The 128,730-nt window shown below is 44.5% G+C and overlaps 2 protein-coding genes and 1 long non-coding RNA gene across 10 annotated transcripts; 2 read left to right on the top strand and 1 right to left on the bottom strand.

The window, feature by feature from the left end:
* The first annotated feature begins 25,393 nt into the window (after positions 1–25,393).
* On the top strand, positions 25,394–119,906 carry TARBP1 (TAR (HIV-1) RNA binding protein 1). 7 transcript variants are annotated; one of them, XM_053207767.1, is made up of 31 exons: positions 25,398–26,391; positions 31,761–31,858; positions 33,381–33,450; positions 35,658–35,806; positions 36,703–36,755; positions 38,279–38,376; positions 41,518–41,653; positions 42,266–42,362; positions 43,516–43,605; positions 49,273–49,414; positions 54,727–54,823; positions 55,798–55,970; positions 61,720–61,817; positions 62,569–62,625; positions 65,406–65,567; positions 71,645–71,832; positions 72,264–72,525; positions 72,645–72,833; positions 74,140–74,330; positions 74,757–74,828; positions 76,502–76,622; positions 83,514–83,624; positions 87,247–87,396; positions 94,920–95,006; positions 103,156–103,352; positions 107,585–107,666; positions 109,539–109,710; positions 112,611–112,802; positions 112,981–113,105; positions 113,537–113,673; positions 113,985–119,905. In XM_053207767.1, the coding sequence occupies exons 1-31, from the start codon at positions 25,455–25,457 to the stop codon at positions 114,151–114,153; spliced, it is 4,902 nt and encodes a 1,633-aa protein (XP_053063742.1). In that variant the 5' UTR covers positions 25,398–25,454; the 3' UTR covers positions 114,154–119,905. The 7 variants fall into 7 exon arrangements, 6 of the variants coding, with proteins under 6 accessions (XP_053063742.1, XP_053063746.1, XP_053063741.1 ...); XM_053207766.1 differs by having other exon boundaries at positions 25,399–26,391; positions 54,724–54,823; XM_053207772.1 differs by lacking the exon at positions 25,398–26,391 and adding an exon at positions 26,491–26,698 and having other exon boundaries at positions 54,724–54,823; positions 113,985–119,904.
* A 1,375-nt stretch (positions 119,907–121,281) lies between these two features.
* On the bottom strand, positions 121,282–128,316 carry LOC106981651 (cytochrome c oxidase assembly factor 6 homolog). Of its 2 annotated transcripts, none has more exons than XM_015079782.3 (3): positions 128,165–128,316; positions 127,329–127,488; positions 121,282–121,613 (listed from the first exon to the last, which is right to left on the bottom strand). In XM_015079782.3, the coding sequence occupies exons 2-3, from the start codon at positions 127,470–127,472 to the stop codon at positions 121,518–121,520; spliced, it is 240 nt and encodes a 79-aa protein (XP_014935268.3). In that variant the 5' UTR covers positions 127,473–127,488; positions 128,165–128,316; the 3' UTR covers positions 121,282–121,517. The 2 variants fall into 2 exon arrangements, with proteins under 2 accessions (XP_014935268.3, XP_014935267.3); XM_015079781.3 differs by lacking the exon at positions 128,165–128,316 and adding an exon at positions 127,990–128,156.
* On the top strand, positions 125,614–127,319 carry LOC113595843 (uncharacterized). The gene is made up of 3 exons (XR_003416461.2): positions 125,614–126,434; positions 126,532–126,674; positions 127,120–127,319. It is a non-coding gene; the product is annotated as an uncharacterized LOC113595843 (long non-coding RNA).
* Positions 128,317–128,730: the final 414 nt, after the last annotated feature.

Genomic DNA, 128,730 nt, shown 5'->3' with positions numbered 1-128,730 from the left:
CACATCCTTTTCTATGTGTTCATTTAATCAACCACTATCGGCAGAGTGTCTGGATTTGATGCTGGCAGGGGGTTGAGGGGCCCCGCAGCACAGCCAGCCTCCAGGAAGGGAGGGACGATCCTGAGTGGGGTGGGGGGGGGGGGTGATTCCAGAGCTGATGGAAAGCGGCAGGATCCTGGGGCAGATGGACAAGTGCTGGGGCTCCGGGGGCCCCAGCACAGGGCCTGGCACCCTGCAGACCGCCCCCCCCAAACTGTTCGTGGAGTGAGTGAAATAAGCAAATAAAAAGGAACAACGGTCAGAAAGTCCAGGTGGGGGGGGAGGTATTCGGGCAAGTTCGAGGCAGCAAAGCCCAGGACAAACCATTGAGTGACAGGGTGTGCTCGACCTCAGAGGGATGGCACAATGGTGGCAGAGGTCCCAGGTACGGACCTGGGTTGTTCACAAGAAGCCACGGGCACAAAAGGACAGAGAGAACAGGAGCAGGGCCGGGCCCTGGGAAATGAGCTGAGCTGACAGCTGAATCCCCCAGACACCAGAGAAGGGGACTTGAGGCTTCATCTCTGAGTCCCAGCACACCACACCCCATGCCCCGTCGTCTCTGTTCAGGTGGGCCTCCTCCCAGGTTCCCCGGCAGGAGATTTTTGACCCATTCTTCCATTGCCATCTTGCCGGGTGCTTTATAAATATTTTTTTCAGTTTATCCTCACAGCAGTGAATTGGTGGTCAGCGTTGGCCCAGGTTTTCCAGTGACGAACCTTGGCTCAGAGAGGTTAAGCAGCTTGCCCGAAGTCACACAGCAAGTAAACACGAGAGCTCGGGGTTGGCACCAGGAACGTCTGACTGCAAAGCCCAGATTTGTTCTCTATCAAGTCCTTTCATAGACTCACGGAGCCTCCAAGCTGGGAGCGGTCCGGAAGGTCATTTCGATGAGCCCTCTCAGTAATGCAGCAATATTTCCCCCCCATTCTCCATAAATTGCTTATGCTCTTGCTCAGAGAAGTGGCAAACAAGGACAAAAAGAAAGAGGAAGCAGGTGAAGGGGGAAGAAGGAAGAAAGGGAGGGAGAAAACAAAAGTCTGGCTTCAATGAGCATATTTAGGATTTCATTGACAAAAAACAACCTAGCAAGAAGCCACTTTACTTTCGGCATACCTGAACAGTTTGGATTTCGTGTTTAGTGTTGTCTTATATCAAGTTACATTTGGAGATGGGCCCTGTCACCTTCTGGGGCTCAAAAGTCCCAAAAGGGCCCGATCTGCTCAGCTCAGTCCTGGCCTCTGAGAAGGGCCCTCTCCCTCCAGGCAAGGCTTTGTCTCCTCTTGACAAACGTCCTAATTCGCTGCCCTCATAATGGAGCTTTTCTATCACATCTCCCAGTTTGACCCCGTGTCTGTAGCAGCCCAGAGGGCCCCCATCCCACCTGCCCCGGCTTCCAGAGTGAGACAAACCCAGGGTGAAGGTAGGAGACAGGCCAGAGATGCTCCCCCAGCCGGTGGAGATAAGAGAGAGTAGCTTTCCTGGATCTGGGACCTCGGGGAGACAAACTCTGAGAGCCTAGAGTTGAAGTGGGGTGCAGAAAGGCGAATCGGTCAAGGCACAAGGGCTTTAGTTCTGTCTAGCATGGAGCTTCTAGAGTTCCAGGTGAAGAGCAGACAAGGCTGTGACCCGGCCAGGGTGGCTGCCACGACCTCCTGTTGCCCGAAAATGTGCCAAAGGGCACCGGGATCCTGAGAGCGCAATAAGGCAGGCTTCCTGCCCTCAGGTTGCCTAGAATCTAGGCCAGGAACCAACTAGAAGCGACATGAAAATAACCATAAGGGCAAGAGGGATTTAAAAAGGAAGGGACATGGGTGGATGCGGGTAGCTGGAGGACCTTCTGGCGGGGGGAGAGTCTCAAGTGAGGACATGAGGCCTGGGATGGTCTGGGCAGAGGGTGGGAAGATAGGAAGAAAGACATGGGGAGGGCTAGAGGGGAGTTGAGGGTGTAAGAGCCAGAAGGACGGACAGAAAGTCCTCGCCAGGATGTGACAGATTCAGACAAAAACACAGCGCTACCTTACGTTTATCACGGATCTCAGAGTAATTCTATGTATTGTGTCCTGTGACTTCATCTCGGCCTGTCAACCTTTCTTGACGAGTTTAGGAAGATATGACCCCGATCTCTGAGCACAGCCCATTGGGGTGAGGGTTGGGGGCCGAAGTTGGACTTTTGGATTCGGAAACCCAGCGTGGTTCACAGGTATTTCTCTCTGGTGGCTGAAGCCGTAAGAAGCCACATGTGGAAGACTGGAAAAGTAGAGGCAGGGGGGCTGAAGGGAGGGAGAGAGACAGAGAGAGGGAAGGGGGAAGAAGCAGGTGTGCATACATCCAGGGGAAGCAGTCCTATGGTTCCCTTGCATAAGCCACTTAGGTCTACAGAAAGAACGAGGCTCGGTGAGAAATTTGCCCCAAACCATCAGCGAGGAGGTAATTCAACCTGGATCTCCAATTCAGATCGGATCTCAAAGCGTCTTCAAACGCTCCCCGCCACAGCGCTCTGTGTTAGGTGGCCAGGGTTGCTGTGACAAAGGGCCACAAACTCGGTGGCTTTGGCAATCGAGCTCATGGCCTTGTGATTCTGGAAGCCAGAAGTCTGAAATCAGGATGTCACCGGGCCTTGCTCTCTCCGCAGCCTGTAGAGAATTCTTCCTGGCCTCGTCTGGCTTCCAGACTGGGCGTCTGGCTTCCTGGGACTGACCCAGGGCTGCCCAGCCCATCCAGCGGGAGCTGCTGCTCTGAGCTCTCTCTCACCTCTTTCCTGTTGCAGGTGGACAGGTAAAGCGATCTTGTAGGCACAGGGGAAAAGGCACAGAAAAGAATGGAAATTTGGGAGGCGTGAGCAAAACGCAGACATTTAAATCTTTGATGATGAAGTGAAAAGGTCAGCGGGGGCCAGGGGTAAGGGAAAAAGGGGAGCCAACAATGAAATCACAGCAAATCCGTCTGGCTGGCTGTTCACTTATTCTGTATGAAGAGCCTCACGAGTGCACGGTGCTCGAGGACACGTCTGCCACGCAGCAAGCTTTCAGTGGGTGGCTTGTGCATTTGTGCCTTTGTGCATTCAGATGCCCGCTTCACAGCTTTCCCTCCTATTCTCTGTTACGTGCCTTTGGGTAATTCTGAAAGACGACTGTGCTTTACAGTCGTGTGAGAACCAAGATGTTGGCCTTCTCCTTAGGTTTTGGAGATGGGTGGTGAATTTTTAAAACTAACATCTTTTGGGAAGAACCCGAATTAGCCAAGTGAGAGAAGAAAAAGGTAATGAATTATACTAAATATGACAATTCAGTTCATCCCTGGAAACCCTAGCCAGCGGCCATCTCAAAATATTCTTCATATACTACTCTGCACTAATAAAGATCTTGCTACTATATATATATATATATATATATATATAATGTAATACCATAGGCCTTAAGGATATGTGTATGGGTATATGTGTGTATGTGTGCTCACACACACACATAGGCCCTAAGTATATATATATTTATGTGTGTATATATATATGACATGTGCACATATATGTGTGTGTCTATGTGTATACATGTGTGTGTATATATGTATAAGCCCTAAGTGTATATATATATATATAAAAGTGTGTGTATTTATGTGTATATATATGGTATGTGTGTGTGTAATATATATGTGTATATATATATATGCCCTAAGTATATATATGTATTTATGTGTATATATATATGGCATGTGCATGTACATATGTATATATGTGTGTGTGCATGTATGTATATATGTATGTGTACATATATATGTATAGGCCTTAAATATGTATATATTTACTTGCATCTATATATGTATATATGTATATATTTATGTGTGTCTATATATGTATACATGTGTGTCTATATATGTATATATGTGTATATATTTATGTGTCTATATTTATGTGGGTCTATATATGTCTATATATGTCTATATGTGTCTATATGTGTGTTTATATGTATATATTTATGTGTGTCTATATATGTGTATATATGTGTCTATATTTATGCGTGTCTATATATGTATATACATGTGTCTACATATGTATATATGTGTATATATTTATGTGTCTATATGTGTCTATATTTATGTGGGTCTGTATATGTCTATATATGTCTACATGTGTCTATATGTGTATTTATATGTATATATTTATGTGTGTCTATATATGTGTATATATGTGTATATATTTATGTGTCTATATGTGTCTATATTTATGTGGGTCTGTATATGTCTATATATGTCTACATGTGTCTATATGTGTATTTATATGTATATATTTATGTGTGTCTATATATGTATATATATGTGTCTACATATGTATATGTGTGTATATATTTATGTGCCTATATGTGTCTATGTTTATGTGTGTCTATATATGTCTATATGTGTCTATATGTGTATTTATATGTATATATTTATGTGTGTCTATATATGTGTATATATGTGTCTATGTTTATGTGTGTCTATATATGTATATGTGTCTACATATGTATATGTGTGTATATATTTATGTGTATATATGTGTCTATATGTGTCTATATATGTCTATATGTGTCTATATGTGTATTTATATGTATATATTTATGCGTGTCTACACATATGCTGCATCACTAGCATGTCACACTTTTAGCCATTTGATTAACCATTTAATAATTTAGCTTATTTTCTTTCCATACTCTGAGGACAATGAAGTATCCTCTCGAGTAAATGAGCACGTTCGGACTCCCCTCCTTAGCATTCGTGCCTCTCATTTGCCCTTCCCAGCGACCTCTCAGGATTGACAGGGCATCAGCAGGCCCAGCAGCGCTTTGATTCCTGGATCTCCCCTTTCTTCTCTCTCCTGTGACCTTAGTCGTAGGATCGCTTCAGGACCCAGCAAGCCCACCTCCTCTTGTCTTTGAACTTCCCTCATCTTGCCACAGCATCCAAAAGAGGCCCCCTCTGAACTCCTGATGGTGCCTCTTGTTTGGCACTTTCTTCTCTTCCGACCAGATAGATTCCGAGCGAGCGTCTGATACGGACCACCGCCGAGCTTTTGTGCCTCGCCGAATCCCCTACCACGAGGTTTATTCATAGATGTTGGCGGTAGATTCCAGTCCCAAAGACGCAAAGGGAGCAGTCAGCGCTTACCTTCTTTCACTGAACCAAGGTGCGCCATAATTTTGAAAACCCGTCTCTCCGCTCACAGACATACGAACCCTCGAGCCCTCTCTCACATAACCGAAAGAATTGAAAGAGTATTCTAAAAACCCTGAACGGGGACAAACATGAAAAGAAGCTGAGCTTTTCAGCACTTCCCATTAAGCGAGCTGCACCTTGGATGCACGAACCAGTAAATTATCGCACAAAGTGTTTTTCTACTCGCTTAGTCCTAGGACTGAATATTTACTTAGACTTCCACCATTAAAGGAAAGGAGAAACTAAGAAAACCACAGCCCCATTACTTTCTAAGGGATGTACCTCATTACAGCACACCTATGTAGTTGGGTGTCTTTCTGTCTTTTGAAATATGAAACAATGTATGTGGAGAGGAGGCAGCTATTAATTAATCAAGGACTGATTAGCCAGTCTGGGTTTGACCCAGAGGCTTGTTTTTCTCCTTTATTCCTTTCTCCCGCCCTCGTGGATATTCCAGCCCCCCACGGACAGCCTGCATGGGAAGGGAGGCCATCACTTGTTTGCGTACCAATTTGGACTTGAATTCTTGCAAGATCTTTGCATGGAATTTGGACCTGGTTTCTTCATGATTTCCTTGGTCTCCTTAATTAAACTGGGTCATTTCAGGCTGGTTCTTTAAAGGATCTTGAGGACTTATTTATTTTTAAGTTATTTATTTACTTTGAGAGAAAGAGAGCATGCGAGCAGGTGGGGACAGAGAGAGAGAATCCCAAGCAGCTCTGCACTGTCAGCACAGAGCCTGATGTGGGGCTTGAACCCGTGAGCCGCAAGATCATGACCTGAGCCGAAATCAAGAGTCGGACGCCTGACCAACTGAGCCACTCAGGCACCCCGGGCCCGAGGATCTTGAGGATTTATTTTATTTATTTATTTATTTTTTAATTTTTTTAAACATTTTATTTATTTTTGAGACAAGGAGAGACAGAGCATGAACAGGGGAGGGTCAGAGAGAGGGAGACACAGAATCTCAAACAGGCTCCAGGCTCTGAGCTGGCAGCACAGAGCCCAACACAGGGCTCGAACCCATGGACCGTGAGATCATGACCTGAGCCGAAGTCGGCCGCTTAACCGACTGAGCCACCCAGGCGCCCCTGAGGATTTAAAAGAAAACAAAACAAAACATTCTCCACTTGGCCATGCCCTTTGAAGGGCGCCTTCTTGTCCTTCCTCTGCTACTCTGGGACGGGAGTCGGGGAGATGGGATCCATGCCGTGCAGAGACGAACAACCTCTGGGGGATGCGCGAAGGGACTAGCCCAGTGGCCTGCCTTACAAGGGTGCTTCCAGGAGCTACTAGTTGGTGAGTATAAAGTACCGTAGAAACCGAAATTGTTTCTGAAAATGCCCAACAAGAAGACATTTCTCAAACCGGGACTCAGATATTTTACAGGAAATCCAACTCAAGCGGAGCCTCACACAGCCATTATCACTTAATTACCAACATAAATCTCACTAGCAACTTCCATAACTTCATTTGCAAATGAATATGCACACCTCCTAAATCACTCCCTCCTTTTCCCCTCTCTCCCTGAAAGCCATTCCCCTGGAGCTCCCAGAAAAGTCTGCCGGGGGCCGTGATTTGCAGAGGCTCCCGGGGTGCCCCGCGTCAGGCCAGGCCTGCGTGCGCCTGGACCGGCCATGCGGGCCCCGGGGGGCCCCGCTTCCCGCTCACCCCCATAAATCCCTGCGGGCACCGGTGGGTGCAGACACGTGGCAGAAGCCTGGCTCCACGTGCCCAAAAGGTTCACAGACCACAGTGAACTTTTTAGTGATCTGAGGCCAAGTTTCCGCTGTGTAATGAAAACCAAAACCTGGTTTTGGGTTTCCTCACCAAATTCACGCAGACCGAGTCATGGCAAGAGACGTGCGAGGCAGGACGAGCCCCACTGAGGCACGAGCGAGACACACAGCGTGAAGTTCTATTTCTGGCCGTTCTGCCAACTTGTGTGGCCTGAAACCGCCCGTCCACTCTCACTCCACTTGGCCAACTCGCCCTCGTATGGAGACGACGGTTTTGACCACGACTTACCTTCCTGGGAGGTGTGGGGGGGGGGGGGGCAGGTACGGGGCAGAGTACTTTGAGCATTCCTCTGAGTCCTATAACACAGTACACACAACTTCAGGATACTACGGCCATCCCGCCCCAACCCACATTTGCATGTTGCCCTCTGTCTGCATTCTGAAGCGTTGCTCCGATTTCTTCTAGGCTTCGCCAGGCACATTTATGACTTCTTTGCCTTTCAACTCCTGGAGAGCACCAGAAGAATGCCTCCATTATTTCGAGGGTTCACCTAAACGGTCTCCCAGCTCATTCCCGACTTGGAGGTCCTGCGAGCCCAGGAAGTGCCGTGGCGAAAGAGAAGGAACCCAGGCTTTGAAGTCAGGCATACCCGGTTGCGAGTGCTGGCTCTCGAATCTACTAAGCAGTGTGACTTTGGGCAAACTGTTGAACCTCTCCGAGCTTCATAGCCTCATCTGAAAAACTGGTCCGATGCCAACTATCAAATTGTTGCCGTAAAGGTCAAGAAAGTACTCACGGGACGTGGGAGAGAGTGCCTAGCTTAGTGTAGATGCCGATGTCAGCATCAGATTCTGCTTTTCGTTATTCACGTGAGGCTCCGATGGGTCAAAAACAGAGGCCGTCGTACATTTGAATATTGCTTCTTTCTTCTCATCCAGGGCCCCCCCCTTCAGAAAGAGAAAAAAAAAAAAAAAAGGAAATAAGCAGTAACCCTCAGAGGCCCTTCTGAAAGCATCACCCATCCATTGAAATGTACTTTCCATTCAGAAACGAGGTTATTAATTATTCATTCCTACTGGAACTGAAAATAAGAACAGAGCTCACTGCTGACGACCCAGAGCTTGACGAGAACAGTGTTCCAACTGCTTGATGTCAGTCATTTCCTGTGATCTACGTAATAGATCCCAAATCCGAGATTTGTAGTGTTGAGCATCAACCAAACTTGAGACTGAATGACTGTCAATAATATTTAGTAAATGCCCTGGAATGACTGTTCCCTTCACTTTCATTTCCACTCCAAGCAGTGCATTTCTCGGGGATTATTTCACTGCATGGGTGGCCCAAGTCCCTTGGCTTTCAGCCTTATGGCTCATTCCACCGCTCTGGGCAAGCAATAACCACCCAAAAATGCAAGCTTTCCTTTCATGCCCTGGTGGCATGAGTAACATCATTAACTCTTCCAGGCTGAGGTTTGGGATTACGTAAAAACCTTACACCCCACTGTGTTAACAGAATACCAGAGTAACAAAGCGTTTGCAGTCTGTTTTCACACCAGGAATGCGGTTGCCCTAATAAACAATCCCTGAGATATTTTTCCCCCCAGCAATTACATTTCATCAGGATTGCGGATTTCAAAATGGAAGCTAAGTATTCCCCACTTCTTGTTCCGGGGAGAACATGCATGAGGACCCTGGGCTCTGAGACTCTTCAGACAAGGGGAAATACTGCTGGCCTGTCCCCAGGAGCAAAAGGAGAGGAAAAGCACAGCTGCGCAGCATGGTGTTTCACATGTTTCTCTGCAGATGAGCTTTGGAAAGAGTGAAAACCTTGCAGGACGCTGGGCAAGAGGAGACATAGTAACACATTTCCTACGGGCCCTGGGCCAGCGCTGGGACAAACCAGAAGACGGGGCACGTGCACCGTGGGTTCCGCGCGCCATCTGGTGGCCTGAGGCTGACATTGTGTGCACCGCTGTCACCCCACTGATGCGAGATGCACACCGAGGAGTGAATAGAGGGCTCTGAAGTTCTACTGGGAGGTGATCGCCAGGGCCCCAAAGGAAAACGCCGGGGGCCAGGTGTTCCGAACCCCATTCCTTATTCTGCAACAGGATACTGAGACCTCGGGTTCTCCATGAAAACAGATAACGATCCTTCCCTGAGGACCAGCCTTCCTCGGACACATAACGATGAGCGATTATCGCTGAGCAGTCTGGCCCCTCATGTTCTCCTGTCTACCTCGCTGGCCCAGGTCTGGGCACAGGAGTCCCCCTCTTGCCCCTGCCTGGAACACACTCATGTTCTCGACTCCAGCCTTCTGAATCCTGCCCTCCCCAAGGCTCGGCCTGCAGGCATCTCTACATTCTCAGAATACCTGTCTCATTCTTTGCTCACCCTAGTGTTTCCAAAGCACGTTCCAAGAATACTGGGTTTGTTATTTAAGAATTGTAACTTTGGGGCACCAAACTTCTTGGGGTAGTGAGTTCGAGCCCCCCGTTGGATGTAGAGATTACTAAGAATAAATAACTAAACTTAAACAAGAAAGAATTGTACCTTAAAAAAAAAAAACAACAAGCATTCCAATTTGGGAAGCTCTAGGCTATCCCAAGCTAAAACAGGTGTCATGGTGGGACATCTCAAAAGCTTTGACACTCTGAGGTCATGGCAGATTTTTAAGAAGGAACTACGGTTTGCTATCGTTGCTAAACTGATTTGGCATCACAACCCTTTCCCCACCTCCGCCTCTGCAGCGTTTCTTGACATACTGCGTTTGACAAAATAACTTTAGGGAGAAGTTGGCCTAACCTACTCACTTGAGTAGATAACCATCTTTTCCCAAGTGAAAGACATCTGTCAGTCTGCTCCGGCTGCTATAACAAAAGTACCACCTGCTGGGGCGGCTTACACAGCAGAAATTGATGTTCTCACAGTTCTGGAGGCTGGAGGTCTGAGATCAAGGTGTGGGCAGAGTTGGCTTCTCCTGAGGCCTCTCTCCTTAGCGTGTAGATGGCCGTCTTCTCTGTGTGTCTTGACATGGCCTTCCTTCTGTGTCCTAATCTCCTATTCTTATAGGGACACCAGTCCTATTGAGAGAGGGTCTACCTTCGTAAGCTCATTTTAACCTAATTACTTTCTTTAAAGATCCTATCTCCAAATGCAGTCACATTCGGAGGTATTGGGGTTAGGTCTCCAACATATGAATTTTGAGGGGGGGACACAATTCAACTCAGGATAGCCTCTTATTATTTTTTTTTAAGTGTTGGAGAAAATGTGTGCATCAGTGCAGAATTATTCATTCTTTAGAGCAGGGCCAGAAAAGTATTGCTAGGGGGCCAGATAGGGACTGCCCCGTGTGTCTGTACATAAAGTTTGATCGGCAGGAAGCTATGCTCATTCCTTCAGGGATGTCTATGGTTACTTTCACGTTCGAATACTGTGTGGCTTGCAAAAACCTAAAATATTTATTATCTGGCCCTTTATAGAAAACACTTGCCAAATTCCTGGTCTAGAGCACACCCCTCAAGGTTATCTAATTCTGATTCCAGAGGGGCTCTGCCGCTTTCAGTGCCTTTGAGCTATTTTACAACTCAGCAAGTTATAGATAATAGATAGCCCGGCAAAATAATCCTTGCTCATGGACACAGACAAGCTAGTTCTGCCTCCGTGTGTTCATTCCTTTCAACATTCCTCACCTCTACATGTGATGGCTCTTTGGATCCTCTTTTGAACTGATGGTGACGTCTTCCAGGGCCCCCATTAACCAGGAGTTAAATAAAAATCTTTAACACGTGGTCATTTTATATATGGACAAGAGTCAAAATTTTACCTTTCTGAAAATTTCCCTTTGACATGTCGATGCTGTTATTCTTGGGTGTGATAATAGTGCTGGGATTATGAAGGCAGATATTTTTGTTCTTAGAGGATGTGTGTTGAAACAGCTAAGGAGGAGCGTCATGATGTCTACAATTTCCTTTCAAACGGTTTAGCATATGTGTATATACACGTGTGTGTGTGTGTGTGTGTGTGTGTGCACTTACGCGTACATCATGTGTATATAGGGGAATAGAGAGAGAAAGAGGAAGCATAGATGATAAACCATTAACAACAAGTACATCTGGATGAAAGCCACGCGATGAATCTGAATGGTACTTACTACCCATTCCACTTTTCCACAGATTTGACAATTTGCAAACTAAAAAATTGGAGGCATAAGGTTATGTCATATTCCAAGCTCAGCATGTAGCCAGCTCCGTGTCCTATATCTGTGGGTGTTTCTGCGATACTTCTGAGAGCAGCCAATTACAGACATTTGTTAGCTTTCTGAGTCTTCGCAGCTGGGGCCACAAAGAAGAATAAGTAAATGAAACACTGGTGTCTCTCTTGTCATGTGGCTCTATTTCTTTAGAGTCCTTAATGGTACTAAGTGACCGAGATGTTAAGGTAAAATGTTTCGTTAACCAGATTTCTCATCTTCCCGAAGAATTTATATTTTCAGGGGCGCCAGGCAGGGGCTCAGTCAGTTGAGCGTCCGACTTTGGCTCAGATCATGATCTCTCGGTTCGTGAGTTCGAGCCCCGCGTTGGGCTCTGTGCTGACAGCTCAGAGCCTGGAGCCTGCTTCGGATTCTGTGTCTCCCTCTCTCTCTGCCCTTCCCCTGCTGGTGCTCTGTCTCTCTCTCTCTCTCTCTCTCTCTCTCTCTCTCTCAAAAATAAATAAATATTTAATAAAAATTAAAATAAATAAATATTTTCAAATGAGCCCAGGATCTGAGAACCCACTTGGAGGATTTGATGTTCAAGCTTAGGGTACTACTTTTGGGGGTGGGCGTTGAGGTTTGTATCTCTCAATTATGTACAGATACTGTATTAACCAGCTCCCCACCCCCACCCCAGAATGATATCACAATCTTGACACAGTTAGGGACCTCATTAATTGTCATTTGTCTGCTGCTTGAGTTGGGACTAGAAAACTCGGGGCGTTCAGCATCCGTAGAGGTATGAATGGCAAGGTAACAATGAGGGAAGAAAGTCAGCTAAATTCTCAAACATCGTGTCACTTAGCGTGAAGGTTTGGGATTGAAATTTTCTGCCTGAGGGAAGCAGAAAAAATGAGTTTTTACAGAATGCTGCCTGTTTCTAAATCTAAAAGGCAAACTAAAAATAGCTAACGGGACTGAGCTGCCCAGAGGCTCCTTGAGTTGCCCAGTGGGAGTTCCTGCTCGGGGAATCTGTCCTTCAAAGCTGCTGCTCCAAAGAGCTCCCAGTCGGTGTGAGCTGTGGGGGTTTTCCTGGGCTGTCTTTCATCCGGTCACAGGGAAGCAGGGGTTGGGGTGGGCAGAGATGCTCCTTAATTGAAGGAGGCCCTGGAGGAGGAGACAGAGGCTGATGGTCCTGAGGGGAGAGGCACAATGTGGGCTCAGACACTGACCATCCTGAAATCAACCAAGAGCAAATGGCCTTTGGCCATGACTTACACTAACTCAAGAAAACTGCTTTTCTCTCCATCCCCATTGATGTCACGATATATATATATATATATATATATATATATATATATATATTTTTTTTTTTTTAATGTTCATTTATTTTTGAAAGAGAGAGAGAGAGCATGAGCGGGGAAGGGGCAGAGATCAAGGGAGACACAGAATCTGAAGCAGGCTCCAGGCTCTGAGCTGTCAGCACAGAGCCTGAAGTGGGGCTCAAACTCAAGAACCGTGAGATCGTGACCTGAGCTGAAGTCGGACACTTAATCGACTGAGCCACCCAGGCGCCCCGATGTCACGATATTTAAGATGCTGATTTTTCTTCTTCTGGGTTGTCACCGTAGCCTCTCATCTGGGTTCCTGTTTCCAGTGGTGCCCACTGTGGTGCACCTTCCTTATGGACTCCCAAATCGTTTATCAGTAGCCCAGTTCAGTGAAGATTGCTCTGTTTTTAAAGTTTCCTGTCTCCATTGGGATGGCAGAGACTGGGCGATACTCATTTGTCTAAACCTCCCTAGAGTTCGGTGTAGTGTCATTCCTAGAAAGGAAGTCCAAGAAATAGACTTTGAGGGTATATACTCAAAAGAATATTTGAGGGTATATAATCCCTCAAAAGCAGGGACTTAAAGAGATATTTGCATTTTTGTGTTCATGGCATCATTATTCACAATAACCAAGGGGTGGAAGCAATCTAAGTGTCCATTGACAGATGAGGGGATACATAAATGGTCTATCCACACAGTGGAATATTATTCAGCCTTAAAAAGGAAGAAAAAATTTTTTTAAGTTTATTTATTCTGTGACAGAGAGAGAGAGAATCCTAAGCAGGGTCTGCACTGTCAGCACAGAGCCGGATAAGGGGTTCAAACTCATGAACCATGAGATCACAACCTGAACCAAAACCTAGAGTCGCATGCTTAACTGACTGAGCCACCCAGGCGCCCCATAAAAGGAAATTCTGGCACAGGCTACCACCTGGATAAACCTTGAGGATCTTATACTGAGAGAAATAAGCCAGTCACAGAGGGACAAATACTGTATGATTTCAGTGACGTGAGGTTCCGCGAGGAGTCAAATTCATAGAGACAGAAAGGAAAATGGTGGCTGCCAGGGGCTGGGGAGGGGACGGGGAGTTATTGCTTCATGGGTACAGAGTTTCCGTTTTGCAAGATGGAAAGAGTTCTGGCAGTAATTGTTGGATAACAACAGAATATTGCCAATGCCAGTGAAATACACCCTGAAAAAATGGTGAATTTCATGTTTGTGTCTTTTGCCACAATTAAAACAAAAAAAGGACACAGTCTTTGAATGTTAAATGCTGAATCAGAGAGCTGGTGAGTGATTTCTGCTGCAACTGTGCAGTCCTCAACACAAGCACATTTTTGAAACCTGCAAATCGCTTCATCCAACATTCCCCCCTTCCCCCAAAACCCCCACGGTGGCTTCCCACCTAGAGCTGAGTCTGAAATTCTCAGCTCATCTCACACACACACGCGTCCTTCATTTTTTTGTCTTTTCTTCTGCTCTCTCCTGTCTCAGGGTGTCCACGTAGTTTCCCCCAGGGGGGAAGCGTCCACCAGGACTTATCTGACTAATTCCCTTCATTCTTTCCCTATCGGCTAACACACACCCTTTATCAGGGAAGCCAGTCCTACCACGCAGACCAGTTGGGGCCTCTGGTTGTGGGCTCTCCGCACGCTCTTTGCCTGTCTTGCAGAGTATGTACTGAACCAGTTATTAATTATTCACAAAATCATTCAGACAAGAAGCATCAGGAGGACAGAGACGCTGACTGCCCCCAACACGGTGCCTGGCATGTTGCAGGCACTCGGACATTGGCCAGAGGAACAAGCCTGAAGTCACATTGTCCCTTTGTGATGTGGACTCTTTCTGCCAGCCCCATCGTCAGGGCTATGACACATGCTAAGACCCCAGGCAAAGAAAATTCACTTCACGTGTAGCCATCGGTCATCCCCTAATGCAAACAAGGTCAAAGTGGCAGCCATAACGAGTTCTGCCATCATTCTTAACCAAGGGGAATCAATATTCACAGAGAACTGTGGTCAGACGCTCAACTCATGGTCCTGCTTATTCACACGGACATTAATATTCTTCACGATGTCAGCTCTAGTTATAAAAGAAATCGCCCAAGTACTAGCTTTGAGGCTAGGTTACCGATAGCTAGATTTTCAAATTGAATGCCAACAAGATGAAAAACTGTTTCTTTCACCTCCTGTACGGGCACCCCCAGCATCCCGCTCCTCTTTGCAAAAGGAATTGGATATTGGTGATGGGGTGGTACATCCGATGACAACTTACTTTTGTTTTTCTCTCACTGTTTCTTTGTCCTTTTTAACACTTTTGCTTCCTCCTCTCCTTCCCAGCCCCCCCCCCCCCCCAGCTCCACCTGCTCCCAAAGTCTTCTTGCTCTGGGATCAGGCCTCCTAAAGTCAGGACATTCAGTCTCTTTCTGTTTTCACCACCTGCTGCTGGACAAGGGGTGGAATGCTGTGTGTGTGTGTGTGTGTGTGTGTAGGGTAGGGTGGTCTTCAATTTTTTACTTATTTTGATTTATTTAAAAAAATGTTTCATGTTTATTTTTGAGAGAGAGAGTGTATGTGAGTAGGGTTGGGGCAGAAAGAGGGAGACATAGAATCCTAAGCAGGCTCCAGGCTCTGAACTGCACAGAGCCCAGCGCGGGGCTCGAACCCACGAAACCGTGAAATCATGACCTGAGCCAAAACCGAGTCTGATGCTTAACTGACTGAGCCACCCAGGCACTCCCACGCACTGGCTTTTAGAAACCATTTAGGTAGTATATGGTGGATGGATGCTAAACGAATGTATCTCAATTGGTTGGTTGATTGAGAGAAGTTAAACAGTTAAATAGCACCTGTTTCTTACAAACTCAGAAACACTGTAGTATTTATTAGCCAATGAGAGCAATGCTGAACTTAACAATTAAAACTGCCTATCATTAGAAACGTAAGAGATTATCAACTTAAAAGCACTATAGTCTGTAAAATGAACTTCTAACATTCAGCAAAAATTTTTTTTTTTTTACTTAGCATTGCATTTAGTAAACAATGTTTTCAGAAGTAGTTAAGCATTTGGGAACTTTTGTGTATTAGCCAGGGTTCTCCAGAGAAACAGAAGCCATAGGATATATGTATGATATGTATATACATATATATATATATATATATATATATACAGAGAAAGATTTATTGTAAGTTCATTCACATGATTATGGAAGCCGGCAACTCCAAGTTTACTGTATAGTTCAGGAGGTTGGAGACCCAAGAGAGCCGGTAGTGCAGATGTATTCTGAAGGCCATCTGCTGCCATGTTTCCTCATGCTCGGGGAGGCCGGTTTTTCTTGTGCTGTTCAGGCCGTCAACTCATTGGAGGAGGCCCACCACAATCTGCTTTACTTCAAAGTTCATCCACGTAATATTAATCTCAAGCAAAAGCACTCTCCAAATGGACACGTGAAATTAGCCATCATAAGTTGTTTGTGCACGCTGACAAAGAAACACCCAGGAGAGGACATATTTCCGTGAGGAAAAACACAGGGGCCACACTGCACGAGAACTAGAACCGAGCCTTGCAGAGGGGAGTGTCACCCATGGCACCCGCTTCGTGGGGTGGAAACCACGTCTGCCCTCACTACACAGGAAAAAGAATGAGCCACACGATACCTTTGTGTGAAATCTTGAAAACTGTCTCAAGAGCTCACCTTAAAAGCCTTGCCACACCCCCCAGTGAGGAATCAGCAATATCCACTTAATGCCCTCTGGCTCTGGGCTCAGACACAAAAATGTAAATCCATACTTATCTATCAGGGGAAGGAAATTCCCAGTATTTCAGGAAAAGCTACTTGGGGAGCATCTATTATTGGCGAGAGTTTGATGGGCCTGGTATGTCCAAGTCTGGCTGGACGCAGCCTCGCGATGGCTTATCAGTGGACTAGCCAATAAAGACAGTTGGTAATGGATTTCATCTCCTTCTTTATTGCAAATGCCGCCATTAAAGGCTCCTCCAGCGCTCTCACACTGGCCGTGGGCAAGAACTCCCGCGGCTTCGAATTCTCCCTGCAGTGACTCGCGGCCTTCCCTGGTATCACAATTCATCATTTAACAGTAATCCTTGTGTGACCGTGCACTGCCATCCTCTCCCCGGGGCGGAAACAGCAGAGGGAGAGACACTGACAGTCACAGCAAAGCTCGAGAATTCGGATTTTGCTTCAGAAACAGGATGGTTTGCTTCAGAAGCGGGATCAAGCCTGCTCTCTCTTGCTGCCAAACTCCTAGGGCTCCAGGCCCAGGGATTAGAGCAGCCTCAGTGGGTCGTCCTGCCCTCACCAGAATGGAGAAGCACGGTGATGCAAAACGCCCTTCTGTCTGCAGAAAACCAAAAAAGGATAGGAAAGGACCTAGCGGTAGGAGCAAGGACAATTTTTTGTTTGTTTGTTTTAAAAGCTCTTAGATTGTGTTTGAGAGATGAACTGATCGAAAATTTCACAACCCCCACAGCATCGTTTCATTGCACTCTCAGGGCAGACAACACTGCGAACGGACGTGTCCCCCTGTGAGCATGGTCACACCTCCTTCCCTCCCCTTAGTTAGGCCAGTGACTCGCTGGGCTCTTCACGCTTTTCTTTCTAAGCATCTTCCGATGAGCAAGGCAGTCCCGGACAGAAGTGGGACAGTATCTGTCTCTAATAGACTGATTGGCTGACTGTCGAAAGGATGGCTTGTCCCCAAATATTTCACTTTTCTTTTTCTCCCTTCCTCCCCCCGTTTGCTGTGAATGTCTACCATGAGGGTGGAAAGTGCATGACAGAAGCCAACAGGTTTCACCCAGCTTGTGGAGCTCTCAAAAAAAAAAAAAAAAAAAATAAATATATATATATATATATATGGAAGCCTGTACCCCGTGCTCTGAGTTTCTGGTTTAATTGGTCCAGAGTGAGGCCAGGTGCTCTCTATGAGCAGAGCTGCTCCGGGGATGAAGGATCTCTGGTGATTCTGATCAGCACCCAGGTGAAAACCAACACGATTCTGGCTTCGGCCAACACAAGCGAAGATCTTACGTACTAGAAAGGCAGAACTCGAAGGTACGTATTCATCGGAGGCCAATGACTGTCTCTCCCAAACTTCCCCTTGATCAGCTACTTGAGTACAAGTTGAGAAACAGAGACGGAAGGAATGGATGCCCAGCCAGGATCCATTGTGTTGCCTCCTTCTGTATTGGGCCACGAGTCGCAAGGCTTAGCAACGGTGAATGTGAGGTTCAAGGCAGGAATGATGGTGGCAACTGGTCAGAAAGAGGCTCCTCAGCCCGGAAAGAGGGAGATGTCAGAGCTAAGTGAGCCAATAATTCTAAATAATGTGAGGCTGGGCAGGAGTCCTGTATCCGGTAGGAATACTTGATGATAAGTATGAAATATTCAACAAGAGACGCTCCAGCAAACAAGGGGCTTATTTTTCTCATATAACATTAAGTCCCGAAATGGATACTTTCTAGCCCTGGCCGCGCAGCTCCAAGGAGGCCAGACTGTTCCCGCGGTTTCTTCCCTCTAATGCAGAGTTCTCTGACGGGCTTGTGATGGCTGCCGTTGGTCCAGGGAGGACACTGTGTTCAGAGAAGAAGGAGGAGAGGTGAACTGGGGCAGTGTCGGTCCCATTCCTTCTATCAGAAAGCAAAAGCTTTCCCAGCCATATCCCTAGCAGAGTTCAGCTCAAGTCTCTTTGTCAAAGACGGGACACACAGCCAGCCCCTGTGCCCTAACTCTCAGGAAAGGAGAGTAGGGGACACGGTTGTCCCGCTGGCTGCCTAAGGGTGAGCCATTGCCCTGGGAAGAGGGGGAGGGTGTGTAACATACTGCCACCTGGAATAAAATCAGGGTTCTGTGAGCAATGGAGGAGGGAGGTAAGATACTGGGTTAACAACTAATGGTGTCTGCCCCAGTCACCCTTCACACGAACCTACGCCTCGTACCGATGCAGCAACTTTCTCCACGGAGATTCTCTCGGGGCACGGGAGACATCCCAAGGCACAAGTCGCAGACAGAACCTCTCAGACAGCTCTCTCTCCTTCTTAGACCCTCAGAGGTAAACACCGGAAGACTCCAGCTAAAATCTGGCTAGTAATTGCTTTCTTTCTCTACGTGACCTCCACTTTGCAACTGTGAACACAGAGGATGGAAAAGCACACTGCACTGACAACAGCACCGTCTCCTATCCCGAGAAGTGTCAGCTTCTAACCAGATCCGTCTTTTTTTTTTTTTAAGTTTATTTATTTTTGAGAAAGAGAAAGAGCGCTCGCGGGGGAGGGGCAGAGAGGGAGAAGGAGAGGGAGACCCAGAATTCGAGGCAGGCTCCAGGCTCTGAGCTGTCAGCACAGAGCCCGACGCACTCACCAGCCGTGAGATCGTGATCTGAGCCGAAGTCGGACGCTTAACCCACCGAGCCACCCAGGTGCCCCTAACCAGATCCGTTTTGGTGACATATCTGTGCATTCATTCCAGAGCCTGTGTGCATGCAAACAAGATTCCGGCATTTAAAGAGGACTTTTTCAGTGGGTTTTGAGCCCTGGATACCTATCTCTGGATGGATGTTCATCATGCACTATTTTCTATGGATATCTATTATCCACAGCATCATGAAAGATCCGGGTAAGTACCAGCAAGGTTCCTCAGCAGCAGCAAACAGGGAATTCATGCAAACAGTCCTATAAGACCCATCTGAGAAAATGTCTACCTGGATGGCTTTCCCTAACTTACCCTTCTTCTTCCCCATTCACTACTCTCCATTACCCTTGCTAAGAAGGAAGCAGTATTCATTTTAAGTTGGAAACATGAGAAGAGCTGGGATTAACAGTCAGAGGCACTGCCCAACAATCGTATTTCTTTTCTTTTATTTTTTTAATTTGAAGACAAGTATATCGAATTTTTTAAAAGTGTTTATTTAGTTTTGAAAGAGAGAGCATGAACAGGGGAGGAGCAGACAGAGGGGGAGACACAGAATCCGAAGCAGGCTCAGGCTCCAGGCTGTCAGCACAGAGCCTGATGTGGGGCTCGACCTCACAAACCATGAGATCATGACCCGAGCTGAAGTCAGACACCTAACCGACTGAGCCACTCAGGTGCCCCGAAGACAAGTATGTTAGATTTTGTTTATTTTTCCTTTACGTTTTGCAGCCACTTTCTTTTCATTTATTTTTTAGTTTACATCCACGTTGGTTAGCATATAGTACAATAATGATTTCAGTAGATTCCAGTGATTCATCCCCTACCTATAATGCCCAGTGCTCATTGCAACCAGTGTCCTCCTTAATGCCCCTTGCCCACTTAGCCCATCCCTCCCCCCCACAACCCCGCCGGTGACCCTCAGTTTGTTCTCTATATTTAAGAGTCTCTTATGTTTTGCCCCTCTCTCTGTTTTTATATTATTTTTGCTTCCCTTCCCTTATCAAACAATCACATTTCCAAGTGCACTATTTCAGCCTCGAAGGGAATCCAGGATACCCATCTTTAGAGATCTCATGGGAAGATTTAGAATATACGGTGCAGGCAACGAATGCCCAAAAATTTGAATTATTTGCATGTTGCAACTTGCATGGTGAGAGCCCACGCACGGTGATCATTCAGCCGTGAGAGCCAGAGGTGGAGCAGAGGGGGTCACATCCTAGGGAGCAGCTCCTTAGGGGACCACTGCCAGATATTTGCACGCACCAGACGGGCAGGGTTTCTTTCTCAGAAGCATTTACATTTGTTGGTGGAGAAAACAGCACGTGGCAGGCTTTGGGTGTAAGGGAAGCAAGAGAGAATGTTGAATACATGAATACTTGAGCTAAAGTAGCTAAACAGAAGGCAGGGGAGACCAACGCTCGTCTCTCCTGGCACCTGTTTTTGCCGTTAAAATAACCACCATAAACTCTTACTCGTCTGTGGGTGACGCAGGACAATTGCAAGGATCGGGGGCAGCAAACCTCTCTCCACACCACTCTATCACTGGCAGTTGCAAGGGTGAGGAGGGGTGGCTGGAGGGTCTGAGTCTCCTCTATCAAAGCAACACACTTATTACATGTTGGTCCGGGCGACAAGGATTTCAGCTTTCAGATGCTCGTGTTTCAAGAGGAATTGTGTCCCTGCAAATTTTCTGGCTGATGAATTTATCACACCTACCACTACAAAATACTGAATTCTTTTTTTTTAATGTCTATTAATTTTGAGACGGAGAGAGAGACAGCACGGGTGGAGGAGGGGCAGTGAGAGAGGGAGAGAGAGAAAGAATCCCAAGCAGGCTCCGTGCTGACACTGCAGAGCCTGATGCGGGGCTCAGTCTCACGAACCGTGAGATCATGACCGGAGCCAAGGTCAAGAGTTGGCCGATTAACCGACTGAGCCACCCGGGGGCCCCTGAATTCTTGTTTATCCAGTTTCAAACATTTACTGGAGAGCTACCATATTTCTGGTACTGTGTTTGCTGTGTAGGATACAAAATGAATTGAAGCAAAATCCTAATTCTTTTTTTTAAATTTTTTTTTCAACATTTATTTATTTTTGGGACAGAGAGAGACAGAGCATGAACGGGGGAGGGGCAGAGAGAGAGGGAGACACAGAATCAGAAACAGGCTCCAGGCTCTGAGCCATCAGCCCAGAGCCTGACGCGGGGCTCGAACTCACGGACCGCGAGATCTTGACCTGGCTGAAGTCGGACGCTTAACTGACTGCGCCACCCAGGCGCCCCGCAAAATCCTAATTCTTAAGGGGCTCGTAAACCGTGGTGGAAACATACATATTCATCCATTCGTATGACAGTAAATTTACCGAGTGGCTACTCTCTGCTAGACACGGGGAGTGCAGAGATTATGAGGCAGTAAACCTCACATACTAATCGTAGACTTTCTTGATGTTTTAGAGGTAACGTAGCAGAGGGCACGGGTTCGAGTCCCCTCTGCTGCTTTTTTGTTGCGTGACATTGGGCAAGTCACTTAACCTCGCCCATTCTTGGTTAACTTTTCTGTAAAGTGAGAAAAATAATAGCGCTTCATTTATGAGTTGTTTTGAGAGTTAAATGCAATAACACATATATAAAAATGTTACTATGGGTTCTTCATTGTAAGGATAATGGACAAATTATTATTACTAAATGGAAGATTTGGATAGTACAGAACTGGGCATTGGGAACAGCTTTCCGGAGATGCCTTGGAATTTGGGTCCTCGTGGGGGAGTTGGAGATGGCTAGTCACTCAGTGAGCATTCCTGGAGCGCGTTACAGCGAGAGATGCAAGAAGCCAGATTAATGTGATTAAAGACGTAACTCCATTCCTCCTCCCCACCAATTGCTCATGGTGGGGAAGTGGGCAGAAAAGTGAGCCTGCGATGATATCACTGCATGACAAATGCTGTGGATATGCCAGGGTGTTTTGGGAATTTGGAAGAGGGTCACCTACTTAGGTGGGGTGGGTGTTGTTGGTGGGAGTGAGGTATTAAGAAATGACTTTCTGGAGAGATGACATTTGAACTGTATCTCAAAAGGGCTATAGGCACCCGATGGTTTGATTTTAGGAAGATCGTCATGGCAGCAACATCGAGTATGTACTGGAGTGGAGGGTGATGCGGGTAGGAGGTTGTCGCTGTTATCTTAGTAAGAAATGACATCAGTCAAAAACTCAGGTATTAGTCGGGGACAGAGAGGCGGGGACACTAGAGATTTAGAAAGATCCACGGATAGATTTGAAGAGTGATCATATGTGGCAGTCAAGGAAAGGAGTGAGAAGTCTACAGGGTCCCGGGGTTTTTGACTTGGGCGGCTGACTGAAAACGGCCATTCCCCTAAATGGGAAATACCTGGCGAGAAGTAAGGATGCTGGGGAATGAGGATAATAGGCTGAAGTCTGAAAAAGTGGAAACTGAGACTGATGCCCTGGTGGTAAGCCGAAGGAGATGTCTGGTAGACAGTGGATAGACAGGTTTGGAGCTCAGGAGCGAGATCTGGGTGGGAGATCTAGATTTTTTCCCCCCCGCATTGTTAGCATGTAAATGGGAGCTCACTTTAGTTTTAGTGACGCTATTCAGGGAAAATTTATAAAGTGAGAAGAACAGAGGCCTGAAGATGTAACCCTGGAAACAGGCCAGGAAGAGAAAGCGGAGTCTTCCCCCAAAGAGGTGGAGACAAAACAGCTGGAAAAGTCGAGAAAAGCAAAGAGGAGGAAGAAGTTAGGTCATGAGAACCGGAGAAAAACAGTGTTTCAGGAAAAGGAAGTCCTCAACCGTGAAGTACCACAAGGACAGAAGAGGTGGCTTTTGTGGTGAGGAGACCCCTGCCCTCCTTGGTGAGCCAGGGAAGCGGTGACTGGGGGACATAATTCGGGCAGAGAGAATAAGTAGTACAAACATGTGGCAACAGAGGAGTTCCATGTGTCTGGAACCATGGGCAGAGTAGGGAAAATTAGGTTATGAGGCTGGTTGGCTTTCACTGGATGCCCAAGAAGCCACCAGCGTGCTCTAAAGTTGGGCGTTATTCTGTAGGCAATAGGGAATGAATACATAGGCCAACTTATGAGTGTATTTTTAATAAGTCATTTTTTTAAAGGTTGTTTTTAAAATTTATTTATTTTGAGAGAGAGAGAGAGAGAGCGCGCTCAAGTGGGAAAGGGGCAGAGAGAAAAGAGAGAGACAGAATCCCAAGCAAGCTCCATGCTGTCAGTGCTAAGCCGGAATGGAGGCTCAATCTCATGACCCACAAACTGTGAGATCATGACCTGAGCCAAAACCAAGAATCTGTTGCTTAACCGACGGAGGCACCCAGGCGCCCCAGTAAGTCATTTTTAAAAACTGAGGTAGGGGTACCTGGGTGGCTCAGTTGGTTAAGCGACTGACTCTTGATCTCAGCTCAGGTCATGATCTCACGGTTTGTGAGTTCGAGCCCCTACACAGGGCTCTGACAGCACAGAGCCTGCTTGGAATTCTCTCTCATCCCCTCTCTCTCTCTCTGTCTCTCCCCTGCTGTCGCGTGTGCTCTCTCTCAAAATAACTAAATAAACTCAAAATAACTAAATAAACTTAAAAAAAAAAAACCTGAGGTAAAACTTACATGCAGTGAAATGCATAGATCTTGGGGATTCAATTCAAGGAGCTTTGACAAGTGTGAAACCTTGTGTAACCAGCACCCTAATCAAGATAAAATACTTCCATCACCTTAGAAAGTTCCCTTGTGTCCTGTTTTAATCTCCACTCCCTACAGGTAATTACCATTCTCATTTCTACCCAAAAGATTACTTTTGTCTATTCTTGAATTTCATATACCTGGAATCAGACCGTATGTAAACTTTATTCTCTGGCTTCTTTTGTTCAGCATGAGGGTTTTGAGATTTATCCATGTTGTTGCACGGATTCGTAATTCATTCTGTATTGCTGAGTAGCATTATTATATGAGTAGGTCACAGTTTGTTCATCTGTTCTTCCATCGATGGACATTTAGGTTGTAATAAACATTTGGTAATGACTAAGGTTGGCAAAAATGTTCATGCACAAGCATTTTTGTTGGGGTATGTTTTCATTGACTTCAGGCAAATATCTAGGGGTGCAATGGCCGAGTCATCAAGGAGGTACATTTTAACTTCATTAGAAACGGCTTTCCAAAGTGATTGTCCCATTTACATGCCCACCAGTCATGTATGGGAGTTCCAATTGTTCCACGTCCTTGGCTCTTTTCTGCCTTTAAAATTTAGCCATCCTGATGGGTATGAAGTGGTATCTCTTTGGTGGTCTAATTTGAATTTCTTTAGCAGCCCATATTGAACACCTTTTCAGAGGTCTACATTTGCAGTTAAGTGTCTGCTCAAGAGTTTTGCTCATTTTTGTTTGCTAGGTATATGAAAAATGTAGATTGAGGGAAATTGATATTTACTGGCATGTGATATGTTGAAGGCAATTGATATTTACTGACACATTCTTAGTGGGTTTACAACAGAACCATTTATGCATTCTATTAACGGAAAACTGAATGAGTCTGAAATACAGAAAAAATCTTGCATATAGGATGTCCAGTAACTTCAAATTATAGAAAATCAGAAATGTAAAAATAACTTAAAATTATATACAAAAAACCTAACTTCAAATAACTTGATACCTCATCAGTTATGTTTAATACACGTCAAGCTCTTTGAAGATGGGCTTGTGTCCTCCCCCATTGACTGCCAGAGAGATCTTTATGGTTAGAAGGCAAAGAAAACCCATGTGATAGATCGTTTGCCTAGGATTAAGCCAGGAACCAAACCAGTAAGGTACATGCTAAGGTGCAGTTTTCTGTTTTTGCGGGTAGCTCTAGATGCACAGAAAATACACAGATGGGCAATTTTTGAGATCGCTCGTTGGAGCACAAGCACTATGTGGAAACATCTGCATGTTACATCAGCTTGGGCATTTACCGCAAAGGCTGGCGTTGGCATCGTTTTCTGCCCTGTCCCTAACACATAGCTGTAGTACTTTTCAGGGCCTCTGAGTCATTCTCAGTTTTCATTGTATGGCTTTTTGGTTTGGTTTGTTTTTTTGCAGGTGTCCGGAACCCATTTCGGACCCACTGAGACCCAGTCTCTTTGTGAGCGGTGTCAACCTGCGCCTTTTTGCAAACAAGCTTCTAGGAGACTGAAGTACACCGAGGTGTGCTTCTGGCCCACAGTCGCAGGCACGCCTGCTTGATTTAGGGCTCTGGGGCAGGCCCATCTCCAATTAGCAATTGATGGAGTGGATGCCTTGACGACAGTGACGTTTAACGAGGGCTTTCTTTCCACTACAAAATAGTAAGGGAGGGGCGAGAGGGATCGGGTTGCAGGCGGTGCTGCTGGGGGGAGCCCCAGAGCGCGCAGGGCCGGACCTGGGCGGCTGAGGGCCCCCTCCGGGCAGGCGTGAGCCCGGGCCAGCCGCGCACGCGCACGCACTCGCGCACGCCGGCCCCTCATTTGGGCGCCGGGTGTCGGCGGCGCGCGCGCGGGGGCAAATGGAGTGGGTGCTCGCGGAAGCGTTGCTGTCGCAGAGCCGGGACCCCCGGGTCCTGCTCGGAGCGCTGTGCCGCGGGGAGGCGTCCGCGGAGCGCGTGGAGACGCTGTGCTTTCTGCTGCAGCGACTCGAAGACGAGGAGGCGCGCGGCGGCGGCAGGGGCGCGGGCGCGCTCCCGGAGGCGGCGCGCGAGGTCGCCGCGGGGTACCTGGTGCCGCTGCTGCGGGGCCTGCGCGGGCGCCCCGCGGGCGGCTCGGACCCCGGCCCGCCGGCCCGCCACCGCCGGCGCGTGCTGAGGGCGGCGGGCGCCGCCTTGCGTTCGTGCGCCCGCCTCGCCGGGGGCTCGCAGCTGGCGGCCGCCCTGGCCGAGGAGGCGCTGCGCGACCTGCTCGCCGGGGGGCCCGCGCCCGGCGCCGAGGCGGCCGTGGAGGTGCTGGCGGCCGTCGGGCCCTGCCTGCGGCCCCGCGAGGACGGGCCGCTGCTGGAGCGGGTGGCGCAGGCGGCCCTCGCCCTGGCGCTGGCCGCCGACGGGGACGGGGGCGAGGCCGGGCCCGCGGAGGACGCGGCGGCGCTGGCGGCCGGGCGGCTGCTGCCGGCGCTGGGCCAGTGCGGCGGGGCGGCGCTGCGGGCCGTGTGGGACGGGCTGGGCGCGGCCGGGGCGCCCCCGGGGCCGGGCCGCGTCGGGCCGCAGCTGCTGGTGCTGAGCGCCCTGGCCGAGAGGCTGCTGCCCGAGCCCGGCGCCGACCGCGACCCGCGCACGCGCGAGGAGGGCCCGGACGCGCGGCGCTGCTGGCGCTTCTGGAGGACGGTGCAGGCGGGGCTGGCCCAGGCCCAGGACGCCCTGACGCGCAAGCGAGCGCGCTACCTGCTGCAGAGGGCGGTGGAGGTGTCGGCGGAGCTGGGGGCCCGCTGCGCCTGCGGCCCCCAGGAAGGAAACGGTACTTGCCTCTTTGCCCCCGGCCCCACCCCGCTTGGCTTCCCGCTGGGGAGGCCCCCCGCTTCTGAAACCCAGCTCTCCGCCCTCCGTGCCTGATGTGCCTTCCCTTGACCTTAAAACCCGGACACCTTGGGAGCCTCACCTCGAGAGGATGTGCTCCAAGTGTCACCAATCACTGCAGCTGAGAACAGTCAGCGTTTCTTAACCTTTCTGACCCAGAGCGGGGCGGAACCCTGCGTCCGTGGAATAATTAGGAACAGGACTGAGCCCATTCATAATTTTACAGACCACATTTGCGCGATCTCGTGGTAGGTCCATCCTAACAGAAAGGAAGGGTTCGCTTCCATCAGACTGAAAGAAAAATTATTTCCCTGTCCTGACCAGTGCATTGAGGTTTGAGTGTTAGAATTCTGAACTCGAAATCGTCACACTCTTTGAAAGTTTCTCTTGGCAATTCTCTGTCTGGGAGTTACTGAAGTTTGTTAAATGTGTAGTCCTTAAGTCGACCTTTTGAGGGTATTTTTGCTGTTGATTTTAAGTAATTTTTTTTTTAAACCTTTTGAGCCTGGGCTTCCTACGAGTAGTTGAAATAACCAGGACTCCCTGGTTAATTGGACCAGGACTCCCTTCCAATTAACTTACTGTTAATTGGTTTGTTCACTGAAATGTGTGGACATGCCCTTCGGTCATCTTTTTGAGCTCTCCAAGACCGAAAATAGATTGATTCGACATTGTCTCAGTAGACAGAAAATTTCTACTTTGTCAGCTATAGCTGCCTATTACTGGTAAAGGATTTTTGTTTGGTTGAAGTTGTGAGTAGATTTTCCTGTTTGTCTAAAACATTAGATAGTAAATATTTTGACAGTCCACGAATTGGTGATCATCTAATTAGAGTTTTCACTGGAGAGGGCTTTTTTAAAAAAATATTTTATTTGTTTTTGAGAGAGAGCTCAAGGAGGGGCAGGGCAGAGAGAGAGAGGGAGACAGGAGCTGAAGCAGGATCCGAAGCAGGCTCTGCGCTGACAGCGAGCTCAGTGTGGGGCTCAAAGTCACAAATGGTGAGATCGTAACCTGAGCTAAGTCAGATGCTCAACCAACTGAGCCACTCAGATGCCCCTGGAGAAGACTTTAAAAATACCAAAATTAAAGCCATTGATTTTAAAGAATCATTCTGCAGAGTTTTAAAGATAAGCAATAGTTTTTCTGTGCTCTCCCACTTCTAGTTTCCATTTCAGAAAACAACGTCTTGTACCCTTTTAATGGATTATTTTGGTACTTACCTCTGTGTCTTCCAATGATCTGGGTAAAGCAACATCCATTGTCATAGTTACCCTTTGGTTAAATGTGAATTCAACATTATAAAGGTATGACTGAAATTACTGTTCACAGGTGATCTATGTAGTAAGCTACGATTTTTTTTTTCCTTCTTGCAAGTTTTTCCTGGAATTACGTCATTTAAAAATCTGGTTCTCTCTGAATCACTAATTCAGCCTCAGATTTTTAGCTAGTTGTCTCAGTTTTTATTGTATAAAATTTTCCTGATTTTTCTCTTAGATTTCTTTGACACTTTTTTTTTTTTTTTAATGTTTATTCATTTTTGAGAGAGAGACAGCGTGAGCGGGGCAGGGGTAGAGAGTGAGAGAGGGAGACAGCAACCAAAGCAGGCTCCAGGCTCTGAGCCATCAGCACAGAGCCCGATACTAGGCTTGAAGCAATGAACTGCAAGACCACGCTTAACTGACTGAGCCCCCAGGCGCCCCTTGGATTTCTTGATCATTTCTTGATCATTTCTGTTAGATGCCTGTAGAAGTTCAGCCTGGTGCCCAGTTGCCATTCTTAATCTGCCTTCACCTGAGTCCTGTCTTGGAACTCTTGTTTCCTGGGGTTCTTACCTTCCCCTTTTTTGACTTACTTGTTTTGATGTACAGCATTTTCCAGAGATCGAAATTTTTAAGAGCATATCTGATGAATCCATCAAAGAAGCCGTTGTTGTGTCTGATATGTTTTTATTTCCATCATTTCTGACACTTCCGTTCACTGAGAATCCCCATCTGTTCATACATGCTCTCTGCCTTCCCCACTAGGTCCTTTAACATCTTCAACATACTCATCCTAGTCATGTGTGTATGCATGGGCCATTTCTAAGTTTGGTTTGGGTTTTTGTTTTATTTCTTGGTGGTGGGGTCACTCTCTTCAGTAGAGACTGAAGTAAATATTTATGCATAGAGAAGGCCGCTCTTCTGTTAGGCCATTAGTGCTGGGGGTTGAGTCACACTAGTGTGTATTTGGATCTTGTTGTTGCTGTGGTTGTGGATTATTGCTGGCTTATGTTCAGTGGGAAGTCGGGAGTACCCAGGGGTTCGGTCAGTGTACTTGTTTTTCTGAGGCCCTTGATGCTAAGACCACAGCTGGGGTCCTTCCCTCAGGGGTAGACCGCTGATGTTTGTCCCTTGGTGCAAGGCTGGAGGTGGAGGGTGAAGAGGGGTGGGACTTTTCATATCTTCTGCGCCAGCCTCTTCTTAGGCCTCATGTGCCTGAACCTCAGGATTCCAGCTTTCTATGCCATCTCTGCCCCCACCCCCGTGGCCAATAACCTCTGTCTCCTACCCTTTTTAGTCTGTGTGCTGCCGAAGCTAGCACATCTCTGCCTCCCGCTTAGTGGAGAGTTTAGAGTTCCCTTACCCTGTCCTTTGGTGGCTTCGTTCTGCTTGTATCTGCGGGAGGTCTTGGCTGCTGGTTTCCTGTCCTCTCCCAGCAGCGGACCTGCTGCCAGTCCCAGTGCAGGACTCTGGGCATGAGACGGTCTCCTCCTGTCGGTGCAGGTGTCTGTCCATCCTTCAGGGCGGCCAGCTTTTGCCTGGTATCAGGACTGCGGCAGGCATGGGGGACGTGCGAGGCTTTCCCCCAGGGGCAGACAGGTGTGGCCTCTGGTGTGAGGGGGGGTCCAGGGCGCAGACAGGCTTGAGCAGCTGACCACTGTCTTGTACCCTTGGAGGGCTAGGATGGGCTTGTCCAGTTAGTCTTGCTGCCCCTTCGAACCTGGGTGGGGCCTGCGTGCTTGTGCTGCAAAGTCTCTTGCCTTTCCCACAGTCTTTCTCAGAACAGCTGGAGGAGGCCTAAGGGAACTGAGCTGGTGAATGGTTGTGGATTCCCTTTGTGGTTCTCCAGGTGCTAGGCTGTTAAACTAGCCCACACCTGGCCTTGAGAAACTCCCCAAACGTTCGTTGTTTCTTTGCCTCTCTATTTTTCAAGTTCCTTTATTTATTTTGAGAGAGAGAGAGGAGAGAGAGAGAGGAGAGAGAGAATCCCAAGCAGGCCCCGTGATGTCAGCGCAGAGTGGACGTGGGGCTTGATCCCACGAGCAGCGAGATCATGACCTGAGCCGAACTCAAGAGTTGGATCCTTAACTGACTGAGCCACTCAGGTGCCCTCGTTGTTTTTTTTAAACTACTTTTTGGTGACCACCTCTTCCTGCACTTGGCCAGAGGTAGGTCAGTTTGCGTGTCCTGTCTGTTCTTGGAGAGACTTTCTGCCCTTTAGAGTCCAGATCACCGGGTTGCTTGACAGCCTTAGGTTTCAGGAGTTCAAGATTTTGTGTGTTGTCCAGCTTTTTCCCTTTGTCAGTGTGGCAGGAATGTTCTTCTGTGGCTTTCTATATCCTAAGTGAAAGCTAAGACCAAGCATGTCTAAATGCCTTTGTTTTCCCATCACATCTGATTTACGGTTTGGCCGGGGGTAGGATTCTAGCCTGGAAAACGTTTCCATTCAAAATTTTGAAGGCATCGGTCTATTGTCTTCGAAGCTAGAGCTTTTGTTGTTGCTCTTGCGCAGTCTGAAACCATCCTGAATCATGTTTATTTATATGTGCTGTGTTTCTTCTGCGTGGAAGTAGGGACTGTGCCCCCATCATTCTGAAATTTCACAGGTTTGGCTTGGGTCAGTTTTCATCCCTGTGCTGGCCACTGGTGGACCTAGTCAATCTGGAAATCATGTTCTTCAGTTCTGAGAACCTCTCCTGAATTACTTTATTCCCTTCCTTCCTTCCTTCCTTTCTCATTTCTGTTCTCCTGTTGGATATTGAAGCTCCTGGACTGGTTGGCAAAGCATCTTCTCTCCTGTTTCCTATGATTTTGTCTCTTTGTTCTACTTCTTGCGTGACTCTCTCAGCATTATTTCCGGTCCTTTCTCTGCGCTTCTTGTTTGTTGCTGTCAAATTTTTATTCTCACACGATCTTTCTTGTTCTTACAATGCACCCTTATTAATCGTATCCTTTTCTTACAGCAGCCTGAGGTTTATCTTGTTCCCCCTAGTTGTGTTTTCTCCAAATCTCCTCTGTTTGTTTGGTCTTGATCTTTAATGTGCATGTTCCCGCAGACATCTGGTGATCCTTAGATACCTGTTTCTATTTAAGAATAAGGAGCCAAAAACCAAGTTTAAGTCTCTAAGCACATGAGCAGAGCCTGCATGAACTTCATCTCGAACTTCAGTGCAAGGTGATGTCCCATGACAGGTCTTTCCTCTTGGGCTGGCCAGATTCCACGGAGACCTTCTAGTCTGCTGCTGCATAGTGAAGTCCTGGTCAGCATTCTGGGACCCGAGGGGCTCATGTGGTAGAAGGGGCAGGTAGAGGGGGATCTCAGCACCCGGGTGCTTCCATGGTCACTTAATTCCCGGCTTCATACGGCACTCATTCCTGACCTCAGCAGAGTCCAATGCCTCTCCCTCCAGAGACCCACAGTTTTACCTTCTCCGGAGAATCACTTCCAGGCTTTTTCTGGCTCAGAGCACAGGAAGGGGCACCAAGGCTCTGTTACTTAGACACACTGAACACATCCTCTTTTAGTTTATCCTCGGTTTTTGCTTCTACTTACAGAGTTTGCTTTTGCCGGCAATTCCTTAGGTCTGGGGAAATTTTTAAAGTAGAGATCAGTTTTTTTCTTGGCTTTCCCCGTGGGTACTTAATACTCACTTTTCTTGAGTCTGCTTAGTTTTTCTCTAATTTTTCAAACTAAGCTTCACTGCTGTTGTCTGCTTCCCTGTTTTCTCCACACTTCTGGGCTTTTGCCTCTGAAAAATCTTTGGCTGTTACAGCGAGGTTCTTAGGGAGAGAAAGCAGGGTTTATGACTCTTACCCAGAACTCCAAAACAGTAATCTTATTTAAAAGCAAAGGAAAGAAAAAAAAAACACAACTCCTTTTGAGATTCTTGTTAGCCCGAGCTTCCTCTCCGGGCTTTGATACAGTGGTACCCTGCATTATTAGAGGATACGGTATCTGGTAACAGTGGCATGATTTTAAAAATGACTGTCATTAAGAAACCTAAGAAATACGCAAAAGGAGGAACTAATTTTCCTTTTTAAACCACATCAGGCCCGAGTCTGTTTTGGTGGTCTGAGAAGAAAAAGGATGAACTTCTCAAGTTTTGGGAAAACTATATTTTAATTATGGAAACTCTAGAAGGAAATCAGGTGGGTGTTTTCATATTTTAACAAATCCTTTGCAGATGCAGTTTTAATTTTTTTTTCCAAATGTTTTGTAAAAGCAGTGCAAAAAAGACGAATTTGGATAAGGCATAATGGGATACAAGTGCCCTTTGTTCTCTGGCATAAATGTAATTTAAAACTGTTAACTCAGGAAATTAAAGCGTATTTTTAATCGACTTAAATTGTGACTCAGAGACTTTTAGCCTTGTTTATTCTTCCCTTGACATTTCCTTCTAAAGTGTTAGTTTTTACTTTCTCAGTGTTCTGAATAATCTCCAAAGAAATACACACTTAGGAAAATGTTACTTAAGGTGATTCTGAGATGAATTGTTGTTAAATAAATAATTGCCCTTTAATTTTGTAGGCCGGTCTCTCTCCCTCCCTCCCTTCCTTCCTTCCTTCCTTCCTTCCTTCCTTCCTTCCTTCCTTCCTTCTTTCTTGTTTTAGTTCTTATATCTGTGTGTACGTAGTCATGCAAGTGGAAACTTGAAAAGTCATTTTCAGTTAACTTTGAGTTAGTTTTTGTAGAGTCATGAAATTTTTAAGGTGAGAGGAATCTCTCAGAGAGGGAGAGATTGTGCATGTGTGTGGGAGGGGCAGAGAGAGAGAGAGAGAGAGAGAAAATCCCAAGCTGGCTCCGGGCTATGGGCATGGAGCCCCACGGGCCAATCCTGAACTGTGAGATCATGACCTGAGCCAAGATCAAGAGTTGGATACTTAACTGACTGAGCCACCCAGGCACCACTAAATTTCTAAATCCGGGGCATCTGGGTGGATCAGTTGTTTGAGCATCCAATTTCGGCTCAGGTCATCGTCTCCTGGTTTGTGAGTTCGAGCCCCGCCTCAGGCTCGCTGCTCTTCATGTGGAGCCTGCTTTGATTCAGATCCTCTGTCTCCCCCTCTCTCTGCTCCTCTCGCATTTGCTCGCACTTTCTCTCCCTCTCAAAAAAGAAAGAAACGTTAAAAAAAAGCATTTCCAAATTCAAATAAACTTTTATGGTTTTCCTTAATCAGTATATACATAAGATCCCTATAATTTGTTTAGAAACTCTGATTTACCCACCGTAGTCTAAGTAGTTGAACACTGAACTCTGAACTGGCCCTACTTCTAAATGTATGGCCTTGAACAACTTGAGCGACTAGAGAGAATATTTTTTCCCTGTTTTGTAATGTGTTGGTATTACCAGCTCTGCCTGTTTCCCAGTACAGCTGAGGATTACATGACGTGGTTTATGATTCTCACTGTACAAATGTGACGGTCCTGTTACTCTATCCTAGGCTGTGTTCGTTAGCTTTGCCGCACTCGGTCTCCTACACCAGAATTCGTATGATTTAACAACTGGAAGAATCTGGCACCTTCTGCATAGTTTTTCTATGGGGAAAAAAAACAGAAGGGCTACTGTTCTATAAACGGATGAAAAGCAGATTCATTTTCTTTTTTCAAGTTCACCTCGAAGTTTTCAAAGGTGAATTTTTATTTCATATGGTGTTTTGTTTTTGTTTTCAGATCCATGTTATAAAGCCAGTTTTACCAAAGCTCAACAGTCTGTTTGAATATGCGGTGTCCGAGGAGAATGGTAATGATTACTTTTATTTTGATTCTTGTGGCATTTAGAGTTTCTTTTTTCCTCCTTGTTTGTATACCTGCCTCTTACTCATTGCAGAGAGTTGGGGAAAACTTTAAAAGTGTAAGGAGGATGATGTGAATCTGCTGCCACCAAGAGAACCTCTGTTAACGTTCCAGACCCACGCCTCTGGACTGATTGATCATAACGTTTGTCTCACTTAGGCTCGTGTCCACATGCGTTTACCTATATCCGTAAATAGTTTTTGAGAACACAATTTTAAATGACTGCAGAGTTTTCTGTGAGTCGGAGGTGTGGTTAACTCTGTAAACTTTTGGTGACGGCACACTTCAACCCTCACCGAAGGAGGAGAATGGCGTGTAAAATGAACCCCCTCGCCCAGCTTCGGACAGTGATCAACACGTGGCCAACCGGTGCCTCGTATCCTCTCTCAACCCATCCTGCTGCTTCCCCACCAGGGACTGCGAAGCCACCCCAAGACAGCGTATCATGTTGTCTATAATTATTTCAGCGTACATCCTTAAAAGATAAGGGCTCTTCAGTAATGTTTTGATGTCGGTGTGGTCTACGTTTTTAATAATAGCTCCTTGGTATTCTATATTTTAACTGCTCTCCGTTCTTATTCTCCAGATCCGTTTCATTGTTTGTTGGTTACTTTTTGGGGGGTTCAATTACTACTCTGTCACTTGGACTTCTTAGGAAGATTCCAAGACAGAATTTGGAAAACGGTTTTTTGAGCCCTTCCCTAGTACTGTATTTTGAGAGCCTTTTAGGAGACATAGAAGGAAGCGGAGCTTCCTGAAATTGTTTCATGAAATGAAGTTTGAGTCCACAAAACCGCTAAATGCAGGCTGACAGTGGTTAGTATGCATATGAATGATAAACTGTTACATTATCATGTTTACCCGTGAGAATTAACCTAGGTAAATGGGTTTTAGTGCCTTCTCTAGATAATTACAACTTTAATAGTTTGACCCCTTAGGAGCTGAGCTTTTATTCAGCCAAGCGCTGTAGTTGTTTTTGGATACACTGGGATTTTTCACAGAGCGAAAGAATCTGTAGTCACCTGGGGCTAGAATTTAATTGAATCCTGTTGTGACTTCCCTTATGCATTTACTATTAAAACGATTCTCTTATTACCGTGTTTTGCCCACAGCTCTTGGCAAGCCAGATCAAATAGCAGTGACAGATTTTGAAAAATTACCATTGCCAAAGCATTGAACAAGCATCTTGGCGTAAATTACAAATAATGGACCAATTTATTTCTAGAATGCCATGAGTTAAAAATGCTGAATAATTTTTTTCCTAGAAGAATTAAAGAATATTTCAAAAGAGTTTTAAAAAAAATCTCTAAGGTACATATTTATTCCATTTTTTGTGTGTGTTTTTGCCCTCACTCATTTATATATTTAACAGAAATTCCTTAGTGTCCAGTATATGCTAAGTGCTAGGAAAAAAGCGGTGAGACAGATGTACTATTTTTGATTTAACTTTTGTCTCGTTTCCGTGAAAAAAAAGTCGCGCGATAAGTTCTGTAAAGGTACCAAACAAAGGACTGAAATGGAGTATATAGTGAGCGGGGCAGGGAAGGCCTACCTGAGAAAGGACGTCCAACTTCAGAGTTGAGGCGACCCTGTGTACAGAGGTCCTGAGATGGGAACAGGAGAGAGCAGCAGAGAGAGAGAGAGTCCTAAGCAGGCTGCACACTCAGCACAGAGCCCAACACGGGCCTCGATCTCACGAACCGAGAGATAATGACCTGAACCAAAATCAAGAGTCGACTGAGTCACCCAGGTGCCCCGTTGAGATTTTATTCCACGTATGAGAAGCCACTCAAGGGTTTTAAGTGGAGGAGGGACAGTTTCAGGTTTCTGTGTGAAAAATGGACTGAAGTAGGGTGACAGGGATTGTTTGAAATGGCCCCAAATCTAAAGTCCCAACCCTGTGTGCCGTAGAGGTGGTAAAGGTGCCTGCGGTCTCTCTAAGTGAAACTATCTGATCATGGAACACTGAAGACTGAAGTCCTTTTGGTCACTCGGTGAGCACCCTTGGATATGATTTAAAAACTCAGTGCTGTAGTGTCCTAATGAAGTTAACGTATCTGTGTGTAAATGTGTTTATTTATGAATCTATAGTCTGTGTGGCACGACATAATGTGAGAATCAGCTGTCAACAACATCGGGTGTTTATTTCCACAGGAAATTGGCTCTTTCACCCATCCTGGCATATGTGTATTTATAAAAGAATGTTTGAAAGCGAAAATAAAATCCTGACCAAAGAAGGTGTTCTCCATTTTTTGGAGCTATATGAGACAAAGGTTCTTCCGTTTTCGCCAGAATTTTCTGAGGTACTGACAGCTTCTCCCTACCACCCGCCACCCCCCCCCCCCCCCGCCCCCGTTCCCTTTGTCAAGAGATGAGAGGAAAAGGCATTTGTTGCATCTTAAGTGATCTTCAAAAAATCTGTATATTGGGGCTCTCACATAGCAAGTAACACTTTATAGATTTGCATAACGATGCTGCTTCCACCGTTCTGAATCCCTGAATTAGTGTTAGCTATTGTATTAAACAGAGATCGCCTTTTGAGCTGTATTTATTAGCATCTATACGTCCATTGATCAGAAATCACACAAAGCGGAGACTGAGAATTATAGCCGTGATTTAAGTCTTACGGTGCCGGCGAGTCACGTGATCACTGGGAGCACAGTGATTTACCCCTTATTTAGAGACACCCTAGTAAACTTTCCTAACTGAGGACCTGCTGTCATGTTTTGAGATGTCTCATTTTCCACATTCTCCTGTCCTCCCCGTGCTTCCTAGACTCTTGCTTTTTTGGCCCTATGTCAGGTAATATTTTTGAAAATATAATTTTCCCCCCATTTTATTTTCCAGGCATAGGAGCCTACATTTTCTCTTGAGTATCTTTTTTGTTTTTTTCCTCTGTAACTGTGCTTATTTTCCATCGTGTATTTCTTCTTGGGGGTTGTTTCTTCCTTCCTGGCCCTATATGAACGCTCTTCCTAAGTTTTTATCAGGTGGGAAAATTCTGTATTTGTTGTGGCAATGGACTTAAGGGACCCTCCAAGGTTAGCATGGAATTAGCCTACAGGGTAAGAGATGAGCTTTGCATAGACCAGCTCGTCTGCATCGCTACTGGGATATGCAGTTAGGGCAAAGCTGACTTTTCAAAGTTGCAGCTGTAGCTTAACATTAATTACTTTTTTTCTTTTTTCTTTTTTTTTAGTTTATTATTGGACCATTAATGGATGCACTTTCAGAGAGCTCTCTATATAGCAGGTAAACAGGCAGTATGTAACCCAGCAGCAATGTAGGAATATGTACTTGATGTATACATTTAACATGTTTGTGAAATAGGACCAGGCAGTTTAATGCATTTGGTACATCTTACGTGTTGCTGAAGAGACATGAAACTTTTTCTTGTTACAGCGTCCCTCTGTGTTTGTGGTTCTTCTTGCTCTCTTTCTATTAGCGTATCAAGTGTTCCTTCTTTTTCTCTTATTTCTTACCTTGAACCCTTCCACTCTTGGGCTTCTGGAAAGTATAGGTCACAGAGTTTATTTACTTTCTTCCCCTTGCTCTGTTTTCTGCCCTTTTGCAAATTATAGTGACTTTGGCTAACCAGCAGCTCTGTCTGCTGGGCGGACTTACCCATCTGCGTCCTTTTCAGGGTCGGTCTGTCAGTCTGTCTGTCCACTTGCCTCTCCATCCACGTGAAAAGCCAGGAGTTCACAGCAGCACCTCTGATGCCAATCTGATACCACAGGGCTCACTAACCTTGCCGTTTCCAAATCTGACAGCGGCTGCCATTGTCTAGAATATATCACTTCCTGCCCCCTCTCCACTTTGAAAAGTCAGACAGCGAAAAGTTTGTCATTGTGCGATGGCCTCAGTTTTTCAGCGTTATCTGTACTCTTGAATTATACCTTCAGAATTTCCCCTTGCTTTTGAACTTCCGTTGTCTTTCCAACATCGATGAAGTAAACTTATACTTGCAGGTCTTCTGTTCGGTGTACCTCTAAACAGAAAAACAAACAAACACCCGCTGCCAGTCTCTTTGAGATGTTTAAGTTAGTTTGTGCTGCTGTTAATATTTAATCCTGTTTAATAAATATTGAAAGAACATAGCAATGCTTGATCTGCCAATTAGTTTTCAGATAACTCATTACTATTGAATAGTTCTGTGAAGCAATTAGATAGCTGGAGAGCAGTAAAACCTACTTGGTGCCTCTAAAGGAGCCGGCAGACACATTTATTATGAAATGCCTGCAGTTTTCGCCCACTCTAATGTGTTCAATTAACAGATAATGTCCCTGGCGGAAGCATATGGCAGAAAAAAACCACGACTTTAGTAGACGCGAATAGTTAAATGCTCTTGCAGAAGTAATTAATTACCCATATATGTTTTTCTGGGAATGTTATTTCTTTTATTTAATACTTAAAGATTTGAAATCATTGGATTATACGTTGGAAACAATGAAGTATAATTGAAAATGATCATGTTTAGACTTTTTAAAAACTGACGCTGTTTAGCAAGAGTCCTATATGCGTGTCAGGGAAATTATCGCAAAAAGGAAATTCGCGGCTACTTAGTATGTTACGTTATTAACCCATGTCCGTTTTCTTAGAAGACCCTGATGTTTCTGTAATCAGAAGGAGCTTCAAAATTTCACTGAAAAATAAAATGCAGGTTCAGAAAAAGATGTTTGTTGTTGAAAGACTTTTGAGCCATAGTTCATCTAGTTTCAGTATCCTTATTTGTAAATTTTAAATATTTGTTTCTTTCCCTCATTTGTCTATAGGTCCCCAGGCCAGCTGATAGGAACTGGTTCTCCATTGGGACTGAAATTACAGAAGTTTTTAGTCACTTATATTTCTCTTCTTCCAGAAGAAATAAAGAGTATGTGTTGGCAAAGAGTTTTTTAATTTATTAGCTTTAAGGCTTAAAAAAATTTTTTTAGTATATTGGTGATAAGCACTATCCTATAACTATTATAATCAATATTATCAAAGTAATTTCCTTGTTTTGGAATTTACCTACTTTGTCAGAATTATACAGGTGTTTATTGTAATTGAGTGCACACTTTTGCCTTTATATATAATACGTAATTACTAGTATTGGCATGAGTAAAGTGGAAGTAATTAAAAAATTTTTTTTTGTTTGTATTTGAGAGAGCGAGAGAGAGCAAGCACGAGTGGGGGAGGGGCAGACAGAGGGGGAAACAATCCGAAGCAGGCTCCAGGCTGTCAGCACAGAACTCGACACAGGTCCCAAACCTATGAACCTGTGAGATCATGACCTGAGCCAAAGTTGGACGCTTAACCGACTGAGCCACCCCAGGCGCCCCAACATAGAAGTAATTTTAGGATGGGTGCTGCAGTTGGCTGCCTTTTCTAGTTTTCTCTATTCGTTTTCTAAAAATCAGTAACATTGTTTGAAGAAAGAGAAGCCTGGGTTTAGGAAAAAATTGTAAACAGAATATCCATTGTGGCAAAACTGCCCGTCTATAGATATGAACTTAAAAGGTCACAGAAACAAACATAACAGTTGTTTTATGTAAGACCTCATATCTTAGAAATACCCGTTCACATTGGGGGTTTATTTTCCTTTCTGAGGAGTTAAGTTGATAAGCAAAGATCAAAACCAGTGTTCTTTTGTTTGCTGAGCAGAAAGACCTAACTCTACTTCCTGGGTCCTTTTCACTCGTGGCTTTGTGGCTTGTAAAGTGAACCTGGGTATGAAATATATGCACGTTTCCTTTTGTATTTCATCTGCAAGTATAGTGAAACAAGTGACCAATGGTAATATCTACTTAAAAGTCAGGAGAAAAGGGAAAAGATGATCTGTATATCTCAACTTCAGATTTATGGAAAATTGATTACTTTGATTGCTTTTGTAAAAAATCCGCTCCTGGAGAAGGTAACTCTCAGACGCTCTGTAGTTTGCCCGAAGTCAGCCATACGGAGATTACTGTGCCGACCACATTGGCACATCCCAGATCAGCGCCGAGCGAGGGAGGGGGTGGGGGTCAGCGCCCCCGGGGTTTCAGTGCCTGCTGTCTGTGGCCATAGCCAGCATGCAGAGGATACCTGTAAGCATGTCGAATGAATGTGAAATGGAAGCGTGGCCATCGCCGTCTTCTGTGCTGTGAGTGAGGTGTTAGGCAAAAGGGGGGAACTTAATTAGTCCCACAAGAGGGCAAGTAAAGTGTTTGTTTACTCAGGTTTTACTTGGTAGTTTTTTAGTCAACAATTTCCAGTGAGTATCTTAAATGTATCTAGTTTTGTGCTAGATACTTTGGAAGATACAAAATGCATGATATTTTATAAATAAGTAGTATAAAGTATTATTTTATAAGTAAAACATGAAACACAAGTTCCTTTCAGCAGCTTCCAAGGATTTCTTAAGTCATTCTATAGGGATGATCAGAAGAAACAGACATTTATGCTAATTGCATGACTTAAGGGTCCTTTAAAAATCACATATTAGCAGAGAAGGCAGGACAGAGCACCTGATGTTTGTGTCTCAAAATAGAAAAATAAACAGTGATTAGATCCATTCTTTTTTTTTGAAAGCTATGAAATGTCTTTTTTTTTTTAATTTTTTTCTAACGTTTATTTATTTTTAAGAGGCAGACTGTGAGCAGAGGAGGGGCAGAGAGAGAGGGAGACACAGAATCCAAAGCAGGCTCCAGACCCTGAGCTGTCAGCACAGAGCCTGATGTGAGGCTCGAACCCACAAACTGGGATGATGACCTGAGCCGAAGTCAGATGCTTAACCGACTGAGCCACCCAGGCGCCCTGATTAGACCCATTCTTACCCTGTTTTTCTTTAATATCTCCAACAGAAGAATGGCTTTTAACAGTAAAAAGTTGATCTTTACCTTAAGCTTTTTTTTTTTTTTTTTTTTTTTTTTTTTTTTACTATAGCTGCATGGTTATCAGAATCTTTACAATAGAGTAGAATACTTATAGGAATGCAATTTAAAATAACATTGATTTTTTCCAACAGGTTTGTTGAGCTAAAATTCACATACCATAAAACCCTTTTAAAGTGTTCAATTCATTTGTTTTTTAGTACATTCACAAAGTTGTACAACCATTACTTCTAATTCCAGAATATTTTCATCACCCCCAGAAAGAAACTCTATGCCCATCATCAATCAGTTTCCACTAATCTCCTTTCTCTACAGGTTTGCCGATTCTAGACATTTCATATACATGGAATCATACAGTATGTGGCCTTTTATTTTATGTCTGGCTTCTTTCATTTAGCATAATGTTTTTAGATTAATCCATGATGGGTTATCCAATAATGACCCATGTATCAATATTTCATTCTTTTTTGTGACTGAATAATACTGTACTGTAGAGATATCTCACATTTTATTTATCCTTTTATCAGTTGGTAGACATCTGGATTGGTTCCACTTTTGTTTTTTAAGTTTACTTATTTATTTTTGAGAAGGCGAGTGAGCACAAGCAGGGCAGGGGCACAGAGAGAGGGAGAAAGAGAATCCCAGGCAGGCTCCACGCTGTCAGCACAGAGGCCCCACTCAGTATCGAACTCATGAACCCTGAGATCATGACCTGAGCCGACATCGAGAGTCAGATGCTTAACGAACTAAGCCACCCGGGTGCCCTGGTTCCACTTTTGAATATTATGAATAGCTCTCCTGTGCATATTCACATACACATTCTTGTATGAACGTATGCCTTCAGTTCTTTTGAGTATATGCCCAGGAGAGGAATTGTTGGCTCCTCTGGTAATTCTCCGTTTAACTCATGGAAGAGCTACCCAACTTTTCCATACTGGCTGCACCGTTGTGCACTCCCACCAGCAGTGTGGGAGGGTTCCAATTTCTCTGTGTCTGTGTCAGCGCTTGTTACTGTTTATCCTTTTGATTGTAGCCCTCCTCGTGGGTGTGAAGTTCTGTCTCATGGTTTTTGATGTGCATTTTCATACCAAATGACTGCTGACGTTGAGAAGCTTTCCAGGTGCTTATTGGCAACGGTGATATTTTACAACTTTTTCTTTCAGGCAGTTTCCTATTAAAGTGTATTCAGAAGATGTCAAGTAGACATTGGTGTGCCATTCCCATTTTGTTTCTGTCAAAGGCTTTGGCAAATGTCCCACGATGTAAGGCCCTGGGTATCGAAGCTCTTCTTGCTCTCAGGTAATTTACTTCCTGCTCACATACGTTTGTGTGTTCACATATGGTTATCTGCCATAACTCTCCGTCAGGAAATGTTGTTTTCCCCTCTGCTTTCATCTATCGTGAGTGGTTTTGGTTAATACTGGCCTTGGGACTTCTGAGCCCTTAATTTTTATATTAAGTAGTAAAAAAAAAATCTGTGTATGTGGTTGAGCTTACTTTGTTTTTATGAATTACTGATCATTGGATTTTGAATCCAATTGATCATTTGAATTACTGATTATTGGATTTTGATGATTTTGAAACAAGGCCAGTAAGGTTCTCTTAAATTACATTGATAACGTAGGAAACTAGAACTAAAATACCAGACGGTAATATTGATTGTAAAGTATTTCAAAAACCGTAAACGTCTTATTTTAAAAGTGTCATTTATAGTCTTTGAAAGAGGTATGTTTCATAGTAAATTGAGTTCTAGTAGAGACCTCATGGAAAATAATAGCCTTGAAGTTGCACTGACAGTGACTTTCTGCAGTGGGAATCATAGATACTAGAAATCAGCTTGTCAATATTTACGAGTTATCAGAATTGTCTTTGAGAACATGGAAATGCATTGTTTTTGTTTTTTGACGTCAGGGATGTTCTTCAGTGTACTATGATCACCCATCAGATTCTATTGAGAGGGGCGGCTCAGTGCTACCTTCTTCAGACAGCCATGAATTTGGTAGACGTGGTAAGTTTGTCTTCTTTACTCATGATACTTCAATTTACAAGTCTTTCTCCATGAGCAGGTGTGCAGAAAAGTGTCAACATAGCAGGCCTGTGGTGCTGTCATTAGAAAGCCCTGCTCATAAGGTCAGCCCGGCCCTCGCTCGTGGCTGGGAACTTGGATTTCAGGAGGTTTCCCCCTATCCTCACTGGTAAGAGCGATGTACTATGCCTCAGGTGTTTACACACACAGTCGTCTATACTGAACACCTCCTCCTTCTCGGAGTCTGGGATTTTGGTAGGTGCTCTGGAGAGATGGCTGTGTGATCAGCTCCCAGTAAAAACCCGGGGCCATAAGTCTCTTCCCTGGTAGACAACATTTCGCATGTTGTTACAGCTTGTTGCTGGAGGGATTAAACCTGTTTCGGGTGATTTCACTGGGGGGAGAGGGGTTTCCTCTTCACATCTTCCTGTAAATCCACCTTCAAGGAATGTAGAGTATCTTTGTTTTTTACAGAGCCACACCACTACGATTGCTAAAAATAGGGGTTAGCAAACTTTTCCCGTGAAGGGCCAGAAAAAGTCCCATTTTTTAAGGTTCTGTGTGTATCTGTTACAACTTAAAAGCAGCCATAGACAGTTTATAAATAAAGGGACTCTGTACCACTAAAACTTTATTTACAAAACAGCTGCGAGTGGTTTTGTGGACTCCTGGCCTAGAGCAAGGTATCTTAATTCAAGATGTACAGTCTTAAGAGAATGAAAAGACTTAGGTGGTTTTCATGAGGCAGGGTGTCGTTTCATAAAGCAGGGCTTAGAAAAGGAAGCATCACTTTTCGACTTAAGTAATTTCTTATAGAATGTTTTTGTTTTGCTTTCAGACTGTGACCATCTTGTCTTTAAGGTAGTAGCCTTGACTGTAAGGAAAATAGATGTATAAAATAATCATTGACTTTATATAATGATGTAACGTTTGTAGTCAGTATCTTCATTTCTAAGGTTGAGTATTTTCTTTTTAAAAAAATAGCTTTCTTTTGATTTAGCCAGTAATATTCTACTTTAAATAGTATGCTTTGCTTTTACAGTGACTTCATTTTATTTGCTTAAAAATTTTTAAATGAGTGATTTTTTTTTAACTGCCCTGACACCTTCTCCCCGACCCCCCCGCCATCTTATAGGAGAAGGTGTCGCTCTCTGATATTTCAACTTTTCTCATGTGTCTGAGACAAGAGGAGTCCTTAGGACGAGGAACCTCATTGTGGACAGAGGTGAGATTGAAAATAATTTAATGATAAGGTCTTTGAAATGTTATAAAAATTTTATTCTAATTCACTAGTCTCTTATGTAACATACAGTGATGGCTTTGTTATCTACCAATAGAGGTTTTCTTTTTCTTTTTTTTAATGTTTTTTTTGAGAGAGAGAGAGTCCGAGTGGGGCAGGGTAGAGAGAGAGGGAGACACAGAATCTGAAGCAGGTTCCAGGCTCTGAGCTATCAGCACAGAGCCTGACGCGGGGCCCGAACCCACGGACTGTGAGATCATGACCTGAGCTGAAGTCGGTTGCTTAATTGACTGAGCCACCCAGGCGCCCCTACCAACAGAGCTTTTAAAATATTGGATATTTGCTTTGAATGGACCTAACAGTGCAGCTAGGATTCTTATGGGGAGACAGGAGAATGTTGGGGATAGAGGCAGACTTACTTAGAAGAGAAGGTAGGGCTCGTGGGCAGATCTTGAGTCCGGATGAGATGTATCAGGAGTCACGATAACTCAAAAACAGGAACACAGACCTCCTCTTTTGCTTTTTGTTCTGTTCGTTAATGGCAGTTCCATCTACCCATTTGCCCAAGTCTCGCATTTTGGTAATTCCTGATTCTTCCTGACTTTATGCATCGAACCCACCATGAAATCCTCAGTGCCTTTCCTTTCCTGCCACCCTTGCTCTTGTGGAGACCCTTAACTAGTACTGCCTCACCCGCGACAGCCTTGGCAGCCTCGGGGTGCCACTGTGGCCTCACGGTGCTCCTTTTGTCCATGCGGTCTTCATTGGTCTGCTTCCTCCTCTTTGTTTTGCCCGAAACCATGGGACTCCATCCACACTACTCACGTCAGCTCATATGATGGGTCTAGCTGGTTGAATTCTAATCTTATAGAGTTCTACAGTTTTTGAGGACAGGGAGCTTTTTAAAAAAAGATTTATATTTCTCCCAATTACTGATTACTGAGATTACCGAGGGCAGGGATGTGATTAATTTACTTCAGAAAGCAAGTTTGTCTATGTATGCTCAGAAACAAGAGAAATCAACTTGAGCCATGCAAAATAACTTAGGTGTGAAATCATGAGGGCATAGAGTAGGGTAATGGAATGAAGAAGGAGGAGAAAATCGGGGCCTTTAAAAATTAGAATTTCATCGTATTTTCTTGATAACACTGCATCTCATTAGGTGGAATCTGAAAAATACAGAAGCATATAAAGAAAATAAAAATAACCTGTAATGCCTGCAACCAAATTAAATCCATAATTTTTGCCTTAATTATTAATGTTTTCAGTATATGTATTCTCAGTCTTGCTTTCTCACCTCATATACATATAATAACATAGTAGGGGCCCCTGAGTGGTTCAGTCGGTTAAGCGTCCGTCTTGATCCCAGTGTTGTGAGTTCAAGCCCTCGCGCTGGGTCCCATGCTGGGCATGGAGCCTACTTAAAAATAAAATAAGTTAAAATAAATATTAATATGTGTGATTTTCTAAACAAAGTTACAATTATGCTGTTCCAAATTTTATTTTTCATCTTCACGTACATTTGAGCATTTTAACATGTTGCTAAATAATCTTCCACCATGTGATATTTAAAATTTCAGGTGATTAAATCTTTTAGAATTTATTGAATCAGTTCTTTTTGTTGGACTTCTGTGTCAGATCTTATCATTTCATCTAGAAGTACGTGCTGCTAAAAGATAAAGACTTCAAAAGGGGCTAAATAGGGGCACCTCGATGGCTCAGTCAGTTAAGCATCCAACTTTGGCTCAGGTCATGATGTCGTGGTTCATGGGTTCGAGCCCCGTGTCAGGCTCTGTGCTGACAGCTCAGAACCTGGATCCTGCTTTGGATTCTGTGTTTCCCTCTCTCTCTGTCCCTACTTGACTCGCACCCTGTTTCTCTCTCTCTCTCTCTCTCTCTCTCTCTCTCTCAAAAAATGAATAAATCATTAAAAACATTTTTTTAAAAAGGGCTGAAATAGGCTCTTATCACACCTAAAAATGTTCATGATAATTTCTTGATTTCAAATATTCAGTGTTTAAATTTCTCCAGATGCCCAGTAAGTGTGTTTGTACTTTGCTTTTTGTTTGTTCAAATATTCAGCTTTGTTCAAGTATTCAAATGAGGTGCCTTCATGGCATTGATGTGTACAGTTTGTAAATTGTGGTGAATCCATCTGAAATTTATCTTGGGACACGGTATGAATGGTAAGGTTTCAGTGAGAAAATGCGTGTGAAAATGCTTCAGACTGTGCTTGATCCACACTAAGTCTGACACACTCTACCATTTTTGTCCTTTCCCCTCTGACCAGCTGGATGCTTGTTTTATTTGTCAGCAAGGAGCCCCCCTTAGATTTCTTAATTAGTTCCACTTATTTTCTCCATTCTCTGAGTCATTCCTATGTCTTCATTTTTTTCCTTCTTTTTAACTTTCTTTTGGTCTGTTTGCTTATCCCTTAATATCTTGGTTTACTGAAGACTATCGTGTGCACACTTTGCACACAGTGGACTCCGTGCTAAGTTTTGGAAATTTGTGGTCAGCAAGATACACATGGCCGCTGTCCTCACAAAGCTTACAGGCTGGTGGTTTATCTGAACCCAAACTTTAATTCTTTCTGTTTAAAAGTAGAAGCAAATATGTATATATGTACCTTAGCTTAGTTCTGGCTATAGTGCATATGGGGTAGTGTCCTCATTGCAGTAGCAATCTCTATTATGTTGAATCATGTAAAATCATTGATATTCGGTCAGTTTTAACCTGTGGAAATGGCATTTCCCTATAGCTCAACCTAAGTAATTTTTAAAATTCAAGGGCAGTATTAGGTTCACAGAGAAACTGAACAGAAGGTGCAGAGAGGTCCCCACACCTCCTCACCAGTCCCCTCCTCCTCCCTCTCTATTATTAACGTCTTGCGTTAATGGGATATATTTGTTATGATTGATGAGCCAGTATTGATACATGATTATTAACTAATGTCCATAGTTTACATTGGGGTTCACTCTTTGTTTTGTATATTTCATGGACTTTGGTAAGTGTGTAATGACACAAATACCATTACCCTATCACACCGATGAGTCTCACTGCCCTAAAAATCCCCTGTGCTCCACCTACTTGTCCCTTTCTTCTCTCCCCCCAGCCCCAAACCCTGGGCAACCACTGATACTTTCTCTGCATCCATCGTTCTGCCTTTTCCGGAATGTCCTCTAACTGGAATCCTATGCTGTGAAGCCTTTTCTGATTAGCGTCTTTCACTAAGAAATATGCATGTCTTTTCATGGCTTGATAGCTCACATCTTCCTATCACTGAATAACATTCCACTGCTCATTCATTCATTCACCTCCCGAAAGACACCTCGGTTGTTTTTAAATTCTGGCAATTATGAATAAAGCTGCTCTAAACATTAACATACAGGTTTTTATATGGACATAACGTTTTAACTCATTTGAGTGCATACCAAAAGGCACAGTTGCTGTGGATTATGTTAAGAGAATGTTCAGTTTTTTAAGGAGAGCCCAAATTGTCTTCCAAAGTGACTGTACCATTTTGCATTCCCACGAGCGGCGAAGGAGACTTCTGTTGCCCCACATCCTTATCAGCGTTTGGTGTTGTCAGTGGTTTGAACGTTAGCCATTCTGTGAGGCGTGTGGTGGTATCTTGTTTTTTAATTTGTAGTTCTCTAGTGATGTGATGCTGAACGTCTTTTCGTATGCTGTTTGCTCTTTGTGTATCTTCTTTGATGAGGCGTTTGTTCAGATCTCTGCCTATTTGTAAAAATCGGGTTATTTGTTTTCGTAACGGTAAGTTCTTTGTGTATTTTGGATACCAATCCTTTACCAGAAATGTGTCTCTTGCAAATAGTTTCCTCCCAGTCTGTGGCATCTTCTCGTTTCCTTAACAGTATCCAAATAAACGTTTGAGACTTGTATTTTAATGGGAAATCAAGGGAACCTGTCTCCCAGAGACTGCTAGGTAGATGCCATTTTAAATCATAATTCTGACATGAAAACTCTTTGAAGAAGACAACATTCTGAGTCTTGTGACAGATTTGATGGAAGGAAGAAGCAGATATGAATTTGAGTTTACTTGTCTGTCGGTTATTTTGTCATAGTAGGATGTCGCTTGTGGGAAATGCAAGATTTGGAAAACCTCACACGTTTTACAGCAGTAATTAAGAAACGTAGCCTGACCAGTGTGAGAGGAATATAAAGAAAAAGTATATTCTGTTGAGAGATCAGTATCCTCGTTGGCCTCCCTGTGAGATTTTACAGTTCTCTGACTTGATAATAAAGACCTACACATTGGTGTTTCTGAACTGCTCATTCATTGGCACCTATGGGATGTTGGTTTTAGTCTTGACTGATTCATTCATTCATGAAGTTTGTCTTTGGTCAAGTGGTGCATCACGGTCTCCTTGCATGTAATTTTGGATGACCTTAATACCGAGAAAATTCTTATTTTTTAGAAAGACTTATTTCATAATGATTGACTTCGTATTTAAATTTGTATGTTGTGGGGCACCTGGTTGGTTCAGTCGGTTAAGCGTCCGACTTTGGCTCAGGTCACGATCTCACGGTCCGCGAGTTCGGGCCCCGCATCGGGCTCTCTGCTGACAGCTCAGAGCCTGGAGCCCGTTTCAGATTCTGTGTCTCCCTCTCTCTCTGCCCCTCCCCTGTTCATGCTCTGTCTCTCTCTGTCTCAAAAATAAATAAACGTTAAAAAAAAAAAATTAAAAAAAAATTCGTATGTTGAATGTGTACAGTAAGAGATGTGCTGTAAAAGGAAAACCTAGAACATAATTAGATTTCAAAACAGAATTCACAATTATGCGTGATCAAAGTTGAATTCTGTGACTTGTAGTTTTGTACATCTTCCAAAAGATGTAATGGGAAAGGACTAGTATTTCTCTTTTTAATTCATACATTTCAAAAGGTGCGTATGATAGAAAGTAGCCTTGTCAGGAAGGTGGGAACTTTAATTACAACTTAATACATTCTGCATTCTCTCAAACATATCTTTATTTTTGTATGTGAAGTTGGAATGAATTTTAAGGTTGTAATTTGTTTTACGTAATGTGTCACTTTTCACAGAGATGTTCTTTAGAAGACCCTATCAAAATGTGTACTATATATTAGGTACTTAAAAAAATTTTTTTTAAGTTTGTTTGTTTTGGGAGAGAGAGAGTGTGGGTGTGCCTGTTGGCCTGTGAGCGTGGGAGGGGCAGAGGGAGAGAGAGAGAGAGAGGAAATGAGAATGAATCCCAAGTAAGCTCCATGGTGTCAGTGTAGAGCCCTATGCGAGGCTCGATCTTACAAGCCATGAGATCATGACCCGAGCCAAGATCAAGAGTTGTACGCTTAACGCACCGAGCCACCCAGGTGCTGCCGTTCTTCAAAAATTCTTGCCTGTTAATGAAGTTTACGCACGCTCTGAGGGAGGTTGAAACACCCACATGTGTATATACACAGATACCTACATATATATACATATACACATTTTTTTTTTCTGTCGGCACTATTATCTGTAGAACTCCATCATGACTAAATATTTTATTACTTTGTTGTGTTCAGTTACTTAAATTCAGTTTATTGTGGAAGAAAGAAAATTGGCTTAGGGCAATTAGAAACCCTTTGTTCAGGTAGGTTTTTAAAATAAAAACTATTTTTTCTTCCTAGCTGTGTGATTGGTTGCGTGTTAATGAAAACTGTTTTAGGAGAGCCTCAGATTGTAGTTGCGTTGGACTTCCTGAGACGTCCTCTCTAAATGCTTACGTGAAGAACCTAGTTCAAGAGTATATGAAGTCACCTGCTTTGGAAAGTAAGTCTGAAATCATTTATATGGATTGGTATCACCAAATTGTCTTCAAAGGACTTTTAACTAGTTTTTCAGATCAAGATACACGCTTAACGAAGAAATGCGTGATTTACTGGTATTCAACTCCTGTTTTCAGCCAGATGTGAATAATGGAATGTAAAAATACGTTTCCTACTTGTACTTTATCTGTTCTAGGACTTGAGGATTTCAAACTATTTTTGTATGTTTTAAGAAACTAGTAGGTTGCCAAAGTAGGAATTGGACACAAATTTATTCTATAATTACTGAATCTTCACAGGCTCCATACCGCCTATGTGTTTTTAGAGCCTCTGTAAGTGGAAATATTTGTAGATAAATATGGGTAGCTTTTATGTGTTTGTTTTCGAAACATCACATGTAATATGAACTGATTTTGAAAAGTAGTTTTAGAGAAAAGTTATGTTTGAAAGGGTGGTTTTGTTAGTTTTTTTCTTTTTACCAGATACTTAGCTGATATCAATTTTCCAACTTCTTTGGGGAAATGTGTAAGACTACCTAAGGGAAGAACTATTAGCGGATTCATTAATTAGGATTCTTCTTACATTTCTAATGCTGCTTCATTAAAGTCGTTAGGGATAATTTGGGTAAATTACATCCTTGAATTTAACGTGTCTTAAATTTCCTAGCGTTGTCTCAGACTAAGTTGTGTTCATGTACTGATTTCTCTGATCATGGAATAGGTTTTAAACGATCAGATAATTATCCTTCCAAAATATGTGAGTTCATCTCTTCTTCCTTCGTAGAATATTTCTCTTTTGTATTTTATTCTATGTCTAATAATTCTGTGCTGTTACTTGGAGGATTCTTTTGTTAGGCCTACAAAAGTAAATAAATTTTAGTTCCTACTAGAGTAAACACACGTTAAGCTCCCTGAAATATCTGTAGAACTTGTTTTATAATTTAGAGTATATAACAGTGTCAGATCTGATTAGATACTCAAAATCGGATGAAACGCTATTTTTAGAATTTCTTTAATATTTCTAGAACTTAAAATATACTATTTAATATATAACATGCTATTTTAAGTTTTTAAAAAAATTAAAACTTGATTTCAAGTACAAAGGAAGCATTTGTGTTTGTTTTAATAGCCCTTGGCTAAGTGCCTTTATGAAGTTTAATTGACAGCTACTGGGCAATTCTGAGACCAAATGAATAAATTCCAAAGCAAACGATATTTATCTTGAGTTTCTGAACGTAAGATACATATAATATTCACATTCGTTTTTATATAAAGACTCATTGGCCAAAACACTATTTTCAGTCAGGTTCTACATCTAAAGTAGCTTTTTCTTTGGCTTTTGGTATATAGTTAGTACAGGTAGCTTTCATACTATTGATTCAGCAAGCACATATCACGTGTTTCCTAAGTGCCAGGCATCGGAATTACAGAGATAAAAGCTGTATCCCTTGCCCTCAGAAGGAGCATCATCTAGCAAGGAAGTTGATAAGTAAGCAGATAATCCTAGCACAGTGCCTTGAAAGCCATAAGCACTGGGATGGGGAGCCTGTACGAGCAGTTGTCTGTTTAGAACAGGTAGACCAGCAGAGGTAGCGGGACGTCACCAGGTGAGCGATGTCTGACGTGTGAATAGAAATTCAGGTGAAAAGAGGGAAGGAGCATCCCACAGGCTTGGATGAACTTGCGTCCGGGGAGCAGAAAGTAGGCAGGCCACTATCCATCTGTGTATTTGTATATCTGTGTATCTTTCATCTGTGTATTTATGACACGGAGCTCAAGAAAGAATGGTAAGAGGTAAGGATGGATATGAGGTATACACACACACGCACACACACACACACACACGCACACACGCTATGTTGTTCACACGATACCTAAGACAATAGGACAGAGCAACAACAAAAACCACACAGAACCAGCATCACCTACAAACAAACAAAAATGTTAAAGAACTTTCAGAAATTACAGAAAGTGCAACAGTTTGGAAATAGCACCAAAGGCTTGTCAGAACTTGGATGTGCTAAGATTAACCAGAATGTGAAATACATTTGAAGAAATTTATACTGAAATCAAGCGGTCCTCAGAAAGGATATTTGATAGGTGAAGATTTTGAGGTTAATGTGCCTACTTGAAATGTAACTAAGAAATGTAGAGCTATGGAATAACCCCAAAGTAGTATATTGCAGTTGTACAACAAATGATAAAAATAGCTTTGAGGTATAATTGATGTACGTTAAACTGCTCATACGTAAGCTGTACGGTGTGATGGGTTTTGACCTATGTATATATGAAACCACCAGCATAGCAAGGTGTGACGAACATAACTGTCAGGCTCAAAAGTGTTTTCGCACCCCTTTATAATTCTTACCTCCTGCTTCTACCTCTTTCTCCTCCAAGCACAGACGAGCCCTGATGTGCTCTCAAGACATCGGATTAGTTTGCATTTTCTAGAATTGCACTCCGTTTTTAAAATTCACGGTGGCAAGGTTTGACTGGTGATGCAGGGCTAAGTTGCATTAAGGTGATTAATAATAGCCAGCGATTCTTTTGTTTCCTTAAAACCACTGTTGCCTCCACTTTTCTACCTCCAGGGAGAGAAAACGGAGCATAAATAGGAATTCTCTGCCAGTTGTTTGCAGAGTATGGTTTCCAGATCAGCCATGCCAACATCACCTGGAAACTGTTTCGAAATACAAATTCTCCAGCTGTATCCCAAACCTGTTGAATCAAACTCTGGGTAGGAGCTCACCCTCTGTATTAATAAAGTCTCCAGTTATTTTGAAGTTTGAGACCCACTGCACTGAAGCATGGAATTGCTTAGTATGGTGACAAAGTACTCAGGAAGCAACCTGCCGCAAAATTCCCTGCAAAGGTGTGCCTTCCTCTGGAGGAGTAAGGCGCCCAGTTATTACTGGCCTCGTACTGTGGCGTTCCTTGACAGCAGAAGGCATTAAATATCCACTAAACTTCTCATTTACAACCTTCCCTTTCCATATCCAAGGTGAAAAATTGCTCAAGATTTCAGACAGGATCTGTGCTTCTAGAACTGTGCTCTTGGTATTTTGCCGGAGGAAGTGAGAACTGTCAGGGTAGCCACTTTGAGGACCCAGCATGTGCTGTTCATACCAAAACGTGTCGTATTTACATCCAAAGGCTTCCTGCTCACATGCTGTGTAAGTGGAGAAGATGCTTAAGGGCCACTGCGATTTGGAAATGTTTCCTTCTTAAATAGCACCCCCACCCCTTCCGCCTCCTGTGAGGTCAAGGGTATCTGATTATATAAATGCTCTTCAAAATAGAGGGAACTAAAAAAACAAAAAACAAAAAACAAAAAGCATAGAGGGAACTGAAGAGCATATTGGCATTTGATTTCATTTTAGTCTGTGTTTATAAATGAATTTTCAGTGTAAATGTGGGATGTAAAGCATTAATGAGAAAAAATGTTGCAGAGAATAAGTTTGAATAACTCATCTTTACACTGATAAATGTGGCTTACTTAATTTTTCTAGATAGCACCAACATTGGGATTTTTTTTAATAAATATGACCAGATTTTTTATTGACGGCAACTAAGTGCCATTTATAAGATTTTTTAAAATATCTAACAAAGTTTTTCCTTTTGTTGTATTTTTTAACTGAGTTCTCCTACATGCAAGCATGTTTTTACCGTTGTCCATCTTCTGTACTATTCCAATAAATTTGTATCAAAATAAATTATCCCCAAAATATATTAGAGTGTTTAAGAAAATGGTTTAAGTATTTAAACTCCTGGGCTGGAAAACTAGATCTCTTGCCAAAAATTTTCTTGGAAATTGAGGTGAAAAGTGTGACCTCACTATAGTAATACACCACGAATAAAGAAGAAATCTTCTCTTCATGCCTTATTTTAATTTAACTGGCTTTCAGAGATGGGAAATACTCATTTTATCTGTTAACCACGTTCTCTCTTCCAAAACTTATTCTAGAAACTTTGCATGTATTTTTATAATAAACCCAAGGAAAGTCTTATTTGTTAGCTTGATTTCATAGAAAGTGATCTAAACTTTTTTTTTTTTTTAAAGTGTAGTTGACACACAGTGTTAGGTTAGTTTCAGCATAGACCTAAGTTTTCTGAGAGGATAAGCAGTTAGTTATTCCAGGGTCCCACAGCTAACCAGCACAGGACTCGGGTTCAGACGCACGTCTGAAGCTCCAGAACCTTTGTGTCCATACCTATTCCATCCTCCTCCTGGTTGCAATTTAGGGAATTTTCTTGTCTCAACTGAAATACTAGAATTGTCTCTTAACCCATCTACTTGAATCTCCTCTTGCTTCCCCTACAGTCTGTCTCCCACATTGTGCCTGGAGAAATCTGTTCAAACTACTAATTTGGATCTACAGATGTTTCCTCCCTTTGTTTTATATGCCTTCACTTTAACCTCCAGTGGCTTCCCTTGCCTTTAGGGTCAAGACAGGAATTCTTTGCATGGCCTGCTCAGTCTTCTGGTCTCTTCCCTGGCTGTTTCTGCAACCTCATCTTTGGCACTCCTCGCACTTGTGAGTCCCTGCTACATGGGCGCCCCTCTATCTCCTGGAGCACGGCTTGCTTCAGAGGACCCTTGATGTGCTCTTCCTAACTTGGGAAGGCCTTGCATCCCTTCAACTACTGTACTCTTTCCCAGCCTTTGTGCTCAGCCTACTCGTTCTTCAGGGCACTTTCTCTTTACTGCCCAGAAAGAGGAGAGCATAGCCTCCTAGTGTGCACTTCCCTCGTGACATTTTATACCAGTCACTACAGTTGTCATTTTACATTTCATTGTTCTTTGACGAATGTTTTTCTCCTCTACTGCAACGTAAATTCCGTTAGCACAGGAGCCATTGTGTCTTCAGCACCTAGGTCAGCTCCTTTGTCTGTGTCCTGCAGAAGGCATTGGTTTTGTTTTATTTATTTTTTAATGTTTATTTTTGAGAGAGAGAGAGCATGAGCAGGAGAGGGGCAGAGAGAGAGAGAGAGAGGGAGACACAGGATCTGAAGCAGGCTCCAGGCTCTAAGCTGTCAGCACAGAGCCCGATGCAGGGTTCGTACACACGAACTGTGAGATCATGACCTGAGCTGAAGTGGGATGCTTAGCTCACTGAGCCACTCAGGTGCCCCTGTTTGTTTGTATTTAAACACGTATAACGATGAGCTATACTGTAAGGTGTTGTCCTGCATTTCATCTCAGCTCTTATAATCTGATATTGATAAGACATAATCATTTGGCTGTTTTGTTTTGAAACCTCATCTTTGAAGGATTTTGTTAACACTTTGCAAACCTTGACTATTATTATTCAAGCAGGAGAAAACTGCTTTATGCCTGACTGGTTTGAAGCCAAGCTTGTTGCAATGATGGTCTTGTTGGCTGTAGATGTGGAAGGAATGAAGTCTCAATACAGGTAAGTGTTTCCAAGCTAAAAAAAAAAAAAAAAAAGGCTAATCAAATTTATGGTACCTGTTCCGACTTTTCCATGATTATTTGTATGGAGTTGATCACAGGGTATTAAAAGAAGAAACTAGAGCATTGTCAGTACACTAAAGAAATGCCTAAAATTAACAATAAATTAATATGAATGGGCCTTATTAGGCTTTTAGGTTAGTAAGTTCAGCTGTTCAAGAAGGTCAGAAACACTATATACAGTAATCACTGGTTTTATGTAAGAATATTAGAACAGATTTTAAGATTCTCGCATATGATTGGGTAAAGAAATTTACTGGGTTGGTCAAACCCAACACATTTGTAAAACGTGTACTTTTTATTAATGTAATAAAGACAAAGCGATCTTATTTATATTTTGAAAATGTGCGCAGATCAGTTCTCACCAGATTATGATTGTTGCAGAAAGCAACTTCCACTTGCTCGTGTATTTGCATGATATGCAGTTAATTTGATTAACATCAAATCTCTTTTCTAGACAAAGCTTTAGTACTAAAGTTGGTTATGATTTTTTTTTTTATAAATCCTTAATTCTTTGTATTTTTTGTTAACATCTCATTTCCTTGGCTAGCATATGTTTGTTTTGTTTTGTTTTTAAATTATTGTAGCAGGGTCTCAGCATTTTAATTTCCAAATGAATTGGGTATAGGATTCCCTTTATACTTGTGCTTGAAGTTGAGTGTGGAACGTTCTTCCCTGTGCTTTCTTTGTGAGTGCAATGCTGTACTCCCTGAGAAAGCACAGACTGGAGAGGTCAGCGAAGAGGCCGGAGGGAGAGATCAGTCCTAACAGGTGCTACGTGTCTGCATCATCTAGAAGACTAATTCTGTCTAACTGAATCCATTAGTTATATAACCAGTTCTGCAAGTTATAGATGGAAACGAATTTCTTCATGGTTTTGAAATGCTTGATTTGGGCATGTCTTTTAATATCTAGTGAAAAGCGGAGAACACAGAATGTATTAAGGATATTCTTAGATCCTCTTCTGGAATCCCTTATGAAGTTGGGCACAAATGCCTACATGCCCTTGCTGAAAACTGACAGATGCCTGCAGTTGCTGGTGAAGTTATTGCACACTTGCATGTTGAAAGGTTCCAGTACCCAAGATGGTGAGGACAAATGGTTTCTGTTGGTGTCTTGCTTGGTATATTGTTGGTGTTTGGAATGAGAGGACATTCCTGACTCTTTGAAATAAGAGTATTACTTTATGCATTCAGCAGATATCGACTGTTTCCCGGTGGTACTGGGGATCCAGCAGTGAAGGTACAAGCCCCCTGCCCTCATGGAGCTGACAACATAGCCTTTACATATGTGCCAGTTACTGTTGATTTTACAACTTGATCTTCTTTGCTTGTCTTTTTTTTTTTTTTTCCATTTATGCTCAGTCATTGATTTCCAGACCATGAAAATGATCCCTATTTCATATATGTTACAGCAAGATCCCTTTCTCATGGCCACTATGATAGATGTTGCAGAGATTAAGCTAAAGCGTGAGAATGGTAGTCATTTTATAAAGAGTTGTTTGCAAATACATTGGTCTCTAAGTACCTTTTTTTTTTTTAATCTTTATTTTTCAGAGAGAGAGAGAGAGAGAGCATGAGCAGGGGCAGGGGGCAGAGAGAGAGAGGGAGACACAGAATCTGAAGCAGGCTCCAGGCTCTGAGCTGTCAGCACAGAGCCAAATGCAGGGCTTGAACCCATGAACCATGAAATCATGACCTGAGCCGAAGTCAGATGCTGAACTGACTGAGCCACCCAGGTGCCCCTCTAAGTACCTTTTTTTTTTTTAATTTTTTTTTTTTAACATTTATTTTTGAGACAGAGAGAGAGAGCATGAATGGGGGAGGGTCAGAGAGAGGGAGACACAGAATCCGAAGAGGCTCCAGGCTCTGAGCTGTCAGCACAGAGCCCGACGCGGGGTTCGAACTCATGGATGGCGAGATCACGACCTGAGCTGAAGTCGGCCGCTTAACCGACTGAGCCACCCAGGCACCCCTCTAAGTACCTTTTAAGTAGAAAATAATTCATACAGAAAGTGTAGTGGTAATGGAAACGTTGAGTTCGTCTCTCCTTAAATAAAGATACACGCAGAACAGTAGCTGGAAACCACAGACACTAGAGACAAGAATATTCATGGATGAGCCTTGATTCCCAATCCGTTCTCACCAGTTTCACTTGGCATTTTAGAAATTTACTGTGTGAAAATCCTAGACAAGCGCTGCTGTGAGGCAAAGCCTGAGGAAAACACTGATGGGATTATATTTTAACGTGTGGCCTGTGAACTTTTAAAGCCAGTTTCCAAATTCTGATACTTTTGATACTGGCAGCAGAATCAGGTGCTGGACGCATGTAATGGTAACTTTTTATAAGCTTTTCAACTCGCTAAGGCCATAAATTTGGGTTCCTTTGACATGTGTTGACTGTTTGTACTAAGCTCAGTGCTTTCAAGTGCAGGACTGGGTCATAGGCACCATTTGGAAAACTGTGGTATTTGACACACACACGAGTGTGTGATGTTATATGTAAGTTACGATGCCCGATAATCAAACACCTGTGAATTTACTACCCAAGCTAAGAACGATGTTACCTGTTACCCCCCAGTCCCCTCTGTTTGCCTCCTGATTTTGACTTTTGTCTTTATCACTTCCGTGCACTTTAAAAAATGGGTTTATTTCATCTGTAGGTATTCCTCAACAACGTACTGTCCAGTTTTCCTGCTTTTGAGCTTTACAGAAATGTCGCTTCACCGTAGGAAGTCTTCTGTAACTTTTCCCACTTCACGTGTTTCTAAGCTTCCTCCACATCCTTTGTTAGACTTCGTTACTTTCCCCGTTGTGTAATCTTTCGTATGATGGCACCGCTATTTATGCGCTTTCCTAGTGCTGGACGTTGGAGTGTGGCTATGACTGTCACATGTGTGCTGCCACCAACATGTGTCTTCATGTCTTGTGGGCCTGTGTGTGTCTCTCTCCAGCGTTGTGTACTGGTTCCTAGGGTACGTGCGCATTCAGCTTTATAAGGTCGTGAAAAGTGTCTTTCTTTCCAGCTTCGTATCCCTAAATGTGTACACGCTTTATATTCTTTCCCGCAGAATGTCAGTGTTCCTGTTGTACCTCAGGCATATCTCTCTTTACATCACCAAGGAAGAGCTAGGGAAATACTGATTTTGATAGCCGTTGGCTTCCATTTGACTGGTAAACCATATCAAGCTTCGTTAACTGTAACTAGACCTTAATCCTGAAAGATTTCTTTTATGAAGAAAGAGGAAAATAGAAAAGAGCTATTTCCATTTTATAAATGAGGAAACAGTCTGGGAATTAATTAACCAGTACCAGGGGCAGTGAAGAAATAAGGGTAAAGTCAGAAATACCGAGGTAGACTTACTGTGAGCTGCTGGGATTGAGGCTTGGCAGTATGCTCTTTGGGGCAACTTTGACTGAATTGTGTTTTAAATCATTTAGTTAAAGTTTGTTTATTTGTTTTGGAGAGAGAGAGCGAGCGCAAGTGGGGGAAAGGCAGAGAGAGAGGGAGAGAGAATCCCAAGCAGGCTCCTCAGGCTCCTCAGTGTCAGTGTAGAGCCCAATGCGGGGCTCAATCTCATGACCCTGGGATCATGACCTGAGCTGAAATCAAGAATTGGACACCCAACTGACTGAGCACTGAGGTGCCCTGTGTTTAAAATTTTTTAAATTTGGGGCCCATGGGTGGCTCAGTCAGTTAAGCATCAAGTGGAAGCAAGTGGGAGAGGGGCAGAGAGAAGGAGACAGAATCCCACACAGGCTCCACGCTATCAGCACAGAGCCCGACGTGGGGCTCCAACTCAAAAACTGTGAGACCATGACCTGAGCCAAAATCCAAGAGTTGGACGCTTAACTAGCTGAGCCACCCAGGCGCCCCTGTTGATTTTTTTTTTCCAATTTCCTTCCTGTTTTTTGTTTGCTTCTGTCTGCTTGCTTTTAGTTTATTTTGCCTATTTAAAAAAATTAAGGTGGAAGTTTAGGTTGTAGATTTTAGATCTTTTTGAAAATGACCTCTCATGCTATAATTTTTTTTTTATGTTTTGTTTTAACTGCATCCCAAAACTTTTGGTGTGTTGTATTTCAGTGCAAAGTATTTTCTAACTTCTCTTGAGACTCTCTCTTTTACTCGTGAATCACTTAGAAATGTGTTTGGAGATTTTCTTATTATCTTCCTGTTATTTTTACTCTATTCTAGGCAGAGAGCATACTTTGTACACTTTTCAGTTTTTACAACTTCATTAAGGTTTGTTTTATGATCTAGGGTATGGTCTGTCTTAGCTACTGTTCCATGCGCACCTGGAAAAAATGTGTATTCTGCCGTTGGTGGGTGGGGTGTCCTATAAATGTCAGATCCAAGACTTATGTGGTGCATCTCAATTTTATATACTTGATGTGTCTGTTTCCTCTGTTACTGAGAGGGGAGTGCTGGAGTCCCCAGGTCCGAGTTTGAGTTTGCCTCTTTTCCTTTCTAGTTCTGTGGGTTTGGCGTCCTGTATTTTGCACTTCTGTTGTTAGGTGCCTATGTGTTCATGTTTAGAAGAGTGTGTTTTCTTGGTGAGTTGACTCTTACCTCAGTATGTAATATCCCTTTTTATCCCTGGTTATTTCCTTTACTCTGAAGTCTAGTTTGCCTGGTAGTGATATAACCACTCCTACTTCCTTCAGATTAGAATTTGCATAGTATTATTCCCTGGCTTTTTTACTTTTATTCTATTCACATCCTTAGATTTGAAGTGAATTTCTTACAGACAGCATATGTCATGATTTTTTAGCCATTCTGACACTGTCTTTTAGTTGGTGTAGACTATTCGCATTTAATGTAATTACATATATGTTTGGGTTTAGGTCTGTCATTTTATTTTTTGTGTTCTGTTTATTCCCGTTTTTCATTTCCGTCTTTCCCTCTTTTGGCTTGTTTTGGGCAGTTTGAACATTACTTCATATTCCATTTTAATTTACCCATTGTGTTTTTTACTAAACATCTAAAGCTTTGTGTGTGTGTTTGTGTGTGATTGCTATAGGGATTACAGTGTGCATACCTAACAGTCTGTTTAGAATTAATGTTTTACTGCTTGAAATGAATGTAGAAACTTGACCACCTTCTGGACTCCCTTTGCCCCTTTCTCCCCCACGTATTATAGTTGTCTTCTATCTGCATTTACTGAAAACTACCAGACAATGTTAGAATTTTTGCTTTTAACCATCAAAGAGATTTTAAAGATTTCAAGAGAGTAGCCTATTGTATTTACCTAGATGTTTGTGGTTTCTTTTGCTTTTCTTTCATCCCTGATGCCCCGTGTTTTCCTGGGGCATCATATACTTTGTTTTTGAAAAACAGCTTTTAGCATTTCTTTTGGAACAGGTTTGCTGCCAGTGAATTCTTAGTTTTTTTTCATCTGAGAGTGTCTTTATTTCACCTTTTGAGGAATATTTTGCTGGATATAAAATTCTGGTTTGATGGGTCTTTTCTTTCAGCAATTTAAAAATACTGCATTTGCTTCTGGCTGCCATTAGAATTCTCTGGTAATTCCAAGTGTTCTTTGTGTAGGTAATAACAGTTTTTCTCTGCTTTCAAGGTTGTTTCTTTGTCTTTAGTTTTCAGCAGTTTGGTTATACTCTATCATATTGCATATGATTTATTTTATTTTGTTGGTCTGTTTTCAAGTTCACAAACTCTTTTTTCTTGCATCTCCTTTCTGTTATTGTTCCCATCCAGTGAGTTTTTAAAATTACAGTAATTGTACTTTTCAACTACAAAATTCCTATTTGGTTTTTGTGTATATCTTATATTTCTTTGCTGAGACTTTCTATTTTCCCATATGTTTCCAGAGGGTGTATTGATTGATTGTTGAAGCATTTTATCATTAGCTGCTTGGGAGTCTTTGTCAGATTATTCTAGAGTCTGCATCATCTTGTTGGCTTTTGTAGATTGTCTTTTCCCTCGTGGGGTAGGAACTTCCTGATGCTTCATGTGCCCTCTTGTTTTGGATCGTATCCTAGAGATTTTGAATATCGTGTTATGAGACTCTGGGTCTTGTTTACATCCTGTGGAGAACGTTGATATTCTTGTGTCGATGACAATCAGCTTCAGGTTCAGCCCCAATTCTGATGTCCCATCTTCTGTGCACGTTCGTTCTGCTGTCACTTTTGTTTTCCGATCCTTTGTGGTGTGGTCTTGACCTTGACATGTGATCCTCCCAGTGGCCAGTCTGGGACGTGGGCAGCTGTCTCTCTGTTAGTTGAGTTCCAAAAGTCTTTGGGATGCTGCTTAGTAGCCGGTCCATGCAGGGCAGCTCGGGGGGAGCCCAGCAGTTCACAGACCACTTTCTGGGGCCATTTTCCTGAGTACCTCTCTCTCAGGAATCCCCTAAGGACTCATTGTCTGCTCCTCTGGGGTTCCCCCCTTTTCATTCTCTGATGAGAAAGTTGGGGCCCATCAGGCTGCCTGCTTTCTTGACTGCTCCTGCACGTGGTTCCAGTCTGCAGGAAGACCAAGGTCACTGTGTTTGGTGTTACTGCTTTCTGAATCCTCCCACTACTTTTTACCTTGTAGAGTCTCCACATAGCTGCTCAGTTATTCGGTCTGGGTTTTATAGTGAGAGAGGCTGGTGTGTCCCTGTTCCATCTTATCCAGAACTAAAACTCCTAAATGAGTTTTAAGGTGAATTATAGATTTCCCCATAATACTAATGACTGTTGTTTTATTGGAATTCAGTTTTGGTTAGTGATTCACTCACGTGCTTAACATAGATGTACTTTTACTAGAAAATCTGGCATTTTTTTTTGTACCGAGGAACTTACATCTGTCATTCAGTTGCACGCTTTTTTTTCTGTACAGATGAGGTGTTTACTCTTCTTCAGAACTTTGTCATGTCTACTGCAGAGAGCATTTCTGAATTTATTCTCCGACGGCTTACCATGAATGAACTGAGCCGTGTAAGTATTCCTAGGAGTCACTTTTCATTCTTTTCGTCAATATTTGAGTGATTACTTACTGGCAGGCACTGTATTAAATTGAGAAAATTAATGTGATAGTTTCTGGAGAAGACACCTTAGGAAGCAGAGAAAAACACAAGCTTCGGAGTCTCCTCCTTACTTTCATTCCATCTGAGTCATAACCAAGTCCTTGGGAAAGTTATGTAGCTTTTCTGAGCCTTAGTTTCCTCATCTGCAAGATGGAGATAATACATCTACTTCCCAGGGGCTAGGGAGTTTTGCATGGTGTAATATATCTGGAATATTTAGCATATTCGATGTGTATTTGGTCGTAGGATCCAGAGATTCTGATTTGGGATGTTTGGGGTGGGACCAGGTAATAGTACATGTATGTTTCCAAAGCTCTGCAAGTGATTCTGAAACACAGAGTGGAAAGCAGTCAGTTCTGAGGTAAGTGTCCTCCTTACCTGCTCTGTCTCTATTCTCCACAGACTGTTCCTTCTAGGACAGCTGAGAAAAATAACACCTGAAACTAATATAACACTGTATGTTAACTATGCTGGAATTTAAAAAAAAGAAAGTAATTTCCCTTTTTCTTCAAGAATATTTTGAAAATGCCAATTCATGTAGGAATGCGTATTCTTAATTTTTTTTTTTTTTTGGTTGAAATCTCTAGGGACAAATGTCAAAGGTTTAGAATCAATAGACTGTGAACAAAGTGTGAAAATGTGCTTATTTCACCTTTTTTTAGAATACTCACTTAAGTACATTTGAAAGCCTTATGAGCAAGTGTGAAAATACAAAAAAGGCAAGTTTTATGCTGCAAGACCTGAATTGTTATGACAGGAAGGCAAAGATATATGGAGAAAAAGCCCGTTGGAGTGGGGTGGGGGGGTGTTTAGCTTTCTTCTTATTAAGCAGTTGCTCATAGTGGCATTGCTACACATATGTTCCGAAGAAGGCGGTTCATAAAGAAGTAACTCTTTGGGTTTGTTTTGCGTCAATATCACTTTATTACCACCAGTATTACATTATCTTTCCATTAGGGAAATTTTCAGACATACACAAAAGAAGTATAATGAGCCTCCATGTACCCGTTACAGAACATAACTGTTTTGGTTTGTTTGGAATTTAAAGCTAAAAATAGCTTTAAAAGGGGAAGGACTAGGGGCGCCTGGGTGGCTCAGTTGGTTAAGCATCAGACTCTTGATTTCCACTCAGGTCATGATCTTGTGGTTTCATAAGTTCCAGCCCTAAGTCGGGCTCTGGGCTGTCAGCACAAAGCCCACTTGGGATTCTCTCTCTCTCTCTCTCTCTCTCTCTCTCTCTCTCTCTCGCTCTCGCTCTCAAGGTCTCTCTTGCTCTCTCTGCCCCTCCCCCACTTGCATTGTCTCTGTCTCTCAGAATAAACAAACTTTTAAAAGAAAAAGGGGGAAGGATTAATGTGATTTTATTTAACAACCAGCTTTCAGGGAAAAAAAAGACAGGTTCGTAGTATCGTATCAGTTTCCATGGCTGATTTCAAGTTGCCTACGTGAGGCTGTGGAATCAGAGCGAGGGAGGACCCTCGCTCGGCTGCAGGCTGCTCCGGCACACTGCCCCCCCTCAGGCACACTGCACCCCCCCGGGGAACACTGCATCCCCTCAACATGGGACCAGCAGCTGCCACACCTGAACCCATCTCCCGCCTTCCCAGGTTCCTGTAGAGCACAGCAGTCTGCTCCGTTCCATCCGTTCAAGAACCTTACGGTTGTCCATCCCCTCTCTCCCTCCCTCCCTCCCTCCTCTCTCTGTCTCTCTGTCTCTCTGTTTCTCTCTCTGTCTCGTATTTTCAGCCTCTCCTTGTCTCTTGGATTTTTTTTCATGAGCATTGAAACAACTTAAGAGCCCCTCATCTTAAAGACCCTCTCAATTCCATGGTCCCTTCAGTTTTCCTCTCTTCGTCAGCTTGTTTACAAACACGCCCTGCCACTCCGTTCTCTGGTTTCTGCCTCTTCTGTCACACGGAAACAGCTGTCTCTAAAGTTGTCATAAACCAAATGGGTGCTTTTCAAGTCCTAGTTTCCTTGACTCCTCAGCCCCGCTGGACACATCAACCACTCCCCCTTGGAAACACCAGTCGTCCTCAGCGTCTGTGACACCTTCCTGTCCTGGTTGTGGCCCCATCGCTCTGCCATCGCCCCCACTTCTGTTTGAACGTCCGTTCTCTGCTACATAGACTTGAACGTCAGCACTTTTAGTATGTTTTGTTTTGTTTTGTTTTGTTTTGTGGCACACACACACAGAATCCGAAGCAGGCTCCAGGCTCTGAGCTGTCAGCACAGAGCCCGACACAGGGCTTGAACTTGGGAACCATGAGATCATGACCTGAGCTGAAGTCGGACGCTCAACCCACTGAGCCACCCCGGGACCCCGAACGTCGGCGCTTTTGTAAGGGTAGCCCGGGCCCTTATTTTCTCACGCTCCTCTGTTGAGGGAGGCGCTCTAGGCTGCACCCCCAGCTTTGGTGGTGCCAGGGACCCTACCTCTGCGTCTTCACCGCCGGCTGCTTTCCCCAGCCTACCGCCCCGTCAGCCTAGCGCTCTTTGATGGCCCAGTTGCATCTGTCACCCTTCAGCCATTCAGAACTGAAGCCCTCACCATTCCCTCCTCAGTGAATGTACCACCATCCGGCCAGTTTCTGTAGCCTCTCACTTAAGAATCCTCCCTGGCACTCTGTCCCTCAGTCTCACCCCAGTGTCCGGTCTCCACCAGCTCCTGCAGCTGTCCCTTCCTGTCTGCCCGGGGGCCCCGCCCTTGGAGTGCCTCACATGTGGTGGTTGCTCAGTAAAAACTGATTAAATGGATGAATTCTGTGCTTCCTGGTGTGGTGGAAGGCCTCCGAGGATATCATCCATAATGAGCACGGTAGTCATCATCAGGGCCGCCATTCGGGGCTCGTCCACTAGTTGTTTCAGAACCCCTGTGGCGCGTGGACATTATCGTCCGCATTTTGTGGATGAGGGATCAGGCCTGCGGAGGTCGGGTCACAGGGCCGGTGGGTGGTAGAGCTGGACTGAAGCACGGGTCCACAACTCTCAGACACAAGGCGTTCAGTTCCGCCTCTCCCACACACCAGCCCTGAGATGCTGGGTGAGCCGTGTGTCCTCTCTGAAACTCAGTCATCGTCTTAGGGAGGTGGGACCGCAGCCTTCCTAGTAAGAACAGTGTCGCAATCTGCCTGAAACAAAGGCAGTTTCCTGGTTCCAATTGTTATTATTTATGACGTGTTGGCCCTGGGACGCAAGAGTTGGCAGGACATAGTCTCTGCCTTCCAGGGTCTCGTGATCAGAGCGCCAGCAAGAGGAGTAAATGGTGACGTGTGCTGCAGTTGCGTTAAGTGCAGTCGCTGTGTCAGCACAGGGAAGGAAGTCTTCAGCTCTGCACGGGGAGATTATGGAGGGCCTCTTGGAGGAGATGGCTTGTTTTCTCTTATTAATATCTTGTTTTACTGCGTTTAAATAAGGTAATTTATTTTCTGTCTGAACTCTCACAGGTTGATGAAAACCACGAGCCCTGCGTGTTAACGTGTTTTGTTGTCTGTCTTAGGTTTCCGATCTGGATCGTTGCCATTTATACCTGATGGTATTAACTGAGCTTATAAACCTCCATTTGAAGGTTGGGTGGAAACGAGGCAACCCCATTTGGAGAGTTATTTCTCCTTTGAAAAATGCATCCATTCGGCATCTTCAAGAGATGGACCATGGACAGGTAATCCTTGATTCAAGGTGTATAATTCGGTTGAACGAGGCGTACGTGGAATACGTATTTGATTATCATACAATATTCTGACATGAAAAGTGTCTGCTGAAATTTAACTTTAACATAGTATCCTTTGTTCATAATATTTGATGAAGACTGGGACTCCTATCCTAATATTAGGTATATAACAAAGGCGTGGTGACTTCAGTCTTAAGACCATTTAGATACAGATTGTGGATTTGCACTGTCTTTGCCTACATACCAACCAGTAAGGGACACATTAATGTGTAAATGTATACAATATATGGTATGTGACATATAACATACATAATATCTGATATATGACATATAATGTGTACTAACACATCCAGCATCCCCCATCCTTGCCTCTCGACCTCATTGTCTGCCCTGGTCTTACACTGTTCCCCTTCTACTCCTCCCCCAACCAGTACCATTTTGCTGTAGTCACGCTAGGCCACCTCATAGACCTTCACGGACGACAAGCACATGCCACATCCTTCCCCATCTAGGCTTTCTGTCCGTTCCTTCCACTGACAATGCTTGTCAGTAATCTGCTCGGTCCTTATAGGGCCCAACTTGGGTCAGTGACTCATTTATTTACCTATTCGTTTTTTTTTTTTTTTTAATTTTTTTTTTCAACGTTTTTTTATTTATTTTGGGGACAGAGAGAGACAGAGCATGAACGGGGGAGGGGCAGAGAGAGAGGGAGACACAGAATCGGAAACAGGCTCCAGGCTCCGAGCCATCCGCCCAGAGCCCGACGCGGGGCTCGAACTCACGGACCGCGAGATCGTGACCTGGCTGAAGTCGGACGCTTAACCGACTGCGCCACCCAGGCGCCCCTATTTACCTATTCTTTATGCCTCCATTGTAGTATTTGTCTTTCTTGTTTTGGGAATAACTTATGTGTATGTGTATTTTCCTCTAGATTTTAGTACCTATAAGCTTCTCTTAAACATGGCATAAAACTGATTCAATTTCTTTGCTGGTTATGGGTCTGTTCAAGCTTTCTATTTCTTCCTGTTTGAGTTTTGGAAGTGTGTGGGTGTTTAGGAATTTGTCCATTTCTTCCAGGTTGTCCCGTTTGTTGGCATATAATTTTTCATAGTATCCCCTGATAATTGCTTGTATTTCTGAGGGATTGGTTGTAATAATCCCGTTTTCATTCATGATTTTATCTATTTGGGTCATCTCCCTTTTCTTTTTGAGAAGCCTGGCTAGAGGCTTATGAATTTTGTTTATTTTTTCAAAAAACCAACTCTTGGTTTCATTGACCTTCTCTACAGTTTTTTAGATTCTATATTGTTTATTTCTGCTCTGATCTTTATTATTTCTCTTCTTCTGCTGGGTTTGGGGTGTCTTTGCTGTCCTGTTTTTGTTGCCTTTAGGTGTGCTGTTAGATTTTGTATTTGGGATTTTTCTTGTATCTTGAGATAGGCCTGGATTGCAATGTATTTTCCTCTCAGGACTGCCTTTGCTGCATCCCAAAGCATTTGGATTGTTGTATTTTCATTTTCATTTGTTTCCATATATTTTTTAATTTCTTCTCTAATTGCCTGGTTGACCCATTCATTCTTTAGTAGGGTCTTCTTTAACCTCCATGCTTTTGGAGGTTTTCCAGACTTTTTCTTGTGGTTGATTTCAAGCTTCATTGCATTGTGGTCTGAAAGTCTGCATGGTATGATCTCAATTCTTGTATACTTATGAAGGGCTGTTTTGTGACCCAGTATGTGATCTATCTTGGAGAAGGTTCCATGTGCACTCGAGAAGAAAGTATATTCTGTTGCCTTGGGATGCAGAGTTCTGAATATATCAAGTCTATCTGATCCAGTGTATCATTCAGGGCCCTTGTTTCTTTATTGATCCTGTGTCTAGATGATCTATCCAATGTTGTAAGTGGAGTATTAAAGTCCCCTGCAATTACCATATTCTTATCAGTCCAGGACCAGATGGCTTCCCAGGGGAATTCTACCAGACATTTAAAGCAGAGATAATACCTATCCTTCTCAAGCTATTCCAAAAAATAGAAAGGGAAGGAAAACTTCCAGACTTATTCTATGAAGCCAGCATTACTTTGATTCCTAAACCAGAGACCCAGTAAAAAAAGAGAATATTCCTGGCCAATATCCCTGATGAATATGGATGCAAAAATTCTCAATAAGACACCAGCAAATCGAATTCAAAAGCATATAAAAAGAATCATTCACCATGATCAAGTGGGATTCATTCCTGGGCTGCAGGGCTGGTTCAACATTCGCAGATCAATCAATGTGATACATCACATTAAGAAAAGAAAAGAAAAGAACCATATGATCCTGTCAATCGATGCAGAAAAAGCATTTGACAAAATTCAGCATCCTTTCTTAATAAAAACCCTCGAGAAAGTCGGGATAGAAGGAACATACTTAAACATCATAAAAGCTGTTTATGAAAAGCCCACAGCTAATATCATCCTCAACGGGGAAAAACTGAGAGCTTGCTCCCTGAGATCAGGAACACGACAGGGATGTCCACTCTCACCGCTGTTGTTTAACATAGTGTTGAAGGTTCTAGCATCAGCAGTCAGACAACCAAAGGAAATCAAAGGCATCAAAATTGGCAAAGATGAAGTTAAGCTTTCACTTTTTGCAGATGACATGATATTATACATGGAAAACCCGACAGACTCCACCAAAAGTCTGCTAGGCCTGATACATGAATTCAGCAAAGTCGCAGGATACAAAATCAATGTACAGAAATCAGTTGCATTCTTATACACTAACAATGAAGCAATAGAAAGACAAAGAAACTGATCCCATTCACAATTGCACCAAGAATCCTAAAATACCTAGGAATAAACCTGACCAAAGATGTAAAAGATCTGTATGCTGAAAACTATAGAAAGCTTATGAGGGAAATTGAAGAAGATATAAAGAAATGGAAAAACATTCCATGCTCATGGATTGGAAGAATAAATATTGTTAAAATGTCAATACTACCCAAAGCTATCTACACATTCAGTGCAATCCCAATCAAAATTCCACCAGCATTCTTCTCGAAGCTAGAGCAAGCAATCCTAAAATTCATATGGAACCACAAAAGGCCCCGAATAGCCAAAGTAATTTTGAAGAAGAAGACCAAAGCAGGAAGCATCATAATCCCAGACCTTAGCCTCTACTAGAAAGCTGTAACCATCAAGACAGCATGGTATTGGCACAAAAACAGACACATAGACCAATGGAATAGAATAGAAACCCCAGAACTAGACCCACAAAAGTATGGCCAACTAATCTTTGACAAAGCAGGAAAGAATATCCAGTGGAAAAAAGACAGTCTCTTTAACAAATGGTGCTGGGAGAACTGGACAGAAGGATGAAACTAGACTGCTTTCTCACACCATTCACAAAAATAAACTCAAAATGGATAAAGGACCTGAATGTGAGACAGGAAACCATCAAAACCTTAGAGGAGAAAGCAGGAAAAGACCTCTCTGACCTCAGCCGCAGCAATTTCTTACTTGACACATCCCCAAAGGCAAGGGAATTAAAAGCAAAAATGAACTGTTGGGTCCTCATGAAGATAAAAAGCTTCTGCACAGCAAAGGAAACAATCAACAAAACTGAAAGGCAACCAACGGAATGGGAAAAGATATTTGCAAATGACATATCGGACAAAGGGCTAGTATCCAAAATCTATAAAGAGCTCACCAAACTCCACACCCGAGAAACAAATAATCCAGTCAAGAAATGGGCAGAAAACATGAATAGACACTTCTCTAAAGAAGACATCCAGATGGCCAAGAGGCACATGAAAAGATGCTCAACGTCGCTCCTCATCAGGGAAATACAAATCAAAACCACACTCAGATATCCCCTCACGCCAGTCAGAGTGGCTAAAATGAACAAAACAGGAGACTATAGATGCTGGAGAGGATGTGGAGAAATGGGAACCCTCTTGCACTGTTGGTGGGAGTGCAAACTGGTACAGCCGCTCTGGAAAACAGTGTGGAGATTCCTCAAAAAATTAAAAATAGACCTACCCTATGACCCAGCAGTAGCACTTGCTAGGAATTTACCCAAGGGATATGGAAGTGCTGATGCATAGGGGCACATGTACCCCAATGTTTATAGCAGCATTTTCAATAATAGCCAAATGATGGAAAGAGCCTAAATGTCCATCAACGGATGAATGGATACAGAAATTGTGATTTATATACACAATGGAGTACTACATGTCAATGAGAAAGAATGAAATCTGGCCTTTTGTAGCAATGTGGATGGAACTGGAGATTGTTATGCTAAGTGAAATAAGCCATACAGAGAAAGACAGATACCATATGGTTTCACTCCTATGTGGATCCTGAGAAACTTAACAGAAGACCATGGAGGAGGGGAAGAAAAAAAAATGGTTAGAGAGGGAGGGAGCCAAAACATAAGAGACTCCTAAAAACTGAGAACAAACTGAGGGTTTATGGGAGATGGGAGGGAGGGGTGGGTGGATGATGGGTTTGAGGGCACCTGTTGGGATGAGCACTGAGTGTTGTATGGGAACCAATTTGACAATCAATTTCATAAAAAAAACAAAACAAAACAAAACAAAAACACGGCATAAAAAGGCGTAGTGGTTATGAGCACAGGCTTTGGGGTTAGACTTCCTAGGTGTGGATCCTGTGTTTAACCTTGTTAGCTGTGTGACCTTGAGGAAGTTACTTAACGTCTCTGTGCCTCATTTACCACCACTGCAAAATGAGGGTTACAGAGTTGGTCATGAGAGTTAAAGTGAGCTCATACATGCTAAGACTTTTGAACAGCGTCTGGCACACGGAAAGTCCAGGCTGCTAATTAAAACAGAGAATGTACATGATTGCTTTAATAATGTAGTTTTTAAAGTTGTTTTTAGGAACTGTCCTGAAAGAAAATGATAAGGAAGCCTGATTAGTACTTCAGCATCCTGTCCAGTATGTATTAATGCATTCGCGCCGTGAGAGGACTTTGTGAGCTTTGAATGTAGACCAAAATCATGAACCCTATCACAGTGATTCTTAAAAGATGGCTTGTTTTAGTAATTCACTGAATTATGTTAAGGTTAACAGGGACCATACTGACTACAAGTAACACTGAATTTTACTTCTTGTGGTGACAGTGTCACTACGCACAATTTATCCATAGCGATAGTGGATTTATTTTACGGGGGGTTGGTGGGGGAGGGACGGAATGAGTAGCAGAGAGGTCCTCTCGGGCTGGTAGTGTTGGGGAGCCCTCTTTCGGACTCTCGATGCAGCTGTTTTCCGTGTGTTGGGTTCTGGCCTGCACTCCTGGCTTCGGTGGTGGTGGTAATGGGTTTCCCGTCTCAGTGCAACGCCAGGCTGTGTTGGTTTCCTTCCTTTGTGCTCCTGCCCGTAGAGCATCAAGCGCTAGCCGTGAAATCCTCCCATCTGTTTAACCGTCACAGTAACACTGAAGGGTGGATTCTATTATTGTCCCCATTTTACAGGTGAGAAAGCTAAGGTGCGCCGTGTCCACAGGCAAACCGGTATCGAGTTCAGAGCCGGGATTCAGACCTCTTCCCGGTGGTTCATGAGTAGCTCCTGGTCGCGGTGCTGTGTCCCCTCTCCCGAGGCAGCTAACAGCTGAGCAGAGGAATTATTTGCATGTACGCCTGGAGCCTTGTTTCCCTTCACACACTCCAGCCAGACAGTGAAAGCGAGACTCCCCCGTAGAAATGTGTCCGAATGCGTACGTGGGTAGGAAAAAGATGGAGAAGTATACTCGCGGGGTCTGTGTGCGGCTCATCCGTCACGGGACTGCTTCCAGGGACCCACCCCCCAAATCGAAGCGATCCAGTTGTCTTCTTGGTCGGAACTGCTGAATTTTTATCGCCACCTTACATTTGTTCACCGCCCATCTGTACGGAAGTGGCGAAGCGAACGAACCTGACGTGCGGTGTCGGGTTCCCTCTTGTTCTCACTGATGGACGGTCGCCGGGAGGGGGACAGGAGGGTGTGAGGCGTCCGTAGGCTGGGCTCTCGGGTCCTGCCTGGGTGGGACTGGCCCACGTGAAACAAGATTGTTCCGTTTCCCCCTCAGGAGCCCACGCTGGGCACGCAGGTCCAGAGGGTCATTAGCATGGCTGCCTTGGCCACGGTGTGTGAGGCCACCGACCGGACGCCGGAACTGCAGCTCGGCTCTCTGGAGGCTGGGCCCACGGAGAGGTTCCTCTCCGCTCTCCCGCTCAATCACACGCTGCAGAAGCCCCACGCAGAGGAGGAGAGCAGGTAGGTGTGTGCACCCTGGAGGACAGCTTCTACACGAAGGGCGTCTTTCTGCTCACGTTTACAGTTTCAGTTTTGTTTTTAGTCGTTGAGATAATGAGCGATGGCCCAACCTTGTTTATCGGGGATGGGACTTTGGAGATGAGGCTGCGTTCAGGATGAGCCCGTGTTCTCGCGTTACTCGTCTCTGTTACCGGAAACCCACTGACCCGACTGCACGCGGTTCTCGGTGAATCCCCTTAAAGTGAATGAAAACACCTACCTTCAGAGTTAGAAAACTGAGGTTTATGTGGTTCCCTTGCTTTTCGGTAGACGGGCTATTTAATAATGACTGTTGAATTTCTCCCCGCCCCGTGAGGATAGTGCACTACACGCAGAAGAAGCCGGCACAGACTGGCGGAGGCCTGGGGCAGTGACTTGATCTTTTGTTTCAGTCTTTGCGAAGAATCCTCGTCTTCCCAAGGATGGGGGAAAATAGTTGCACAATATGTCCATGATCAGTGGGTCTGCCTCTCTTTCTTGCTGAAGAAATATCACACCCTGATACCAACCTCAGAGGGTGAAATTCTGGAACCCATCCTACCTGCCGTCCAAATGCCAGTAAGGACCCTGCAGGCCGCTCTCGAAGCCCTCACGGTCCTGCCTTCGGATCAGGTCCTGCCTGTGTTCCACTGCATGAAAATTTTGGTTCCCAAGGTGAGAGAAAGTGAGACCTGAAGTGAAGAATAACTACAGAACAGAGATCAGTTTCTGAAATTAAGAGATAATTATGTATTTCTTTTCTTTCTTTCTTTCTTTTTTTTTTTTCCTACCAGCTTTTGACCTCCTCTGAATCACTCTGTGTGGAGTCCTTTGACATGGCTTGGAAAATTATATCTGCTTTAAGCAACACTCAGCTGATATTCTGGTCTAATTTAAAAGCTTTCGTTCAATTTGTTTTTGATACCAAAGTTCTTACCACTGCTGCAAAAATCAAGGGCCAGGCATACTTCAAAATAAAAGAGGTAACTTTTTTTACATTGGGGTAAAAATGCATAATGTAAAATGTACCATCTTGCATTTTTCGAGTTCAGTAGAGTTAAGTATGGTCATGTTGTAACAGGTCTCCAGAACTTTTTGAACTTGAACTGCAACTCTGTACTCATTAAACAGCTCCCCTTCTCTCCCTCCCCCGGCAACCACCGTTCTACTTTCTGTTTCTATGAATTTGACTTCTTTAGGTTAAAAGGAGGTAACTTTTTGTTTTTTTAATTTGTGTGACCTGTAGCACGTGAGGAAGAAGAGAGTTCTATTTGTAATTACGTATTAGATTTGCTGTTATGTATTCATTCAGTCAGCAGGTGTTTTGAACCTTCTTCAGTGCCATGAGTAAGAACAGAACCTGTTAAATGGAAGAGATGTGCAAAAGGGTAGCCTGTGAACCACATGTGCCACAGAAACTTAGATTCATATAATGCTTAAAAAGTTTTTTTAATTAGTTGCCAACTTTTAAGAATTAGGCAATTTGCATGAAAGTCTGTGTTTCCCTTCTCTTGGAATGCTGGAGAATTGGATGACCTGGCCACTCCTAGGAGCTGCCCGTCCAGATAGGGCACGCCCCTTGCATTTCTCCACAACCAGTCCTTGACCATCCTGGAGACCAATGGCAGACGGCAGGTGCCCTCTGTCACCACATTTATGCTGTTGCTTTTCTTGTATAAAGGAACAATTCTCTGAATATAACCGTAATCAAAAGGTCTTCCTGGTTCCTGAAGGCATTGGCGTTTCCAACCACTGATACACGGTAGGGGACGTATCGTGGTGGAAGGACGTCATGTCTAGGAACTCGTGTAGACCTTGTTATCCAGAGGGGGAAATGGAAAATGAAGTCCTTTTATGACGCTGCTGTCCCTGCACTGCTTCTCTGTCCTTGCCTGTCCCACAGCACACACCTAGAGACCAGGGTATTTGCTGCCTCAGAGAAGGGAGGGAGGCGGTGACAATGCAAAGGAAACTGAAAATATAAAGGGTGAGAGATTTTTCTCCCTTCCATTCTATTACTTTGGGCAGTTTTTTCTTTTGGAGAGTCTAGGGAGAATATCACTATCAGTGAAATTGCATTTAGTTTTATTACCGAGGAATGAAAAATAAGCATTCGGTGATTATCAATCATCTTGGAAAACTTTTAACAATAAAGAATTTTTAACTTTTTATCCTCTATGGTTAGGTTGAAACTGTCATTGGAAGCCATCAAACAAGTTGTTTTAGCAACATTTTTTTTTTTAACCTAAATGGGTCAAAGAATAAAATGACCATTGTATTTCATTCCAGATTATGTACAAGATAATTGAAATGTCTGCTATAAAAACTGGAGTCTTCAATACACTGATAAGTTATTGCTGCAAATCTTGGATAGTTTCTGCTTCAAATGTGTCCCAAGTGTCTTTATCAACTGCTAAAAATTACAGCGAACTTGTCCTTGAGGCCTGTATATTTGGAACTGTGTTTAGGCGTGATCAAAGGTAAAAGATACCATTTTCAACCTGTCTTCATTTCTATTAAGTACCTACTTGAGTAGGATTATGTCTTTATTTTGAGGCTTTCAAATTTTATTTTATTTATTTTTTAAGTTTATTTTCAGAGAGTGAGAGAGCGGGGGAGGGGCAGAGAGAGAGAGAGAGAGAGAGAGAGAGAGAGAGAGAGAGAGAATCTCAAGCAGGCTCCACACTGTCAACATGGAGCCTGATGTGGGGCTTGAATTCATCAACCGTGAGGTCATGACCTCAGCTAAAATCAAGAGTCAGACTCTCAACTGACGGAGCCACCCAGGTGCCCCTACTTTGAGGCTTTCAATTAGACAGATATAAAGTATTAGTTAACTTTAAATTTGGGGTTTTAATATTTTCCTGTCTAAAACCTGTTCTTTGTCAAATATTTTTTATGGGAAGACTTATTCAGGATGTGCAGACCTACATAGAAAATCTTGGCCATGATTGTGCAGCCAACACTGTTATAGAAAAGTAAGTATGGTGGATTTTCCATATCTTGATATAAATGGAATATTCAAAATTTAACATCAGATGAGAGACATCCTGTGTTTGTTACATTTAATAAGTGTTTCCCAGTGATATCTATAAGATAGTGAAAGAGCCTTCAAAAGCATGTTAGAAATTACATTCCCTGGCTAATATATTTTCTCTAGAGGTAAACTTTTTACTAAAATTTGATAAGCTCAAAAAATGTTTTGAAGATGAAGAAAAAGTGAGAAGAAATTATAGCAAATGACATTGGAAGACATCTTTTTACAATGTTATCACATTCTTTTTTTTTTTAATTTTTTTTTTTTTAATGTTTATTTTTGAGAGAATCAGAGCATGAGCGGGGGTGGGACAAACAGAAGGAGACACAGAATCTGAAGCAGGCTCCAGGCTCTGAGTTGCCAGCACAGAGCCCGATGCGGGGCTTGAACCCACGAACCATGAGATCATGACCTGAGCCGAAGTCGGATGCTTAACTGACTGAACCACCCACATGCCCCAATATCACATTCTTGACGGGAATAAATGAGAATTTTCTTGGAGAAAAACACATTTTACTGCAAAATCCAGTGTAAATAAGAAAGTGACTACGGGGATCTCAAAACCCCAATCCCTTTTCTTTTTTAGATGGAGGGGTGGTCATCAACATACACATAGTATTCTCTTAGTTTTGGTCACAACTTACCATTTAACACGTCAACATACTACACATAAAAATAAAATTACTTCTGGAATAGGCCCTAAAGTTTTGATTTCTGGGGTAAGACCGTTCTTATCTAACCTCTGAATTAATTTTTTTAGAGCTTGTCAAGTAGCCTTTTAAAAAATTTTTTTTCACATAATTTTCAAAAATGTGTGTTTAGATGTTCATAAAAAATGCACAAATGATAATTGCATGTAGGTATCACAGTGTTAATTATTCCAAAAGTTATAGCTGTTTTTTAAATCACTTGTCACTCTTGTATTTAATACATTTTTCATTGTTAATTGTTTAACTGATTTTTTGTTTTCTTGGCTGGTTGAAAGTAGCAATAAAAGTGAAATTTTTTATTTGATGGTTTCAAAATACTTTGGTCTCTACTAGACGAATGTTTTGTTGTTAAAGTGACATTTGCCGACGTTATAACAGCTCTAATGAGCTTTGGAAACATGTATTGACAATGTCACTTAACTGATCTTCCCACATGTGCTTACTGAACATACAGGTTGCTCAGAGCGTGCACTGCTCCCGAGTTTGCCCAGCACTCGGAGAACGTGCATACACTGTGTGCACGGTAAAGATGAGTGATCGGGTGTTTGATGTGCATTCACGCCCCCTAGCAAACAGGTGTCCGTGGTCGTCTTTAAGGAACCATTTTATGAGCTGTGACCTGTCCACAGAGATCTTACTGACCCAGGATGGGTGGTGTGTGCACTGTTTTACCAGAAGTCTGGGTGAATTTGTGCTCATTCGGACCTTCAGTACAGGCTCTCTCTTTGATATATCCATTTGTCATCTTGCATTATCCTAAACTACAAAAAAGCATAGTCATCAAGTACGGAGCTCCTTAATTTTAGAAATCTTTGGAAGGTTTTGATATTTTGAAACGAATACGTGACCTATTTTTCTGTTTTGAAAATGTATTAACATAGTTTGTCATTTTACGTTTTTTTAGTACTAAAAGAGAAGACCATTATGTGAGAATTTGTGCTGTCAAATTCCTGTGTTTATTAGATGGCTCAAATATGTCTCATAAGTTGTTTGTGGAAGATCTTGCAATCAAGCTATTAGATAAAGTAAATATGCCTTATTTTATACTTTAAATCTTTGTTCTTGATAGCTAACTATGTCAACATGGTAGTATTCTGAATATTTTTTATCAAGAAAAAAACACGTTTTTAGTTAAACATTAGCGATTGTCCAATTGTTTGGTTTTAGAGAAGAAGAATATTTTCCCTCTACTGTCTAAACTTTGCTCAGTGTATTTCCTAGTACCAGTCAAAAGTGGTTATGTTTAGAGTCATATATCCATACGTTGCTTTATATAAGAAATGGAATAAAAAGGTAAAAAATTTAGGAAGTGGCGTGATTTGAAGAACTGATTTTTTTTTGTTTGCAAAATCATTTATAAATCTAGGAGGAAGATAAAAGGAGTAGTTAAATCTAATGCTCTTTTCTGAATTTGAGGCTGAGATAGATGGAGTCCCGGTCTGCTTTGTCACCTCTGGGCCAAGCTGGGTTATAACTGATGGCCATAGCACCCACTTAAGCCACTTGTACTGAAATAACAGTATTCATCATGCATTTATGTTCTGCAGATAGCAGATCAGCGTCAGGTACAATCTAGGAAGTGGGGTTTTTTTAATGTAAAAATTCCCTTCTTTGCACTGTTGGAGTTGGTGGGCATGTCTCTGAGGAAATAGTGTTTTACTGGTTTCCTGAAGGATGAGTAGACTTTAGAGTTGCAGGATACTCCATCAGATAGAACACACAGATGTATCATAGTGAACACTGATGCGTGATATGAGATACAAGAGTGTTTCAAAGAAAAGCAGAATACGGACAAGGGACAGCTATTTGGAGGGTCAGAGAGGGCCTCTCTGACAGGTGACATTGGACGGAACTCTGGGTGCATTGTCAGTGAGGCTGGAGGATGCCGGGAGAGGCTGGTGTCCCCAGGCCACATGAGGGAAGTGCTGGCTGGAGGTGTGGAGGGACACGAGGATGCCTGTCGTCCGTGGGATTCGGCAAGAAGGCTGTCGTTGGCCACCTCTACAAAGACCTTTGACTGGGATGGTGAGAATAAGCCTCGATGGAAGGGCTGAGAAGAAAATGGTTGTGGAGCCAGTGGAGATGAGCAGAGGCACTCTTGAGTTCGCTCTGATGAGAGGGGGTAACGGGATGGTGTCTGGAGGAGGGCGTGGGTCAGGGGCTTGTTTGTATGTTGAAGGAAATGATCGGGGTGGGGGGCAGATGACAGTAGTGGAGAGGCCAGGGTGGTCACACAGGCGAAATCCTCGAGTAGCCGCTTCGCATCCACCAGGCTGGCTCTTAGAACAAACAGACTGAAAGTAGCCACGTTGGTGAACCTTGAAGTCGTTGCCCTAGGTGAAAAGCCCATCATAAAGGGCCACATACTGTGCGATTCCATTTATATGAAGTGTCCAGGATAGAGAAAACTTTAGGGACAGAATAGATTAGTGGCTGCAGGGTCAGGGTGAGAGATCAGGAAGTAAATGCTAATGGGCACAGGACTTCTCTTCAGAGTGATGAGAATTTTCTGGAATAAACAGTGGTGATGGTTGCACAGCTTTGTGAATACACACAAACCCACTGAATTGGACACTTTAAAATGGTGATTTTTATGGCACGCGAACTATATTTTTGAAAAAATCCTTGAATAGTCTAGATTGGCCCTAACGTCCAACAGAAGGATTAGCTTTATTTAAGAGCTGGAAAAGCAAAGACAAAAAAGTTACGTTAGACACTTGCTCAGGCCCAGGAGTTGTTTTTCGAAGATGAAGAAAACTGAGCAGAGCAAATAATACATGAAAAAGGTAATTTGAAAATAAAAAATGAAAGAATAATCCTAGAGAAAGTGAAAAAGGATCGTACTCAGAGCGGGGTGGGCTGGGTAGCTGTAGTCCGGAGGGACACCGTGTCCTCCGAGCTGGGGAACAGAGCAGGGGGGCGGCGCTGAGTCTGTGTGAGAGGAGGGAACGCCTGACGCACTTGTGTTCTGGGCCAGGAGGCAGGATCATTTCTAGAGGGAAGACGCAGAAACACGGTTGGCGTTTGAAAACCGAGGTGAAGGTTGAAGCTGTAGCAAAGATCTAGGTTAGAATTAATACACGGTCGTGGTTAAAGTGCCGGAGCCACAGAGGGTGGAATTCCACACCACCGTGTCACTGCTTAGACAACCGTGTGTCTAACGTGTCATCGTAGGTGACACGCACGTGTGTAGACACGCACATAGTTTCGAGTGCATGGACGGATAGAGTGAACCGGAGCAAGAGGATGTGGTGGCCGCCTGGGCAGATCTTCAAGGGCCGCCTGGCGCCACGGAAGACCTGCTTTGGAAAGAGGCGCCGTGAGTGCGTCGGGCCCCCGCTGCCTGGCTCCAGGCTCACGGCGGCCTGGCCACCCCGTGGGCAAGCGGCTACTGAGCACCTGGCCTTTGCAGCCCGCTCGCTCTTCTTCTAGTTCTTTAGGCTTTACTGAGGCCTGTGTGGGTAGCTCTCTGCTTACCTTTTACTGGGAACTTGCAAACATTTTGTCAAAGTAGCTTCCAAAGTGATCCGTTCCTGGCCCAGTTATCAGCGATGGACAGTCTTGTTGGGTCTGACATTCCCCCCAGCACACATCATTTTGAAGCCAATCCCAGACATGAGTTTTACTTCTAAATATTTCAGTATGTATCTCAAAAAGATGAGAATTCTTTTTTTTAGCCACACCCACAATACCATTTTCACACCTGAATTCATAATTCCTTAGTATTATCAAATAATCCAGTCAGTATTTAAATCTACCTGATTGCTTTACATTTTTGTCAGTTTGTTTGAAACATGACCCCAGATAAGGTCCATTCCTTCGGTTGGTTGAGATGTCTCTAATGTCCTTTAATCTACAGATACCCCTCCTCATTCTTTTTAAACTTGAATGTATTTTTTGCAGAAAGCGGATTGTTTTCATTGTAGAGACTTCCACAAACTGGATTTTGCTGTTTGAATTTCTGGGGTGCCATTTACAATGTTTTTCTGACCCCTTCATACAAGATGGTATTGAGATCTAGAGCCTTGATCAGATTTAGGTTTGATTTTCCTTTTGGGGGTAGAGGTGGAGCAAGAGTGTACATCCATCAGGAAGCTTAGAGTATTTGGCTGTCTCTTCTTTTGGGATGTTAGTCATTGATGAATTGTCTCATTCCATTAATTCTTTCAAAATGGTGATACTCTAAATTTTTTGTTTTTTAACGTTTATTTATTTTTGAGACAGGAAGAGACAGCTCATGAACGGGGGAGGGTCAGAGAGAGGGAGACACAGAATCTGAAACAGGCTCCAGGCTCTGAGCTGTCAGCACAGAGCCCGACGCGGGGCTCGAACTCATGGACCGCGAGATCGTGACCTGAGCCGAAGTCGGCCATTTAACCGGCTGAGCCACCCAGGCGCCCCAAAATGGTGATACTCTAATTATTTTATTCCTTTTTCATTTATTGGCTGAAGTTCCTGTGTACCCAAATATGAAGTATTTAGATACCCTGAGGTATGTTTCCTATAGGAAAGGCAGGATAAATGCTTGCTTTTTTCCTGTTACTTACCAGTTTTCAAAATAATGAATTAAATTAGCTTCCTAGTGTATTCTAGTTTCTTCTAATGGTGATCAGTGATGTTTTTTGTTTTGTTTTGTTTTTTATTATTATTTTTTTTAACTTAAACATATTGATGTGTTTCAGTCCCTTATCCCAATTTCAGTCAGGTGAAAGAGAAAATCTGAGAATATAACTTAGTGTTGGGTATATTACATTTGAGTTGCGTTGGGGCCTCCATGTGAAATTACCCAGTAACAGACAGGAGTATGATATTTAGGAAAGAAATGGAAGCCATCCTACCTGGTGATAGCTGAAACTTTGAAGACAAGAACGTCTAGGAGGAGGCTAAAAATGGGAATTTAGAAAACACTGACATTTGAAGTATGTTGATAGGAAAAAGAACCAGAGAAAGATCATGAAAAAGAGGTCTGAGAAAGGAGAATAGAAGCAGAATTAGATGGTGCTGGCCTGGTGTTGCTAGTGTTCTTGACTGATCTCATTTAAAACTCTTGTCTACAGGGGGCGTCTGGGTGGGTCAGTTGGTTAAATATTGACTTCAGCTCAGGTCATGATCTCATGGTTGGTGAGTTTAAGCCCTGCATCCTGCTCACTGCTATCAAGCCCGCTTCAGATCCTCTGTCCCCCTCTCTCGGTACCCCTCCCCCTCGTGCTTTGTCTCTTTCTCTCTCAAAAATAAACATTAAAAAAAGAAAAAAGAAAAACCTTATCTGTAGAAAATTTGGCATAGAAATCTCTATGAATTTGTCCATGATTATAACCTTTAATCTCAGAGCACGAGTTCAAACTCAGAGCCTCTTCTTTTCCACCACAAGCTGTGTCTAGGGGCTGTTACCAGTGGCATCCACCGTAGCTGAGAGCAGGTCGGGCGCCGAGGAGAGAAGCTGGGAGGCATTTCTGAGATTTCAGAAGCCCACTGGGTAGGGCCGGTTTGCAGTAGAGTGAAGGGGTAGTGGACACGCACAAAACGCAAGAATTGTACTTTTAAAAAACTGATTTGATGAATCTCTGAAGGAAACCCAAGGACCTTTCTTCCTCGGATACGAGAAGATGAAGGCTGGAGACAGAAAGTTGAGTGAGGAAGGTTGAAGGAGGATTGTTGAAGTGGGAAAGATCACATGGTCAGAGTAAAAAAACTGGACCGTGTTAAAGTCTTTGGGAAAGTGGGAAAGATTTTAACTTGTTTCTGTGGAAATAAGAATGGGGTGAGACTTGAGAAAAGCAAAATGATGGTCGAACACAGTAATTCTTTCTTAATTGGGTGTAGTTGGCACGATGTTAGATTAGCGTCTGGTGTACAACTTAGCGATTGGATAGGTTTCTACGTTATGCTGTGTTCACCACAAGTGTAGCTGCGACCTGTCCTCCTCCATCACTATTCTTATGCTCTGCTTCTTATTCCCACAACTTACTCATGCCATAACTGGAAGCCTGTATTTCCCTCTCCCCTTCACCCGTTTCACCGAGCCCCCCACCCCCGTTCCCTCTGGGAGCCATCAGTTCTCTGTATTTGGAGTTCCCATTCTGCTGTTTGTTTGTTTGTTTGTTTGTTTGTTTGTTTGTTTTGGTTTGGTTTTTTTCGATTCCATTTATGAGTGGAATCATTCTGAAAGTGTGTTCTCTGGACTGGCAGCTTTAACCACCAGGGAACATGTTAGAAATGCAGATTCCAGGGCCCTATCCGCCTTCTGCTGAATCAGAAGCTCTGGGGGTGGGCCAGCAGTCTGTTTGAAGGAGCCCTCAAGGTGATCCTGAAACTCTGTAGACTTGGAGACCACCGGTCTAGTGGCGGTCAGGGCCCAGAATACATGCTTTCGATGAAGTCGGTTGGAGCAGATGATTTTTCTTTTCTTCAGCAGTGCCTGGCAACTTGAAAGTAGGATCAGATTACATAAGACCACTGGGTTGTTTCAAAAGTAGGGAATTTGCAAATGGGTTTGAGGGTATAGTGAAAGAAATTGAATGTGCTCTTGAAGATAGCATAGAGATTGTTCTTGGGCCCAGGGTGGGTCAGGAGGCGCAAGAAACTAGAGAGATTGACGGACTGGCAGAGAAAAGAAAAATGTTTCTGAATAAAAGAGTTCATTGAGTGGAACAAGTGAAAGGACAGGAAATTTTGAGCCGAAGAGGGAATGTCAGCATTTCCAAGTGAGGACAGTGACTCCAGTGAGGCCCCGGTGGCAAGTGTACTGGGCCAGTGATGCTCCAGCGTGCTGTGTGATCGCCCTAGTGATGGTTCCATGCTTGGCTGCATCCAGGCTGAGTAGGACGTGAAACCTGAATCACCTCTTTCAGAAGAAAATGTCCCCAAAGAAATCATGGCAAGAGAGGAGGCTGTGAGATCTTAACCATCATCAGGAGGCATTAAACTCTACGTTAACTTAGCTATTGTCATGAAATTGTATACATATTGACATGCATAGGATGGGATCAGTGAAGAAAGATCACAGAATTTATCAAGTAGATGAGGATTGTCTACATTCGGTGACTGGGTTTGGAGATAGCAGATGACCTACTTTTTCATTGCTAGGACATTTGAAAATGTTATCACACTTTTTTTTTTTAATTTTTTAATGTTTATTCTTGAGAGAGACAGAGGGTGAGCAGGAAAGGGGCAGAGAGAGAGAGGGGGCTCTGAGCCGTCAGCACAGACCCCCTACACGGGGCTCGAACCCACAAACTGTGAGATTATGACCTGAGCTGAAGTCGGACGCTTAACCGACTGAGCCACCCAGGTGCCCCATGAAAATGTTAGCACGCTCTTTATTGCAATCATAACTCAGCAGCTAAGCACTAGTAGTTACAGAACAAAAGTCAGCCTGGCAGTTGGCTGAATTTAGACAGCACGGACCATCACAAGCAAGAAATGGAAGAGTCCCCCTGCTGCCATTCTCTGGTGTCTCCCTTAATGGTGTTCACATCAAACTGCAGATACCATTACCGCAAACTTCCACAGGACACGGAGGCAGCAGCTGAGAAGCGCGTATATTGGTGCATCGTAAAACGTGTCAACTGTCTCCATCTCTCCTCGCCCCCGTGACCCCGTATCTCCACATTAAAGTGGCCACAAAGGCACAGACAGATATTTCCAAATACTTTTTGTGCCAACTACAGTTTTATGATCCCTTTTCTAACTTGAAAAGCAGATAAATTAACAAAAGCAACTAACTTCATGGTGTTGAAGGGAAATCAAGTGTTCATAAGAAAGCGTCTTTACTTACCTTCCTTTCTGCCTTCGGGGAGGGGTCATGAGTGCCTCTGCACTGTTGACACCTTTTAAATTTGAAGTTGCCATTGGTTTTGTTCTCACTGATCACAAATTCCGTGGGTAATGTGATCCTTGTCCTCTCCCCACCCCAGGATGAGTTGGTGTCCAAGTCCAGAACCCGATACTATGTGAATTCTCAACAGCACAGAGTGAAGAACCGAATATGGCAGGCGCTACTGGTGATTTTCCCCAGGTTTGATCAGGTATAATTTGTATTCCATTGGTACCTTTAAGCATGATGTTTTGATACGGAACAAAAAATAGTAAAAACTGTCATGTGCTGTTTTAATACTGAGAAAGTAATCTTAAAATTTATTCTTCAGTTCTTAAAATTGAAGTTATTCATTTGTTATTTTGTTTTTGTTTCTGTTTTTGTTTAGTGGAAAGAATCCTAAGGCAATTAGGCATCGTAGAAATAAATTGGAAACTAGTTTACGTGGCACTACTTAATATTTTTTCTTCTTTTTTTCTTACCTAATGTAAATAACATCGTAACTGTTTAATGTCTGGTGTGCCATTTGATTAGAAAATATAGGTCCGTTCACTTCTCGTTTCCCACAGCTAAGTTACTTTGGAGTGCTGTTGTTTTGGATGAGATAGTCATTTCCCATGGCTGATTCCCCCCCCCCCCCTTAATTTCATGAATTCTGTGATCATATAAACCAGCTAAGCCAAGGCCAAGATCTTAATCTATTACAACAGTCTTTGTCCAGTTACTTTTCTCTTCCCTGAGGAAGAGTGAATGGAATCTGTCTGATTTCTCCGATCATCTTTGCTTAGGATTCCTGTTAAGAAAATAGATCATTATTGGAAAGTTAGGTATATCTCACACAATTTTAAAAAGCATTTTTGAATGCAAAAAGTTTTCCTCTGATCTCAGAGTTTCCTGTTCTTCCCTCCTAAGGTCTTTTTTTTTTTTTTTTATGTTTGTTTATTTTTGAGTGAGTGAGAGAGAGACAGAATGCAAGCAGGGGAGGGGCAGAGAGAGAGGGAGACACAGAATCCGAAGCAGGTTCCAGGCTCTGAGCTGTCAACACAGAGCCCGATAATGGGGCTCAAACCCACGGACCGTGAGATCATGACCTGAGCCGAAGTTGGATGCTTAACCCACTGAGCCACCCAGACACCCCATCTTCCCTCCTAAAGTTTTAAATGTTTCAGAGAGTTTTAAAAACATAGCAAACTCCTTTTTAATACAACTTATGAAGCCTTCTATCTGTGAGAAATAAACACTTAAGTAACTATAAGTACAGAAGTATGTCCAAGTAAATTGTTTGGATAAATGTAAGAGGAAATGGCTAAAAGTGTCCTTTCTGGGGAGGAATCTTAGCAGATGTGTGGGGGCTGCTGATTTTCATCATAGGCCTCTTCATGTTATTTGATTTTTAAAATACTGTACGTATTATAGTTAAACACTAAAATGCATTTAAAAAGAAACACTAGAAATGTTCGACTAGGTTGACAGAATATTTTTCTTGTCTTGGCACAGAAGGGCCCCGAGGACGAGGGGAGTATTGGGGAGAGGTGGGGGGCATGGCAGAGCAAGTGGGCTTCTCGGGAAGAACTCCAGATGTCTGTTAGGGAGCAGCCAGTGCTGAGAATTTTAAATTCTTGTACCTTGTGGTTGCACTTAACTTTCACACCCATCGTGCAAGGCAGGCCACGCATATTCCCCTGCTGCCCAGCAGGGCACTGGAGTTCAGGGAGGCGGGTGACCTGCCTGCATGATAACGCGGCGGCTGAATGATGGGGGTGGAATTTCACAGCCGGCTCTACCCAACTCCAAGCCGGATTTTACAGAGCTGTCTCAGGGCCCACAAATGAGCTTGTCTACTCCTCTTCTGCCAATTAGAAATGTTTTGAAGATAGATTCTTCTTTAAAATAAATATACATCATAAATGTGTTTGTATGTTACAGAAGTATGTATGTGTACATATTTTTACCTGCTACTTAGGTATGGTCCCTTACCCAAATGGAAGTACAATTTTGAAAAGAAGGCTGGGGTGAGTGAGGATGATGTGGGAGCTCAAGGTCTTGGCCAGAAGAACTGGGGAGGTTGTAAGGGCAGGTGATGTGCAGTCCAAAGGGAGAAAGGAGCCCCGGACCTGCTTCTCCTGCGTCTCGTTTGCCTCCTGCGGACTCTGGCATCAGTCCTTCCTGTTCCAAGTTTTAAGCCCCGACATCTTGATGGATGCTGGTTTGAATCCGAATTCTGCCACCTGCCAGGTTTTGAAAAAATATTTAACTTTTCTGAATCTTTTCTTTTCCCTCTGAAAATACAGAGCAATAACCTTCCTCATAGACTTTATGTCCAAGCAAATTATAAAGTACCCAGGAAAGTACCTTATCATTATGATTCAGTAAACAGTTTTTAGGTTTGCTGTTTAGGGAGTTGTAGATCTGATAATTACTTAAAATTTTAAGCTGTTCCAGGGTTCCGGTCGGTAAAGCATGCAGCCCTTTTTACTTTAATTTTTATTTATTTTTTTAAGTTTATTTATTCATTTTGAGAGAGAACATGCATGCAGAGGCCGCGGAGGGTCAGAGAGAAGAAGAGACAGACTCCCAAGCAGGCTCTGTGACATCACCACAGAGCCCAATGCGGGGCTCAAACTCACACCCGCCTCCCTGAACTCCAGTGCCCCGCTGGGCAACAGGGGAATACGCGTGGCCTGCCTTGCGCATGGGTGTGAAAGTTAAGTGCAACCACAAGGTACAAGAATTTAAAATTCTCAGCAGTGGCTGCTCCCTAACAAACATGCTGAAGTTCTTCCTGACAAGCCCACCTGCTCTGTCGTGCCCCCCACGCCTCCCCAACACTCCCCTCGTCCTCAGGGCCCTTCCGTGCCAAGACAAAAAAAATATTCTCAGTTAACCTAGTCAAACATTTCTAGTGTTTCTTTTTAAATGCATTTTAGTGTTGAGCTGTAATATGTACAGTATTTTAAACAGGCTCAGACTCGTGTTCCTGTGAGATCCTGACCTGAGCCGAGATCAAGAGTCAGATGTTCAACTGACTGAGCCATCCAGGTGCCCCAACATGCGACTCCTTTTAAATGTTTAGTCATTCATTTTTGAGAGAAAGAAAGCACAAGCTGTGGAGGGGCAGAGAGAGAGGGACACAGAATCCAAAGCAGGCTCCAGGCTCTGAGCTGTCAGCAGAAGCCTGACGTGGAGCTTGAACCCACGAACTATGAGATGGCCTGAGCCGAAGTCAGACGCTTAACTGACTGAGCCACCCAGGCGCCCCAAGCATGCAACTCTTGATCTCAGGGTTGTGAGTTCAAGTCCCCACATTGGGTGTAGAGCTTAATTTAAAAACAAAAACAAACCCCTTGAAGTTATTTTTTTTAATGGTGACTATTTAAGTTCAAATTAATAGCCTTTTTCTTTTTAAATTTTTTTTAATGTTTATTTATTTTTGAAGGAGAGAGAGAGAGAGAGCTTGAGCTGGGGAGGGGCAGAGAGAGGGGGAGACACAGAATCTGAAGCAGGCCCCGGGCTCTGAGCTGTCAGCACAGAGCCTGATGCAGGGCTTGAACTCACGAGCTGTGAGATCATGACCTGAGCCAAAGTCAGACGCTTAACTGACTGAGCCACCCAGGTGCCCCAATAGCCATTTTGGAAGTTGCTACAAGACTATATCTTAATTGTTCCCGCCTTGGTCATGCCATGGTGGCAATCATATTGCAGCTCATGAGTGTATCAAATCAACATGATGTACACTTTAAACTTGAGTGTTATGTATCAATTATATCTCAATAAAATAAAACAGTTAATCACCATAACATAACCATTTAATTTATGAACTTTATTTTTCTCAGAATTTCTTGAATAGAATTATTGACAAGATTTTCCGTGCTGGTTTCATCAATAATCACGCATCCATAAAATATTTTATAGAATGGATTATTATATTGATTCTTCATAAATTTCCTCAGTTTCTTCCGAAGTTCTGGGATTGTTTTTCTTATGTAAGTAAAAGAGATTTTTTCATAATTTTTGAAATTCAAATATTTTGGCTATGCTGGGAGATTTGTTTCATTTTAATAGTTGTGTTTTTACCTGTCAGTTGTCCTGTGCCTGATGTATTGACTTCCTGTGTTCTGTTTTGCAAAATCTGAATTAAATGAAGAGACAGAGATCCCTGGCATTCCTCCTGAGTTATCAGTCTTCTGTTCCCACAGAGTAAGGATGGAAAAGGCTTATGTTACTGGGAAGTCAAGAGAAATGGGTGCCTTCTCTATCCTTATTCACCAAGCAATGTCTGTGTTTGTTTTTAAAAATAAGAACAGTGAGGGGTGCCTGGGTGGCTCAGTCAGTTGAGCGTCTGACTTCGGCTCAGGTCACGATCTCACAGTTCCTGAGTTCGGGGCCCATGTTGGGCTCTGTGCTGACAGCTTGGAGCCTGGAGCCTGTTTTGGACTCTGTGTCTCCCTCTCTGTCTCTGCCCCTCCCCCACTCATGCTCTGTCACTCTCTCTCTCTCTCTCTCAAAAATAAACAAACATAAAAAAAAAAAAAAGAACATAGAGGAATTAAATGCAGTCTTTACATTTTAAAAGAGTTTTTTAGTAGGGAAATTCCACACAAGCCAAGTGGAGAGACTGGGAGGGAGCCCCCTCACCAGCTGAGAACAAATATCCACTGATTTCCATTCTTACTTCACCTCTACCCTCATCCCCCACCCCCACCCCATTCCTCTCTGCCTGACATTTCTTGTATCTTGCAAATCATTTTTAAGGCATGGATAAGTGATAGGGTTTACAATTGCAGTCTCCTGGCAAATAATGAACTCTTTCTAAACATCAGTTCTAAATACTTGCCCTGAATGTTTTTCCTTGGTTCCCCAAAGCGACTTCCTTTTCTTAATACAAATGACCTTGCCTTCTGCTTTGTGTGAAAATGGAGATGCCTTCCTTCCTCAACGTATCTTTCTGTCTCTTCCTTTCTGTTTCTTCTTTTTTTTTTTTTTTTTTTTTTGGGAGAGACCACATTCATATAACTTTTATTACAGTCCAGTTATAATTGTTCTATTTTATTTTATGTATTTATTTAATATGAAATTTATTGTCAAATTGGTTTCCATACAACACCCAATGCTCATCCCAACAGGTGCCCTCCTCAGTGCCCATCACCCACCCTCCCCTCCCTTCCACCCACCCCCTCCATCAACCCTCAGTTTGTTCTCAGTTCTTAAGAGTCTCTTATGTTTTGGCTCCCTCCCTCTCTAACCTTTTTTTTTTTTCCTTCCCCTCCGCCACGGTCTTCTGTTAAGTTTCTCAGGATCCACATAAGAGTGAAACCATATGGTATCTGTCTTTCTCTGTATGGCTTATTTCACTTAGCATAACACTCTCCAGTTCCATCCATGTTGCTACGAGAGGCCATATTTCATTCCTTCTCATTGCCACATAGTATTCCATTGTGTATATAAACCACAACTTCTTTATCCGTTCATCAGTTGACAGACATTTAGGCTCTTTCCATAATTTGGCCATTGTTGAAAATGCTGCTATAAACATTGGGGTACAAGTGCCCCTAGGCATCAGCACTCCTGGATCCCTTGGGTAAGTTCTTAGCAGTGCTATTGCTGGGTCATAGGGTAGGTCTATTTTTAATTTTTACAGTGTGGAGGTTCCTCAAAAAATTAAAAATAGATCTACCCTATGACTCTTCCTTTCTGTTTCAGGGGAAGAAATTGTTGTCTTTGTCACGTCTGTCCCCATCCTTATTTGTATTTTAGGGGGACTTCATTCTTCATTCTTCCTCTGTTGACTTTTCTTCTGTCCAGCCATTGTCTTAGTGCCATCTTTCCCTTTCCGCAGCCACCCCTCATTTTGTTGTGATTTGCTTTGTTACGTTGCACAGACACCGCGATCCAGACAAATGCAAGGTTTGTGGTAGCCCTGCATCCAGCACGTCTCCTGGTGCCATTTTTCCAACAGCACTTAGTCACAGTGGGGCTCTGTGTTTGCATTTTGGTAATCCTTACCATATTTTAGACTTTTTCATTATTACATTTATTATGGTGATCTATGGTGATTTTTGGCTTTCGCCAAAAGCCCAGGTGATGGTTAGCATTTTTCAGCAGTGAAGTATTTTTTAAAATTTTTTTTTTTAACGTTTCTTTATTTTTGAGACAGAGAGCATGAACAGGGGAGGGGCAGAGAGAGAGGGAGACACAGAATCTGAAGCAGGCTCTAGGCTCTGAGCTGTCAGCCCAGAGCCCAACGCGGGGCTCAAACTCATGGACCACGAGATCGTGACCTGAGTTGAAGTCGGACGCTTAACCGACTGAGCCACCCAGGCGCCCCAGCAGTGAAGTATTTTTTAATTAAAGTATGCACATCGCATTTTTAGGCATAATGGCTACCAAACACTTCATAGTCTACTATAGTCTGGTGTACATGGAGTCTAGTAAATGTCACCTTTATATGCACTGGGGAACCAGAAAACTTGCTTGACTCCTGTTACTGTGATACTTGCTTTGTTGGGATGGTCCAGAACCAAGCCTGAAGCCTGTGGTGTTTCCCAGGCATGCCTGAATTACACTTTCAGATGCGTGAACTTTGCCCTCCTCTCTTCCTTTACGTAAACGACTGTGGTCAACTACGTTTTCAGAAATCCTAGACTGAGGATTTCATATGCAGCTCCAGACCGCCTTTTTCTCTGTCTCCATCTTCCTTACGTTTCATGCTGGCACCTGCTTTCTCTACAGCTGATGTCCGCTGCAGTGAACCATGTGGCCCCTTCCCTGTCAGGTTGATGGATGGCTTCCCTGTTTCTTTGATGTGTTCCCTTTCCTTTGTTCAACCCTCATGCTTGGTTTTATCTTAAGAATCCTACACTCGTGGTGAGCAAAGCATAATGTATAAACACGTGGAGTCACTAGGAACTGTAATCCCTGAAACGAATGTACTAATGTAATGTGTCAGCTGTACTCAAATACAAACATTTGTTAATAAAGAAGAGATCTATACAAGAAGGCCCCGTCCACATTGTTTGGAATAAACTGAAATCTCTCTCAGTATGAGAACAAGAAGAATCCTTATTCAGCCCCTGGTGCTTCTCTTTCTGCACTCTGCTCTCTAAACCCACGTGTGTGGCTCCCTGCCCCCCCAGCCACTGGCCGGGCTTTCTCACAGGGTCACTTCCCATCCGCGTGTAAACCTGGCCTGATGATAGCACCTTTCCCTGATATCGATCTCCTTTCTCTCGTTCTTTTCTCCCAGTCTCCTCGCTTGAAACCCACGTGTCCCTAAAGCCCGGGGCTCCTTCATCCTGCTCCTTCAGCCTGAAAGATCTGTCGGGCTTTTCTTTTCTTTTTTTCTTTTTCTTACAATTTACTTAGGAAGACACTGAAGTTCAGAGAGATTGACTTGTCACACCAGTAACAAATGACATAGCTTTAGGGGCGCCTGGGTGGCTTGGTCAGTTAAGCGTCCGACTTCGGCTCAGGTCATGATCTCACAGTCCGTGAGTTCGAGCCCCGCATCGGGCTCTGTGCTGACAGCTCAGAGCCTGGAGCCTGTTTCAGATTCTGTGTCTCCCTCTCTCTCTACCCCTCCCCTGTTCATGCTCTGTCTCTGTCTGTCTCAAAAATAAATAAATGTTAAAAAAAAATTTTTAAAAAAAGAAATGACATAGCTTTAATTCAAACTCCGTTTAATTTCTGAAGCTGCGTTCTTTTTCGCTGTTGTGAGATTCCCCGTCTGCCTCCTCCTTCCCCTTTTCATGTACGTGGAACTAAGAAAAACACTCTATCATTTTCCCTTGAATTGCTTCCCCTGTCTGCTGCTTTATTAATGTCATCTACTTTGTCTGCTCTCCGGTGGGGAGGCTCTGCCTCAGGAAGTCGCAGGAAAGGCAGGTTGGCTCTGGTGTCCTTCTGAGACATCCTGTCTCTCCTGTAGCCCCAGCAATGCCAGCAGTTCTGTGACGTTTTTCCACTGAGTTCAGTCTCTCTCTTCATAAAGAGCTTTCAGACCTTGTATCTTGTCTTCAGGTCTCTTTCTCTGGATATCAGTCAGGGGTATTCCTTGTAAGCAAATAAAACAACTTTTGATTGAATCAGAAAGGGACTTTGGGCACCTGGGTGGTTCAGTTGGTTAAGCATCTGACTCTTGATTTTGGTTGAGGTCATCATCTCACGGTTCATGAGATTGAGCCCTGCATTGGGATCTGTGCTGGGCTTGGAGCCTACTTGGGATTCTCTCTGTCCCTCTCTCCATGCCCCACCCCCACTGTCTTGTGCATGCACGTGCTCGCTCACTCTCAAAAAAGAAGGGGGGGGTACTTAAGCAGAGGAGGAGCAGGGAGTCAGGAGGTATGCAGAATGCCCAGAAAGCTGGAAAATAAGAATAAAGGAGGTTGAACGGCCCACAGCTGCACCATAGCCATGCCATGGAGCTGGTCCATTGGCGGACGTTGGTTTACCCCACCGGAGATGACGTGCCGTCTAACCTGTTGTACGCCTGTTGCCTCCGTGGGCTTTGCCCCTATAAGTTAAGAGTTCTCGATTCAGAGTTCAGGGTGGATGCTTCTGGATCCAAGTCTCAGGTACCTTCTCTTTAGCTGCCAAGAGGCTGGGAAGAGGAATGTATGAGGCATTTTTCGCTTTCCACAAGACCTATAAGGTGGGAGAATTTCCTAAACTTGGAAGGGGATTCAGGATAGATACCCAAATGAAGGCAAATATCCACTACACCCTTTTCTTCCTTTATTGGAAGCCGAGGACCTCAACTTTTATTTTTTAGAGAAAACAGAAGTCTTCACACAGGGATACCTTTACCTTCTCCACAGCGGTACACATTTGCCTGTGTCTGTATCCGTCTGAGACTTCTTCCCTCCTTGTATCATAAAGGACCTGAATCTTTCTTGAAGATCATTCTTCTGCTTTTTCTCTGGCTCCTCTTCCCCTGTCTTCTCAGGAACCTTCTGTTTTCAGTCTGTCTTCTGTACTCAGTCTCTCCTTCTTAACCAAATGGTTTCCATTGCTTTCCGTGTTCTCATGTCTCCTCCATCGTTTATGGATGTCTGCACTGCACCATCCGCCCCTCCCCTGTGGTCCCCCTGTCTCACTCCTGTGTTGTAGTCAGACCTCCTGCAGGGGGCATCCGTATTCCACAGCTGGGTTTCCCACTTCCTCCCACCGACCCTGCAGTCCAGTGCTGTCGCTTTGCAGAGGACACTGTCCAGAGTCTGTCGTCACCCTGCTCTTTCTTCTTTTGGCCCCATCCACACTCTTGATGACTTCCTTGGTTTCGGTTCATTGACACGCTCTCCAGGTTCCTCTCGTCCCTCTGTTTCCTCTTTCCTGTGTCCTTTCCAGCCTTTCCCTTCCCATGCAACCATGAAATGTCTGTGCTTCTCAAGGCTGGGCCTTTTTTTTTTTAACCCCCCTTCATTTTTCCTTGTTTTCTAGTTTCAGGTGTATCTAAGGTACAGTTTCACTTATCTGATGTAATGGCTAATTTGTATTGATTCCAGACACCTTCCCCTAAGTCCTAAATCAGGGGTTGGCAAACTACAGTCAAGTTCGGCCTCATGGTTTTACTGGAACACAGCCTTGCCCATTTATTTACATACTGTCTGTGGCCACATTTGTGCCAAATGACAGAGTTCAGTGGTTGTAACAGAGTCTGTGCGACCCGCAAAGCCATGTTTTTAGGACCACTGTTTGGTCCTTTACAGAAGAAGTCAGCCCACCCTGCTCCAGACATTCTCCTTGAATGTTTGTAGATCATCTGGAACTTGGATATGTGACACCATGTGCCTCATATTTTTCCCACACTTGATCTTCCAACTAGCACTACCCTCCATAGAGTTGCACAGAACAGAAACCTTGATCCGTGACCAGCTCCTATGGCCCTTCCGTCCCAAGGGTTTCTCCTTTGCCTCCCTTCTGTCTCTAGCATTCTGTCTCGGTCCAGGCCACCATGACCCAGTGCAGTCCTTCTTTCGCTGGGCCACCTGCATCCATTCTTGCCTCCGTTTGAATCCATTCTCCATGCTGAAGCCAGAGCAGGCTTTTCAGAATGAAAATTTGGTCAGGCTACCCACTTGCCTCAAACATTGCTCTTGGAATAAAGACCAAGAGTCTTCAGAATGGCCTGCGGCTCTCAGGTGCTCTTACACTTCTACTGACAGTCTCCCGTTTTCTCTTGCTAGAACAGTCCAGAACACATGAGTGTAGGCAACAGTGTTTTATTTTTCACGATTCTGGGTCACATGGGCCTGGCTGGGCACTTCTGCTCCATGTGGTGCCTGCTGGGGCTAGAACTTCCAACGGGCTTCTTCTGACCGGCAAGGGTGGCTGGACCTCTTTCTGTGGTGGCTCAGGGCTCCTGGAACGAGCAACCCAGGAGGTTGTGTCGTGGCGTGCATGTGCTTCCCCAGCTTCCGCTTGCATCCTGCTTGCTGATGACGCACAGGCCAAAGCAGATGGTGCGACCGAGCCTCAGACGGTGGGTAGGGCCTGCATTAGGGCATGGGCACAGGGGAGCCGGGGTCACTGGCAGCTACAGATGGGACCGAGTGTCACTCTGACCTTTTCTGTCACATGTCCTTTGGCTCTCAGGCTATTTGCATGAGCTGTGCCCTCTACCTGAACTGCCCTTTCTCATCTTCATCTACAGAACTGTTTCTCTTTCTTTAGATCTCCACCTACATGTCCTTGGTGTCATTTCTTAAAGGAAGAGTGGTTTGGAGATCCCCTGATTAGAGGTCTTTGTAGCACATAAATAGTGCTTGTTATAATGGGGATTTTACTTTATTGGGTGATTTTGTCCTCCTTCCCCACTAGACGAAGGTCCCTGAAGGCAGGAACCTTATCTAATTTTGCTTCCCCTGATTTCTGGCATCATCCCTGGCACACGGAAGACCAGTAACTGCCAGGTGCATAAAGAGGTTAATCATCTTGTTTGCCTTTGGAGCAATTTCTGGACTGTAGGGTCTGTAGTCTCTTTCCTTTCCAGTCTGTCTGGGGTTCATCAGCTTATTATCACTAGAATGTTGTGTTCTTCCAAATCCCTGTTATTGGGGAGGTTTCTGAACTCCAGTTGAACACTCTTATGTAGCTTTTTGTCCTGGCTCTAAAGTCATCTGCAAGGTCCTAACTTTTGAACCTGTTGCTACCATCCACCCCCCTCCCCCCCATCTCTCTGCCTCACCACCTCTGCCTCCCCATCACCTCAGACTTAGTGCATCATGTTTACTTCTCACAAGTTCTTTTTCCTTCCTGCCCTCCCCGTGCTGCCCACGTCTCTTCTCAGGTGAGTGTGTCCTTGGCCATACCGCTTACTTCACAGTTAAATTCATTTGTAACCTTGTGGTGTCTGCTGAGTGTTGTGTTGGCATTCGGCTCTAGGAAGCTATTTCCTTTCATCCTAGATCTCCACCCAGGCCCGGCCACCTCACATCCCACCTCTGTTCTGGGCCCCACAGCACCACGGTGAGCCTTGAATGACTATTTTATTTATCTGACTTTTTTCCAGGGTGAAGAAAATCTTAAAACAAGCATTTGTACATTTTTATCAGTTTTGTCACATTTGGACATCATTACGCAAAATGTTCCAGAAAAGGTGAGTTTAAATGTGTCTGTAAGAGGAGTTTGAGCAGTCTATCAAAATAGAATTGTATAGATTTGGACTAATTTTTAAAAATACTTTTAATGTTTATTTATTTCTGAGAGAGAGCAAGCGAGCAGGGGAGGGGTAGAGAGAGGGGGACAGAGGATCCAAAGGTGGCTCTGTGCTGACAGCAGTGAGCCCAGTGCAGGGCTCGAACTCACAAACCGTGAGATCATGACCTGAGCCCAAACCGGATGCTTAACTGACTGAGCCACCCAGGCACCCTGTACTATTTTTTTTTAACGTAAGTATTTCTTGTGATTTTTGCTACTCCTCTTCCCTTGTACTACTCCATTAGTGTGCACATGTACGACACAAATACGCAGGCAGGTGTTACCCACCTGCACACATACACACCGAGGGATGCCTGAGCCTGTATTAAATCTGCAGACAAATAATGGGCAATTTCTAGTGATAGGTCATCAATTTTATGCAGGTATTTACATACGATTATTTAGGTAGGAATTCTCTTATTGCATCTTCAACTGTTCCTTGACTGACATAGTTATCGAGCATGTGCTCATGCAGAGGAGCTTGCATGAAGGCTGATGAGCTGTGGTCATCATCGTTGGGAGCGTGAGGCCAGTCTTTCGTCTTTCTCAGGCTTTGAGCCGTCTCCGTAGCACTGTACCCCACAGACCAGTAGAGATCGTCACTAATTCTGGTTAATCAATTTGGCAAAGCTGGTAAGAATTCAGGAAAACCTGCCAGTAAGATTTAGAGCAAGATTCTGCATTATTGAACCCACAGGAAAGAGCACACTGAGATGTGAACTCGAGGAGAAAACTGAGTATGTAGAAGAAGAGGTATTGTTTGGTGTTAAAAGTGGAAGAAAAGTACGGGGGGAAAAGGGTTTCCTAGAATTTCTCAGAGTGTTCTTGTGTTCTTGTCTTTACACAGTGGTAGCAATCAAATTCAGTTGTTAACCTGTTTCATCAGTTCTAAGACTGACATCCTTTTCCCCCACCACATTTTAACTCCTCAGATCATGATGATCTTAAAATTGCTCGTGTCTTACAGTGTCTGTCAGCCAGATGGCAGTGTGTGAGTTACAGTTACGTAAAAACTCGTGTTAACACCTTCTGGAGAGATCAGGCAAGCTCGAGCATCGAATAACATCACATGTTATCTTTCTATTTTAAATATGTGCAGGAAAGACATGTGCTTGCAATCTACCACGAGAGGTAAGGCAGACAAGGGACTGTCCTGTGGCAGGGTGGCTGGAATAGCTCAAGAATCGTTCAGGCAAGTTCTGAAAATGAATTCATCTTAGAAGATCTCCTGCTAGGTCTGTTATAAATAACAGGCTATTTTTCCACCCAGCCCTGTTTGCACCTGGTGTATATTACATATTTTAGGTTTATTTTTTACTTTTAAGCATCCAAAAGAAGGAATGCTGATTAGCGGACTAGAATAATCATTTCGGGGCGCCTGGGTGACTCAGTTGGTTGACTGTTCAACTTTTGATTTTTGGCCCGGGTCACGATCCCAGGGTCATGGGATCAAGCTCCATGTCAGGCTCTGTGCTGGGTGTGGAGCCTGCTTGGATTCTTTCTCTCCCTCTGCCCCTCTCCCCTGCTTGTGCTCTCTATTAAAAAAAAAAAAAATCTAAATTGAGACATCTAAGTAAAGACCAGACTAGTTTACTTTTGTTAGTCTGTTTCCACACCCCTCACAGTGTCTGTTGTAAACTCCATTTTTAATTGACAGATGTGTTTTTGTTTAAAGACTTCTTGGAAACAGTCTCAAAACTTCCCATTTTCCGCAAGGTATGGAAATATGTGCACTTAACCTTGTGGGTCTGTGCTAAGTAGTCCGAGAAGATTCAGAACTACCATCAAACAGGACAGAGGTCAGAACCCTAAATGTTCTATGGAAATTAAAAGCAGAGGGGGGGGAATAATAAAAAACCCCTTTCTCCAGTACACACATCGTTGTGTCGTCCTGTCTTCTTGTGCAGTGTGTCCAAACCTTGTCAGCTAATACGAGGTGGTGTTGCTGGTGTTCCAGTGTGAACAGTGTGTAGCTCAGTCTTGGCCAAGGCAAATGGTCACAGGCAATACCAGTGTATCTTGAGCAGTGTTCATAAAAGCATTCTTTTCCCTGTTGAGAATTATACTGGATTTTTGTTTCGCACTCACGAGTAATCTATACCTCACTCCCAGATCTTGGTTTCTAGCATCATTCTCTCACACAAGGAACCAGGGCTTCTTGGAGAAACAGCTGATTCTAGAACTGCGGCAGACAATACACAAGGTAAATCTGGAGCATCTTGTAGTACCAGAAAAGAAGTGCTTTCCACACACACTGACACGGGGTGGGTCTGCAGAGGGGCACAGGAGCTCCCAGTTGCTAACACTGAGATCAGCAACACAGTAGAGTCATACTGGATTACAACCAAAACATAAAATAAATATCTATGAGTTCATACTGATACAAATAAATGACTGACTAAATAAACAAATGGGAAAGACAGATGTGTAGAGCCCAAATAACTTACATGGACACTGACCGCAAGGAGGGGGTGCATAACCCGCCCAGTCCTTAAGCACGGGCTGCCCTGGTGATGCCCTTCCGAAGACTAGAGTGTGGAAGGGAAAGTGACCTTGCAGCAGGGGCACCCACGACAGCGGTCAGTCGTACGACAGTCTGTGCCCTTGATAGGATGGGATGAAAATGGCCTCTGTGGTTTTCCTCCCAAAACACCATGACCCTGGTCTCATCATGAGGTTTTAAGAACATCCCCCAAAGCCCAGCCGAGCAACATTCCACAAAATCCCTGCCCACTGCTCCTCAGAACTGACAAGATCGTCAAAAACCAGCAAAGTTTGAGAAGCTGTCACAGCCCAGAGGAGGGAGGAGGGTAAGGGGACAGGACCACTAGATGTACCATGGTGTCCGGGGTGCAATCGGGATCAGGACAGGCACATCAGTGAAGACTAAGGGAATCTGAACAAAGCCTGGAGTGAGGATTAAGGTTATAGAGGAGCTGTAAGAAACTGGGAAGGGAAGGCAGGCGTTTGGACTCGATGCCTTCGGGTTTCCTACTAGGTAAAGTGGACACAGTACTATGTACTTGCCGGGATGTTGGTGAGGATTAAATAACACAGAAGGTACTTTCTCTCCTGTCACGGTTGTCCTTAGTCCTTCCTGATACCTGTCAGAGTTTGGGATCAAGGCTTCCATTTTTCTCATTCATTCATTCAGAATATGTTTTAGTGCTTCTTGTAACGAAGCACAACACTAGAGGTTTGGGGAGGCAAGACGCAGATCTGTGCAGACCAGCGCGGCGTGCACGAGACTGCGGGGTGCAGGCGAGACCTCCCAAGTCTCGTAGCTGAGCGCAGAGGTCTGCATGGCAGGGAGGGGAACAGGCTAGTGCAGGGAAGCCTGGTGCAGTCAGGATCCGGAAGACACTGGCTGGGTTGGAGGTGGAGGTGGGGCTGCAGGGGGGGCAGGGCCCAGCACAGAAGGGCCCTTGTCAGGCAGGTGGAGGAGGTGAGCCCAGTGCTTGAGTGAATGGGCCCTGTGATTGGATCTTGGCTCCACCTCCTATGTGGTGTGTGAACTCGGTCAAGTAACTCAACGGTGGTGTAGACGTACAGTAAATACTCCGTATGGGAGAAATTTGGACTTTATCCAGAGGACACTGGGGAGATGCTGCTGAACTTCCAGCAGAAACGTGACATGAGCAGACTTGGTGTTGTGAGTGCGGTGTGTAGGATTGGTTTGGTCATGGGGTTAAAACCGGAAACCTCTGGGAAGCTACCTTCATGCTTCGAGCGGTGCTGGGATGTGGCATGGAGGTCGCGGGTGGATAGACGTGACGGGTACGTGCTAGTGAGAAACGCCAGAGTTTGGAGGATGGCTTTGGTGGAGGGAAGCAGGGAAGTGACCTGGGCTGGCAGGGGTGGTGGTGACTTTCACTGGAACAGGGCAGTAGTAGGAGAGTAGACCAGGATGGGGGGAGGGTGGCAATGAGTGGATGGGATTATGAGTGTGTCACCCGCAGGGTGTCCCATAGGCATGGCAGGCAGCAGCCGCGTGTAGGTCTCTGAATAGGAACTACAGCTCAGAAGCTGTCACTGGCTTTGGGACCACAGCTGCGAGACCAGGAGGGGCGTTGTGTCGGATAGATGGGTGCTGTTGCCAGTGTATCTCAGAGGACGTTGAGGGGCTGCAGGTGAACCAGGGTGAACCCTGCTGAAGATACGAGGAGCTGTGGGTCAGGGTTCACCACATTCTGTGTCTGGTGAGCCCTGGGCTGTAGCGCCCGAAACACAAAAACCTCTATTTTGAAACCGTTCTGTAGCCAGGGCTCCAGGTAACCCCCAGCTTAGTGGTGCAGCAGAGAGCGGAGCGCCCATTTCTTCAGTGCCTCAGTGATTCCATGGTGAAGACCCATTTCTGCCAAACTGGCCACCAGAAGCTCACCTCGGGCAGATTAAAATGCAAATACATATTTTTTAATGTGTGTTTTTGAGAGAACGCAAGTTGGGGAGGGGCACCGAGAGGGAGACAGAGGATCTGAAGCGGGCTGTGTGGCGACAGCACAGAGCCCGATGTGGGGCTCGACCTCACGAACCAGGAGATCATGAGCTGAGCCGAAGTGGGACACTGAACCACCCAGGCGCCCCCGAATTCAAATAGTTTTCAAAACCCTGTGCCAGTTGTATAAAAAATGGGTGTGGGGAGAGGAGCGTGGGAAGGAGGCGGGTGGTTACAAAAGGACAACAGGAGGGATCCTTGCACATCGGAACTGTTGAGTATCGTGACCGTGATGGTGGATGTGAACCCACACGTGTGATAAAATGGTGTAGGACTGAACACAGACACACCACACACACAAACGAATTCCAGTAAAGCTGAGGAGATCCAGGTTACATTCATGGGTGATGTCAGTGACGGCATCCTCGTTGTGACACCGTACTATGATTTGCCACATGTTACCAGGAGGGGGAGCTGGGCAAAGCGTACGGGGCACCGGGGGTCTCTCTATCATTTCTTATGACTGCACGTGCATCTACAGTGATCTCAGGAACGTGTCGGTTAAAAGAAGAAAAGGAGCTGTGACTCACAAGCTTGGGAACCGTGAATGGACTGAAGCCATGGAAACAAATGCAGACTGTGTGTGTGTGTAGCCTGAGAAAATGAGGAAGCCGAGCACAGAGCCCAGAGGTGCACCAGCATTTACGGGACAGGAGAGGAAGAGATTGAGAAGAAACAGGAAGAGGACGAGGGGGGCAGCCTTAAGAATGGGGTGTTCTAAGGGTCATAGGAAGAGGTCTTCTCAAGGAGAGAAAGGTCAAGAGAGTGGGGTGCCCTGGAAAGGTCAGGAAAGATAAGGGCTTTATCCATAGTGTTCAGCGACAAGGAGGTTGTGACTCGGATGAATTCCATGAGTACAGGAGGCAAAGAGGTGGGGTGGCCAGGAGAGAGACTGCAGACAGGTGCTTTGGGTCAGCGGTAGGAATACCTGATTTTCAGATTTTAGAAAAGAGAACAGTTACAGGTTCTGTGACAAGGTGTGGGCCGTGGCTCTGGGTAGAAAAAGCCGTGGCTTTTTCTTTGACGTTGGAGAAGTGATGGTCCAGAAGTCACACTGAGGACTGGAACAGGCGCAGACTTTCTCATGACTTAGGGAGGTGGGAGAGAAAGGTTAGTGAGGGGCTGGAGACCATGCCTGGAAGGAGGGCTTGGAAGCTGCAGGGGAAGGGATGAAAGGGGAGGGGAGAAAACTCTGAGGGAGCCGGGAGAAGCCAGACCTTGGAGTAGGGGTGTATAGTGCGGGCAGCTGGCCGCAGGCCCCGTCAGAGGGGTACTTTGGAGCAATTCTTCCTCCCTTCCCCCCTCCAGTGTTTGTCCTGTGCCTTCTGTGTGTCCTGGTGGGTTGTTCCAGGCCCTGGGGATTCTGCAGTGAATAAAACCATCTCTACCACCATTCTGGTGCGGGGAGAGACGACAACTAGACATGATACTGTCAGGTGGTGACACAGGCTTTGAAGAAAAAAGCAGAACAAGGGGCTGAAGATTGGGTGTCTGGGGCAGGACGGCTATTTCAGGAGGTGGGTTCAGGGGAGACCTGCCCAAGGAGGTGATCCTGAACATGTACCCAAAAGCAGTGAGTGAGCAAGCCACACGAGGGTTCCAGGACAAGGGAACAAACAGCAGGTGCGGGCTGTAGGTGAGTGGTCTCGTCCTGCCTGGGAGGTCAGAGCAATTGGCATGGAATAAGGGAGGCGGCGTGGAGGCAGTAGGACCCCACATAGGTTGTGGGAGAAGTCAGGAGTTCGGCGTTGGACATGTCGTGTTTGGGATGCCGGGCCTTGTGCTGATGCTGTTCTGGTACACGTCATCTTCACACGAGTTGTCTGACCTGGAGCTCGTGGATAGTAAGACCCACGTGTGAAGCTGTGCGTGTTACAAACACCGGGGTTACGTAACACCAGCAGTAGTTTTCATGGTTAGGTGCTCACGTGTGTATGCTTCATAAAATTGTAAAGGACTGTAATATATTAGTAATTAATAATCAACATTCTCTTTCCCCTCTTTTAATTTTTAAATTCACTCCTCATGGTGTTTCGGTTGTCTTGGATAACCTGCCTTGGTTTTCAACTTGTAAAATACAACTAAATACCCAATCATGTATCATTTGGAAGTTGCCTCTTTCCTTTGGCGCCCAGATACTTCTCTTCATCTTCCTCCTGGCCAAGTAAATATATTTTCTCTGCACCGCATGTCCTGGTTTTCTCGGCTGTACATGTGGTGTGCCCCTCAGCTCCCTTGCTCCTCTTCTTAAAACTCGTTCTTCCTTGGGGCACCTGGGTGGCTCAGTCGGTTAAGCATCCAACTCTTGATCTCAGCTCAGGTCTTGATCTCAGGGTCGTGAGTTCAAGCGCCATGTTGGGGAACCTACATGATGCCTTTTTGCTGGATCCCATCTGACTAGTTACCACACTTTGCTCTACATAAACATGGTCTTTGTTGGTTGCTCATCACACAGAGAGGGTCGTTTACGTATTACGGTTTCGTGTGTGTGTACTTTCACATATCCCAACAGTGTCCATGTGATGCTGGCAATACAGTGACCTTTGATAGCTGTTGACCGTATTTTGAATAAAGGAATGAAATAAGAGGATCATATATATCTGTATTTTGTCCTTCTCTGAGGAGCTTTGGGAAATTGAAGTGAGCTGTTAACCATGCCCGCGTATTGGTAAAAGTCTTCTGTGAACACAGTTGTTTCAGTAGAAACCTCAGGACTCTTGGCTAGGTGCAGCCTTGCAAACATTTACAGATGACCCACATGGTAGAAGCAGCGAGGTAGCTCCTGATATTTTATTAAAAGTTTCAGTCCATCTGGTTTCCACGTTAATCTACGTCGCTTCTGTGGCCTTTCGATATCTGTGGAACTGTGTGGTTTTGGAAATCAGGGACTGGCATTGCATGAAGTCTGCAGGCTGTGAAGATAGAACAGTCTGTGAATTCACAGGAAAAGACTACAGGGAAGTTTAAACTGCTTTGTTATATTTCTCCCCACCTTTTAATTTTCCTGCCACCACTCACTGCCACATGAGTCCAACGGTACCATTGGGGAAACAGTCATTCACATCAAAGACGAGGAGGAAAAGAACGTTGTGTGAGATGCCTTGCTCTAGAAGCACTTTGGAGTGTACCAGAAGTGGGGCTTTTAGAGAACATTCTGACTTTTCCAGCCCAGGGAAAGGTCATACGTGATGGGGGCTGTCATTCACACATTGTGGGAAAGCAAGGGTTGGCGTGGAGGTGCTGTCCACGGTACCTCAGATGCTGGAGTGTGGGGAGGATGTATTGTGGGAAAGTAAGGGTTGGCGTGGAGGTGCTGTCCATGGTACCGCAGGTGCTGGAGTGCGGGGAGGATGTACCGCAGCCGCGTTGTAAGCGGAACCTGGAGCTGTGAGGAAATTCTCCCTCGAGGAGACCCGAACCGCAGCACTCTGGGTGTGTCTGAGGAGCCCGCTAATGCAGAACGGGCAAAATCAGATCATCTTCTGTCTGCTTTGTGGTTCTACAGTCAAGGGCCCGGGTTTACATTTGAAGAATCTTTGCCCTTTCTTTTCAGAAACCAATTCTGAAGCAAGCGTTTATCATCGTCCTGCAGTGGTGCCTCAGTCACAATTTTAGTATCCGCCTGTACGCGTTAGTGGCCCTTAAGAAAATCTGGAGCATGTGTAAGACATGGCACGTTGAAGAATTTGACGCTTTGACTTCTGTTATTGAGTCCAGTCTTAGTCAAGTGGAAAACATGCCTGGAGCAGGGTAAGCAGACCCCCTCCCCTTCACTTTACTTCCAGTAGAGCAGAGGGGACGAGGAGGTGCCTCTGTCCCGTTAGCCTGTCATCACTCTGTGCATGGATATCGGAGCTTGGATAAGGTGGGGCGTGGGCAGAGCACTGTGGAATGCCTCGTTTCATCACACTTCTCATTGTGGTCAGCTCCATCTCAACCTTTTTTGTCGTTGTTGTTTTCTTATCCTTGATCCTTTATTTTACAGTAATGTTTTACATACCTTTAGATATTCCTTTTCAGTAGAGCTGAATGTCCCCATCCTCTGTTGTCAAAGAAGCACTGGGAAGCAGAACGATCTGGCTTCAAAGACGTGCTCCCAACTGCCCAGGTGTACTAATTAAAGATGGAAGCTTTTCTCTTTTCCTTTTTTTAAGCGAGTGTCTCTATTTCCCAAACAAAATCCTGCACAGAGGCTCAGTATCGAACAGATAAAATGCCACTGGTACAGGATGGGGGAGGGGGGCCACCCGGCTCAGTATTCTATACAGGCTGCTTCTCCCACACCCAGCCCTGTTCAATTCAGCGCACAAAGGCAGGCTCGAGTATCCTGTCTCCTGGTATCTGAACTTGTTTCCCCGGCTCTAAGGGAGTGTTGTTGTTTTATTGTTTCCTCATTATCATTGATTATCATTGATTATCACTATCCAAGAACGCCAGGATTTTTATAACTTCCAGAGACCCTGGCAATATCAGTCAATACATAAAAAGTTTCTTTCAGAAGCTCAAAAATAGTTACAGATTCTTATAAACAGACAGATAAAGGTTTGAGGCAGCACGTTAAGCACATGAAATAGTGTTTGGAAAACCAGTAACATATGGGGGAGGGGGGGTCTTTGTTTGACCATCAAGCTAACAGATGGTGTAAATAAGACTGAGTCCTTACGAAGCTTCATGTGGGGCCAGGACTGAGGTACTCCCGCGGCCACAAAGTACCCGATAGCCCTTCTGCCTGCTTTTACTTCCCATACATTGGTTGAAAAGAAGCATTTTGGTGATCAAGTGGGTGAGGGAGCTTTTGGCGTCTCAGGAGGAAGACACTCAATTCAGCAAATACAAATACTAAAATATAATTGCGTGAGACACAACAGGGAAAAACCAGAAGAGAGAATTAGGTTGGGGACACAGGGCAGGTTCACAGGTGAGGGACAAAAGTGCAAAGGAAGGCGCCGGTCACCTCTGACACATTGTACACAGTTCGTTGTATAGAAATTCTAGTCACGACAAAGACAGATCATTAAAATTAGTAGCTGACCAAGCAGTGCTTAGAGTTCCTACCTTTCCAGGTATGTTGTGGCAGCTGGAATCCCTCCTCTTGCTCGGGCAGTCCTGCAGGTCTCCTTTCCCCTCGGTGGGTGGGTGGGTGGGAGCACACCGCCTTCCCCTAGCGGAAGGAAGTTTGAGGGAAATGAATACATTTTACGTGCGGATAGGCATTTGTCCATTTACGGTTTTCTCTATGATGAAACCAGGGCTTTATCATTTGCTGTTGGGATGTTTGGGTTGGTGGTTGATCTTGGTCAGAGTTCCTGGGTAGCTGTGTTTTGATTTCTAAAAACAGTTGGGTCGGCTCCTTTCTTAAGCAGTAAAACACTCTTCTATAAAGTAACTTAATTCTTTTTAAAATCCTCGTACCAGGTAGGAGATTTAACCAATTAGAATAAGGAACCCTGGTCATCGGACCATCTCTGCTCTTCTGATGCATGGCAGAATCGGTTCTGTGACCGATGCAGGCTGAGTTGTGGGGCATCAGCGGCAGGCCAGGTGGACACAGTTCTCATCTCTGTGTGGCTCCCAGTCAGGTGGATGGGACATCAAGTAAACACTCATACAAATAATAAATTAAGTCATGGCAGGTACCCCAGTGGAAAAGGAAGGATCGTGATGAGAAAATGCGGCCTCTCCAGGCTGGGTGGGGGAGGGCAGGCCTTTCTAAGTCACGTGATGTTTCCATTATGGAGGAATGGAGGACGGTGATGTCTGGGCGGCCCGAAGCTGGTGTGCCGGTGTGCACGGTGCACTCAGAGCCCTGAACAGGGCTGGTCTGCCCAAGGGCAGTGTGTGCAGGAAGCAAGGGGCAGAGGCCAGGCCAGTTGGGCTTCTGTTGAGTGAATTATTTAAACTCAGGAATGACATCACTGGGTTTGCTTTTGCATTTTTTAAAGTGTGAAGAACAGATCAGGGGACCACAGGAGAGAATGGGAGGAGAGGCGCCTGGGTGTCTCCGTCGGTTAAGTGTCTGACTCTTGATTCGGGCCCAGGTCAAGATCCCAGGGCCGTGGGATTGAGCCCCATGTCGGGCTCTGCACTGACAGCGCGGAGCCTGCTTGGGATTCTCTCGCTCCCTCTCTTTGCCCCTCTCCTGCTCATTTTCTCTCTCTCTCTCTCTCTCCCACAATAAATAAACTAGAAGAAAAAAAAAAAAGAATGGGAGGAAGTCATGTGTTAGGTTACTGGGGGGTAGAGAAATGGACAGGTTTGAGGTAAGTTAAATGAGAGCCTAAAAGCACCCGCTGGATTTAGGGGGAGCCATTTCAGTAGCCTTATTCGTGGGGCAGAAACCAAATTAAAGTGGATTAGGAGTGGTTGGGACAATATATTATGTTAAATCCGGTGATGGGCTCATTGCTGCCTATTAGCTTAGTTTCTTCACTCGCATACTTGAAATACATCATGTCTTTAAAAGACAATGAAGAAGGTAAAAACACAGCCATGTTGAGGGGATAATTCTCTCCCAAAACTCTTCTGTGAACTGTCATAGAACAGCTGTAGAGGATGTGGTGTCAAGGAGGGCTTCTATTTTATCTTTGGTAACATCGGTTTTTTTTATTAAAAAAAAATTTAATGTTTATTTATTTTTGAGAGAGACAGAGAGTGCACGCAGGGGAGGGGCAGAGAGAGAGGGAGACACAGAATCGGAAGCAAGCAGGCTCTGGCTCTAAGCTGTCAGCACAGAGCCAGATGAAGGGCTCGAACTCACCAGCTGTGAGATCATGACCCGAGCCGAAATTGGACGCTTAACCGACTGACCCACCCAGGTGTGCCCCACAGTAGTTGTTTTTAAATAAGGATTTGTGGTTAGGAAGTTGAACAGTGCAGAAAGGTGTCAGATAAAGGCAAGACCGTCTCCTTCCCCCCGTCCCGGCCCCCTGCCCCCCAAAGGAATCCCCTTGTGCGTGGGTGTCCCCTTATGTGGTGGGCCTCAGGCTAGCTCTCCAGCCCCACCTGATGGCGCTTCAGTACGGTTCTTTTTTTAAGATAAGACACGGAGCCCTTTGATCAGGCTAGAGGAGCCGGGAGGGGACAGTTCAGGGGCCCGGGTCTAGGAGACTCCTGGGGTGGGGAGCCAAGCGGGCAGGTGGTAGGAGGTGCAGCAGGTGAGAACTCTCTCCTCTCCCCGCAGTGCCCGGAGGCTCGGCTGTCAGAGCGGGTGGCGGGGTGGGGGGTCTGAGGGGTAAGGAAGGCACACCGGCCAGGCCAGCGTGGGAGCCTCAAAACTACTTGGCTTGTGGGCTGTTGATCACGAATTCACACTGCAACCTGCCACCAGCTGGGTTATGAGTTCTATCCCTACCCCTTTGCCTTTGAAAACGTGGCAGATGTGTTAAGACTTTAAAACCTTCCCTATTCTGTCTGTGTGGTTTAGGAGCTCCGGTGGTTTGGCATGCGTTGTGAATCTTCACGGTAGAAAAAGCGCTTACTGCCAGGTGGGGACTTGAGGACTGTCCTCTTTAAGGACAGGTTTCTCACACGGTTCCCTTTTAGAGCTCTTTTGCCCCGAGCACGTAAGTGCTACATGTCACAGGCTGCTCCTGTGAGGGCTCCCCATCACTGCCAACGGAAGCCATTTCCGCATCCCATCAGCGTTGATGGAGCGCAGGCCTCTGCACCATCTATGGGAGTGATCCCTGTATTTTTAAGCGCAGAGACCTGGCTTCGGGTCCTGTTGGTCATTGTTGTGGGACTGTGAAACAGTCATTTCTTTGACTTTCATTTCAAAATGTCAAATTCAGTGTCAGTTTGTGTGAAGTACGTTGATCTGGGAGGTAGGCAGGGGGTGTATAAATCTTAGGATAAAATTCGCAAGATTTTCCGTGCATTCTAACCTCTGCACTCCCTAGGATTATCTGAGTGATTCCCCCTCCCCGCCCCCCACCAGAGTTCTCTCACTTGTCTGGACCTGACACTGTATCTTTACTCCTTAGGAACGCCAAGAAGAACTGGCAACGCATCCAAGAGCATTTCTTTTTTGAAACATTTCACCCGCTTAAGGATTATTGTCTGGAGGTGAGTGGAGAGTGTCGTTTGTAAATTCCCTACCGTGTCTTTAATCCTGGTGCTCCCTTTCTGCCACAGTTCTTGGAGGGTGAGGTGAATTTTTCCCCCTTACAGCGTCACCCTCACGGCGTAAAGTCCTAAGTTTAACTTTGCCACTTCGTGCAGATGACTCTTGCTCGCATTTCGCTCATAGGCAGTGAAAATTGGCGAGTCACCATCGCTTTCTATTTCTCAGGCTTGTAAACACTGGAAGGGGGAATATTTAACTCTAAACAGAAATCTGTTCTGACATTAAAAGGAGATGGGTGAGAACGTTTGTGCAGGTGAGATTTTGCTGTGATGAAGCTGTTTGTGAAAGCAAAAAGATCTGTCCCTTTGTCACTCGCATTTTCCCGATGCTGGGTGACTAGAATTATACAGCACACACACACCCCTGCATTAATTGTATCCAAAGGTGTTCACTTAATTTTAAGAATCATAAAACACGTTTATTACAATTAGCATGTGAGTGAACTTAATATACAGATTATTAAAATGTGTGTAAATCGTGTCACTTTCTCCAGTGTTCTGCCTTTCAATTTAAAACAGGTGACCTAGGGTTTTTCCACAGTAACTTGAGCTGCTGTGCATATGCAGTTGGGGGGATCGGTTACTAATAAGCTGGCCTTTAAAAAAATATTAATCTTTATATTGTGAGATATTCACTCCAGAATATTAATGTGCGCTTCTGTTGCTTCGTCGCAAAAAATGTAGGATTTTTCAATTATTTTAACATGCTCTGTTCTGTGTTCTTTAGTGCCTAGAATGCTTTGTTTGACATCTTTCTGAAGGACTCTTACTAGCTCTCTAGTGTTAAGTCAGCACTCTCTATTCAGTTCTGCAGCAGGAGTAAGTCCCTCTTCCCTCTTTCCTTCCTCCCTGTCCGACTCCTCACCGCCTCCTTTCTGTGTATTCTGTTCCCCATGAACGATAGGAGCTGTACTTGTATGTGTAAATAACACAGCGGCTCACAAATTCCACCTCTTTCTGCATTTGGACTGTACTTGGTTTCTACTACGTGGACACTGTGGGGCGGTCCTCACGCCAGTTTAAATTCGTACAAGTAGGGCCAGCATGAAGGCTTCGCGTTGTCAGGTGTTCGTCATTTCATTTTTACATTGCCTGTTACTTGTGCTTCTGTTTTGTATGTGCCTTTTCTCCTTTGATGATTCTCTGGTTCTGTTTCTTTTTGTAGGTAAAGAAAGGAAAGGGGGATAGTTTATGTAATGACTAAATAATTACCATGTTCAGTGGTGTCATAATGTGCAGTTTACAGACACCTCGATGTGCCATTTGAACCTGATTTTATCCTCATTTTACAAATGAGGAAGTTGAAGCCAAGAAAGCCTAAGTGGTTTGCCTAACGTCACAGCTAATCTACGGCCAATGCAAAGTTTAGATTCCAAATTTGTCTCATGGTAACAAGAGTAAAGATTTGGCATCAAAAGAGCTTGACTTTGACCGCTTATGGAGGTGTTCGGTTATCAATAAATAGCACTTATCTAAATGTTGCCACCATGAATATTGCTCAATCCTACTGAACACTTTTTGCTTTTATCAAGCACAGAGTGGTTTATTACACAGAAGTACCAGGGTGGAAGATGTGCCTGCCCTCAAGTCTTTCCTAAATGAATCCCCTGATTCTTTAGAGTAGATGAGAAATATGTCGAGAGAGTTGCTACAAGATAAAATGTACATAAAAGTACATAATATGATCATTGTGGTAGTTTGGGAGAATACATCAGTAAGAGTAAGTAAAAGTTGTATTTTAGACATGTTACCATGTGTTTCTTTGTTATTTTTGAAGGAAAAAAAATTGAGATTTTACAATTCTCTTTTCAGACCATATTTTACATCCTTCCACGCCTCTCAGGCCTTGTTGAAGACGAATGGATCGCCATTGGTAAATTTACCAGATTCATGGACATTCCTTTAGACTCAGGATTTCAGTGGTATCTTTCTCCAACTCAACTTTGTGAACGGAAACCAGGTGACTGGGCTCAGCAGGACATAGGTAAAAAAAAAAAAATTTTATTTTTCCCTCCCCTTGTTGACTTGGTTCAGCTTACTCAGTTCAGTTACTGAGAACACATAGTTGATAAGACCACTTTTCACTGAAGTGAACTCTGCTTGATGGCTTAGAGAAAAGACTGAAAAAATGTGGTATAACTAACTAGCAATGTTAATGTGTTAGCTTTGCTGTAAAAAGCCAAGAGAGCCTGATGGCGTTATTATATCAAGCTAGTAGCTTTTCTTTTTTGTGAAATATTATTACTGTTTATCACTCTCCCATTATATATATTCCTGTAAAAGTATAGAGTTTAGAAAGGGCCAAAGTATGAAATCTCACTTCTTGGCCCATTTAGGAGTAAAGCAGAGCCCTTGATTCTAGTCCCTTGTGGGGACTGGTGGGACCTCACCCGTTTGTTCGGCCTTCTTCCTCCTGTCTCCCCAACTTTCTGTTACACTTACTGCTTCCCTGGGGCCTTTTTCTCATTTCCTTCATTGCTCATCTCCTCCTCTTCCTCCCATCCAAGGACCAATGCCACCTCTTCTTACGCCACAGCTGATCTGAGTGACTAGCCATGGGCCACAGTCCCCACGCTTGTCGCAGTGCCGCTGCTTGCTCTGGCCCTCCCTGACCCACGACCGCTGAAGCTTCTTTCAGAAAATCAGAAGTGGTCGTTTCGCCTCCTTCACAAAGTCTAAGGACTGCCCTTTATGGGGCATGTATTTGCTAGCGTCTTGCTATGATTTTCCTGCTCAGTCTGACTCTTCTGAGCCCCTTCAGGAGCTCCCCCCTTTGTCCCTTAGATCTGTACTTCTCTAAAATGCTAATGTTTTCAAGAATCCCTTGGATAGCCTGTTAAAGTACAGATACTGGGGGGCCACCCTTAGATTTTAAGTCACTATGTCTGGAGAATTTTTTTTATCAAACACTCTAGATGGTTCGTGAATACATTTTTTGACCTACCACCTTAAGTTTATTTATTCCTTCAACAGAGATTTAGCGATTGCCTCCTGTGTGCTAGACATAGACCAAGTCCCTGCCCTCGAGGAGCTTACGTTCCTACGCAAACAGTACCATGAGAGCAGAGCAGATAGAGATAGTGACAGAGGATCAAGGAGACGTTTCTCCGGAGTTGACAATGAGCAGAGACCCATGTGAAGGGAGAGCAGGTCGAGCAGAGATCTGGAGGAAGGGCTTTCCCAAAGCAGGACATCAGTCAGGGAGATTTGGGGGCAAAAGATGGCAACAAAAGCTAGTTCATCAGTGTGGTGGGGACGGCCCCGCCAGGGCAGGCTGAGCAGAGACAGAGGAGAGACAAGGACGACGTATGTGGGCAGCTGGTTTGAGCTGGGCCACAGAGCGGAGCTGAGAAATCAGGTGTTGTTTGGTTGGAAAAAGGCTGAGGAGGTCTGTGTCTGTTTTGTTTGGTGTGTGGTAAGGAGAAGGGTATCACAGTGTGGTATTTATGGCAGGACTAGGTGTTCGTATCCCCTGAATGTTTTCATGGGCCTGGTCTCCTTATTCTGCATGCTCTCCATGAACATTTTTATTAATTTCCACAATGCAGAACCACTGCCAGTTAGCATAACTTCTAATCTGTATCTCTCTGTGGCCTCTTTCCTGAGCCTGCTGGACATTTACACCCAGATACACCATAAACTCTTTAAACTCAGCATATACAAATTGGATTTCCCTCTTTGCCCAAACTTGCCTCCTCTATAAACGCTTTCTATTACGGGTGTCACTGGATCATCACAGAGGTCATTCTTTTCCCTCGTGCCAGCCACATTGATCTGTTACTGAATCGTGGTAATTCTGCCTCCCAGATCTGGCTGCTTCTGCTCTTGCCTTAATTTAGACTGTCTCTGTCTTTGCCTGGTCTTGTACAAAGGCTCCAGCTGATCTTCCTCACTTTTATGAGGGGTTTTTCCTAAAACACAAAACCAGTACTGTTCTCCCCCTTCTTAACAGCCTCTAATGGCTCCTACCTGTAAATTCTTTATCATTGTCTACATGCTTTTCATGCTCTTCGCATGGTCTGAGCCACCTCGTTCCATCCTGGCAGGCTGTGAGCTTATACCAAAGTCCTGCCACTGCCCGTCGTCTTCGTTCCACGTCCTGTGCCCATGCACACGCTGTCCCCACAGTCAGTGCTGCCCTTCCCCCTCTCTGTTTGCAAACTCTTACTTCCCTTGAGTCTTCCTGGGTCTCTGCGCCTCCCTTCCTCCCCCAGCAGACATTACCTACCCTCACTGTCATACCGTGTTCTAGTATTTGTGTGTCTCTTCCATCCCCGTGAGCTAAGTGCTCCTTGATGGTTCAGTGAACACTTTTGAGTGGAGCAGTTGAGGAAGAGCCTGGAAGGATAGTCTCAGTCCTGCACTACAGCTCACAACACTGCATGAGAAAGGTCAACAACATTCTGCGTACTCAGTGCATCGCTTCGGAGAATATCCTTTGTTTTAGAAAAGTTCGCCCAAGTACTTGTCCAATAATTTGAGATAAAGACTGTCTATTTGTTTTCAGGAATACACTATTTCTACAGAAAATTCCATACTATGTTGTTTTTAAGATACACCATTATTTTATGGACCTCTAAGAAAAAATGTGAAAATCTTACCAAACTATGAGACCCTGTGGATACTAATATGCTTCCTAAGTTTGCATATGCTAAAACGTAAACAACAGTGCATCTTAAATTTTCATGAAATGTAGTATTGGTTGTTAGAGTTGAATTGGAACATTTAAAATTACTATTGAAAATGGCAGTTGTGTCCCAATCCAAGTAAAGTTCTTTAGTTAATGAATCTCATCCTAAACTATCATTTTAAACTCTTAAAAAAAAGTGTGTATTTAAATAAATAGATTTTTAGATATGGGATTATTTTCTTTTTCCCTCCCAGGTTCTAACTCAGGTGAAGCAGATGACCAGTCAGAGTGGACTGATGTTCAGAAGAAGATTATCCCGTGGAAAAATAACGTTCCAGATTTAGATCTGGAGCTCGTGTTTCAGGATCGTGTTGCCAAACTTGGAAAGTCGATTAGCAGACTGATTGTAGTGGCCTCACTCATCGATAAGCCAACTAATTTAGGAGGTAAAATTAGTTTTCCAGGGGGGTTGCTTAAAATCTCTGGATCCTGAAAACCTACAGTCAGTCCCATGCCACTTTGCCTGTCTTTTCCACATTTAACCGTCCTTGGGAGCTTTGGAGGGATACGTGGGCCACAGTGAGCGCAGCACCGTGCGAAACAGTAATGCGGCCCATTCTGCAGGACTGTGCCGCACCTGCGAGGTGTTTGGGGCCTCGGCGCTCACAGTAGGCAGCCTGCAGTGCACCCGAGACAAGCAGTTTCAGTGCCTGAGTGTTTCGGCCGAGCAGTGGCTTCCTTTAGTGGAGGTGGGTAGAAAGTAACTTATTATTAAAATGTTTCTTCACTAAAATCTTTCATTGCCCTCTATCTTCAGGTGTCCGTCCTTTTGGAGTATTTTACAGTTGTCCAGCCTTCAACAGCCTAAAATAAACTTAAATTAAAAGACAGCCCCCTCTGTTCTCCTAGTCCAAATTATCTTTCACATTGTGGTATTTTTAGAGATCCTCAATAACATAGAATTCTTTTCAGTAACATATGTCCTGTGAGTTGCAACTCACTCTTAGGAATACTTTTATAAATATATATGATGCTGGGGAGAATTCTTTTTTATGGTGTATAATTCCTTTTCCTTGTAAAAAGACTTAAGAGTTTCAAAATAACTTTTATGAAATTGATTTTACTCCAGACAAGGCTATAAATGAATAATTTACTACTCTGTTTTAAAACTCACTTTAAGGTAAGACCACCTCAGCTAATCGATTTTCTGCAACAGAAGAAAGCGGAAGGTTACACCGTCATCGGTGTGGAACAAACCGCCAGAAGTGTAGACCTAACCCAGTACAGCTTTCCTGAGCGGTCTCTGCTCTTGTTGGGGTAAGAAGATGCGTTGCAGTCGGTCTGGAAGATGCTTCGGAAATCTTAGGATTCACCAAGACTCCTGATGTTATACCCACATCAGGACTTCTCACGTGTCCCGCTTATGGAAAGACCCCTGGTTTTTGTTTTCTGTCACCTGTTTGGGATGGTCAGGTGAACAGAGATCAACCCTTAAATCTCCATGTTGTTTCCCGGGGCCACAGACTTCGTTTTGTTAATCTGGCTCTGCGCTGACGTTCATGACAGCTAAGAAAAAATTAGTGTCTTACACAAAAACTAACCTTTCTTCTCTCATTTTTCTTCATCAGAAACGAGCGTGAAGGAATTCCAGCAAACCTGATCCAGCAGCTGGATGTTTGCGTGGAAATCCCTCAGCAGGGTATTATCCGCTCACTCAACGTCCACGTGAGTGGGGCGCTGCTGATTTGGGAGTATACCAGACAGCAGCTGCTCAAGCGTGGGGACACCGAGTCATGAAGCTTGTGCCTTATCGGGGATGGATTACTGGTGCTCTTGAAACGTTTTTGAAAAACTACGTGTGCTAATGTAATAGTCTGAAATTTACTGAGATAATTTGTATTCCTTTCCTTGCAACTTAATGCCAAAACTTCTTCATGTGCCTTAAATACATTACTATATATCGTCCCCTTTAATAAATATTTTTAGCTAAATTGCATTGTCTTTAATAAAATATTTTAAGCAATTGTGGAAATAAAACAACGTGTCTTAAGATTTCTTTCTTTCCTAGGGGCTAGCATTGTCAGAAATGTGGACAGTGATGGGACTAAGGCAGAATGACAGCGGCTCTTACCTGTGAATACCACCCCCGAACGTCCTCGGGAAACACGGTGGGGTGGAGGCCAAGGTCCTGCACGGGAGAGGTCCTGTTTGCTGCTTTTTTGTCGCCTTATTCCCAGGGAGGGAACCTGCTCGGCAGGATGTTGAGCCAGCTCCCCTCCTGAATGCGTAATACTCAGATAATAGGCCATTATCATTCATAGGAAGTTCTGGGAAATTTTTCATATACTACTTCTGGTCACAGAGTTCACAGAAACAGACTATATTCTGGGGCGCCTGGGTGGCTCAGTTGGTTAAGCATGTGACTCTTGATTTCAGCTCAGGTCATGATCTCACGGTTCTTGAGTTTGAGGCCCTGCATTGGGCTCTGCACTGGCAGCACGGAGCCTGCTTAGGATTCTCTTTCTCCGCCCCACCCTCCTTCCTCTCTCTCTGCCCCTCCCCACTCTCTCCATCCAAAGACCGTGAATTTTTCTTGCACATCATCACCAAGAGTGAGAAGGGAGCCCAAGAAGGCTCATTTTCTCTCTCTCTTGTTCTGAGGGGGCTTTTGTTTGATCCTGCAATTACCTCAGTATTTAATGGTGACCACTTATCACCATCCAGCAATGAACTTCAGTCATGTCTGGGTCCTTTTTAATAATAGCTAAATTTCAGAATCTGTTACCAGTGTATATGTTTCCTTCTGTAGGTTTATTAAAATAATTTTTGTTTTGCAGAAAAGTTGCAAAGAAAGTACACGGTTTCCGTATGCCCTTCGCCCAGATGCCTGTAGTAGAATCTTCTCCAACTGTGGACATTTATCCAAACTAAGAAATTAACTTTGGTAACGGTGCCGTTCCCTAACTGCAGACTACAAATCTGACCTATATTCAGATTTCTTATTTGCCCACTGACATCTCTTTTCTGTCCCAGGAGCCACTCCAGGACGCTACATCACTTTAGGGTTTCAAGTCTCCTTAGTGCCTTGTGATCTGTGACGGGTCTCCATCTTTCCTTGTCTTTCCTGACCTTGACACTTTTGAGGAGTACTGGTCAGGTATTTTGTAAATGTCTCATAATTTGGGTTTGTCTAGCGTCTTCTCATGGTCGGACTGAGGCGTCTGGGGTTTCAGGAAGGACACTGCAGGGATGACGTGCCCTTGTCCTCACATCGCAGCATGACCGTCACCCTGGTCATTTGTTGAAGGCAACGTTTGCCATGTTCTGCTCAGTGAAGTTGCTGTTTTTTGCTTCCCGTGGTCTCTTTGTTAGAAGTGGGGTCACTAAGCCTAGCCTACGCTCAAGGGTAGAAGATAAGCTTCAACCTCTGCTGGGGGCACCTATTAAAACGACCATGGTAATCAATACTGTGGGAGAGGTACTTGGGAGGCTATGCTGATAGGTGGCTCCTGAGTGTGTTGCCCACTCATTTTAGTACTTGTCAGTGGGTACTGCCTGCCGTGTTCTCACGGTGAGAGTCCGTCTCCCTAATTTCTTCTACATCCATGACCTGGGATTCTGCTAGAAGGAAGACTAGTCCCTTCTTATTCAGTCATTTGTTTAGATCAGTGTGGATGGCTGGCTCCTGTCCTTTTGACCTGTTCCCATTCTTCCATTCTTTTTTCTTAAACCTTCCTTACTCTCTGGCAGTACACAGTGCTCCAGGCTCTTTTATTTTCTCCACCCTGGTTCTAGAATCAGACATTTCTCCAAGGACCACTGGTTCCAGGTGTGCCCGTGGCTGCCCGAGTATCCCTGCAGGCCCTGTTGGCGGCTGGAGCTAAGGAATCTAGGCGTCTGCCACGCATGTGCACAGAAATACAACATCTACGTCTGAATGTAAGCATGAATTCTTAGAGCTCTCGGACACCAGTCCAGCTCTACAAGGTTAATTCTGACACAGCTTATTTTTAACTGCTTTTTCTGACTTGCACATGCTTCTCATTATTGTACTTTGAGAGTCGCTAACCCGGAACCTGTGAAATTTCACGATTTCTCTAAGTTCTTTTTGTCTTGAGCCTTACAGGATCCAGTCAGATCACCATTTTTCAAAGTCACATGGGTCAGCTCCTCTCTTAGCCATCCCTTCCAGTGAGTATATGGCATATGCTTCTAATACGAGTAGACTCATTTGTCATTATCTACCTTCCAAACCGGAATCCCTCCAAAATCCTGGCTGATTTTAATGTGCATACAGAGTCACTTTTTAGCGTGCACAGTTCTTTGGGCTTTGACGAGTGCATACTCACGAATCCCCTACCACAGGGCCAGAGAAGACCCTTTTCCCCATTCCCAACCACTCATCTGTTTTCTGTGCTAATTTTAACTTTTCCCAGAATCCTGTAAATGGAAGCATATAACACATAGCCTTTGGGGTCTGGCTTTTTACCCATAGAAAAATGCATGGAAGGTTCGTGCCTGTTGCTGTGAGATTCAGAAGTTCAGTCCTTCTTATGGCTGAGTGGTATACCTGTTTTTCTGCTCCTCTGTTGTAGGAATCTGGGTTGTTTCCAGTTTTGGGCAATTATAAGTGAAGCTGCTATAAACATAGGTTTTGTCTTCAGTTCATTTGGTGAACTGCCTAGGAGTGTGATTGGTGGCTCATAAGGTAAGCAGATGCTTAACTTTATAAGAAATTCCAAACTTTTCCAGAGGGGTTTTATTGTTTTGCATTCCCCTCAGCAGTGACTACGAGTTTCTGTTCGGTCGTGTCATCTGCACTTGGTACCATCAGCTTTTTAATTTTAAGCCATTCTAATGGGTGTGAGAGATCATCCTCATTGTAATTTGCATTACTCTACTAACATGGAGCTTCTTTTCCTAATGTTATATTCAACACTATGAGTAGATATGCAACAATATTCACATAATCTGCCCATTTTTTAAAGCTTGGGTGGGTGATTTATTTTTGTCAAGAGTTGGAAAACTTCTTTATTCTGTGTACAAATTTTTTGTGTGATTTGTAGATATTTTTTTCCCCAGTCTGTAATTTTATCTTTTCGTTTTCTTAATAGTATCTTTCACACAGCATTTTTAGTTTTCATACAGTTTCAGCTTTTACAAAACTTTTGTCCTTTTCCAGATTGTGCTTGTGATGTCATTACATAAAAATGAAAATGCAGAATTCCTCTGTATTTTCTTCTAGGGATTCTGTAGCTTTGTATCTTACATTTAGGTCTATGATCCATTTTGAGTTTGTTTTTAGTAAGATGTGTAGTGTCAAGGTTCGCTTTGTTGTGTGTGGGAGGACACTTTCTCCAGCACCACATGTTGAAATTCTTTCTCCACTGAACTGCCTTGCACCTTTGCTCAAATTCAGTTCACTTTATTTGTGTGGGTGTATTTCTGGACTCTTCTGTTCCACTGAGCTCAGTGGGAGTCCTTTGCCAATACCAGTTTTGATAACCGTACCTTTATAATAAGCCTTGAAATCACGTAACCTGAATCATCCAACTTTTTGTTCTTCTCAAAGTTACTTTGGCTATCTTAGGTCCTTTGCCTTTCCATGCGAATTTTAGTATCAGCTTTTGTCAATAATTACACAAAAAAGCTTGGGATTTTGATTAGGGTTGTGTTGAACAAATTGGGAGGATTTAAGAGTATTGAGAAAATTAAGACGAGTTTTCTAAATCTTGACTACAGTATATCTAATTAGATCTTCTCTGACTTCAAATATTTTGGGCTTTGTAGTTCTCAGATACAGTCCTATACGCAGATTTATGTCAAGTATTTTAATTTTTTTAGTGCTACTATAAATGGTATGTTTTTTATTTTAACTTCCAATTATTCATTGTTGGTCTACAGGAATAGGATTTTCTTGCGTATACTGACCTTGTTTCTTGCCGTCTAAGATTCGCTCGGTTCTAGGAGCTTTTTGGTCAGTGCTTTGAGACTTTCTACAGAGACACCATCATTGCCACAAACTGAAGTTTGCGTTCAGCAGGACTTTAGGCATCGTATTTCCAATGCACTGGTTCACTTTGTGTCTGTCACATTTTCGTAATTCTTGTAATATTTCAGACTTTCTCATTATAATATTTATTACGGTGATCTGCACTCCGTGATCTTCGACATCACTATTGAAATTGTCTTGGGGAGCAGTTAAGCATGCCCACGGAAGACGGTGAACTTCCACATTTGTCAGTTGTGTCTTACGTTCGTAGAGCCGGTTTCATTTCTTCCTTCCCAATTTGTATGCTCTCTCTTTTTTGTCTTTGAAGCAGCTAGGAATCCAGCACAATGTTGAACAGACATGAGAAGGGACATCCTTACCCTACGGCTGATTTTAGGGAAGAAGCATGTATTATCTTCCTACATTAAGTATGATATTAGCTGTAGGGGTTTTTTTATAGATGGTCTTTGTTATTTTACCTCTATGTTTTAAGTTCGACTTTTTTCTTCCAGTCTTCATTTTTTTTGTGCCTATATTAAAATGCTAATTCCCAGGACACACACCAGCCGACTTTCTTCACTATCTTAACTATAGAGGTATACTTCGTTCTATTGCACTTTTCAGGTACTGCATTTTTTTTAGACATCGGAGGTTTATGGCAACTTTGTTGAGCAAGTCTATTGATGTCATGTTGCCAACACCATTGATTCCATGTCTCTGTGTCACATTTTAGTAATTCTCATAGTATTTCAAACGTTTCCATTATTATATTTGTTACGGTGGTCCGTGATCTTTGGCGTTACTATTGTAATTGTTCTGGGGCACCATGAGGGTGTCCATAGAAGGTGGCAAACTTAAAGCTGTGTGTGTTCTGACTGTTCCACTGACTGGCAATTAAGAACGAATGAACAACACTGAAATTAGGCCAGTTAATAACCCTACAGTGTCTCCCAGCGAAAGGAAGAATCCTACATCTCACCTTAAATCAGAAATGATTGGGCCTGGTGAGGAAGACATGTCCAAAGCCAAGACAGGCCAAAAGCTGGGTCTCTTTTGCCAAACAGCCAAGTTGTGAATGCAAAGAGGAACCCTTGAAGGAAGTTAAAAAGTGCTGCTCCAGTGAACACATGGATAATAAGAAAGCGAAACAGCCTTACCGCTGATACGGAGGAAATCTGAGCGGTGTGCAGGGAATATCAAACCAGCTACGACGTTCCCTAAAACTGAAGCCGAATGCAGAACAAGGTCCTAATTCTTCAGTATTATGAAGGCCAAGAGAGGTGAGGAAGCTGCAAAGGAAAAGTCTGAAGCGCACAGAGGCTGGTTCATGCGGTTGAAGGAGAGAAGCCGTCTCTATAACCTCAAAGTATAAAGTGAGGTAGCAAGTTATCCAGACCTACCAAGATCATCAGTGAAGGCGGCTACACTCAACGACAGATTGTCAGTGTAGGCAGAACTGCCTAACTTCTATTGGAAGAAGAGGCCATCTACGATTTCTCTAGCTAGGGAGCAGAAATCAGTGCCTGGCTTCAAAGCACAGGCTGCTTGTCTTGTTAGGGGCTAACACAGCTTTAACTAAACGCAGTGCCTTTAACTAAAAGCCTGTGCTGGGGCACCTGGGTGGCTCAGTCGGTTGAGCGTCTGACTCTTGATTTCAGCGCAGGTCATGATCCCAGGGTTATGGGATCAGCCTCTGTGCTGAGCATGGAGCCTGCTTGGGATTCTCTCTCTCCCTCTCCCCCACTCTCTAAAATCAAAGTAAAAAAATAATAATAATAATAAAATAAAGGCCTGTGCTGTATAAATGGAACAGAGCCTGGATGACAACACATCTGTCTACAACATAGTTTTACTGCAGGTTTTAAACCTACTCAAAAAGTTTCCTTTCACAATATTACTAATTGGCAATACACCGGGTCACCTATGAGCTCTGGAGAGGCACCCAGATTGTGGTTTTCATGCCTGCTAACACAGCATCCATTCTGCAGCCCATGGATCACGAAATTTCAGCTCCCAAATCTTATTAAGAAATACACTAGAGCTGCCGGAAATAGTGAACCCCTCTGACAGATTTGGGCAAAGCACACCTGGAAGAGGACTCACCACTCTAGATGCCATGAAGAATATTCATGACTCATGGGAAGAGGTGAACATCATTAACGGAGTTTAGAAGAAGTTGACTCCAGCCCTCCCGGATGACTGTGAGGGGTTCAGGACTTCAGGGGAGGGCGTTGCTGCGGATGTGGAAACAGCAAGAGAACGGAAATCAGAAGCGGGGCCCGAAGACGGGACTGAACGAACGGCTGCAATCTCATGTTAAAACTTGACCAGATGAGCAGGTGCTTCTTACGGACGAGCAAAGTGGTTTCGTGAGGCGGAATCCACCCGTGGTGAAGATGCTGTCAAGGTTCTTGAAATGCTAACAAACAGCAATAGAATATTACAGAAACTTAGTTGATAAAGCAGCAGCAGGGTTTGAGAGGATGGACACCCAATGTGGAAGAAGCGGTACTGTGTGTAAGATGCTATCAAACAGCATTAAGCTATTACGGGAAATCGCTTGTAAAAGGAAGAGTCAACCCGGGGCAAACTTCATTACTTTTAAGAGAATGCCACCACCCTGGTCAGCCGTCCACATCAAGACGAGCCCCTCCACCAGCAGGGAAAAAAAAAGTACAGCCCACTGAAAGCTCAAATGATGGTTATCTTTTTTAAAGTATGTGCATTGTTTTTTTAGACATAATGCTCTTGTACACTTAAGAATTCAGTATAGTGTAAACGTAACTTTTATGTACCCTGAGCAATCATTCATCTGACTTGCTTAGTTGTGCTCTTTGCCTTATCGAGTGGTCTGGAACCGAACGTGTGCCATCTCCAAGGTCTGCCTGTATTTGCCTACTACTGACGCTCCAACCAAAACAAACAAGAGTACATGGGTTTTTATAATAGGCTTTAATTTTTCTTAAAATATAGATTTCTGACTACATTAAAACTAAGCATACTTCATACCATTTCGACTCTTCATAGTGTGAATGATGGAATCTGTTACTTGACCATTTGCGTGTGGAACAAGTACTGATGGTGAGTCCCATCATTGCCACGGTCAGCAGAGCATTGCTGCAGGTGCAGAGAGAATCGTTTCAACCCTTCTGACAAGTTCAGGAATAGCCTAGGACTTCACAGTTGGTTTTGAAGGCTGGAATTGTCCTGCTTCAAATTTTTCTTTGAACTTTAAGTAGTCTCTTCTTTTATCAAAATATTTTATCTGTTGAGAAAAAAAGTGAAGGGAAAGTTTTGCAGTTTAAACAAAAGCACAGATTTAGTTGAGTAAGTGGTATAAGTGATTTGCATTCTAGAATCATTTTGAATCTGTGCATATGATATATGAGTCTCCAAAGAGGATGTAAACCAGTGAGCCCTGACCCCTTTTGAGTTATAGATCCTGTTGAGACTTCAAAGAACCCATGAACCTTCTCGAAAAATGCCCCTGTGCCTGGATGTATGAATCTTGCCATGCAGGCTGAGAGTTCATAGGTCATAACACTCATGATTTAAAGACATTGTACAAGTTTTTCTTATCAACTGTAGTTTCAATAAATTTTGTAGTTCACCAACCATATTTTTAGCAAGGTGATCTCATCCAGAGACACATAGTTAAAAATTATACTTATAAATTTTACTTATAAACTAATTTATTGAAATTTTACCATCCACTCAAAGACGTCCTCTTATTTACATCCTCCTCTTGCCTAGGGAATTTGAAGTATCTTAAAGCCCCATATCCTGAAACAGTAAAATTCCAGCAGAAAATCAAGGTCAATCACAAAACTCTCCGTGTCTGTATCTGAGCGGCTCTGCAGACCAGGCAAAGGCAGAATACTACACGTCTTCACTGTCAGAATAAACAACACTAGTTCTTTTGATAAAAGCTTTCCTTAGGCTCCACTAAATAATTTAAGAATTAAATCCTAAGTGAAAATCAGACTGAGAATGTTATCCTATCTCCAGCTGGAATGAGAGACACAGACCATTTCTCCCCAGGACACCGTAGCCACAGAACGTCCTGACAGACCCCGCTAAGGGACTACTGCTTTCTGCCTCACCAAGAAACCTTGTCCTCTGCAACCAGAGACTATCAGAAATTTGCTCTTAGTGGTTCTATCAATAAAAGTGAAACCTCTTACCTTTGCCTGGAGGATCTAAGGCAATCTAACACAAAGCAGCAGCCTCCATTTCCAACCCAGGGGCAGGATCTCAAGGGATTTCTGAACACGATGTTCATCTTTAAGAAAACAGGACCCTTGGTCCCCTTCTCAGTCTGGAGCTGACAATGACCTGTTTAGATGCAGCCCTGTTTCATTTCAATTTTGCCTGTATCCCATCCTGCCCCTATGCCTGGGGAGGACTCCCTTCCTCCAGTTGGTGAGGTGCCCACAGTTCCTCTGATATGTGGCCTCCCTCCCCGGTTATGTGTTAATACATCTGTCAGACTACAGATTCACCCCTGGTGGCTGGGACGGGTGTCCTTTACTAAAGATCCCACAGAAAGAAGTGGACAGGGTCTGGACATCTGTGGCAAGTTAATAGATCTTTGTGACATCTGTCACATTGCCAACCGCTTAACCGACAATTCCACGTAGATGCCCTAACACCTCGGTCCCAGCCGCCGCTTCAAACGCGTCTGTCCTCTAACACTTCAGTGGATGTGCCCGTACGCACCCCCACACTTCGATCCCACCCCCTCCTCGTCACTACAGTACAGGCCCTCCCTTCTAGCTCGGATTGTCCCAACAGCTCCCGAACTGGGTTCTTGACCCTCTTGATCCGTCTGTCGTGCTGCTGCCAGGCATGGTCTCTCCGCAGCCCACAGCTGGTCCCATCCCTTGCTGGAAGGTCTTTCCGGGTATCCCTGCGCTTTAAGGTCCACATCCAAACTCCTCAGCAAGACAGACAAGGCCATTCGTGGCTTGGTCTCTGTCCTCCCTGAATGTGCCACCAGTCCCGGAAATACCGGCCCAACAGAGCCCCTCCAGCTCCTAGATGCGCTTCTTTCTTGCGCACTGTACTTCCAGGCCTCTGTGTGCTCCACCCTCTGCCCGAACCGCTCTCTTCCCAGGCCTTCCCCTCCTCGGTTCACAGTCCAGGATCCTCGACACGGCGCACGCGCTCTCTCTCTCCAAGCTAGTAAGCCAACGAGCAGTTACCGAGAAGGACCGTGTACGCGAAATGCTAGCGTCCTCTAAGCCGCCACATGAGATACAGGACAGCAGTGCGAACGCCAACGCTCTGGAATTTCTACAACGTATCAAAGGTTTATACGAAAAAGACAGTATCTGAAGTTGATAATGGGATCGGGTCTCTCGGATGATGCCGGAATGATGGATCTCATCCCTGCTCCTTCCTCTGCTGAACCGACAGCAGACTTTACACAGGCCTGTTACACAAGTTAGGCTGACGAGCGCCATTAAAAGCCACAAAGCAAGAGCGAAGAGTAATTCGTTGTGGGGACAGCTAGCATTTCAGCTGTTTGCCACGCTTCTTAGGTAACAAAGGTCCTTTTCCTACTTGACCTCAGCTGATCTTGGACAAGTCACTTCACCTTTCTAAGCCTTAGGTCCTACCGTGTAAAACACACAAGTACTCACGAGACTGAATGAAAAATAAAGCTCATAAAAAAAATGTCTCACCCAGGATGGACCCAAACGATACTTGCATTTCTGACTCCTCCCTGCCCATGTACCCCCCCCCCCCGCCTTCTCACACACTGCTCCGGAAAACATCTTTCCGTTTCTAGACTCTGGCTACTGGGGTAAGGCTGCAACAGCTGATACCTGAGCAGAGCGCTCCGGTGAGGCGGGAGGTGGCTGAGAAGGAGCACCGCACTGCAGAATCAGACCGTTTTAACCAGGAAAGTGGCCACCACGGTCAAAGGCTGCAGAAGTCAATTCCAGTATTTTGCTGCATGCACTACCCACCGCCCTCCTGCATTGGGGTTGGCTTTGCAGGCTACTCCCGTTCTCTCCACCAACACTCCCGTCCTAATGCTCGGGGGGGCTCCAGCATCTGCGGGGTCAGTCCTTCCGTGGCCCAGGCCTCCCGGCTCCTTGACCTCATCCGTGACCTTGTCCCCCAACCTTCCTCCCAGGACCAACGTGTAGGCCTCGGCCTTCCCAGTAAATCCAGCTTGTCCGCAGTCCCAATTCTGAGTATCCTGCTCTCCAACCACCAGCTCTTCCCTTTCTCTGTGAGACCCAGACGCCAATAACCCACCCGCCACCTTGTCACTGGCTCCTTCTCCTTTCCTCATGCCACCTCACAGCCAAACTCCAAGCTTTCCAATGGCTTCTCACAGCACTCAGATTAAATGCCACGGCCCCTGGCCTCCGGTCGCCTCTCCGACCCTGACTTCCGTTACTCCCTCCTTGCTGTTCCTTAAACAGCAGGGCCGTTGTGTTGTCCCGCTGCCCTCCTGAAGATGCTCCTTCAGTACGCCCCGCAGTGAAGGCTGACGCCCTGCTCTCCGGGCCTGTGTCGATGCAAGTGGCCATCACCGAGGTGAGGGGCACGGGAGGAGAGGCCTGCTGGGCACAGGATGGAGAGGAGTTCAGTCCTGTGTACGCAGAGGGCAAGGTTGGTGCTTGTGAACATCTAACTAGACCGCTCGACAGGTGCCTCTGGAGCTGGAGCTGCAGATCGGGCACCAACTAAGACCAGCCTGCCCCGGGAGAGCGGGCACAGCCCTTAACACGCGTAGGCAGGCGTTCCAAAAGGCGTGGCTGCTACACACGCAGGGGAAACTAGGGCAGTGAACCCTAAAGGCGCTCAGGGAGAAGGGGCTGTTGCGTTTCAACAGACTGGAAACTTAGGACTGAGGTTCAAGAACAGCAGGAGGCTCATGCAGGCTACTTTCAGGCATCTCGGTGTCGCGGGGCAAGCACAAGCGGCAGCGTGTGGAGAAGGGGAAAGCGTGGGGTCCGGACTCAGACTCCTGGGCTCAAATCCAGGCTCCGCGCTTACAGGTGATTTCCTTTCAATGTGCCCGGGGTCCCTGTCTGCAAAACTAGGTGACAGCTGCTAGGAGGAACACATCTGAGATGCTCAGAGCCCTTCCTCAGTAAATAAGAGGCGTGACAGGGACACAGGAACCAGGGGAGAGGGCTGGCCCTTGGGCTGCAACATTCAGCCAGTGTCAGAATGGAAGGGACACAGAATGAAGAAGCAACTGGCTGGCAGTAAAAACAAACAAAAACCAAAAACCAAAACAAAACCCTTCATGATGCAGAGAACAGAAGGTGCCCTGAAGGTAGGGGAAGGAGAGGGTCTGCTAAACCCTGGGTTGGAGAGAAAGCAGTGGGTTTCCATGGAGAAAGGATAAAAATAGGACTGAAGTGCGACTTTGCCAGGGGCTAAGACCGTGATTCCCAAGGGTGGTTACTGTCAGAATCACCTGTAGAACCACAGCCAGTTTGAAAAGCTCAGGTTCTATTTCCAGACATTCAGCAAATCGGAGGTGAGGTCTGGGACATGGCTGTTCAGCAAACGTCCACATGATTAAGACGTAATCTGAGTGGAAATCAGGGCAACACTTGTCAAAAGACCGGTCTAGTGACAAAATTCTCCTGAGAAAATGCGGGGGTGGGGCGAGAACGGAACCCACCAACACCCCAGCTGTGACCCGCCTGGGGGTGGGGGGGGGCCTAGTCCTGCCCTGTTCTCAGCAACCTCTTGTGACCACAGGCCCGGAGGGCCCAGTGAGAAGGGGGCAGCACAGGCAGTAAAGGGATCAGGGCCTTCCAGGAATCGGGTTTGATCAGCCCAAACTCCACCTGCTAGTTAAACCAGGCAGTTCACAGTGCATCCGGCTAGTGGGCAAACCAGGGAGGTATAACTTTTTTTTTTTTTTTTTCCCTAAATCATGATGCAATCTGATCACAAAGCCCCACATTTATCAGGTTTCGATTTCTGTGTCAAGTTAGACACCGACTCTCCATGGGAATCCCATGAGGTACATGGCATGATGCTGATCTGACCAGGAGCTCATCTAAAGCAGGTTCTCGGACTGCCTCACTCCCTGCCCAGCCCTCCGGTAGGAACCCCCCCCCCCACCCCCCACCTGGTCTCCTGCACGCCTCCCGCTCATCTAAAAATGTGGCAAAGACCCTAAAAGCACGTCTCATCTCTAGGATGATCTGTTCGCACGCTACCTAGCACACTCTGCAGCAGCACGATGGGAGTGAAAAAGCACAGACAAATTCAGGTTCAAATCTGCCATGGGCCAGCGGGGCCTGACTTCGAACTGTAGTTCTGCCACTGACGGACCAATAGAGTAAGTTATTTCAATACCCCAAGCTTCAGATGCCTCCTCCGGACAAAGAGCAAACCGCCCATCTGAAAGGATGCGCATACAGGAGTGTCCACCACTTAGGACCATTTGCTGAGCTCAATGTTAGTTCCCCTCTCCACCCACTCCCAGAAGGGAAGGCAGTACAGAGCTGGGAAAGGCCTGTCGGGGAGGCATCTGGGGCGGATGGTGGCAGAAGCCATCATAAGGGCATCCTCTTCTATTTTCTAAACCATTCTCAGAGCATTTTGGGTTTATGGCCCTATGATGTGGGGTGGGCGACAGGGAATGCTTTATTTCCGACAGTAGCTCTAGGCCCATGAATTTGCCGACCCTGCAACAAGATTCAAGACTCTTCTTAAGATCCTGGAGAAACCTACCCATGTAGTGGGTCACAATTTTTGGTTACTGTCTATATGTTTGTTTTCAGTGATCTTTAAAGTGTCAGGTAACATCTCCCAAATGCCTCCCTGATGTAAGTGCACAAAACACGCCAGGATTACCAGAGGTCTCTCTGCTGCTCACAGAAACTAGATGTGACACGCCTCGGACCGGGCTTCATTTCGTCATCGACCACTCACCCTGTAAGCTCTATATGCATTTTAACAGCGGAGGGAAACGCATCCGAGTGTGCCTTACCCACTGTTGGGGACAACTCGATTCAAAAGAGCTTCTTAACTTCTTGCACCGAGAAGCGTCCTCTGTGTTCTCATCTAAACACTTCCAGTACTCATCCCGGGCTCCCCAGCAAGCCTGCCTTTCTTTCATAGAAGGGGCTGCCATTCCCAGTGGGCTCCAGCTGTCGGCCGAAACAACATGTGACATTAACGAGGAACTGGTCAATTCACAGATAACGCCGCAGTTCCCTCCCACTTCCTCTTTTTAATGATGCAACTGACATCAATCTGTTCTAAATTAACGATCCCATGAGAACACCTGCTTTTGAAGCTTAGCTCCTACTCTATGGAACCACATCCACTGCTGGGTGCCAGCCTGGTCTCGGGAAGCCCGAGTTAGAAGTACGGCTCTGGCACGGGGCTGTCACTTAGGGGAGCTCATTTATCCTCTAGGACCTGCTGCCCATCTGTGAAACGGGGTAGCAGTGCCTAGTTTACAAGGTTGCCGATGGAACCAAACTTCTGCACAAACAAGTGCACGGGGGCGAAATCACCCCGCAAGGGCCAGGAGTGCTACCCAGGCCTGCAGAAGAGGAGCCCGAGGAACGCGGAGTCGGTGACCGCCGCGTCCTTGTTCCACGCTCGCTCGCCCGCCCGGACCCAACCGCGCGCTGAACTCTCACCCGCCCAGAACCAGGTTCCCTTCGGCACCGACGGGGGTGTGGGGGGAGGCAGGGGTCATGGAGCCCAACAAACTGGGGGAAGAAGGCGCGGTGCCGAGTCCTGGCGCCGGAGGGTCGCCTCGCCCGCTGGGGCTCGAGCGGCGTTAGAACACCCCACCCTGAGAAAGCAACTCACGCGGTGAATCCGCCCTCCAGCTTGGAATGACCCTTATGGGATCCCGTTCACGGTTCGAGGAAGGCGGGACTTCCGGCTCCGCTCTCTCGTATTGCAGCTACTTCCTTCCGGATCTCCGGTGTTGTGGGAGGCGGCGCCTGGGGGTGTGGAGGTGGAGGCTGGGTGTGACTCTGTCACCGCTTAGGGAGACCTGAACCTTATTGGTGTGTAAAGTCTCTCCCCCCCACAGCTTTGAAAAGTTGTGAGGAACTGTGCTCCTTTCGTAAATATCAATGGCTATGTATATTTCCTCCAGCACCGCCTGGAAGGCTTGACTCGCCAGCCCTGCGGGAGAAGGCAGTTTGGGGTGGAAATTTGCCCCTGAGGGATAAGAACTAGACAAAGCGTTACAGATGAAAAGCCTGACTCATCGCTTCCTAGAGAGAGATGTGTAGAGAGACAGAGATGGAGATGATAGAGGGAGAGAGAGAGAGAGAGAAAGATGGGGAGGGGAGGTGGGGGAGAGGAAAGAGGGGAAGAGAGATGGGTAGAGGGGAAGAGAGATGGGTAGAGAGGGAAAGGGACAC

This window comes from Acinonyx jubatus, chromosome D2, assembly GCF_027475565.1.
Source record: "Acinonyx jubatus isolate Ajub_Pintada_27869175 chromosome D2, VMU_Ajub_asm_v1.0, whole genome shotgun sequence".
Classification (NCBI taxonomy): domain Eukaryota; kingdom Metazoa; phylum Chordata; class Mammalia; order Carnivora; family Felidae; genus Acinonyx; species Acinonyx jubatus.
Note: the sequence above shows the minus strand (reverse complement) of the source record. Positions and strands in the feature narration are given on the sequence as shown.

Coding starts and splice junctions, on each gene's coding strand:
- TARBP1 (XM_053207766.1), top strand. CDS start 25,455: ATGGAGTGGGTGCTCGCGGAAGCGTTGCTGTCGCAGAGCCGGGACCCC. Junction 61,818..62,568: donor CCATGAATGAACTGAGCCGT/GTAAGTATTCCT, acceptor ACCTTTTTTTAG/AATACTCACTTAAGTACATT. Junction 74,331..74,756: donor GTGTTTAGGCGTGATCAAAG/GTAAAAGATACC, acceptor TTTTATGGGAAG/ACTTATTCAGGATGTGCAGA.
- LOC106981651 (XM_015079781.3), bottom strand. CDS start 128,048: ATGACCCCTGCCTCCCCCCACACCCCCGTCGGTGCCGAAGGGAACCTG. Junction 127,489..127,989: donor GGGAACCTGGTTCTGGGCGG/GTGAGAGTTCAG, acceptor TTCGGCCGACAG/CTGGAGCCCACTGGGAATGG. Junction 121,614..127,328: donor CGAGTTGTCCCCAACAGTGG/GTAAGGCACACT, acceptor TTTTCTCAACAG/ATAAAATATTTTGATAAAAG.